This window comes from Andrographis paniculata, unplaced genomic scaffold (genome assembly GCF_009805555.1).
Source record: "Andrographis paniculata isolate CXL003 unplaced genomic scaffold, ASM980555v1 Contig80END, whole genome shotgun sequence".
Lineage (NCBI taxonomy): Eukaryota > Viridiplantae > Streptophyta > Magnoliopsida > Lamiales > Acanthaceae > Andrographis > Andrographis paniculata.
The window spans coordinates 4,929,378-5,034,170 of NW_026137618.1; the positions used below are offsets into that span (position 1 = coordinate 4,929,378).

At 30.7% G+C, this 104,793-nt stretch overlaps 8 protein-coding genes across 20 annotated transcripts; 7 read left to right on the forward strand and 1 right to left on the reverse strand.

Annotated features, from left to right (window-relative positions):
• Window positions 1–9,588: 9,588 nt before the first annotated feature.
• LOC127240927 (protein LEO1 homolog) lies at window positions 9,589–18,521 on the forward strand. 2 transcript variants are annotated; one of them, XM_051259794.1, is made up of 12 exons: window positions 9,589–9,819; window positions 10,586–10,920; window positions 12,047–12,185; window positions 12,299–12,484; window positions 13,013–13,189; window positions 14,484–14,615; window positions 14,809–14,988; window positions 15,075–15,206; window positions 15,402–15,512; window positions 15,662–15,901; window positions 16,828–16,988; window positions 18,105–18,521. In XM_051259794.1, exons 1-11 carry the CDS (start codon window positions 9,703–9,705, stop codon window positions 16,963–16,965), a joined length of 1,887 nt encoding a protein of 628 aa, XP_051115751.1. In that variant the 5' UTR covers window positions 9,589–9,702; the 3' UTR covers window positions 16,966–16,988; window positions 18,105–18,521. The 2 variants fall into 2 exon arrangements, with proteins under 2 accessions (XP_051115751.1, XP_051115752.1); XM_051259795.1 differs by having other exon boundaries at window positions 12,050–12,185.
• On the forward strand, window positions 18,105–29,902 carry LOC127240928 (protein LEO1 homolog). The gene is made up of 12 exons (XM_051259796.1): window positions 18,105–18,170; window positions 20,186–22,579; window positions 23,569–23,669; window positions 24,482–24,617; window positions 24,946–25,046; window positions 27,059–27,191; window positions 27,290–27,412; window positions 27,635–27,808; window positions 28,584–28,715; window positions 28,828–29,004; window positions 29,326–29,463; window positions 29,636–29,902. Exons 2-11 carry the CDS (start codon window positions 22,523–22,525, stop codon window positions 29,428–29,430), a joined length of 1,239 nt encoding a protein of 412 aa, XP_051115753.1. The 5' UTR covers window positions 18,105–18,170; window positions 20,186–22,522; the 3' UTR covers window positions 29,431–29,463; window positions 29,636–29,902.
• A 5,697-nt stretch (window positions 29,903–35,599) lies between these two features.
• On the forward strand, window positions 35,600–48,574 carry LOC127241044 (pentatricopeptide repeat-containing protein At4g21065-like). 11 transcript variants are annotated; one of them, XM_051259928.1, is made up of 10 exons: window positions 35,600–35,785; window positions 36,762–36,864; window positions 37,072–37,208; window positions 37,317–37,487; window positions 41,081–41,282; window positions 41,423–41,520; window positions 42,527–42,775; window positions 42,869–42,933; window positions 44,241–47,874; window positions 47,983–48,573. In XM_051259928.1, the coding sequence occupies exon 9, from the start codon at window positions 44,250–44,252 to the stop codon at window positions 46,905–46,907; it is 2,658 nt and encodes an 885-aa protein (XP_051115885.1). In that variant the 5' UTR covers window positions 35,600–35,785; window positions 36,762–36,864; window positions 37,072–37,208; window positions 37,317–37,487; window positions 41,081–41,282; window positions 41,423–41,520; window positions 42,527–42,775; window positions 42,869–42,933; window positions 44,241–44,249; the 3' UTR covers window positions 46,908–47,874; window positions 47,983–48,573. The 11 variants fall into 11 exon arrangements, with proteins under 11 accessions (XP_051115885.1, XP_051115886.1, XP_051115882.1 ...); XM_051259925.1 differs by having other exon boundaries at window positions 35,601–35,785; window positions 37,281–37,487; window positions 44,193–47,874; XM_051259924.1 differs by having other exon boundaries at window positions 35,601–35,785; window positions 44,193–47,874.
• Window positions 48,575–57,254: 8,680 nt separating this feature from the next.
• On the forward strand, window positions 57,255–64,365 carry LOC127241026 (flavin-containing monooxygenase FMO GS-OX-like 9). Its single transcript, XM_051259906.1, has 7 exons — window positions 57,255–57,826; window positions 58,714–58,784; window positions 60,758–60,916; window positions 60,992–61,074; window positions 61,183–61,318; window positions 62,415–62,588; window positions 63,871–64,365. The coding sequence occupies exons 1-7, from the start codon at window positions 57,271–57,273 to the stop codon at window positions 64,078–64,080; spliced, it is 1,389 nt and encodes a 462-aa protein (XP_051115863.1). The 5' UTR covers window positions 57,255–57,270; the 3' UTR covers window positions 64,081–64,365.
• A 1,258-nt stretch (window positions 64,366–65,623) lies between these two features.
• LOC127241001 (uncharacterized) lies at window positions 65,624–68,797 on the reverse strand. The gene is made up of 3 exons (XM_051259877.1): window positions 68,735–68,797; window positions 66,851–68,062; window positions 65,624–65,926 (listed from the first exon to the last, which is right to left on the reverse strand). The coding sequence occupies exons 1-3, from the start codon at window positions 68,795–68,797 to the stop codon at window positions 65,624–65,626; spliced, it is 1,578 nt and encodes a 525-aa protein (XP_051115834.1).
• A 3,884-nt stretch (window positions 68,798–72,681) lies between these two features.
• Window positions 72,682–76,258, forward strand: LOC127240843 (uncharacterized protein At5g01610-like). Of its 2 annotated transcripts, XM_051259675.1 has the most exons (4): window positions 72,682–72,797; window positions 72,875–73,084; window positions 74,981–75,035; window positions 75,672–76,258. In XM_051259675.1, exons 2-4 carry the CDS (start codon window positions 72,983–72,985, stop codon window positions 76,049–76,051), a joined length of 537 nt encoding a protein of 178 aa, XP_051115632.1. In that variant the 5' UTR covers window positions 72,682–72,797; window positions 72,875–72,982; the 3' UTR covers window positions 76,052–76,258. The 2 variants fall into 2 exon arrangements, with proteins under 2 accessions (XP_051115632.1, XP_051115631.1); XM_051259674.1 differs by lacking the exon at window positions 72,682–72,797 and having other exon boundaries at window positions 72,804–73,084.
• A 1,572-nt stretch (window positions 76,259–77,830) lies between these two features.
• Window positions 77,831–79,951, forward strand: LOC127241015 (uncharacterized). The gene is made up of 3 exons (XM_051259890.1): window positions 77,831–78,146; window positions 78,318–78,440; window positions 79,498–79,951. The coding sequence occupies exons 1-3, from the start codon at window positions 77,924–77,926 to the stop codon at window positions 79,659–79,661; spliced, it is 510 nt and encodes a 169-aa protein (XP_051115847.1). The 5' UTR covers window positions 77,831–77,923; the 3' UTR covers window positions 79,662–79,951.
• A 15,068-nt stretch (window positions 79,952–95,019) lies between these two features.
• LOC127240947 (protein IMPAIRED IN BABA-INDUCED STERILITY 1) lies at window positions 95,020–101,530 on the forward strand. Its single transcript, XM_051259816.1, has 9 exons — window positions 95,020–96,038; window positions 96,778–97,062; window positions 98,085–98,402; window positions 98,473–98,700; window positions 98,791–98,888; window positions 98,966–99,056; window positions 99,287–99,781; window positions 99,908–100,040; window positions 101,088–101,530. The coding sequence occupies exons 1-9, from the start codon at window positions 95,667–95,669 to the stop codon at window positions 101,105–101,107; spliced, it is 2,040 nt and encodes a 679-aa protein (XP_051115773.1). The 5' UTR covers window positions 95,020–95,666; the 3' UTR covers window positions 101,108–101,530.
• The last annotated feature ends 3,263 nt before the right edge of the window (window positions 101,531–104,793 follow it).

Genomic DNA, 104,793 nt, shown 5'->3' on the forward strand with positions numbered 1-104,793 from the left:
CACCTTTTATTTCCAACTTTGTAGGAATCGAAACAAACTCCTTCTTTAAAAGAACACTGTTTTTCACATTTTAAGAAACACATTCCAAGGCATAATTTGAAAATCAAAACACTTGAAGTGTTAACAAACATGGCGAATGACCGACCTCATGTTCCATCAAGTAACTGGGAAGGTGTTCTTCAACCCTTCTTTGTGGGTAATCACCCTATTGGAGGCCATGCAGAAGACTTGTTACATATACTCAAGCAACTAGACTTCAAATTCCGATTCTTCCAACGAGGTAGAAGAACCATTCATCGCGTCATCCGCCTAATGGAGAAAGTCATTGAAGGGTATGAACCTCTTCGTGACATCCTTAGCCGCATTCCTGATCTTCATCATCACATGGAAATGATTGAAAATCACGCAGCAACCATACTTCCAGATCTTGGTTGGGATAATATATTTTCCAATCAACGAAAAGTCTTTTCAAGATTGCGCACCATTGTTGATCGTGAACATCAAGCCCTAACAGACATGCAAGCACGTACCCATCAAGATCTAGACGACATGCAAAGCCAATGGGAAAGGTACCGACCAGATTTGGAAGATCTTATTGAAGAAGAACCAGAGCTAATATCCACTCACTGGGATGAAAAGTCTGATTCAGAGGCAGAAAATTTCTCACAAATACATGATGACTAACAGAAATGAACCTTTAAATAGGTTCGAACCCGAACCCCATAAATGGGTTCTGAAAATAATATTTTGTTTCAGGCAGTTTTGTTATCTGAAAAGGCAGGATAATACCTCTTCAGATATTTAGCATTAATACAATCATGTACTCTCTTACCTTCATGATTTACAATAATGAAAGCACCATTCCCAATATCTTTTTGAATAATGTATGGTCCTTCCCAATTTGGTGACCATTTTCCCAATTGGTCCGTTTTCTTATATGTAGGAAGGATGGTCTTCCAGACTAAGTCTCCTTTTTGGAATGTCTTGTGAAGAACTTTCTTTCCGTAACTCCTTGCTCTGATTTCACTCTGTTTCACACTTCGACTTATCGCATGAAGTCGGTTAACATCCAAATCCTCTAACTGTTGCATCATAAGTTGCTGGTATTCTTTTGTAAAATCACCATCAGTAAACTCTGTTCGGCCAGATGGTACTCGGATTTCGGCTGGTAAAACAGCATCTTGGCCAAACGTGAGTTGGTAAGGTGAGAACCCTGTGGCCGTATTTCTGGTATTCCTATGTGCCCATAAAGCCTGAGACAATAACAAATGCCACTTTCTTGGGTTCCCTTCAACCATCTTCTTTATAATCCCAATAATAATCTTATTTGCTGCTTCCGCTTGTCCATTGGCTTGGGGATAATAAGGTGAGGAATGATGTAATCGAACACCGAATTCTGCCAAGAAACTAGAGAACTTTTCCCCTGTGAAAACCAGACCTTGGTCGGTTGTTATAGACTGAGGAATACCATATCTGTAAATAATTTGATTCAAAACGAAGTCTATCACCTCTTTCTGATCTACATTTTTTAAAGCAACCGCTTCTACCCATTTGGTAAAGTAGTCGGTCGCGACCAATATGAAACAATGATGTTTCGATGAAGCAGGATGTATTTTGCCAATAATATCCATAGCCCATGATTTAAAAGGCCATGGCTTTGCCAAAAATTGCAATTCGGTTACTGGCAAATGGTTTAAGTTTCCATGTCTCTGACATTCCTGGCAGCCTTTGGCAAATTGTATGCAATCTTCAAAAATCTTTGGCCAGAAAAAACCCAAACGATGGATGGCCCATCTCATATTCAGACCTGCTCGATGAGCTCCACATATCCCACCATGTACTTCTGTCATTACCTCTAGAGCTTCTTTAGACCCCAAACATTTCAAAAGTAAACCTTCAAATGATCTCTTATACAAAATTCCATTAATCAATTGAAAACGTAAAGCTTTCAATCGTGTCGCAATCGAAACACTCGCACCTGGATTCTGTAAATACATGATAAGCTCTATTCTCCAATCGGGCACTGTTTCGCCGTCGGACTCCTGCCCGATAGTAACTACACAGTCGGGGTCCTGTCCAACAATAACCTCGCAGTCGGGCTCCTGACCGACAGTCTCCTGCCCGACAACTTCGCAGTCGGGCTCCTGTCCAATAACCTCTTGCCCGACCGTAACTTCGCAGTCGGGCTTCTGTCCAATAACCTCTTGCCCGACCGTAACTTCGCAGTCAGGCTCCTGTCCGACAGCCTCTTGCCCGACCGTAACTTCGCAGTCAGGCTCCTGTCCGACAGCCTTTTGCCCGACCGTAACTTCGCAGTCAGGCTCCTGTCCGACAGCCTTTTGCCCGACCGTAACTTCGCAGTCAGGCTCCTGTCCGACAGCCTTTTGCCCGACCGTAACTTCGCAGTCAGGCTCCTGTCCGACAGCCTTTTGCCCGACCGTAACTTCGCAGTCGGGCTCCTGTCCGACAGTCTCCTGCCCGACCATTCGGTCACATATTGGGTCTGTCTTTTCTTCTATGCCCGACTTGACCTCCGACCACATATCCTCCAGAATTCCTTTACAGGCCCTTTGAGCCAATTCATCAGCACGTTGGTTTTCTTTCCTCGGAATGAACTCAATTATTACTTCTGAGATTTTTGTCAGTAACCGACCAACAATGTCCCTGTATCTGCGAAGATGAGGGTAATTGCAAACATATTGATTGTTTACCTGGTTGATTACTAATTGAGAATCCTCCCTTATGATTACAGACTGGACCTTCCTGGCTATTAAAGCCTCCAGACCCAAAATTAAAGCTTCATATTCTGCCGAATTATGGGTCATAGCTTCCAATCGTAGTTGTAAATTGATCTTTTGACCATCAGGTCCTTGCAAAAAGACCCCTGCCCCTGATTTGTTTCCAGAGGTAGAACCATCAAAGAACATCAACCATGTTCTGGTACTTATATAAGGCACACATCCGACCTGTAAATTATCCAGATATGATGCACAACTAAATGGTCGGACACTATCACAAAGAGAATACCCGACTTGTGAGAATTCTGCCAAGAAGTCGGCTACTGCTTGTCCCTTAATTGCCCTCAGCGGGGAATGTTGAAGATCGAAAGGAGCCAATTTGATGGCCCACTTCATGAGTCTGCCCTTCATAGTAGGTCTTTGTAAAATCAATTTGATGAGATCCACCTTTGATATGACCTCAATTCTTCTGGGCAGCAAATAATGCTCGAGTTTAGTACAAGCGAAGACCAATGAATAACACATTTTTTCTGGCATAGTGTAATTCAGTTCTGGTCCTGTAAGGGTTTTACTGAGATAGTAGATTGCCCTTTCCTTCCCGTCATCACCATCCTGTGCCAATAAACAGCTAACCACTTCATATGTATTTGCCAAATAAAGTTTAAGTGGCCGACCTTGTTTAGGAGGCATCAAGACTGGAGGGTGAACCAATGCCTGCTTGATAGCATCTAAAGCCGTTTGTTGATCGGGACCCCATTCAAAAGCATTTTTTCCAGCTTTCAACAATTTAGTAATGGGTCTGACCTTGCCAGCAGCATTGGAAATGAAACGCCTCAAATAGTTCACCTTACCCAAAAGACTTTGAATTTCTTTAACCGTCTTGGGTGGCCGACTATCAAGAATGGCTTTAGCCTTATTGGCATCAACTTCAATTCCTCTCTCATGAACTAAAAATCCTAAAAAGCTCCCGGCTGATATTCCAAAAGCACACTTGGTTGGATTCATTTTCAACTTGTACTTCTTCATTCTTTCGAATGCCTCTTCAAGATTTCTTAAGTGTTCGTCAAAACTGGAAGATTTAACAATAACATCATCAATATAAACTTCCATAGATCTGCCAATTAAATCGTGAAAGATTGAATTCATGGCTCTTTGGTAAGTTGCCCCCGCATTCTTTAACCCGAATGGCATGACTGTCCATTCATAAATACCTAAAGCCCCTGGGCATCTGAATGCTGTCTTAGGAATGTCTTCTTCTGCCAGAAATATTTGGTTATAGCCTGCATAACCATCCATCAGACTGAGGATTTTATGCCCTGCTGCTGCATCTATCAACATGTCGGCCATAGGCATCACATATTCATCCTTAGGGGTAGCTAGATTCAAATCCCTGAAATCGATGCATATCCTAATCTTACCATTTTTCTTGACCACTGGCACAATATTAGCCAGCCACTCCGCATAACGGCAAGGCTGAATGAAACCCACTTTGAGAAGTTTTTGGATTTCCTCCTTGATTTGAGGCATCAGATCCGGGCTCATTCGCCTTGGAGGTTGTTTGTAAGGTTTACAACCTTCTTTGATAGGCAATCGATGCTCTATTAGACTTCTTGTCAAACCAGGCATCTCTGAATAATCCCATGCTAAACAATCAATGTTGTTTCTAATAACTTCGAGCATCATTGTTTGTTGCTCTTTAGACAAATAACCACTTAACCTGATCACTTTTGGAACCAATTCGGTTCCTAAATTAAACTCCAATAATGGGTCTTGTGATGAAGCTGTTGGTTCTGTTTTTTCTAATAAGTCGGGCCAACGAAATTGTTCATCTTCTTGGAGGTGAACATCCAGAATCTCTTTATTATTTTCTGCTTTATGTAATAACTGCTTTAAATAGAACTTATTAATAAGAGAACTACATACTTCTAAGCTTGTATCTTCCATAACAAACAAATTATATAGGAATGGGTGTGGCTTTATCATGAGCCATACAATAAAGGTGTTCTTTTAATAGAACATCGAATTCTGGCCAGTGACTTTATAACCCTTGTTTGGGTATTCCCTGGCCATATACAATTGAGACATCGGAGCCAAAGGACTGGAATAAAACACTGACTCTTCAACTTGTTCTGATACATCAAATGGGTTGTCATTCGCTTCCATTTTGAAGACCTGATTTCCTTCCCAGAACATTAATTGTTGGTGCAAGGTTGATGGCACACATTGAGAGGCATGAATCCAGTCTCTTCCCAGCAAGAGAGAGTATGTAGTATCTGCGTCCACAATAAAGAAAACAGTGGAGATCTTCTTTGGCCCGACCTCGATCGTGGCAACCATCATGCCTTCAGGCTTAGTCGGCTGCCCTGTAAAACTTGTCATTTCGAATTCCACAGGAGACAGATCATGAATTCCTTTCCCTAACTTCTTGAGGGTCTTCAATGGCATAACATTAAAGACTGCTCCATTATCCACGAAAACCTTTGTGATTGGTTTCCCACAAATGTGAGCATTAACATACAGAGGTTTCAAATGGGAGATCGCACCCTCTGGAATAGGAGGAAACACAATCGAAGGTGTTTCCGACTGAGGATCGGAATCTGAGGTCTTTGCCCACTCTGTTTCCTCTAATTCACCATCTGCCAAGAATGCCCATAAAGGTTCGTCCATAGTATCATCTACCAGACTCGCCCACATCGGTTCATCACTCATCTGATTAATCTCTGTCATTCGACAAGGGATTCGTGGTCCCAGACGAGATTTAACAGATCTTGAACTTTCCTCTGTAGTTACTACTTCTTCCTTTGTCTTATCCCGAGATTGAACCGTCAAAGATTCAATACGGAATTCTTCAAGAGATGGATTGATGTTGATCCGTTCACAATGTTGGCATCTAAAACCTTTAATTATTTCATCTGCCATCCCTTTACCTTTCCCCAGTCCCGACGAACTTCCTTTGGCATAGTCGGAAACGCCTAACCCGTCGTTCGGTTGCTTTCCTGAACAGACCCGACTGGACCGACCTTTTGGAGATTGAGTGACTGCTCCCTGCTCGTTAGTCGTTTGTTCTGTAAAGACTCTAATAGACTGATCTCCTGCCAAGCGGTCGGCTGCTTTTTGTTCGTCGGTTAGTCGTTTTGCTGAAGGAACTCGTTTCCCATACTTTGCAGCATACCTGCGTTTGGCATTGCGAATCTGTGTACGATTCATACCTGGGAAACGAGGATCTATATCAACTGGTAAAGGCTTTTTATTTCGAGCCCAATTGTTCCCGACTGATCCTGTTTTTCTGGTCGGGTGGTCACGCACTAAAACCTTTTCTTTTACTTCCACATTAAAAGAACCGTCTGGACGGTCCCATTTTTCAGCGACTGGCCTTTCAACAATTTTGAATCGTTCTTCCGGTCGGCCACTGTTTGGCCGACTTCCTTTTTTTGTTTCGGGGCTTGGCTGAGTTCGTTCCCCTGTTTGTCCATCAATCGCCGAACTTTTCCTTGTTTCCGAACTTGGTTGGATGTCAACCATTGCCGTTGTTACTTTCGGAAACGGTTGCTGGTCTACACCGAGAGTGATGTATTTGAGCCGACCTGTCTTAATGGCCTTTTGAATTTCCTTCCTGAAATGAGTACACTGACTTGTAGTGTGTGTGAAAGAATTATGCCACTTACAATATGGTCTCCCTTTGATTTCTTCTTTAGTGGCAAGTATTTGCCCCTTTGGAATACGGATCTGCCCATCAGTCAGCAGGATATCAAAAATTTCATCAGCTTTCGAACTATCAAAGGTCGGTTGCTCCTTTCCTTCAGACCCTGGTACTGGCTTTAATTTAGGGCATACATAAGGTTTTCCAGAAAGGATTTCGGCTGCCATCTCTTCTGACTGATTGAAATCAAAGTCACATGTTTCTGTTCCCATACTCGCCATATGTTGGCCTCTATTACGCCTGTTATGCTGATCTTCCTCTCTGAACAAAGACTCTAGACGTCCTGCCTTGGATGCAAGACTTGCAAAATCCTCAACATCCAGGGCAGTGAGTGCCTTTCTTAAACGAGTATGCATATTCCGGACCACTAAATTGGTCATCTCTTTCTCACTGATTACCGTAGGACATCACCCCTTCATCAATCGCACCCTTTCTATAAACTGTGAAGCAGTTTCTTCTGGATACTGTCTCAATTCTAGAAGATCAGTTAAAGAAACAACTGGTAAAGGATTGAAGAATCTAGCGTGAAATGCCATCTCCAGTCCTTCCCAAGTCTGAATTTGTCCAGGAGGCAGACTTACAAACCACGAAAACGCCGTTCTAGTAAGAGATAAACCAAACAGCTGTAACTTATAAAAAGAGTTATTGCCAACTTCTCCTAATTGTGCTGTGAACCGACCAACATGTTCTATGGTGGAAGATCCATCCTCCCCTGAGAATGCATGAAAATCGGGTGGTCGAAAATTCCTTGGGAGAGGGTGTTCATTAATGATCCTTTCTGGGAAAGGTCTCTGATATGCAGGGCGGTTAGCCATCTGAGGAGTTAATCCATACTGATCCCTTAATATATGTGCAATCTCATCAGGATCTACATGAAAGCGTTGATGATCAGGAACATGGAACGGATCCTGCACAGGAATATGAATAGGATCATGTATATATCCTTCAGGCCTGTCCTCCCTTGTATTGTTCGGCTGCGAATTGGTAACCCTTGGTCCCAATGGAACATTGTTTGGAAAAGTCAAAGGAGATTTTCCCCTATCCATTCGGTTGGGATTTGTGGCACTTGGGAATGTACTATCCACGAATGATGGCCCTGCGAAATTTGCCTGTGGTCTGGACGGGGACACTCCTGGTGGCGTTTGAGTGGGTTGAAGACTAACCCTTGACAGTGCTTGATCTATCATGTTCTGCATCAGACTCTGTTGCTCACGCAACATGTTCGTTTGTTGCTCACGCAACATATTCTGCATAACCAAAGTATGCTGGTTGTTCATTTGTTGAACATAAGACCACCAATCGGTTGGTGGTTGTGGGATTTCCCCGGCATTTGGCACAATAGGTGGTGGAACGGATTCTCCCACCGGTGCCGAAGATGATTGTGGTTGTGAACCTGCCATATGGACCCTTCCGATGATTCGGCCGGATCTAAGACGTATGAAATTATCGCCGGAATTGGAATGAGCAATTTTGTCTTGCTCCCACTGTGGTCGCCAATTTGTTGATGTAATTTTTCAACAAAAATAAAGTAAAATTCAAAGATATAGAAAATATCCTTAAACTTGATTAATTAGTGCCTGAGATTAGGAATCTCTAAACACTGTATGGTACAGAAAATAAACTGGAAAATAAAAGACTGAAATTTAAAGTGGTGATCCCCAAATCTGACTTTGCTTTGTTGAAGTTGATTGAAGATGCCTTGCCAAATGATGATCCAAATCCTTAAATATTCTCTGAAGAAACTGTGCTGAAAACCGTCGCCCGAACGGTTACAACGTCTCCTTCCCAACCGTCTTTCAACCCTTCTCCTGCTGACACGTGTCCTCAGCAGACCAAAATTATCCCTATATTTCACTCTTTGAGCCGACTACAGACCTTCCGCCCTTTTAGCCCGACTGCCAATCTACAATAGTATGGGTCCGACTGCCAATCCTCCCGACTTGCAAACCATCTGACTTGTTTGAATTAGCTACAGACATCCCGACTAACAAACCACCCGATTTGTTGGTTCTGCCGCAGAATTCCGATCTGAGAACTCCCCGACCTGAGGACCTCTCAACTTGCGGACTTCCCGTCCTGAAGGCCACCCGTCTTGAGGACCTACCGACCAGAGGTCCTTCCGTCCTGATGACCTTCCGTCTTGATGACCTCCCGACCTAAAAACCTTCCGACTTGAGGTCTTTCCGTCTTGAGGACCTCCCGACCTGAAAACCTTCCGACTTGAGGTCTTCCCGTCTTGAGGACCTACCGACCTGAAGACCTTCCGACTTGAGGTCTTCCCGTCTTGAGGACCTACCGACCTGAGGTCCTTCCGTCCTGATGACTTTCCGTCTTGAGGACCTCCCGACTTGAAGACCTTCCGACTTGAGGTCTTTCCGTCTTGAGGACCTACCGACCTGAGGTCCTTCCGTCCTGATGACTTTCCGTCTTGAGGACCTCCCGACCTGAAGACCTTCCGACTTGAGATCTTTCCGTCTTGTATTTTCCTTGATTTCCACACGGTGTCCTTCAGCCGGTTCAACCAACTCTATCGCCAGGCCCATTCTCCTTTTTACCTTGGGCTTTTAACCTAATTCTAAATTTCGTACGTAACAATTAGTATTATACTATTATGATGTAGTAAAAATAAAGTAGAAATGATTAACATAATAATAATGTAATAACATTTATGTATTATATTTTAAGTTGTAAGAGTATTTGTAATGTTAATAAATAGTACATGTACTAAAAGGAAATTGATGCTTTATTACGAGACAAACTAAAATGAAAAAAATAGATAGTTTGTTAGGAGAAGAAAAAAGTACTAGTATAAAATATAAATATAAAAAATAATTTATTTTTATAAATAATAAAATAAAAGTCACAAAAAATAAAATACTAAAGAAAAAAACAATTTAAAAATATTTTTTAATTAATTTTAAATAAAATAAAATAAAATAAAATAAACCTCTAACGTCAGAGGATGCTCTCTCTTGCTTGAGAGGGATTTTGACACAATCCAAAAATACAGGATTGGAGAGAGAACCCACACTCCAATTGGAGATAGTTTTTCAATTTTCAATAAATAAATAAGAGGGGCCTAATTGTAAATAAATAATTTCTAGAGGTGAAACCGAAAATACGATAAAATACTGCTTTTTATTCCGCTTACTCTTTAAAGTCCCCCAACAACGACGAAACCCCAATTCTTCAAACGCCAACGGAGCCCGAAGCTTTGATTAGCCTTAATTAGCTCCATTGAACGCCGGAAAATCCGCCGGAAAAATGGCAGGCGAAGAGAAGCGGCATCAGATGATGCAAAATTTGTTCGGAGACCAATCGGAAGAGGAGGACGAGGTTGAATCCGAGCACGAGTCCAATCGTCAGCCTGACTATGTCTCTGTACGGGTGAATTTGTTCCTTATCTAATCCTTTTATACGCGATTTAGGTCTGCTGAGTTTGAGTATGTACCGTTAAGGTTGTCGGGTTAAATTGTTGTGTAGTGGAATATCGATTTCAATCCGCAAATATATGTAATCTTGGGTTTAATGATTATACGTTTGAGTCTCTATGCGCGTTTTTAGGGTTCCTGTTTTCCAGGTCGATCTTGAGCGAATAGGTTTTTTATTAAGGGTTTCATTTTAGATTTTTTGTGATTTTAATTTTATTTTGGTTGCATATTAGCTTTATTGCGAATTGCCTCTTGCTTTGTAAATTGGGATCGTCACCTTCTGATATTTGGGAACGGGAAAGCTGATTATTCGTGTAAACTTCTTGTCGACTTCATCTCCTTGATTACTTTCTGAAGTGCAGAAGGGATATGTGTGTTTTTTGAGGATTTGGACTCTTGAATAGTAAAATTTTGAATTTAAATAGTTGTTTTGATGTGATATAATTAGGTGTCGATACAATGTTTTTGAAAATAAAATTGATTTGTAGTATAATATAAAAAATAGTTGTTTGCTTTGATGTTTTAGGGGAGAAAATGAATTGAATAGTGAAAATTCTTAAAAAATCCACAGAAGAACGCAAAGATTTATTCGTGTTCGTACATAATTCTTTGTTGCTCTTGTAACGACCTCCAGTAAAAATGCTAAATGTCAATTGTAGTACTTTGTGCTATTTGTTTCACTTTATTGCCATTGACATTATGATTGCATCTTTCAGGACGAAGTGGATGGAGGGCCAGAACCTGAAGGCGAAGGTGAGGTTGAAGGTCAAGGGGAGGCAGAAATTGATAGTGAGGGCGAACCTAACGAGCTTGAGCAATTACATGGCGAAAGTGAGGACGAAAGAGATAAAAGTTCTCAAGAAGTTGAAATTGGTGATCAAAGGGAAGAGAGTGAAGAAAGGTACTCTGAGAGTGATGAGAAGGGAGAATATAGACAACAGGTTGCTGAAAGTAGAAGGCACGATGAGGTTGAAAGTGGATCTGAAAGGTCTGGAGAGAACCTCTATGCTGCCAATGAGGATGATGAAGTGAATCAGGCTCAGAGTCCCAGGTATATGTCCCTGGTTTACAGACTTTTCTCTCTGACCTTTCCTAATCAGTTTATATGTTGATTAATTCCATGCTCTCTTTTGTCGCCTTGCCTTCTTGTCGTTCATTGTTATGTATTTTATTGAAGCTTTGGTGCCCACTTTATCTTGCATGTATACTCTTCGTATTCTCAATCCTATTCTCCCTTGTTATCCCTAAATGCCTCAATAATTTCATGAACAATGTTTATTTTACAGTATTATTGATATAAACAAAAGGGTAAATTGCAGAATACATCCCCGTATTTTGTGAAAAGTGTGCAGAAAACCTTGTTTGTTTATTGCGTAAAATCCTGTTGTGCTAGCGTAGAGTCTGCATAGAATAGCCTTTTTGTACAAAAATAATGACGACTAAGAATCACATGCTTATTTCTAATGTAACATTCTATTAATAAAAAGAAATAAATAGATAATGTTGACGCTTATTTTTCCAATCTCATCTAAGAAATTAGGGGAAATTTTTGCATAACTTTCTAAGAATAACGTGTTTATAATATGGATGACCTTATATTTTATAGAAATAAACATTGTGAAATATGTAGATTTCTATTCATAAAAAGAAATAAATAGATGATGTTGATGGCTTGTTTTCGCAATCTTGTATAAAAAATTAAAGCACATGTTCATCTTTGAAAGCCATCTGCATAGTGGGCTCGTGATGCTTAGTTGTCAATACTTTTGGATAGAAAGAGTATTCTATTAGACTTTATGGTAACATAAAAGGGGTTTCATGCAATACTTAAAATAAGTGTATTATGTGCATTTTTTAATAAAGTACGGGGGTGTGTATTTTAATTTACCTAAAGATAAAGATTGCTTGCTTGTTTTATGTAATCATTACTGTGCTATCAGAAAAGTGTGTGATATTATGAAGTCAATTGTGCTCTAAAGACTGTACAAGAAAATACAATACAATAAAATACTTGCTTGCTATTGCTAGACGTGTCTTATCTTACTTGCTTGCCCATGGAATATTTATGCAATGCTTTAGTGAGTATATTTGCATATAAAATATCTTGCTATTATATAATTTATTTTGGAACAATATATTCCTCGAGATATCAAGTTGGTTGTATTTGTCATCTTCAGTAGGTCATCTGGCGATGAGAAAGATGAAGATCAACCATTACACCCTGCTCCAGAGATTCGAGATGTTTTTGGAGACTCAGATGATGAAGTTGAAGAACAGGCAGAATATGAAGTTCAAAATCAAATTGAAGATGAACATGTTAGTTTATTGTGGATCATTTTAAGTTTGTGTTTCCAAGAAATTTACCCCTTCTCTGTTGTTTGTATTATATTTTCACGAAATGTGATAGACATATTTTTTTCCTCATTCAGCAATCACCAATAGATGAAGTTGGAAACTATGAGAGAGATTTAATGCCAGAGAATATGACACCTGATGAAGATGCACCATACTACTCTGAAGAAGAGCATATGGAATCTAAAACCAAGGACAAACCTGTTGGTCCCCCACTGGAGCTGGAAATTCCTCTGTGCCCTCCTCCAGCTGAATCTGATAAGGTCATCATTCTTGTTTCCAATTCACATGCCCACATTGTAAATTGATAAACTTTTAATTTAGATTGAAAAGTTACATGTAGTTCATGTCCTTGAAGAAGTTCATACTGGGTTAGTATATTATTTGGATCTGATTATTTTATTCAATTCTCTTGGTTATAGAACAATACTAGGTTTCTTTGCTGCATTATTTGAGCTGCATTATAAGGCTAGCATGTGAAATCTATAATTTATGAATTAGCCTAAGTCTTGTTTAAATTGGGCAGTACATTCTTCTCAAAACTTCTGATGATCCTATAAACAAAAAAGATATGGTAATAATATGAAATAATCAGAGAAATTAGAACTTCATAGGCAACTATCATGGGACTCACAAAGTTAATTTGCATTGTTTTATTTCACCTGAGTTGATTTAGTGCCCTTTTGATAATGACATGTTAGGTGCAAAACGTTCATATACATTTGGATAGGGGATCTGATCTTGGAATTTAGACGCTGATTATTTCATTTTCTTTGTATCTTTGGTTGCAGATGCATATGATAAAAGTTTCCAATATCATGGGTATAGACCCTAAACCTTTTGATCCTGACACATATGAGGATGAAGATATTTATGTGACTGATGAATCTGGATCCAAGAAGAGGATACGGTTAGAGAACAATGTTGTGCGTTGGAGGAAGGTCAAAAATCCTGATGGGACAACATCTGTAAGTACATACATTGATCCATTTCAACCAGTTGAAATATTTAGCCATACATTTAAGTAATGTTGTTAGAAATTCAAGTATCAAAATATGTTACAACTTGGATTCCTACTGTTTTTTCCGTATTATGGCGTTAGATCATGCATTTCATTTAGTAGTTTTTAATAATCTTCTTAAAATAAGTGTTTGAAAGGAAAATTCATCTCTCCTCATTTAGATACTATTCCCGTTGTGTATGTTCTTTTCATTTACAACTCTGTTTCATATCTTACTATAGCCATAGACTTTGAATGGAACACCACTCTGGTATTGTTTCGTGCATGTCATCTATATTCAGTTTTTTTTTCAAGATGGAGTAGGAAGTCATTGTTACGTGGAGTGTACTAGACCAGAACTTTAGTTGAGACACCCCGTGCTTTTACATATTTGGGAAACCTGTGCCCAGAAATAATAGGATAGATTATATTAATATGTGAATAAAATATATCACAATAGAAATTTTGAATTCAAATTTCAAAATTAACATCTGTTGGCCCAGACTGAAAACTCAGAAGAAGCATTTAAAGGTTTTCATTGAAAAAAACTATCTTATTTAATTGGGTTTTCAGTATGTTGTCCAAGTGTAAGAAATAATCAATTAGTGTATTTGTGCAATCCGTACCTGAAAGAGTTGCTTCTGTGGAAACAATTGTGTTATAACAGTGACCAATACTGTCAGGTCACCACTTTAATGTCCCCCAGTTTCATCCCATCAACTTCAGAATTCAGATCTAATGTCAGCTCACTTTCCTATTGGTTTGCATTTCCCACCATAGAATGGAGTGCAATAATGTACTTATCTCGGTCATGGCATGTGGCAGTATGGTTCTTTGTGAAACTGTCCCTAGTATATTCTCTTGGCTTTTCTTCTTTGTCTAACTGTATTCTATTTTTATTTTTTTACATTTAGAGAGTTAGGGTTTTAAGTAGATATTAATGAAGGGCACAATGATAGGACGATAGAACCTCTGACAAATACTCAGAATATTCCTTGTGTTTCAAATGAGGTTGCAGAATTTTTCGTTAAGCGTGGTGCTAGGGGAAACATTGAATTCTCAGTCTGGATTTTGTAGTCTTTGTCTCTCTACTGATTTTTGTTGTCTTTGTAGCTTATTATTTCTCTGTATCAATAGATAACTTTACTCTTCAAACAAAATTAGAAATAAATAAATACATAAAAAATCTAGAATACATAAATAGAGGGCTGTATAAGAATAAGAGCTCCATCTAACTGTCGTTTAATCTTACCTTTCTTTAGATTGAAAGCAACGCTCGGTTTGTGGAATGGTCGGATGGCAGCTGGCAGTTACAGATCGGAAATGAAGTTCTTGATATATCCAAGCAAGATGCACAACATGAGCAGTCGCACCTTTTCTTGAGGCATGGAAAAGTAAGATATTGTTTATGGTTGGTTTATTGTAGTATATAACCTGCATATTTATTTATTTTTTGATAAAATCTCCTAAGAATTATGTGTTTAGTTGATTGTTTATGAAATCGGAAGCTTCTTTCTGAATGCATTTACTGTTGGTAGTAGTTATGAGTGATTGGTAAGAAAATCACATTCTGTGCTTTCTTCACAGGGCATTCTCCAATCTCAAGGGCGAATTTGTTCAAAGATGAGATTTATGCCGTCATCCTTGGCATCAAACTCCCATCGCTTATTGACTGCCTTAGTTGATTCACGACACAGAAAGGTATACAAAGTTAAGAACTGCATAACTGACATTGACCCTGAGAAGGAGAAGGAGCAAAGAGAGAAGGTAATATCAGTAGCAATTTTTACATCCTGTGTTATACTATTTATAAAGTGGATTGATTTAAATTATCATCTATTCTCACTTCGTAGGCTGCTAACCAATCCATCAAAGCTAATGAACTTCTTACCCGGAAGAAAGAGAAGATAAGTCGCAAATATACTCAGCCCATCCGAAGGGAGCGTCAACTCTCTCCAGGTTTCTTAGAGGATGCACTTGAGGAGGTTAGATACTTTTTCCTCAAGTAAATTTTTTTCTTGCAGAAAAAAGTACTGTATATACCATGTAATTCTTTTCCCCTTTTACTATATTATATTAATGATATGCGAAAATCTCCTTGTTTCTCTGTCCTTACACTTCAGCTTACCATTTTTATGTAATTAATATTATTTATTATTTCATGACTTGTGTTTACTTAGGAGGATGATCAAGATTATTATGAGTCTCGGCGCTCTGCTGCTCGCCGCCGCTTTGAGGAAGACCTTGAAATGGAAGCTCGAGCTGAAAAGCGCATAATTAATGCAAAGAAGGCATGCATTACTAACAGCTGATATCATGGCTAAACCAACCCCTGCGCTCAATTCACAGACACTAGCACAATCTCTTTACACCCTTACTTTTCTATAAAGGTTTTTTTGTTGCTTGAGCTTAATAGATTTTTTATTTTTAATTTTCTCAGGGACCTAAGGACATTCCTCGAAAGTCTGCAATGCCAGCTTCACGATCATCTAGAAGGCCAGTGGATTTCTCTGATAGTGAGAAGGAGGAGTCTGAGTATGAAACTGAGGGGGAAGAAGAAGAGGACTCTCCACAACATAGAAGAAATGAGGAAGCAGAGCAGGATTACGAGGAAGACGAAGAAGAGAATGAGCAGAGAGAGGAAGAGGAGAATTATGCCGAATCGGAAGAAGAGACAGAGGTAATGAGTGTCTCAATTGAACTTATTTAGTGAGAGTTGATAATTGTTTAAATTTACTCTATTCTATTCATCCACTGCACAAAGCGCGAATTCAGTAACATTTATTAGATTTTATTAGGGTTAGTTAGGATTAATTACCTTCTTTGATTTTTTATGTTTTACATAATTAGATAAGGATGTATAAAGTTTTACTTTGTTTTTATTCCTAAGTTTCTCTAGCTCATAGCTGCTTTACCCTCCTGTTTTTCATACCTCCTTTTGCCCTCTCCCACCTCCTTGCCCACTGCACTGCTGGTCTTCTGCCAGGTAAAGCAGCCTGCAGCCACAGTTTCATATGAACTTTTTTTTTTTTTTACTCAGTTAACATATATTTACCTGTCCTCTGTTTTGCATATATATACATAATAAAATACTTGAATTATTACTTTTGTTTGTTGAGAATGTGTTGTATTAATTTCATATGTGTGGATTATCTATACTAAAAATATACTAATATCTATAGTGTGTGCCATGAGTCACACCATCGCCATTCTCAACTATGATATTACCTACTCACGTGTTGTACTAGTATCTACTGGATAACAGAACCTGAATTTGAATGAGGTCTGAAGCGCTGTGGCATCACATCATATTTATATATGCAAACTTGAGTTAATGGCAGTTTGCTTGTATTTTATTTGATTTTATTTTCAAATGCCAAAATACATCCTTCGGGCAATAGCTTGACTACGAAATAGACTAATTTTTTAAGTATCTGCATCTCTCTCTCTCTATCTCTCTCTCTTTCACACACACATGCGCGCACACACACTCACCCCTCTTCATCTTCCCGGCGCACTTTGAAGTAATTCAATGATTTTGAAACTTGCATATGTTTTTGTAATTGTTGATAGTTAATCCTTTTGTCTTACTTTCTCAATCGCCAGGAGCCGAAGCACAAGTCTAGGGACTCTAGAGGTAGCCTCAAAAGGAAGGATATTGAATCAGATGAAGATTCCCCTCCCAGGAAAACTACAACAGCGCATCGGCGAATGAAAATGGTGTATGAGAGTGATGACGAGTGAAGCCGGATCGTCTATTTGAGAAAGTAAGTTCCACACCTTGCAACTTGAAAAACTTGTAATTGTGTTTGTTTGGGAGTTTGGAGTTTGAGTTGAGATTTAAATAGTAAAAAATTTGAATTGAATTAGTTGTATGATGCGATATAAATAAGTATTGATATAATATTTTGAATGTAAAATTGATTTTTAATTTAATATAATAAATAAAAAAATAAGTGTTTGATTTGATTTTTTGGGGACAAATTTGTATGAATAGTAAAAGTTCTCCAAAATCCTTTTAACAAATTTAACATTGTGCGGTCTTATCTTTTGAGTTTCATTTTTTCAATGCACAATGATCAAATCTATGCACTTCAATCAATCACACTATCAATCTGCCCTTAAACGTTGAACCTGCATAGCTATATACATTTTTTGCATGTTTGAATATGCCCACCTATTGAAGTGTTCCTATATATATATATATATTCTGCATTAATTTGTACATTAAACATGTCTGCTAGTTTGTAAGGTGTTATGGTATTAGGACCAACAAACTCCTCTTATGGTAATTTGAGTAGCATTTATTTTTTGACAATAATATATGTAGTCTCTTTAAACAGCACACTATTCCAATCCTTGGCTCTTGGTTACTTACTTGTCGCTGTTGTAAACTGATTCTACTGGATGTTTTTCATAGTTGTGTTTCGCATGGAAAATTAGAATATTTTTATAAGAAGTTGTGAAGCTACATAGTAGAGGAAAAAAAAAAAGATAGAAGTCATAGAACAAGACCACAAATTCCCAATAATTAATTGGTCAGCTGTAAAAATTAGCTGCACTACATGTCGAAACAGCCGCCATTGTATAAAATCCATCTGAAAACTTGCTTCATAATTCCCTAAGGGTGCGTTTGTTTGGGGATTTGGATTTTGAGTTGGGATCTGAATAGTAAAAATTTTGAATTGCAATAATGGTATGATGCTATATAAATAGGTGTGATGTTTGGAATGTAAAATTAATTTTTAGTATACTATAAAAAAATGAAAAATAGTGTTTGATTTGATGTTTTTAGGGAGAAAATATTTGATGAATAGTAGAATTTTGGGGAAATTCAATAACCGAACACACCGTTATATGCAAACTCAATTTCATCTTTGCAGGATACTTTCAAGAGATTAATGGATCACCTCTTCCAAGTCTGGATCCAGCCAAGAAACAATTTGATGGTAAGGTTGTAATTTGATCATCGATTCTTTGCATTTTCAGTCGCCTTGGAATTTTGCCTTTCTAGTCGGTTTGTGTTGGCATTTCTTTCCGTGTAAATGATTAGTCGAATTGGGGACAGATTCATTACATGTGGAAATTAAGACATAATATCTTTGTCATCGCTGGTCTTTAACAATGATTTCGGCCATAGTATAATATAGCGAGCATGTAAGTTGCTTTCGGTTATAGGTCCCAAATGATTTTTACTTGATCAGCTTGTCATAAGGTTACTATGCTAAGTTGGTTCGAATATAACAGATTTGTATTTGGTGAAATAAGATTTTGATTTAATAATGGGTGTGGTTTTATTTTGTTTGGTTTGTAGGATTTGTATTTGTATTTTTTACTGTTTTAGTTTAAACAATGATCATTGGAAGTTTTGTGTACTGTGGGTTTGTATCCAAGTTATATTTTTTGATACGATGTTTTTTTTGAAAAATTCGTAATTTTAAGAATTGTTTAGGTTGAGTAGTAAAAGAAATAGTTTGAATTTTAACCTAACCAGTGTTTTTTGTTAGCTAGATTTGGCTGTTGAGTTTAAGGTTTTGAAGGGTAAAATTTTGTATTTGAAATAAATATGTATTACTCCTTGGTTGTTCGAATTTATCTTCATTTTTTAAATATTTTTTTAAGTAAAAATCATTATACTTAAAAGTAATAATTATTATTAATTTTTATTAAAATTTGTGTCATGTCAAATGAACATATATTTGCATGATGAATGAAGTAATATTTTGAATGTAATAATAATATATATATTTTAAAAAATATAAATTTTGATTTAATATTTGGATGGAATAGTAATTATAAAAGTACTCTTTTCATTTCATATATTTCTTTTTTTTGAGTTATGAGAGATAAATTAAGTCTAATTAATTATTTATATTTTAAAAATATTATAGATATTTGGGAAGAAGGAATACTATTTTTATAATATTATTTTATTATTTTCTGTTAGTATCTTAAAAAATTATGAAGTAATATATATAATTAATTATTTTTTTAAAAATATATGTTTATATTTCAATAAAATATATTTTGAATATTATTTTATAAATAATAAAATTTTATATAATATAAATAAAAAATACTCTTTTCGTTTCATTAGAAATGTGACATTTGTTTTTTGCAAACAAAATACCTTAATGAAAATAAAAAATGGTAACTTTTTTAGGGAGTATAGTATTTATTTAGTTATAATTAACTTAAATGAGTTTTTATAAACAAATAGTACTTCCTCCGGACAATTTTTTTTTTTTTGAAATATAATTATACTCTTTAATCTCATTTTAAATTTTAAATTTTATAATTTTTTAATCTTAATTAAACTATTTAATTATTTTAATCATAATCCACAATTATTTTTATTATATGATAATTATTTTTACTGATTAATACAAATTTCCGTATCTACATTAATTAGGTCCATAATACACGGACTGAGGGAGTATTAAATTGTAAATATAAATAAAAATATTTATTTATTAATAAAAATAAACTTTTTTGAATGAACCTAGAATATTAAGATATTATAAATTTAATTAAAATAATTTATATTTATCAAATATATTTAAATAAATCAATTTATTAAAAAAGAAAAATCATATGTTAGACGGAAAAATGGAGGGACAATATTCTATGGAAGGATTATTAAAAATCACTTTTGTTGTGTTTTTTTTTAGGTTTTATAGTATGTTTTTACTATGTGTAATGTAATTTTTTTTAAAAAAAATATTATATCAAATAATTATTATTTTTTATATAATGTTATAAATTTATTATACATTCGAAATATCACATCAATATCAATTTCTATTTATATCGTATTAAACCACTATTTAAATTCAATTTTTTTGTGTTCAAATATCCAAACCAAAAAGATAAAACCCACAAAAAAGACACCCAATTCAAATTTCGAAATAATTTCTTTCCGTTGCTAATCGTAATTACAAATCCTCCATTAAACCCTCGTTAGTTATTCTCCCAAATTGCGCAGAAGAACGCCGGCCGGTGCTAAAATGGCGATCCCGTCGTTCGTTTCACAGCCAAATTCGATACGGGCCACTGTTCCTGTCGTCGTCGCGGCTTCCAGAGCTAGTTTCAGTGATCTCTGAGGATGTCGAATTCATTTTAACGCTGCTGGGATTTGGTGTCCTGTTCCTACTCCTTAAGCTGTATGGTAGCTTCTTTTCTTGTGCGCTGGAGGCTCATTCTCATTCCTTCAATTTTGCAACAATTGAAGGAACGCTGTGGGGTTTGGTTCGTTGCCTGCTTGTTTAGGGTGTTCTAATTTTTTAATAATTGTATTTCCATGGTTTTGATCAGTTTCTGCTCACTTCATTGTTATTGGAATGGGCCTTTATTTTTCATGAATGTTGTGTTTGTAGACTTGTAGTAATCTTTTCCTGTTGGAGAGGAATTTGGCTTAGAAGAATTTGCCTTTGTGAAATGCTAATTCTCATTTCTCAGCTTGAAAGTGGGAAAATAATTCATGGAGTTGTGTAATCATTTCGACGCTAAGTTTTTCCTTGTAATCTCTTTTCCGCTTCTATAATGGAATCATTGCAAATTGGTCACTCTTTCTTGCTTGTGCATGTGTGTTTAATTTGATTTTGAAATGTAAATCTTGTGTTTCTTTTCTTTACATTTGTGTTGTGGATCCATTTTAGCTTGATATCCCCCCACACGCCCACCCCACATAAATATTGCATCAACTCTTCCTTTGGGTTGATGATTTGCTTTTCGTTATGTTATTTATTTTGAGAAACCTCTGAAAGTTCTATGAGAGTCCAGATTTCTGTACTTAATTGGTTTAACAGATAAATAAACCTAAAGGGAAAAGGAAACTTGAGAGAAGAAATTATTGGATTTCAGTTTCATTTCCATCCTTTATGACTAATATTTTAAAGTTTAGTTTCGGACCATTTTAATCATTTTATTTTTCAGTCCGAAAGTCTTTGCTGCTGAGGATCTTTTGAAGGTGTGAATACCTGTTGCGCCAGTGATTTTATCAGTCTATATTAGAAAAGATGCAAAACTATAAGTGGCTAATTAATGTCCTGTGAAACAAAATTCAGTGGAGTTCTCTAAACAGCAAGATGAGTGTTTTCTCAGTTCACATTTTTATGCATTTACTTATGTGGTTAAATGTATTACAGTTTTTGCCTAATCCTTACTTTTCCTAGTTTTTGTGCAAGAGCTATAAACTCTCATTTGAACGTACGTCTTGAGTTCCTGCTTGCTATCCTTGTTTTTGTTCTTTGCTTGGCCAAGCATTATGTGAAAATTGTGAATAGCGATTCCATATTTGGTACCAAGCAGGAAATCGTTGACATGCTGTAGTTGCATGAAAACTTTCCAGTATGCAATAGATTGTTATTAGTATGATTGTTGGGATAATTATGGTGGAGTAACATAAAACAAAATTAAGGTTAACAATGTCTTTTTCATTGATGTTAATAGACGAGAGTTCAGATAAGGATGCCCTTTTGGAAAGCATCAATGTCATTAGAAAGTGTTATTGAAAGATTAGACCTTTTTTGAAGGATTTATACGAATAAAATATAAGGCGAAGGATGTCCTTTTTGAAGATTTGTCGTAAAATGTTGTTGATCCATGAAATCTGTATGAAATCTTTAGTAAATGACAACATAAATGATAGATCACAGTGAATCTCAGAATACTCTGCACAGATATATTGCTGTCGCAGATTTGTTTCCTGAGGTTATCTTATTAATCCAATGTAAAGCACAAAATTACGTTCTGTTTACTTAGTAAATATGCGCGAAACCAGACGATTTCCAGAAAAAAGTTATCAGAAACGCAGAAACTGACTTAGCTTTCAAAATTCACATGCAAACACATAGTCACAATCTTACAGACAAAACCAGACTATTCCCAACACTGACACACTGCATCCACGTGTAAGATTTACTTGGCGACATTTACAAAGAAAATAGAAGATTGTAGTGCTCTGCAAAGAAACTGTGTAATTACTCTACATTTATAACATTTAACCAATGCTCCTAATCCCAACTTTAATATCTACGACCACTGTACATCACACAAATGCACCTAACGTTTGGTGAAAGCCTTCAAAGCATTTCAGAGTGCTTATATATTTTACACTCATTTCACATCCGCACACAGATTCGCCTCCACCAGATGATATCATATTCATATCCTTCACGCTCAATGTAGTCTACCCTTAGTTCACAACCCTCACTGGTAAATAGAATCGCAAGAAAGCTCCTTTATACAAAGCAATAAACACCGAAGCACACTGCTTAGAAAGAAAAGAAAACCTAAAGATATGAAGAAGATACAGTTCATGCGGAATCTTTTTGGTTACATGTCGGATGAGGAGGAGGTTAGCTTAAAATTTAAGTCGAATCCCTGGATAGTTTCCTCTCTGTACGGATCTTTTTCTGGTGGTGCTAACTCTGCCATTTTATCTGATGTTTTTGTTGCCGTACAGAGGCATTGGTGATTTTTAATTTTTGCTTTTCTAACATTTACCCTTCTTCAGCTGTGTTATTCTTACGTATTTTCACCTCTGTGTCTTCCATTGCCATGATTTATTCAAATACTTTTAAGGATTTTTAGTCTTCATTAAAGATACTTTTGATCTTGCCTCTTTTTGGTTATTAAATTGTGCTTTGATGATGATCCTTTAATACAATATTTTTTTTTAAAATGTGCATACAATTCTTGTGTGCGCGTCCGTGTCTAAAATTTTTTTATGTGATGCACTTCTAAGAGTCTTTTATTTCTCTTTTGAATTTTAAATCGAGTTATGACTTGTGAAAACGACTTAATTCTTAACTAAAAGTTTTATTTGTGTATCTGCTTGTCATTTAGATCACTTAGATTGTGCATATATTAATTGTGTTACCCTCGGTTTATGATAGTGAACCTTGGTGCCTGGAAATAGGCAGTTTGTATTGACACTTTCTATATTCCTCGCTTCATGGTATTAAATTCTGCGACTAGCTTTATATGCTCAAGTTATCTTTTGTTTTTTTGGTGAACATTTTCCCATTTATTTTCTTGTGCATCACATTTCTGAAACTCTTCTGTGGTATATTCTTCTACTACGGGTATAGTTCCATCAATGTCCCATTGTTCACTGATATACTCTTTAGTTAGAAAGCTGAATAACATCATAGCTGGACAAGTAAGATTCAACTTAGAGGGAACTGATTGTATTGTACTACTCATTCCTATTGGATTTTCACTTGCTTCTTCAGCAATGGTCTGTAGAATTATCACATTTCTCGTTCATATTAGCTTCAGAAGATATGGTGTTTTTCATTGGTTTACATTCTCATTTTCTGGATTTGGATACATTTCTAAAAGTATAAAGGCAATGGGGATTCAAACTATCAGGATGAAGGTGATGCTGAAGTTAGCAGAAGTGTGCTGAAGGTTATCCACCAATATAATCTTAGAAGCTCAAGGTCCTGTGCTTTTATTTCTTTCTTTTTTTCTTTTTTTTTATCCCTTTCTTGCACTGATGTTTGATGACATTTTGTTTCTATGTGATTTGTTGACTAATATCAACGACATGTCTTGCTCATGTAGTAGCTGGAAGTGGGTTGGTCCTTTTATGATTTCTTACTTATGTATATGCTTACTTTTGCTCTTGCTCTAAATTAGTGAACACTCTGGGCTTTATTATTTATGTATCTTTTTCTGTTTTGACTTTATTTTGTTTGTTTTTATTTCGGTTTGAGTAAAATGCACAATCTTCCAATCACAATCGGGAATTTATACCCATTGGTTCTTTGAGAGGCAAAAGTTGCCATGGGGCTATAAATGTCCTCTGTATTTCATATGCCTATTTGTTTTTTATTATGTTCTTATGGTTGATCTTTATAAAAATTTAAAAGTGATTTCTGCCTCATTGTCACATATTTTTATCTAAATCGCACTCAAGAAAGAGAGTGATGGTATGAGGGTGAATGAGAAGAACTTGCTTTCCTTTGTCTTGATGTCCCAATCTTTGGTGCTTAATAAGTTTCTTGATTTCAAGTTTGATAATAACTAAGAATTTTGCTTTGCTCATCTGCAACTTGGTGAATTTTGTACCCACTCTATAACACCGTAACATATTCTTTTTCTTTATAATAATGGCATTTGGTTTAAATAAGAGTTGTTAGAAAGTTAAATAAAATAATCATGGCTCCTATTAATTAAATACTCTAAACAGTGTCTATAGAATGAGGTTACCAAAAGCATTTCTTTGCTAATCGTATGGCTCTCAATGCAGACTCTCTGATGACGAGAAGGAAAATGATTTAGGTTTCTCTTCTGCTGCAATAGTTCCAGACGTTCAGGGAGATTCTGATGATCATGAACAAGGGGAGTATGCAGTTTGCCCTGGAAGTAGAGAGAAAAATGTTAGTGTAAGTTTCTGAACATATTGTATTTCTTATGGATGATATTATTGCATACTTGCACTCATCAGTCATCTGAACATATTTACATTTCATAGAGGTTCTCAAACTACAAAATTAAACTGCATCAAAGTGGAGGTTGAATGTACTCTACTGCACTAATCTTTGCTATTGCTTGGATTCACTTCAGAAATGGTGTTACGGGCATGTTAATATGTATAAGTATTGTCTGTGGTTTCAAGTTTCTATTTGTGTCAGAACACATAGATTTTTCCATTTTTTTTATTTTCTTATTTGCTGGTTTTGAATCCATTATCAAATTGGCTGATTGTTCTAGAAGAATAAAGAGGATGAGGGTGAAGGCGATGCAGAAGAAGTTAATGCAGTTAGTAGAGGAGGTCTGCTGAAGGCCACCTGTCAGAATAATCTCAGAAGCAGGTCTTGTGCTTTTATCTTTCTTGTTTCCCATTACCCCCGCCTCCCTCCCCCCGCCCCCATTAACACAGCAACCTGTACTAATGACATTTACTTTCTGTGTTATTTGTTAATTAATTTGTGAAATGGCATCTATTTCTCATGTGGTAGATGGAGATGGTTAGCTGCTTAGCTGATTCCAGCTGAATTGTCATCACTCTGCCAAACTACTTTACATTTGACAATTACCTTTTGTTTTCTTTTATTTCTCATGAACAAGACCCTGCTTTTTACATTCTATGAAAAATCCTTCAATCACAAGTTTAAGAAACTTCATGCCCATTGGTTTATTAGAGGCAAATCATGCTGTAGGGAAGTCCTGTTTATCTCACATGCTTCTGTTTTGAATATGTTCACTATGGATCCCGACAATTTTAGAATGATGTTTGTTTCACTGAAATATATATATATAATTTCTCAGTCATGCTCAAGAAAGAACATGATGGTACAAGTTTAGTGAAAAAAAACAATAAAATTGTGCTTGCATTTTACTTGAGTTGGCTTGGTCTTAATTTTCTGATCTTTACTTGAGTTTCCTGATTGCTCGTTTGATGATAATAACTCAGAATCTAACTTTGCTCATCTGCAACCTGGTGAATTTTGTTCCATTCTATTAACATTTCCAAGTTGCAGTTTGCTACTAAAGTTTAACATTTTATTATTTTATTTTATTTTTTTTTTTGGGAAAAAAATATGAGGTGCATTAGATTACAAATCACAACTAAAGCTTATCTTATTCATCCTTTCTGATATTGGCCTTTGATTTTAAAATTATGGCTGTTAGAATTTGGAGTAATGCAAACAGGCACTTTGTATAGATGAGTTACAACCATTATATATTTCAATTTGCATATCTAGAATCCTGCTATAGGCAACAATTTACTTCAGATCATTTCTAAACCTATACCGAGGGAAGAAAATTCAGAGTCGCGTGCTGTGATAGAACTTGATTCTAAACAAAATTTTGAATGTTCTGCCTTAAATTGCATATAATTAATGAGATTTAATGTATAACCTGCAATATTGATACAGATTAGGTTTCCAGATTGACTTGTAAAGAATTGGCACAAGTGACTAATGATGGCTGGGTGAAGAAAGACTAAAGAAATAAATCTCAATTTTTTATATCCAATGGACATCCAGAAATCATAGTTGTCTTGACTCGTGCAAATATCCGAACTAGGATAAAGAAATAGTGAATAACCAAGAGACACATTATTGATCACTGAAAAAAATATCTACAATACATATGGTAACTCAAAGGTAGAGTTTTGATGAAAAGCACATGGTATGATACCATTTCAGCATTTAGAAAGAAAACAGAATAACATATAATTTAAACATTTGCTATAGAACATTGTTAGAAAAATATAATAACTGTAGTAAAACTAATAAAAAACTTAATAAAAGTTCATATCCAAACTGATCAATTAGGAATGATAGATGAAGTATATTCTAATGTGAAGTCTTAATTTCAATTCAGCTTTGAATCTTCGTATAAAAGCTGATGAAATACTGGGATTTCAAAACATTACAGTTCAAATAGACTAATCAACCTCGTAAACCATATTCCACTCTACACTAGTGCTTATGTGGAATCTTCTACAGTTGCTGCATATTTGAAGTTGTAGTGTAGATACGGAACTAATCAGTTTTCAGTTTATTAGCTATATACATATACATATGCCTATTGTTCATTTATCTGTTCTTGTTTTGTTAGCCTGATGGTTTATCACTTGATTTCAGTATATATGATTTGTTTTTGTAGAAGGGATAAGCTGGAACAATATGGAAATTATTAAAGGGAAACAAAAAATCTATGTGTATTTCTGTATTTCTTGTAGCATTCCTTCAATCCTGTATCTGTCATCTTCTAATTCACTGCTTCGATGGATTATCAAGCTTCAATGAGAAACTGTTTTTATCCTTCCAATTTTTTCATTACTGTGATATTTGTATATTGACCCTCGTTGTAGATCATCTCATGAGGAGAAGGAAGAACCCTTAGCTGAGTCCACTGCTGTGGTGCTCCAGGATGTTTTTGGAGATTCAGATGATGATAAACAAGAGTATAAATTTGCCTCTGAAATTAGTGAGGAAAGTAATAGGGTAAGATGTGAACATATTATATTTCTTACGGGTATAATAATATTACATTCCATACACCACTCATTTTAGTGTACGTCATTTTATGGAGCTCTCTAAAGTGTGAAAAAGTTGACGGTAAAGAGAGTGGAGAAGAATTCACTGAAATTGAACTAGTCGGAAATGCATTGTCCGCAGTAGTGTATGAAATTCCTCTGCGCCCTCCTCCAGCTCATTCGGATCAGGTATGTTTGACATCTTCTTGTTCTCTTGCAGTCATTGTAATTCTGTATTATCAGTATATACCAACATACAGTGTTTATTCTTATCTGATGGTTTTTCAATTGTCTATAAGAACAATGTCATGAATTATTTCTTGTTAAAAATGCCCAAAGTTTTGTCAGTTCAATATATTTTTCCTAGCTTTTGAAAATGGCTGGTAATGCTATTTTATTTGTGGTCGGCAGATGGCACTTGTCAAATTATCCAGCTTAATTGGTATTGATCCTAAACCATTTGATCCTGAAACATATGTTGAAGACGAATTTTATGTAATTGATGAGTCGGGATGCAAGAGGGTTATACCCTTTACAAACATAATTCGCTGGAGGGTAGTCAAGAATCCTGATGGAACTTCTTCAGTAAGTATTTTAAGTAACAGGTTAATGATGCATTTACAAGCTGAATATGATTGTGAATTTTTAGCAACCATTTGATTTATGTGTATATGCATGCAACTAGATGTATGCAACACGAAGTGCGGACATGCTGATCTACCCAATTTTAGATGCTTTAGATCTTGCATCAATGGTCCAAGGGACAATAAATTCACAATATGATTTAACAAGTTTTTTAGTTACTCAAATGTGCAAAATATATGAAATCTTTTGACATTGTTGAGTATATCCCACATTGGAAAAAATGTTAGGACTTCCTTAGTTTATAAGGGTGAAGGACAACTTTACTTATATCCAATTCATTTTCAGTTAGAGTCCTGAATCCTTCCCTAACATGGTGTCAGAGTTACAGTGTCCGTATTGAATATTGATCCTGGATAGAATTTCGAGATAATATTATCTCGAAAGGGAAGTGTTGAGTATATCCCAGATTGGAGAAAATATTGAGAGTTCCTTAGTTTATAATGGGGGTGAAGGGCAATTTCATTTTCCACCAATTGGTTTTAAATTGGAGCCGGAATCCCTTCTTAATAGATGTATTAGAGGTGGTGAAAGGAGTCAGAGAACACCGGTGTGAGTTTCTTAGACTGTTCAAAGTTCAGTACTTGCTCAACTTTGATTGACAAAGGCATATTTGAATATTTGACGAAGTCACTACTCTTTCTGGATCCGTCTCAATATGTTGCTTTTAGATGAAGTCACTGCTTATTAAATGATCCAAATAAACGAAAATGTGCAGGTTGAAAGCAATGCAAGATTCGTGACATGGTCAGATGGGAGCAAACAATTGTTTATTGGAAATTCAGCCTTTGATGTGTCTGAGGATGATGTAAACGAGATCCAAGCCCATCTTTTCCTTCTGCATGGGAAGGTACCTTCTTGAGTAATATGAAATAATAGAATTGAACATTTGTCTGGAAGATGAATGCTCATTGTTTTCCCTTGTCTTTATTAACTTCCTCATCTCCTGTGTCGACTTGCAGGGAATCTACCAAGGACAGGGAAAAATCTCCAGGACGATGACTTTTGCGCAATCTTCTCAATCTTCTGATACTCACCACCATGGAACTGCCCGAGCCAATTCAAGGCATAGAAAAGTAGGAAAAGTTCAAGAATACATCACTAATGTTGATCCTGAAAGGAAGCTGTGGGAGATAAAGGTACATGGTGGAGTATTCTTTTTTTTTCCCTTCTTCCATGAAATTTGTGGTTTTACGTGAGCACTGAGATTAAAAAATAATAGTATTTAATGTTAAAGTGGAATAAGTTAAAAGTAAAATAAAGATATTATGAAAAATTTATGAAAAAATATTGATAAAAAAAGTAGCGGGATACATAGAAAAAATAGTGGCAAAATCGTTATTATGGGATAAAGTAATTTATTATAAATAGATTATGCATGAGTTGAACTTAAGTACTTTTTATTTTGTAAAGCATGCAGTATCCTGCTTTCTACTAAACCTGTTTCGATGATTTTTTAGGAAGCAAAGAAAAAAATCAAACTTAAAAAACAAAATGGGGGCAAAAACAATGTGCTTGGTTTGCGTATTCCAAAGGGCCGAAGAAGCCAAAGGATCATCTGCTGACTTATGATTTCCAAAGGAAGCCATAAATATAAGGTATCGATTTTTTTGGCCTTTCTTTCTACCAACTGCTGTTGCAAAGGTAAAAAGTTAATATCGGGTGCCTAGAAAGCTAAGTTGCATTTGAGTAGAGCATAATATGTGCAAATAAGGTTTTTCCATCACTTTTTAGTAGAATGACTTTTACACAATCATTCATTATTTTCAGGGATAAAAAGTTTCTCTCGTCGCACAAAATCTTCAGAGATGGTTAAGTTGAGGTAGAACTTAGGAATGAAGGAAAGGGAGCTGTGAATGTTGGGAATTCAAAGCTGAGGTTAGTTATAATTCCTTTGTCGAACTCTTTTATAATCCTTTATTCTGGAACAAAGTACAATTGTGTTATGTTTTCCTTGAAGAATTCTATGTTTTTGGGAGAAAAGGTTCGAACCTTTTCTATGTTAAATTTACAATCTGCATTTCAATATGTTTTCTATTTGCGCCATGTGAATTTAGGGAAAATTGCAAAAATATCCCGTACATATGTCTAATTATTAGATTTGTCTTTTAATTGTTACCGTCGCAAAATATATTCTGCGAATTTCACAATTTCGCTATTTCAGTATATTGATTATGCGCGAGTTACAGCCTACCAAATTCACGTTGTTGTCATTGAATGACATGTGGCACAATATTGAATAATATAAAATATGTCCGAGATATTTTCAGCGAAATTGTGAGATATACATGATATATTTTGCTAAAGTGTCCATCAAGTGCAAGTCAACGCCACTGGAATAGAAATTTTACGCAGGGTTAATGTACTGAAATAGTAAAATTGTGACACAATGCTGGAATTATGGTGATAACTAAAATATAAGAGTATAATTGAGTATATATATAATATATTTTTTGCAATTTCCTTGTGAATCTACGACTCCATGAATGTTTAGATACAACTATTATATTTGTGCCATGTGATATGATTTTCTTGAGATGTCTTTGAAGGCTTTGTTGATAGTAAAAATTTGAATGAAAAATAGGTATTCAAAGTGTAGCAAAAATAGCAATTATGGGATAAGCCCTATCTATAAAATAATATTTCCTCCAGCCAAATTCAAAGTAGCATTTTTATTATTTTCGTTAATTCTATTCAAAAGTATCAACTTTTTTTTAGTAAAAATAATCATACATTAATACCGAAATATTCAACTTTTTTTTTTTTTTTAATTACAAACGACCCTCCTCAAATGGGATACAGAGAGTACAATTTATGGTATTTTTAAAATCTATTGATATATTTTTCTAAAATTGTAATTATAAATATTATGTGTTAAAGTCTTAGGTTGTGTTTGAAAATTATAAATGTCAATTATAAATAGGAATTTCTAATATTCATTCAATGTTATTTGATAAAACTTCGAATATATATGCAGAATTATACATTTAAATACATACAGTGTTTACTAATGCGGTTTCAGTTTCGGTTTTTGTTTTACTATTCTAAAAAAATTTTCTCCAAAATATCAAATCAAATATCTATTTTTTATTTATTATATTAATTAAAATTTAATTTAATTTTCAAAATATCTCATCAAATAATTATTTTAATTTAAAATTTTACTGTTTAAAACCAAAATTCAAAATCAAAATCTCAGAAATAAACACAACCAATTATATCGTTAGTGCTTAGTTAGGAATACTTACATCAACATAAAAACACAACCAATATTAATTCATTGCACTAAAATTGGATGGGTAAATTATATACCACCCTCTTATGTTTTAGTAAATATGCACACAACGGGGGTGTTTTGTGTATTTTTACTAAAACACAATGGGGTGTTATATAATTTACCCAAATTTGATATATGTAAAATTATTATATTATTTTTATACTTCCTCCGTATTACCTAATTTGTCTACTATTTTTATTTTGATTTGTCCTACATAATTTATTTATTATTTTCTAAAATATAATTATACATTTTAATCATATTTTAAAATTCATAATTTATATTTTTTTAATTTAATTAAATTATTTAGTTATCTTAATTTTTATTTATAATTATTTTTACTAATATATTTTTTAATTACCGGCTATATAGTACTTAAAACTTCCTAATAAAGTGGACAAATTAGTTGAGACTAACAGTAAAATTTAAATCATTAAATTTATCACATAAATAATTAAGTGGTTGAACTAAAATTAGCAGGGCATTGCCTGTTCCTCAACAAAGTGTACCACCAAATACATTTTGTGTTTGCTCGGAGTTTTGAATTTTAAACTGGGATTTGATTGGTAAAATTTTTGAATTTGAATAGTTGTATGATGTGATATAAATAGGTGTTGATGTGATATTTTGAATATAAAATTGATTTTTAGTATAATATAAAAAATGAAAAATAGGTGTTTGATTTGATATTTTTGGAAAAAAAAAATTGAATGAATAATGTAAATCCAATCCAATCCAATCCCCAAACAAACACAATTCCCTAACAATTTACAACTTTTTACACCATAAACAATAAATATATTTAATTTGAGTGGTTTGATTTAATTCTTATTAATCTCCCTTTTTTGGGTTTTATAATAAATTTTAAAATAATAATATTTTATTAGTTAACAAAAGTATGTAAGAATTTTTATAGTATATTTGTAATTCAAATAAAAGTTGAGGGTATTTTGATATTAGTATATAATTAATTTTTTAAAAATAAAGAATGATACTTTGAAGTAAGTGAGACAGACAAAAATGGTAAAAAAATGATATTTGGAATCGGAAGAGAGGGAGCACATCATTTTTTTCTCATATAAAAAAATATTATCTCAAAGTATTTTACTAAACAAACACACCCAAAGAATACTGTAGAGAATATAAAAATAATAAATTTGTACGATATATTAATATTTTTGGAAAATATATGTATTTTTTTGTTAAAGGAACACACCATAAATGTAGGTAAATGATACTTAGTAAATAGTTAAAAATGTATTAGTAGAATTAATTATTATATAATATAAATAATTATATATTAAAATAAAAATAAATAATTGATTTAGGGCCATTTGAATCCGCTTAAAAAATAAACAGAAGCAAAAAAATAGAAGCAGTTGGAGTTTGTGTTTGGATAAATTATTATAAAAATAACTTTTTGTAAAAAACTGTATTGTTAGTATTATAGTATTTCTCTATATAACTTTTATAATTTAAATTTTATTAATTATATTTAAAGATTTTAAATTAAAGTATAAAAAATATATTTTTAAAAATTTGGTTATTTATATTTTAAAATTTTAACTTAAGGATAATATATTAATTATAAATAAAATTACAATATAATATTAAATTATTTGTATGTTATACTTTATTTTAAAATCTTATAAATTATATTTAATTTTAGTATAATTAAAAAATTTATATATTCTTATTTAAATTTGATACTTCAATTTTAAATTTAAATTCAAATATAATATATAAATTAAAAATAATAATATAATTACAGTTTAAATTTTTTATTAAAATATAATATATAAATTAATTATTTTTATATTATATTATAGTATTGTATTATTTTTTACTTATTTATTATTATTATTATTATTATTATTATTGAGGATTAAATAATAATTTGGACTGAAAAATACTTTTGCTTATTTCAGAAGCTATTATCAATATAGTTCTAAAATAAACATTTTTCAGCTTTTGCATTTGGACTGAAATCAATGCAAATATGTACAAACTATTGTTTTAGAAGCAAAAGCCAAAGGCTTTTCCTAGAACCCAATTCAAACGGAGCTTTAATTAAAATTTAAAAGAATTATTGATAATAAAATTTAAAATATTATTAAATTGTATAATTATTTTTTATAAAAAAGAAAAAATAAATTAAGTGAGACTTTGAAATATAAATAGTAAACGAAAAAAATGAACACAATAGAATATTAAATATGTAGAAAAAATAATAATAAATTACTTGCTGGGTCTGTTTGTACAATAGTTTTTTAGAATTGCGATTTCCAAAAAATAATACTTCATCCGTCCCTTAAAGAAGTATTCAAATATTTTTTGCACAAAATTATATATATATATATATATTAGTATTATATTCATATGTAGTATGAATAATGCTAAAATGACAAAAATAATATTGTATGATATAAATATAATGACATTTCTATATTATATCGTAAGTTATAAAGATATTTTTAACTTACCAGAGAAATGAATATTTTGTTACCAGACATATCAAAAGGAAAAAAAATGAATAACTTGTTAAGCGATGGAGATAATTTTTATATTTTTTTACACAATTATCTATATCACACGCATAAAATAAAATCAACTTTTTTAAATGATTATTACAAAAGGCAAAAATCTAAATATTCAATTTAAAATAATATTTTATTTCATATTTTTATCACAATTCTTCGATTATTCATATCACCTAAGAAAAATCAATCAATCCAAGGCTAAGTGAACAAAGTCATTATTTATTAAATTATTAATAATAATATTGTAAGTAAATATATATATTTTTTATTATGAATAAAATATAATATATATAAATTTAATAAACACCAAAAAAAAAAGAATATTAACCTAATTACAACTGATCTGACAAGTATTGTACCAATTTCACTAGATAATGTTTATCTTTGAAAAACATTACATTTTGTTTGCCACAATTTTCTATCTTAACAATTTTCAATAGATATTTTATTCAATGTTCAATATGATATTTTATTTTATCGACACGATTTTTTTATATTTTATAAAAAAATTTCAAATCAAAATACTAAATAAATAAACTATTTTTTCCTTATAAAATATCAAATTAAATAGTACTCCCTCCGTCCCAAACATCGTACAACATTTTTTTTTTCGTATGTTCCAACACCTTGCAACATTTTCAAAATAGGAAATAATTAATTATACCTAATCTCTACTCCACACTTTATCCCCTCACATCATCCAAATAAAAAAATAAAATATATATTTTTCTCTCCATCACATCACCTAATTTCTAAATTATCATACTTAATACTACCCACCTAAAAACCCGTGCCAAAAATAAATGTTGCACCTTATTTGAGACGAAGAGAGTACTAAATTTTATTTCTTTTCAAACTTCCAAAATTTTAAAAATCTCTAAAAAGAGTTATTTGCTTGGTTTTAGTTTGAAACTAAAATCTTGAATTAAATAATATTTTGAAATAATATTTTATAAAATACTATATATTTCTTGTATATATATATATATTTGCTGAATAATAATAATTTTAATTTAAATAAAAACTAAATACATCTATACATTTTGCATTTCCTCCAATTCCAAAAATTTTCAACAATTTTTTTTACTGTCTTAAATATTTTGCAATATTATTAAAATATAAAATGATTAAATATACTTTATCTGTCTCATAACTAAGTATTTATTTACTTTTCGCGTGTTGATCCTTGTATATTAATTATTATATCAAAATGTATTACAAATCAAGGAAAAGTTGAAAAAAATATTTCTATTAGTGTCTTATAATATATTTGTATAAAAAAATTATACAAATATCAAAATATTTTTAACGTTAAGTACAATAACACAAAAAATAAATAAACAAAGGAGTATTTAATTCATATCTCACACTTTATCTCATTATATTACTCAAATAAATACATTTCTCTCTTTGTATCATTTAATTTACATAATATATTATTTTAATATAAAATTCTAAAAAACAAATTTCAAATCAAATAAGAAAAGACCAAATTATCAGTAAAAATGACCCGGTGATGTGAGAGTTGAATAAATGACCTTGAAGTCTCACGATTCAACCACATTGGGTGGTTACACCAAAAATAATTATAGGGTGTGTTCGTTTGTAGAATTCTAACAAAATTCTACTATTTATCCAATTTTTTCCCTAAAAAACATCAAATCAAACACCTATTTTTCATTTTTTATATTATACTAAAAATCAATTTTACATTCAAAACATCACATCATCACCTATTTATATCACATCATACAACTATTCAAATTCAAATTTTTTACTATTCAAATTCCAACTCAAAATCCAAACCCCCAAACAAACACACCCATAGTATAATAAATGTCAGGGATCTCAGGTTCCGGGAGTAGCTGGGACTAAAAACAGAGAAGGAAGTCCTTGGATTCCTGTACGGAAAAACTTTCATACAAAGCCTGAAAACCTTCCCTCTCTCTCCTATTCATACATCACTCTCTTCACTCTCTCTCTCATAAAGAAATATTTCTCGGCAGTCGTCTAGTCATTTTCAAGCAATTGCTGTTGCAGACTTGAAGTGCCGGAGATTCACCGGCGGTCGTTTTGTGCTTTGCGCTTCAGGAGACAATCATGGTGAGAAACCGCTGCTTAAGAAGTTATTTTCGCTCTCATCAACGCTGTTTTGTTTTATGGAATTGCTGCAAGTCTAGATGCATGCTGAGATTTGATTTTTTTGATTGTTGTTGTGTGTCTTTCTGTAAGGGTTTCTGAAAAAGAAATAAAAAACCTGCGTGTTTCGATGGAACGGTTTCTTTTTGCAGTTCTTGCTTTATTTGTTGATTTGTTTTTCTCTTTTGGTGGTTTGTGTTGGGCGCGTGAAGGTGAAATGGAGAATGGAGTTTTGTGTAGTGGAGCAGGGGCCATTGATGATCTTTGAAACTGCTGTTCTTGCTTTGTCTTTGTTCTGCTGAAGGATTTTATTTTTTTATTTTTGAAAAATTTGGATGAGGATTTTTCAATTTTGGATTTGTTTAGGTAATGTGAAAGCAGATTGAATATGCCTCTTTCCTTTTTTTTTTTTTTTTTTTTTTTTGTTTTGAATAAAGAGATTGAAAACACACACACTCAAGATTTACAAAGTCTTGCATAGTTTAATCATTGTGGATTAAAATGTTGATTGAAACAAAGTTAAAAATCTTGCGGTGTAATTTGGATATTATGGGAGTGTTAAAGAGTTTTTTAATTGAGAATAGATGTTGTTTTTCGATAAGAAGTTTTTAATGAAAGACAGGTGTTTGATATGAATCTGGAAAATATGATTTCAAAAATGCAAACAAACATGTCCTTCTGAAAAAGGGTGAATTGCAAATAGTAAAAAAATTGACTAGCAAATTACAAAAGGTACTATTTAAACCAAATCTCAAATCAAAATCTCAAAAAACTCAAATCAATTTATGCACTATATACTGACTATTAGATTAGCCAATACAAACATTTCTGAGTTTTGCTCTTGCCATTTAAAGAGTTGAAAAAAAAGAATCAGTATCTAAAGATTGTTGTTTTCATTAATTCATAATTTTGGTAATTCATATGGAATATGGTGCTGAAGGTTTCTTCTGTGTACAGGGAGAAGTTTGCGAAATCTGTGGTAATGTTGGTTGGGCTAATGCATTACTTTCTTGCATACGGTGTAAAACAACTGGTTCACATATGTAAGATTACTCTCTATCTCCCTCTCTCTCTCTCCTTTTTCCTTTACCCAATTGCTCTCCTATTGTTTTCTCCAAGTATGTATTTTGTCCTCTGCATATACTTGTTATACTTTAGACAAGCATTGTTTTTCATCCAATTTTGAATATAAACACGTCTGATCTTACCGCATTATGATATATATAAACTCTTTACTATTTTCATCTCAGCTATTGCTTGAGCATCCCACCTGATGAGCCTATTAATGATTGGCATTGTGAGGAATGTAAATCAGTATCTCCGCAAGAAGGGCGAGCATCTAATCAGGAAAAGGAGTTACCTGGATTTCCGAAATCAACCTATTCTGGTAAGTCTCATGTCGTGATTAGGAAATTGCCAAATGTACCTAAAAAGGGTACTTTATACTTTGAAAATGCAGTTTTGACTGGAAAGACTAAATATCTTCCATTTAAAGATGCTCTCAAGCTTTGCTTAAGAGACGAGAAAAGGGCCCGCTTGAAGGTTGCAGTGCGCTCAAAACCCTTAGGGCGTAAGGGTGGATTGCATACCTGTGAGGAAACACCTATCAGCCCCCCATCGTCAACTCAGAAGGATCTTGGTTCAGGACCTTTACAAAAATCCCCAGGTGCGTAGTAATTCTGCTTGCTATATTATCTTTGGCCGTTGAAACCTAGTGTCTAGTTGGTAATGAGATCTATTATGCTTTCAAGTTCTGACTTTTGATTCATTGATTGCTTTCACCATTTATGTTTAGAAACTTGAGATATGGAAATAAATCATTAGCAGCCTTTAGTATGCGTGTTTTAAATATCTTACAGCTATGTCATAATTAACATTCTCTGGATTATCAAATATAATTTTCAGTTGACAGTCGTGTCTAATGTATTCTATTTTATTAAATTTTAAGTCATGTATCTTCCTTAAAAGTACAAAGGTCAGTGTGTTCTCATCCACCCTATAAGGAACAGCTAGAAAAAAGTCAATTAGCACACACTGATCTAAGAAGTGCCTTGAAGCAACCTTTCTTTGCTTCGCCTCACTTGACCTCACCCAATTCCATCTCAAGTGAGATTTTCATTCATCCATTTTTTTTTTAATCACTTACGGGTAACAATTTTGATGACTATGGTGCATGCATTTATATATATATATATATATATTAAAGAGTAAACAATAAAGTGGTGTCAATATACGGTTTTTACCTTTAGATTTTTGTAGTTTTTTTTTTTTTTTTTTTTTTTTTTTTGGGTCTATAAGAGATTCTTAAAACTATAAATTCAATTTTGGAATGATCATGGCAACAATTTGACAAGAGCAACCAATTGTTAATGGAGAAGCAAACCCGTTTAGCTAAACTTGTTTTGTAAATTTTTGAAGGGATGTAGCTATGGTTTTACAAGCAAGCCTATAAAAACATTGTGTTAGTTCCAAATTTGTTGTTCACAAATCACAATGTAGCCATTTGATTGCAAAATGTCCTAAATGATATGGTGTGAGATAAAATATGACATTATCTTTATCATCGGGCAATTAGCGTCTTGTTGTGTCATCATAATTTAAACCTATGACAAGTCTATATGCTATGCCATATAGAGTGAAGACGCTAATACATGTGACCACAACTTAACTTTTTGTTGTAAGATGAAATAGAAATTGAAAACTAAAGTAACAAGTCGCCTATCATGGTGAATTGTTGTCATTTTTAGTGTAAAATGTAAAATAGCACTACATTATGACTTTGATGGTGTTTAGGTGGTAGTGGTCATTACACTACCAAGCCAAGGATTAATGGTGCAAAAGGCACACCTAAGAGCATCTCTTACAGTCACCTCTTTTATTACCTTTAGGATTTTTATTGTAATAACTAGTTATATTTTTTATTACCTTTAAGAATAGATACAATTATTCACTATTTATTACCTTTCTCAAGAACGGTTACCTTTAACAAAAAATAAAAAAATAAAAAATAAATATTATTCAAAATATTTTAAAATTTTAACTTTAACAGAAATTATCTATATGTTGATTTATTCGAATAATTTTAATTTTTAAAATAGTAAATTATATGTTTCAATATGTTAAATTTATAAAGATTAAAATTTAAAAATTTAATATAATATTATATAAAAATATTATTAGACAATAAAAATATATAGAAATATGTATAAATAAATAAATAATTTATATATTTTATGTAATAAAAATATATAGAAATAAATAAATTAGTGTGGATCCTATAAAATAGTAAATTTAATATGTTAAAGGTGATTACTATAACGAGTGATAAAAGAAAGTAACTTAAATGTTGAGTTGAATATGATGTGGACGAGAGAGACAAAAGAGATAACGAAGTAGAGGTAATGTATGTAACGGATGCTCTAATGATTGTATGCTTGATCTAAACAAAATGCAGAGGACTCCTACATTGGATTCTACTATTCAAGGGTGTTTTGTTTTGCTCATTTTTCTCAAATTTTCTACTATTCAACTTTCACGATTCTCTATGAGGACTCAAATGTGGCATTGAGGACTCAAATATATCTTGTGAGATCCATTAGGCAGGTCGGGAGATAGGTTTTGCCCCTTCCACCGAGTCAACTGATCGTCATGTTGGCAGGCCTTTTGGCAACTCGTCAAACATAATATTCTCAAACTTCTTTAGGATTGGCTCCAGTTCCTTAGGCAATCGTCCAACCTCCCTTATTTTTCACCCCGGTATGTCTTCGTCACTTAGAATTGTGGCGAAGGTTGGCTCCCCATTTTCCGCCTTTTCTCGAGTTGCCTCGAGCTCAGTTCCTTCTCTCATATACCATCACTATCTTGAAAACCTATGTGGTCCACTTCTTAAAGTTGTGATTGAATGTGATTCCAAAAATGCCCATGTAGATCCTCGGTTCTACACTGCCTTGGAAATTGAACTTTGCAATCGATAAGCTCCGTCTCTATTGAAAAAATTTCCATTATAATACTTTAGTGTATCCAATCATTGCAAATTAGGTATTTTGCTAAGTGTGTCGCTGAGAGACACAAACTTATATGTGTGGTTGTAGTTTGCTCATTTTCTAATCTAGGCTCTATGCATCAAGTAATTCTATACTACAAAAAAAATTTGCATTTTCCGAAAACACAAAAAATAAAAATAAAAATAAATAATAAGTTAGAATGTATATATTTTGAGTTCTCATTACATCTCAATTTTTTAAAATTTTTTATTCTCACTAGTTGATATACTAAAATTATAGGAATATAGATAGGATAAGGTTAATTATTTATTACATATAAATGTAAATGCAAATTTATATAGAGATCAAGGTTTTTAGTTTTATTTTATTTTTAGTTTTTAGTTCTCAGATCCAACATCTTATTTTCATTCAAAACATCACATTAAACAATTATTTTTACCACAAAAGTATCAAAATTAAAAACACCAAACAATAAAAAAAGCACAAGTGAACAAACCTCTTGTTGTGCCCTTATGTAATGTCTACTTTATCTCATCATTGTTGATATCTTTGTCATAACATGAGTAAAACATTTATACATTAGCATCAAATTTTGCTTGTATCTTTCCCTTAATTAAGTCACGCCAAAACTACCAAACCTATAACTTATACCCAAACAACTAGGTACAGCCATTATAATATTAATGAATGAAATCATAAACATACATATTCCATTAACTCATAAGTAATATTAATTTTACAATAAGGCACAAACATTTCTAGAACCAAAAAATTTGCTAAGGCTGGCGGTAATATCAATGTTAATCATTATCAAAACATTGTGTAAGATTTGGAAAACTACCAATATATTATATTTGTAATAATAACCTAAGTTTACTTATTATTCCAAGCATTTATAATCTTATTGAAAGCAAATAGACAAATAGTATTAGATTGCCCAATAGTCCTAGTGTATGTTTACAAATATGGTAGACATTGAAGTGATTTCATTTTATATTACAATTAGTGTAAAAGTATTTAATAGTCATGGATGCTATGCAATCAATACATGTATATATAGTGGAGGAATAAAATAATCTATTATTACTTAATTAGAAATTTTACAACTAGGAAAAAATCTCGATGATGTAGAGATTGAGACTTAAGGTGAAATTGAAGCCTAACTTTCGAACATCCTTAGGAACCTATTTTTTCACAAGATTGAAAACTCTTCCTTTCTTATTGCTCTATTTTATTATTCTTAATCTTTCTACAGTTGATGGGGGACTATTTAGTATGATGGACAACTGTCACAGGCGCGAAGTACTGACTTACCATCAAAGCTCATCACCCTACCCATGTTTGTAGAAAGGTCTATGAATTCTCGAAGCAAATGCCCGACTTACTCCATTTTCAGTTATTTCCATTCCGAAAATTCTGGATCTATGTCTTTCAGTTATTACTAGTAATTTGGACAGGTGTGGTTCTGTTTGTTTTAATTTTTTTAATGTATTGTTCAGTAAAGCAGCCAATCGCTTGAACTTGTTGATTAACTTCCCTGACACCAACATACTGCATTCTGTTTACTTTACTGATTTGTTGATTGTATCTTTTCTAGTGGGGCCCTTTGGTCTGAAAACTTGGCATTGAGAAGACAGATTGCCGATGTTGAGCTTCTGGTATTTACCTCCAAACCTCTACCGATCAATTGTCAATGTAAGATCCATCTTTCCTATATGATGTTGGTGTTGTAGTTTTGCTTGGAAATGTTGGGTCTCATTAATGCCATAATCAATTTCCTACATTGTCGCTAGAATTTAATCTTGCTTCTTTGATTATAAATTGAAATGAGACTGCACTTGATGTACAATGTTGCATCCATTTGTGATGTTGATCCTTCACAATAATGTCTGCTTTGCTGTGTTTGTCTAATTTCTGCTGATGCTTAGTTGTGTTTTAGGTTTTAAAACTTTTTAGTTGAAAATGGGTGTTGGGTGTGATGCTTTGATAGGAAAATAATTGGATATTATTGGTTTGGGTTTGTTCACTTTATGTTTTTGGAGGGATGTGTTTTTTGTGTTAGATGTGGGGGATTGTGTATCTTGTGTTGATACGGCCAAGTCAATATGGTGCTGATTTGATCTGATAAACATATATCAGAGGGGTGAACCAACATATATTTATACATAATATAACATATGTTTGCATTATAAGATAACATATATTTGCATTATAAAATAGCATATGTCGTGTTATAATATAACATATGTTAGTATTATAAATATGCTGAGATATATATAAATATATGTTGGTCGTCGATATGATATATACTGATCCGATCAAATAAGCACCATGGCCAATGCTGACTTGACCGGATTAGTAGTTGGTCCACGTCCGTTGCGGAAAATTGTGTTGGTAGTATAAAAATAATATTTTTTGTTAGAAATATTGATGTTTTGTGTGTGTAATAAAGTATATATATATAATATCTATTGCGTTAATATTTTTATATTGTTTTTTTTTAAAATAATATTTATCGGGAATTAAAAATAGTAAATGAACAAACCCCGTTGTATTGTATATTAAGGAGTGCGAAAATAGAAACAAAACTAGTCCTATTTTGTTCTATCCAAACAAATAATGAACATACCTCTTATTGCTACATCGGATCATGTTTGTCCTCTCTCTCTCTCTCTCTCTTACATTTGCTGTTGGTTTACAGTTTTGTAGGGCAACTACTTTCTGTCAGGATTATTTCATAATCTGAAACAAGGAACTACAGCCTTCCCGGATAGCACCGTGTTGTCCATGCCTTCTCCTAAAACTGCAGTCATTAACATGGAGGCCCACATTGCGCAATGATCCCGTCTCTCTTGTGTTTAAGGAGGTGTCTAGGCTTAAATTCCGATGATCAGTGAAATCTCCTGTTCTACTCCAGCAAAGTTGAAATCTGGTTGCAGGAATAAATGAGGTTAGATTCTAGACTCTGAAACTACATATATTTGCAGCTCAAAGTCATATAATTAACCATCGTTGAACATGTCTTTTTTTTTTTTTTTTTTAGTTCTTTACAGCTAAGATGAAGTCGAAAGATAGTTCATACCACATACGATGCTCTATTGATTGCTGGTAACAACATGAAAAAATGCCTTTATTTTTAACACTATTCAAATTTGTGCTCAATTAGGTTCTTTTGAGTAAATAAATGTTCTTATGTGCATACTCTCTGTCAACTTGATAAATATACATTTTGTCGTTTTTTGTTACCAATATTCTACAGTATATTACAAATATTCTTATATATATTTATTTATTTACATCAATATCCTCTTATTAAGTTTATACATGAAATAGTCTTTACATGCACAATATTGTCACCGATTATTATTAAAATATTTATTAAATTGTATGCATAAAGTAAATGTTTACTTTTTAAATAAAAGGAATTTCAAATTATGTGTTGGTTTCTATTTTGGAGCCTTACGTTAGATGTGACGTTTAAATTGAAAATATATATCTCGAATGTAGTGTTTCTAGATAGATTGCATATTGTATACGGAGGCATCGAAATTTGAATTAATTGAAAAAAAAAAAGTTATTTTTTAGCGGTTAAATTTATAGATAATTTTTATTTATTAAAAATTTTATCATCAGGACTTAATTTGTTCTTATATAATTTTTTTTAAAAAAATATAATTATATATTTTAATCACATTTTAAAATTTATAAATTATTATTTTATTTTATTTTAATTAAAATATTTATTTATTTTAATTTTAATTTATAATTATTTTTATTAATTTATTATTATTTTTACTAATATATTTTTTAATTAGGCTTAAACTAAATGGAGTAATAACCAATATGCATGGATCAAAAGTATTTATATAGAAATCTTTTAAGAAATACTTTAGTTGTGTTCTTTTGTAATTTTTATTACAAATTTATTTTATATTTAAAACATCACATCAATTTTTATTTATATCACATCAAATTACTATTAAATTTAATTTTTTATTATTAAAAAATTCAAACTTAAAAACCGCACACAAACACATTATTTATTTTTCCTTTAAATTACGATTAAAAGAAAAAGGCAAACAAACACAGCCTTTAAACATAAGCTAGCAATTTCCCTCCCATCCTCCGTCAATTCGCTCAAGGCCTCCACTGACCGCCGCCGCCACCGCCACCGCCACCGCCGCCGCAGCACCAAATCCTGTAATCTGGATTTTTAAGGTTTCTATGTTGTTCTTTGTGCTGCACTAACAAGTTCGGGGCTTCTTCAATCAATTTGTGATAACTGTCATATTTGTTCGATGCTCTTTTACTCAGCTCTTTATTTCAATTCATGTAATCATTTGCGTTAGGTTTTTGAATTTGTGCAGTGATTGAAACCGACATTCCTCTCTCTCGTCTCTTCATCTGTTTTTCAGCCGGAGTTTATGCTTCTTCCGGCATCCATTACTGTATCGTACTCAAAGCTCCTGTCACAAATTTGCCGATCAAAGTACATAAATGGAGGTCTGCAAATCCACGCCCATCTTATCAAGCTTGAATTATCGAAGGAGCCTGCGCATCGTAATCATCTGATAAATTTTTATGCAAAATGTAAACTATTTTGTGGTGCACGCAAACTGATCGACGAAAGTCCTGAACCAGATTTGGTTTCTTGGTCCACCTTGATATCTGGCTATGTGAAGAATGGCTTTGGGAAGGAGGCCCTTTCGGCATTCGTTAAAATACATAAATTAGGAATGAAATGCAACGAGTTTACGATCCCGAGCGTGCTCAAGGCGTGCACAAACATGAGTGATTTCTCTTTTGGGAAACAAATTCATGGAATTGTAATTTTCACTGGTTTTGAGTCAGATGTTTATGTTTCAAATGCATTGTTGGTTATGTATGCAAGGTTTGGCTGTTTCTCGGATTCGCAGAGATTATTTGAGGATATCCCGGGGAAAAATGTTGTTTCTTGGAATGCTATGTTGTCGTGTTACACGCAGGGTGATTATTTTGGGAAAGCATTGGGGTTGTTTGGGGAGATGGTGGCGAGTGGAATGAGGCCCGACGAGTTTTCCTTGTCGACTATATTGAATGCATCGACAGGGCTCGGATGTATTGGTGAAGGCAGGAAGGTTCATGGCTATCTTGTGAAGCTTGGATATTTGAGTGATCCGTTCTCGTTGAATGCACTAGTGGACATGTATGCAAAAGCAGGGGATCTTGGAGATGCTATAGCTGTTTTTAATAATATTCCGGTACCTGATATTGTTTCTTGGAATTCTGTTATTGCCGGTTGCGTCTTGCACGAGTTTCATGAAATGGCGTTGGAATTATTAGGTCGGATGGGGAGGTCGGGGTCGCGTCCCAATATGTTCACCCTGTCGAGCGCCCTTAAAGCTTGTTCAGCATTAGGCGATGAAGAATATGGTAAACACTTGCACGCGAGTTTAATAAAGATGGATTTAGGTAAGGATCAGTTTGTGAATGTCGGCCTCATTGACATGTATTGGAAGTGTCATTTGAGGGGGTATGCGGTTCGAGTTTATCACTCGATGGAGGAAAAGGACTTAGTTGCAACTAATGCAATGATCTCCGGATATGCGCAGAATGGCAATGCCACAGAAGCGCTATCTCTATTTGTGGAGATACAGAAACGAGGAATTGAATTTGACCAGTCGACTCTTTTGGGTTTGCTAAATGCAATTGCGGACTTGGGGGATGTTAGTCTCTGCAAACAAGGTCATGCACTTATTGTGAAGTCGGGTTATCAAGACGATCATTTTGTTTTAAACAGTCTTGTCGATTCATATGGAAAATGTAATCATGCTTGCGAAGCAGGTGGAGTGTTTGAAGAATGCCCGACGGCAGATTTACCATCTTATACTTCAATAATGGCGACGTATGCTCAGTGTGGACGAGGCGAAGAAGCTTTGAAGCTCTACCTGAAGCTGCTCAACACGGGTCTTAAACCGGATTCGTTTGTTTGCAGTTCCCTACTTAATTCTTGTGCAATTCTATCGGCCTATGAACAAGGAAAGCAAATCCATGTACATGTCTTGAAACTTGGATTTTTATCGGATGTTTTCGCTGGGAATTCACTTGTCAACATGTATTCGAAGTGTGGAAGTTTAAAGGATGCTACCCGGGCTTTCTCTGAGGTACTCGACAAAACTGTTGTGTCATGGTCCGCAATTATAGGTGGACTTGCTCAACATGGCTATGGTAACGAGGCTATCAAATTATTCGACGAAATGTTGAAGGATGGTGTCTCTCCCAATCACGTAACATTAGTCAGTGTCCTTTCCGCGTGTAATCATGCCGGTCTAGTCGAAAAAGCTCAATGGTATTTCGAGACTATGAAGGAGCAATTCGGCATCCAACCAATGCAAGAACACTATGCTTGCATGATTGATGTCCTCGGCCGAGCTGGGAAATTGGATAAGGCAGTGGAACTTGTCGATAATATTCCATTCGAAGGCAATGCCGCCATCTGGGGAGCACTTCTTGGAGCGGCTAAAATTCACAAGAGTGTCGAGCTTGGCAAGCGCGCAGCTGAGAAGCTTTATTCTCTCGAACCAGACAGATCCGGTACTCATATTCTTCTGGCTAATATTTACGCATCAGTGGGACTTTGGGACAATGTTGCGCAAGTGAGAAAGTTAATGAGAGACAGTAAAGTGAAGAAGGAGCCCGCGATGAGCTGGATGGAGGTAAAAGATCAAATACACACATTTATAGTTGGCGATCGAAGTCATCCCAGGAGTGATGAAATTTATGCAAAACTCGAAGAGATGGGACAGCTGATGGCGAAAGCTGGATATGTTCCGATGCTGGAAATTGACCTCCATTATGTCGACAAGAAAGAAAAGGAACTTCTTCTTTCATATCACAGTGAAAAACTTGCGGTGGCATTTGGACTGATCGCGACTCCATCCGGGGCGCCTATAACAGTGAAAAAGAACCTTCGGATATGTTTGGATTGCCATACGGCGTTCAAGTACATCTGTAAGATTGCGTCGAGGGAAATAGTTATCAGAGATGTAAACAGATTCCATCACTTTAGAGATGGATCTTGTTCTTGTGGGGATTATTGGTAACAATGCTCGACGCCTGATGCTATTACAGCCTCGATATAAGCAGCTTGCCTAGAGATAGAGATGGCAATGGGTAGGGGTAGATCCGAGACCTGACCCGAACCCTATCTATTTATTTGGGATCGGGTCCAATTATTTGGATATTGAGTCGGGCATGGGTAAGGTCTTTAATAAATTTTTTGGGGTCGGGTCGGGTTCAGGGTTTAATAGCAGACCCTACTCGACTTGGATCCAATTAATTAAATATTACATTTTGTTATTATTACTATTATTATTAGTGTTGGTGGTGGTGGCAACGGCAGACGCGTCAAGGCGGTATAAGTGAAGATTTATATTTGTCGTATATATTTTTAATTTACTTTTTGAAATAAATAGATATATTTTTTTAAGTAAATCGGGTTCGGCTGGTCTAACAGGTATATCACGGGTAGGGTTCGAGCACATTAGGGTTTGGCTAGGGTCTTGGGTCTAGCAATATACCCGATCCATACCATACCCATTGCCATCTCTAAGCTCGCCAAGCATTTAATAAGTATGATTGCCCTTTAGTTATTGGGTGGACTTATTTTATCTTTAGTAAGTAGGGTTTAAGTAATGGTATTTAAGGAGTAACTAGGGTTTGAGACTTATCATTTTGAAATTCTAGAAATAAAGTAGTCGTTAGACTTTGGGCAAACGGTTGGTACTGTTTGATCGTTTTTGGGCAAACGATTAATATCGTTTGATTTTCTTATTCTTTATTTCTTTTTTATCATGTTCATATGCTGCTATTGTGATTAAATATATTGTCTTCAGACGTGAGGTATGATATTTTTATGGAACCAATATGTTAGCAGCATAAATTAGTTTTGTTCAAAATACTAATTTATTCATATTATGCAAGGAGATCACCTTTCACCCCCGCTTTTTGTTATCTCGAGCTGTTGATGATGGCAGCTGGAACCTGATCAAGCTCTCCAGCTCTGAAACTGTAATCTCACATTTTTTATTCGCGGTTGATATTCTTCTATTTACCAAATCCGAGAGAAATTAGGCTGATATAATAAACAAAATCCTTGATTCTTTGCTTGTGCCTCAGGCCTGCGTATGAACAACCAAAATTCGAGGGTTATTGCATCTCCATCCATGCCCGTACACATCCAATGTGAGTTTCGCCAAACCACTGGGATCTAATTCACCCATGATCTCGGAAAATACCTCGGATTCTCAATGGTGCATGGTAAAAAATGGAAGACTTATTTGCCCACGTAATGGAACGAATGAATGACCCAGAAGATCAAGAATTGGTCATCTAGGTTCTTGTCAAAATGCGGGAGGATTATTCTAGCTCGCTCAGTTTTAACTCCATTCAATTTACTTGATGCAAAATTTCAAGCTTCCGTATAATATATCTTTTGGGGTGGAAAACTATGGCAAAACCCATAACATAGGATGGTCTCAATCTTCGGAACATAACTCACTTGAGGGATGCTATACCAAAAACACAAACTCTGGATTCGCCTCATGCACGAGCTCTACTACGGAGAAAAGAATTTTTGGGAAGTCTCTAGAAAAAATGGATCCCCGATTTGACGAGCTATCTACAACAGTAGAGAAATATTAAAATTGGGCTACACTTTAGAATTGGAAATGGAGAATCTTCATTTTGGTTCAGGGAATGGTTAAATGGTCGGTTGCTATGTAATGAAGTTCCATTTATTGACACCGGGGATATCAATTAAAAAATCAAAGATATTTGGGACGAAGAAAAAACCAACATCGAGCAAATTCGTTCATGGCTCAATGAAGATCTCAAGCTTGAGCTTAAGGAAAAATTCATATCCGGAAGCTATTCAATCAAAGGTGGCTACAACTGGATTACAAAACACACAAATACCGATAAAAGTTTGGTGCCTGCCAACATTAAAAAGGTTAAGCTATTCCTCTTGCTTATGATAAAGAAATCCCCCTCGTAAGTGGAGCACAGTGAAAAATTTTCGTTGTTTTAGTCCTCCGGCGCCGGAGACGCCTGCGTGGCTCGCTAGAAGCCATGTGTCCGCCAGGTCAGCGACACTCGGTGGACACGTGGATTTTATTTTTTTTTTAATTTTTTTTTTCAATTGGACCAAATAAAAAAAAATTAAAAAAGACAAATAAAATTAGAAATAAATTTAAAATCAATTTTAAAAAAATTAAAAATAATAATAAAATCCACGTTTCCGCAAAAAATTTTCACTTATACAACTAGTTTGCGACAGGCTCCACTTACGGGACTAAAATAATATAGGGGTCTAGTTACGGGACTAAAAAAAAATAGTTTATCGTAATTAAAATATTATTATTTTTTAACCTCTGCACCAAATATAAATATATAATTTTTAGCGGGGGAGTATTTTACATAACAAAAGTCAATAAATATATGCAACATATATTTTTGATTCTTTAATAATAATTTTTAATTGCATTGAAAGTATACAATATTGAGTTTGTTTGTCTACTTTATTGAACATAAAATGTGGTGAAAAGAAATAAGAAAAGAAGAATGCAACATGCCATAATTGTTTGTGCAGCATTTCTGTCTATAAAAAGATTAGATTGTTCACAAGTTTTGTAATATATATATATATATATATAGACCAAACCCCACCATCAAATTTACTTTGTCTTCAATGTTCATAGTTAATTATGACCAAAATATACATATATATATATATATATATATATGCATGCAATTCAATTATATCATTTTGAAAGGGATAAATTACATCTGGAAAGTACACCTATATATAGAGCTGGTAATGAGTCGATTCGTGTCAGGTTCGTGTCGGGTTGAATACTTTAAACGGGTTAAATTACTCAACTCTAACATAACCCGTTTATTATCGTATCGTATCGGGTTCGGATTGACTCGTGTTGATCCGTATATATAATTAAATCGAAATTCTTGATTCAAATTAAATTATTTTTTGTCGTGTTATGTTAGTTTTTATTTGTTTGAGCGTAAATTGGGTTGAATTATTTTAAATTGAATTTAGTTTAAATTAATTTATGAGAAAATTATTAAATTATGATTATTTTATATATATATAATAAGTATATTAAATAATCAATATTAATATATTATAATTGGGTTGTCGTATCGGATTCGAGTTGAGAGCTTCAACTCTAACCCGATCCGTTTATTATTGTGTCGGGTTCGTGTCAATCTGTATACATAATCGGGTTGAAATTTTTGACCCAAACTCAATTATTTCGTGTCGGGTCAGTTTTTGCCAACTCTACCTATATATTTCAATTGATAAATGTATAACAACGGCTTTGTTCACGTAATATTTTTCCTCATAAATATTATTTAAAAATATAATTCACATACATATTATATATAGTTTACTTATTCACAAAAAAGTCAATAATTCAACACAATATTATTTTTTTTATTGCTAATACAATTTCTCATACCTAACTAAAAAAAATGTATTCATCCAAAAACATAAAATAAAGAAATCCTTTGAGGTTTTGATTTATTTGTATTAATATCAGTTATATCGATGCATAAATAGAGATAGTCGAACAAAAGAATAATTTCTGATCAAGAATCGAACATTTTTTTTTATCTAGTAGGTGTGTTTACTTGTAAGGTTTTGGTTTTGAATAGTAAAATTTTGAATTGAAATAATAGTTTGATGTGATATAAATATGTATTGATGTACTATTTTGAAGGTAAAATTAGATTTTAGTGTAACAAAATAAATAAAAATTGGATGTTTGATTTGATATTTTTGGAGGAAAAATAAAGTTAGAATAGTAAAATTAAACGTAAAATCTTAAAAGTAATTCATTGGATCGCAAGTAGGAAAATTTTGATTTAACTTGAAGTCCTAAATGATCTCAAATAACTAGAAAATGTTGTTAGGCCGTTGGATGATCCATGCGAATTTCTTCCAATTCCGAATATGAATTGCAATATATATATATATATGAGTAAACTATTTTTTTAGTCCCGTAACTGGACTCTCTTATCATTTTACTCCCGTAAGTGGAGCCTGTCGCAAACTAGTCCCATAAATGAAAATTTTTTGTTGTTTTAGTCATTCGGCGCCGGAGACGTCCGTCTGGCTCGCCGAAGCCACATGTCCGCCAGGTCAGCGACACCCGGCGGATACGTGGATTTTATTTTTTTTTATTATTTTTTTAAATTTTTTTAGATTTTATTTGTTTTTTTTTAATTTTTTTTATTTGGTCCAATTAAAAAAAAAGTAAAACAATTAAAAAAGAATGAAAAAAAATAAAAATCCATTTGTCCACACCCACGTATCCGCCAGATGTCGCTGACCTGGCGGGACACCTGACGAGCACGTGGCTTCCGGCGAGCCACGCGGGCGTCTCTCGCACCGGAGGACTAAAATGATAAGAGAGTCCGTTACTGAAGTAAAAAAAACAGTTTACCATGTATATTTATATCTATATAGGCATATATGTTTTACCTTCTAAATTACATAAACTATATGTATATTATGTACTTGTATCTTAACTTTCACAATAAGAAAAAGAACAAAGAGCATTAAGTCATATAATTTGCAACAAATGTCATATTTTTTTAATACCTATTACCATAAAAGATTTTTTTTTATTTTTTTATATTGAATTAATAATCTTTTATTAAACTCCCACATTTTTAGGTAAATTTATTAATTTTGTACTTGTATTGCCATGTATATATGAAATCTTTGTTTTGGTATTGAAATTTACATGATAATTATATATATATATATATATATATATAAACGAAGCTATATATACAAAATTTACAATTTTTTTATATAATATTTATGAGGAATAATTGTGTATGTACTTTTGGAAATTAGTTTTAATTTTTTTTTATCACACAATTATTACAATTTTCTATAAAATATATATATATATATACAATATATTTTCTTACAAAATATCACATCCAAACGAATATGTCAAATTAAAATTAAAACTAAAAAAAATATAATCAAAGCTCTATTCCTTTGAAGTTTGAATGCAATTTTTTTTTTCCTTTTAATATAATATAAAATTATTGTAATTTTCAATAAATATATATTATTCTTTTACAAAATATTGCATCCAAACTATAATTCAAATAAAAAAGAATTATTGCTAAACTTCAAAAGAACAAACACTTTAATTTCCTGCAATGAAAATTCAATTTAAATTTCAAGTTATTTATTGTATAATACTTTATCCTTCCTATAACAATATAAAATTATTCACTTTTATTTGTTCATAACACTGATATGTTTTTTAAAAATAAATTTATTAATTTTAAACATACTTAATTAATATTAATTAATTTAATTAAATTTTTAATATATTATGTGTATGATCCACTCAAAACATCTTTTATTTTCATATTTTTTCTCAACAAACAAGTATCTTTTTTTATCTATTTTAAAATTTTTTATTTTTTATTTATTTATGTGTATATATATAAAATTTTATTTTTACACAATGACATTTAAATTTATATTAATCATATACTACCATGTCCCATATAGTTTTTTTAATGTCATTTTACCTAATATTAAAATTATCCTTAATGTTACACAATACTAATTGATATATCTTTATTTTATCTTTTTCTCTTAATTTGTACTATGTATTAATATAACAAATGAAGTATATTAATCTTTATTTTAAAAATATCAATAGTACAACTCATACAAATATAATAAAATAATATCACAATTTATTATGGTTAATATACTAAATTTTATTACCTTAAATACCTTATCATTTAACCAAATATAATTGTTCCAAAACAAAAAAGAAAGTATAAAATTAGTTTTTTTTTAAAAAAGAAAACCTAAAAAAAAAGAAAAAAATGGAAAATGGTTTAGAGATTTGAGAGGTAAAAGCTAAAAATATTTAATTATATACCAAATTCAATAATAATAATAATAATAATAATTATTATTATTATAATGAACTCTTGACTTAGAGTGAAGGCAAACCCTAAAAAGTATGACAGCAAAATCAATCATCAAAGTCTATGCCTTTTTCATGCTTCTATCTAACTTATAAAATAATTGTATAAATTTTTTATATAATACTCGATCCGTCCGACTCTAAGGTCTTATTTACCTTTTGCGTCATTATATTTAATATTAAAAATATTTTTATATTTGTATAATTTTTTCCACAAATGTTATTATAATAGTATTATAAGATCATTATAAAAGTATTTTTGTCTTTGTTTCCTTAATTTGTATTACACTTTCATATAATAATTAATATTAAAAAAATCAACACGTAAAAAATAAATGACACCTTTCAAACCGGATGAAGGTAGCAGTATATTTTTATGTTAATAAAAAAAATTGTATATAAAATATTCATTATATTAGGATTTGTGCTAATATATAAAATATATTTATATAACTAATGTGCTGAATTGTTTTACTAATATATTTTACTATATGATTTAATAATTTTTTATGTAATTCAACAAATAAAAGTTCATTTTTCTTCCATAGGGTTTGATCACTAATAAAAAAAATAATTAATTGATATACTATTAAAAATTGGATTAACAATCTTAAAATTATATTATTTGTCATCATTAAATTTTTTAATAATTAATTATACTGTGTAAATATTTTTATATAGGTCATTATATTGTTCTATATATAACTTGATATAATTTGTATATGATTGAATAATACAAGTTTAAATAAATTTAATATTTTAGATTAATTGTGAATTATGGTAGAATTATAATTTAATAGTGAGCTTTACTCAATCCACCTCACAGGGGTGTGAAAAGTAAACCTCATCCGAAAAATCGAATCCGTTCGAAATTTTTCAGGTTCGGATTTAGGTATTTCGGGTTTGAAAAAAATTGGGTCGATCCGAACCCGAAACGAGAAAAAATTCGTATCATGTTCAGATCGTGTTTCGGGTTGACCTGATAACTCGAAATATAAAATCAGGTTAGGTTTTGAGTTTCGTGTTTCGGGTTGGCCTGAAATTTTTCTTATTATTATTTTAATTTATAATAGTTATATTATTTTATATTTAAAATAATATAAAAATAAAAATAAAAATGATTCTTTTTAGGTTAATTTAATTTTTTTAATTTTTGGGTCGGGTTCGTATCGAGTTTGTTCGGGTTTCGGGTGACCTAAAACTAATTCAGGTTAACCTGAACATGATCTGAAAGAATTCGTGTCGTGTTCAGGTCTAGAGTTTCAGGTCAAATTTCGGGTTCGGGTTGACAGTTCTTTTGTTATCCTCGTGGCTGAACCCGACATGAACACGACCCAAAAAACACGAACTGACACCCGTACCCACTCATTCAATTCCGCTAATATAAGTTTATTTATTTCCTAATTTTTAGTAAATTAATGATTAAAGCTAATTTATTAATTTCAAATGAGTTTAAGATGATTTTAAACATTTTGGATTATATTATTTAGAAGAAATATGCATTAGATTTAATTTTCTTTTATTATTATTATTATTATTATTTAGGTCAAGAGTGCACCAACTTTAGGATGTCTTGTGGTCAAAGTAGATTTGGCAAAACCTACTTTTAGACAAAGAAAGATTTTATAGTCACAATCTCAATCTGAATGTTTTTCTTTCAGACAAAGACTAATTAAAAGTTTGTTGGTGTTTTTATTTATTTATTTATTAAATAATTGTTTGAATATGATTCTTCCACATACGCACATAAAAATAAAAAAACTAAAAAAGAAAAATCAACACTGATCTGAATTAAAAAAATTCAACACCTATGCTATACTGATAATTAAATTGATAATATATAATTATATTATTTAATTATATAAATTAAAATAATTTATTTTTAAAAATCGTTTCTCAAAAAAGTATTTACAATATATAGTTTAAAATTACTCCCTCTCTCCCAAATATCATATCCACGAAATTTTAAAAGAGATATAATTAGTAAATAATTAAGAATATATTAGTGAAAATAATTATTATATAATAAAAATAATTATAGATTAAGGTTAAGATAATTAATTAGTCTAATTAAAATTTAAAAATTTAAAATAAAATTAAAGTGTGTAATTCTTTTAAAAAAAAAAGTGACAAAATAAGTGGGACGACCAAAAATAGAAATATGGACATGGTAAGTGGGACGGATGAAGTACTATAAATTTTATTATCCTATTAATAAAAAAATACACAAAGTTTTACTTGTAATATTAGGTAGATAGTATTGTAACAAAAAAAATAAAAAAATAAAAAAAACACTTTGTTATGATAAAACAATACATTCACATCACTATTCAATAATAATAATAATAATAATAATAATATAAATACATCCAAAATCTTTCAAATAAAATGTGTTTGGTTGTAGTTTTGAGAATTAAGTTTTGTGTTTTAATTAGCAAAATTTTGAATATAAAATAATTGTTTGATGTGATATATATAAATATGTATTAATGTATTTTTAAATGAAAAATTTATTTTTAAATATAATATAAAAATATAAAATTACTATATTTTTTTATAGTTACAATGTATACTATATGTTTCATTTTATGCTTGCATGAGAGAAATACTTTTTATAAATAATAAAAATGGGAATCAAAATCTACAAACAAATGCATAACCCTAAAAACTCAAATCCAAACCTTACACATACTTATGCAATGTAGCCAAAAAATGAATAAAATTAAAAACTCATGTGGGTATTTGCTTGTAGGTTGAAATTAATTTAAAATAAAATACTGATTTTAAATTTTTGTTTAAATAATATATTGATATGATAGTTTGGTCGATAGAAAACTGTTGATGCCTGAAAAGAATTTCATTATCTTTTGGATAAACTGTTTTTTTTAGTCCCGTAACTGGATCCCCTTATCATTTTAGTCCTGTAAGTGGAGCCTGTCGCAAACTAGTCCCATAAGTGAAAATTTTTTGCTGTTTTAGTCCTCCGGCGCCGGAGATGCCCGTGTGGCTCGCCGGAGGTGACGTGACACCCCCGGCGGACACGTGGATTTTTTTTTTTAATTTTTTTTAAAACTTATTTTTAATTTATTTTAAATTTTATTTGTATTTTTTTATTTTTTTTATTTGATCCAATTAAAAAAATTTAAAATTTAAAATAAATAAATAAATAAATCCACGTGTCCGCCAGGTGTTGCTGACCTGGCGGGACACCTGGCGGACACGTCACCTCTGGCGAGCCACGTGGACGTCTCCGGCGCCGAAAAACTAAAACAACGAAAATTTTTCACTTATAGAACTAGTTTGTGACAGGCTCCACTTACAAGACTAAAATGACGAAGGATTACAGTTACCAGACTAAAAAAAACAGTTTACCCTTATTTTTTTTATTTTTGGTAGTTTAGAAATGGGGTTGGGCAAGAGGGAGTCCCTAATCTTTTATATCGAGTATTTGGTTAAGTATTAAATTATAATAATTAAATAATTTACTTTAATTTAAAGTACTATTTTAAATTCTTAAAATACAAATCAAAGCACATGATTTAGGATACTATGGAATGTCGAGAAACGTGATGATTGATGTTGTTGGGATTCCATTTTTTGTTTGTGTTTGTAATTGTATTTATGTTGTGTTTAAATACATAATAGTTGGATGACTTTGATATTTAATAATAGGGTAAACTGTTTTTTTTTTCCCGTAAATAGACCCCTTTATCATTTTAGTCCTGTAAGTGGAGCATGTCGCAAACTAGTCCCATAAGTGAAAAATTTTCGTTGTTTTAGTCCTCCAGCGTCGGAGATGCCCGCGTGGCTTGCCGGAGGTGACGTGTCCGCCACACCTGGCGGACACGTGGATTTATTAATTTTTTTTCATTTTTTTTTAATTAGACCAAATAAAAAAAATACAAATAAAATTTAAAATAAATTAAAAATAAGTTTTAAAAAAAATTAAAAAAATAAAAAATAAATAAAAAAATCTACGTGTCCGCCATGTCAGCGACACCTGGCGGACACGTCACCTCCGGCGAGCCACGCGGGCATCTCTGGCGCCGGAGGACTAAAACAACAAAAAAAATTTCATTTATGTGACTAGTTTGCGACAAGCTCCACTTACAAAACTAAAATGATAAAAGATCCTGTTACTGGACAAAAAAACAGTTTACCCTTAATAATAAACAAAAAAATATATATATATATATTTTTATATAGTAAATTTTACATAGGGGTTGCATATTTCTTAGTAACTGTATTAAAAAAATACTAAGTACTTCAATACATATATATATTAAAAAAAAAAAAAAAAATCACCCTGATGATCACATATGTCTCCTACTCCTCTCTTTTCCCAATCTATAAATACTCCAATCTCAAACCTCCTACTAAAAATATCAAATCAAATTCAAAATACAAATAAACGATGGTCTCAGCCAAACCCTCGCCAAAAAAAGTTTGCGTGATCGGCGCGGGGCCAGCCGGGCTTGTCGCGGCCCGGGAGCTCCGCAAGGAGGGCCAAGCCGTCGTCGTGCTCGAGCAGAGCCACGACGTCGGCGGGCAATGGCTCTACGACGCTGACGTGCAAGACGAGGACCCGATGCCGAGTCCTGGCACATTTTTGAAGGTCCATAGCAGCATTTACGCGTCGTTACGGTTGGCGTCGCCGAGGGAGATCATGGGGTTCACCGATTTCCCATTTTCGACAACGGGAGGCCACGACGGGCGGCGGTTCCCGGGCCACCGGGAAGTTTTGTTGTACTTGCAAGACTTTTGCGACCGGTTCGGGTTGAGGGAAATGATCCGGTTCAACACGAGGGTCGAGAATGTCGAGATGCTCGATTATCCGACGGCGGCGGCGGTTGAGAAGGAGGTGAAGTGGGTGGTGAGGAGTAAGGTGGAGAAGGCCGTCGAGGAAGTTTACGATGCGGTGGTCATCGCCACCGGACATTATTCTCATCCGAGGTTGCCTAAGATCAAAGGTATTATCGATGTATTTTTTCAGTATATTTTTTTACTATTTGAACTTTACGTTCTAATAAAAAAATATATTTATTTCTTTTATAAGATATCATTTCAAATATTATTTTAATTCAAAAATATAAACTTTCAAATTTAATTTAGACCAAGACAAAATATACAAATAAAGTTCTGATGTTAATTGGGTATGATTTTCTTTATAGAACTATAGCATCATAAATTTATTCTTTTATTTAATATATATTATATAAAGTGATTAATTTTTTTTTTATCAAAAATATTATATCAAATATCTATTTATATCACATTAAATATTATTTTATTTTAAATTTTAATATTCTCAAACTTTAAACTCAAATTAAAGTCTTAAACATAGGGTTGAAATTTATTTTATAATTCATCATAATGTTACATAAAATCTCTGCATTTGAATACAAACTCCCAATAAAATGAGGACTATTATGTTTAATTTTATTTTTTTTTGAAATAAATTATGAAATAAAATTTATACAGATTATTTTGTAATTTATGATTTTGTATATATATATATAGAATATTGCAAAAAATATTCCACACTTATACCCTATTATCACTTTTGTCCTGTATTTATCTCCCTAACAAAATATATCCCACATGTTTACAAAATTCGCTATTTATGTCCTTTGCCCGCGCATGAAATTCACACCACGCGCCCTTAGGCGCAATCACGCGCGGCCACGCGCGGCCAAATGATAGAAATAGCGACTTTTGCAAACATGTGGGATATATTTTACCAACGAAATAAATACAGGACAAAAGTGATAATGAGGTATACGTGTAAGATATATTTTGCAATATTCCCTATATATATATATATGTATATATAGCTGAAATAATGCATATTTTGCAGGAATGGAAACATGGAAAAGAAAGCAAATGCACAGCCACATTTACAGGACTCCTCAACCCTTCAAGAATGAGGTCATATATAATAAATCAATATATATTATCTTTTTATTTAGATCACAAAAAAGATGTTTTTTTTTAAATTAATTTTTTTTTATGATTATAATTGAATTAATTTGATCAATGGTGGATTAGAAACGTTATTTATTTATTTATTTATTTTAAAAAAAAAGATAAAAATTGAATAAGAGTAAATAAAATGGACAAAAAATTACTTTAATTACATGAGAAAATTGAAATATAATAAATATGAAAAGTTGAAGTTTCTTACAAGAGAAGCATAATCTAATAGTAATAAAAAATAATAATAATAATAATAATAAAAATAGTAATAATATTTAAAGGTTAGGTAGGGTCAGTTATAGACAGCATTTCCTGTTAAGGCAAGTTTCATCGACACCAAAAAAAAAACATGTGCTTAAAGCAAATCTTCCTACTATAAAAAATATACATTTAGGGTGTGTTTGTTTGAGGTTTGGATTTTGAGTTGAAATTTGAATAGTAAAAATTTTGAATTTGAATAATTGTACGATGTGATATAAATATGTGTTGATGTAATGTTTTGAATGTAAAATTTATTTTTAGTATAATATAAAAAATAAAAAATAGGTGTTTGATTTGATATCTTTTGAAGAAAAAAATGAGATGAATAATAGATTGAAAATTCAATCACCCAAACAAACACACCCTAAACTTTCCATGTTTGTTGTCATAAAAAAAAAAGACTTTATTTTTATTTTTTAATAAAAAAATCATACTATTTTTTACCATTTTTTATTTTTCTTACTATAAAATGCAAAACGTACATACTATAAAAAAAAAAACTCGTGTTCAAATCAAATAAATGTATTTTTACATGAACATTAGATTGTAAATCACCACATATAATGTGTGTATTAATGTGATAAAAAATAAAAAATAAAAACGGGAATATCATTTTAAAGTTTGGGTCTTTTTTTTTCCCTAAGTTTTGTATTCTAATGTAATGTTTTTTCTAAAAATATTTTTTATTATAGAAAATTGAAATTACCACAAATAAAAAACAAAACAAAACTCCAAAAGAACAAAGGTCGAATATTTTGGTTCTTTTACATTAAATAATACTCCATTCGTCCCATAACAATCTATCCATTTTTCTATTTTGGTCCGTCCCATAATAAAGTATCCATTTCCTTTAGTAAATGTACCATCTACCTAATATCTTTATATTATACGATACTAATAGGGGCAATTTAGTCTTTTTACATTTATTTCTACTTTATCCCAATATAATATTAATATTTTTAAAACTCCGTGCAAAAAATAAATGAATATATAAATATGAAACGGAAGGAGTATAATATTTTATTAATATTGTGAGGTCTATATCTACCAAATACATAAGTTGTGGATTCTTTATGGACATCCTAAATGGTAAAAATAGAGTGTATATACAATTATATACATATATATATATGTATGAGAATACTTAGCTGATTAAGGCTAATCATCACATAATAATACAATACAAAATACATATTGTATAAATTGTTAGCATGCGTTGTTTGTTCTATTTTATTGCGTGCCGTGTTAATATATCTTATATGCTAAAATCAATTATATTATGTATTATCCATTTATATATTGTATTTATATTATATTTCCTCCGTCCCCCAATTCAATGGAATTTTTAATTTTATGTAAAAAATAATTATATGTGTAATAATATATTTGTAATTTAAGTAAAAATTAAGGTATTTTGGTATTAGTGTATAATTACTTTCTCTAAAATAGAAAATTGATATTCTGAAGTAGGACGGACGAAAATCATAAAAAAAAAAAAGTACTTTGAATTGAGACGGAAAGAGTATTATGATAATACTTTGTGCTATGAGTATATACATCATTTGTTGTCGATATATATTTGTATGTTATCAACACAGTAACAACTGTCATATTTATATATATATATATATATATATTGAAAGTTCGGTAGCAATGCTTAACAGGTAGTTGTGGTCGTCGGGAGCTCGTTAAGCGGGCAAGACATATCGATGGAGCTTGTTGACGTTGCGCGCGAGGTTCACCTTAGCGCCAAGTCCCCAAACATCTCGCCGGGCCTATTAAAAGTCATATCTAAACACGAAAATCTCCAACTCCATCCGCAGGTTTTTTTTTTTTCGTCGCCTTACTTGATTTTTCTTCCATTTTTTTTAACAAAGAAAATGACAAATGTTCGGCAGATAGAGTCGCTAAACATAGATGGAAAGGTTTTGTTCGATGATGGCGTGTCCGTCGTTGCTGACACCATAATATACTGCACGGGGTAAAAATGCATCTAGCAATTCATCGTGTATCTGCAAAATAAATAAACTTTTCGTAATCAAAATACTTAGATCATTGCGAAAAATAAATAAGTAAAAATGCCGCGCAGGTACTCTTATTCGTTTCCATTTCTTGACACCAAAGGATTAGTCGTAGTAGACGATGATAGAGTCGGACCTCTTTACGAGCACACGTTTCCTCCGGCGCTCGCTCCTTCCCTTTCCTTTATTGGCATTCCTAGACAGGTAAAAATTTAATGTATATATGGGAAAATTTGCAAATTTAGTTATGTATTTATAGTCAATTATCAGTTTTATCATATATATTTCATCGGACGTAATTTCATCATATACCTTACACAAAAAAATCAAAGGACATAGGAAAAAAAAAGTAAAATTGTTAATATTTTACTAGTAGTTTCAAAAGTCTGTACTATTCTTCCCCGTGATTTAGAATCCAAGGGCTTATGCGCAATATTTTCGAACACACAAGAATCCTTACGAAATTTTTGAAAATTTTGTGCTATATTTTCGAAAATACGAGTGGATACCGATGCAAACTTTTCAAACTACATATAAGTTATCAGCAAATTTTCTTAAGAAAACAATTTTTCGTATGTGAATTTAAAGGCGAGGACAAAAGGAAGGTGTTTTTTTTTTTTTTGGTAAACTGTTTTTTTAGTCCAGTAACTTGACCCCCTTATCATTTTAGTCCCGTAAGTGGAGCATGTCGCAAACTAGTCCCATAAGTGAAAACTTTTCGTTGTTTTAGTCCTCCGGCGCCGGAAATGCCCGTGTGGCTCGCCGGAGGTGACGTGTCCACCATGTGTCGCTGACCTGGCGGACACGTGGATTTTTTTATTTATTTTTTCATTTTTTAAAATTTTTTTAAAAACTTATTTTTAATTTATTTGTATTTTTTTTATTCGGTCCAAATTAAAATAATTAAAAAAATAAAAAATAAATAAATCCACGTGTCCGCCAGGTGTCGCTGACCTGGCGGGACACCTGGCGGACACGTCACCTCCGGCGAGCCACGCGGGCGTCTCCGGCGCCGGATGACTAAAACAGCGAAAATTTTTCACTTATGGGACTAGTTTGCGACAATCTCCACTTACAGGACTAAAATGATAATGGGGTCCAGTTACGGGACTAAAAAAAAACCGTTTACCCTTTTTTTTTTTATATATGTTACAAGACCAAAAGACGACTGAAGAGTATATAGTAAAAGAGTGATAATTGATTATAAATACAAAATGATCTTTGCAATTTTCCCAGTATATATGTGTGTGTCGCTAATACTAAGGATGTCTTAAAACCCTTTTTCGTACGGTGTCTTTAGATCATAGGGTTCCCTTTCTTCGAATCCCAAGCAAAGTGGATTGCGGAGCTCTTGTCGGGGAAAAGAAGGCTTCCATCACAAGACGAGATGATGCAATCGATTAAGGAGTTTTATCACTCGAGGGAAGTCGCCGGCATTCCTAAGCACAATACACATGTTATTGCAAGCTTTGAGGTAAAGTCTATTATCATTCCCTAAGCAAAAGTTAGAAAATAAATCCTACAAACACATAGAGTGTGTTCTTTCTGTCAAAACAAACTAACACATTTCTCAAAATATATATATATATATATATATTACGTATATTTATTATTTTTGTATTATTTATACAATTTTTTATACCTTATATAAAAAAGATCATTTGTTTCTCTAAACAAACACACTTGTAGGCTCTATTTACTTATGTTTTAATTTTGTTTTAACACTATTCATTAACGGATTTCTTTCCAAAAAATATTGCATCGCACTTTTATATTTCATTTAAAATATCAAAACATTTTATATTTAAAGCATCACATCTAATGCCTTTTATATCGCATCAAACATCAATTATTATTTCATTTTTTTACTATTTCCAAAACAATCCGACACACTAAAACATTTTCAAAACATATCGAAGTCATACCGTTTTATGTTCATTCCATTGTCTATAAATATTTCAATTTGAGATCAAATTACACTATTTTTAGTTCCACACATAAATTTTGTTAGTTTTGACAACAAAAAACTTAACGGGACTAAAATTTGCTACTATTTAGCCAAACCAAAATTGAGAAACTATTCTAGTCGAACTAGAAAATTGAAAAGTGCATTTCTTACAAAACCAAATTAATTATTTCGCTTCTTTCATCGATACACATTAAGGACACTAATACGCATCAAAACAAGATGACAAGCAAATATACCGAGTAGATGGCCAAATTCGCCATCTAGAAGTCACAAAAATCAATCGAAAAATCAAATGCACATAGCGAAAAATCCCCCTATGATTTGCGAAATTTGCTGAAAAGACCCTTTGATCCTAAAATTTCGTTTTCCCTAGTTGTGGTTTCAAAAATATTACAAAAAATATCATTTGTTAGTAATTAATGGTGATTATGAGGCACGCCCTTAAATTGCAATTGGTATTACAAAATAATATATAATGCGCAATACTGCAATTTGTAAAAATATCTAAGAGGGTATTTTCCTGACTTCATACCTTGTATATATAATTTTGTAGTATCAATTATAGTTTAAGCGTGTGCCTTATAATCTCAGTTAATTACTAACGAGAGGGTATTTTTGCAATATTTTTCTAACTACAAGTAGGTAAAACAAAATTTTAGGACTAGAAGGTCTTTTCAGCAATTTTCGCAAACCACAGGGAAATGTGATACTATTTTGCCTATATATATATATACATATATAAGTTTGAACTTACTAAATACATTGCATCAATCTTGTCTTCTTGCAGTACTGCGACAAATATGCAGACTACGTCGATTTCCCACACGCCGAGGAATGGAGGAAATTGCTTTGCCTGTCATCTTTAAGAAATGCAGAAGTTAATCTCGAGAGTTATCGTGATTCCTATGAAGAAGATGAAGAAATGCTTCGAGTCGCACATAACAGCCCACATTTCACTCAGTTTAAACATCAAGATTCTACCGTATCGAATACATAGGTTGCACGAAGATCATATAAAAGTAGTTTTCGATAGTAACAATGAATGCGTATTTACGGAAAAAAAACAAAGTGCACTGCACTTCTCATACAATGCCAAAATGAATGAAAGAGATCGGTCGAACAGCCGCAATTTTGCTATTTATTTTGTCAATGTATGAGCAAATAAATACATATATACATACATAAATACATTTATATATATGAGGTTAGAATCGCGTGATGAATTTATTTCATAATTATGCTGTTGAGTACCAAAAAAATTTATCTGAAATGGCGAAATCCGTCATTTCACTTTTACACCCACTATTAATATAATACTATTATTTTTAAATTTTCGTGCCTTTCCAAGGGTCCTTTTAGGACGGATAGGGTATGTTATATATATATATATTATTGTGTAATTATGTATATATTGGTATTGACAATATTGCCCTTGTAGGATATATATGTGTTAATTTTTGAATGAATATACAATTAATTATTCTCCCAAAATACATAACATAATATTAGAGTCTTAGGTTTCAAGTTCAAATTCATCGTTCTCATTTCACATATGCATATGAAAGTTTCGCGCATACCTCTAATTACACCTGAGGGAGCGTGTTGGAACTACTGTTTGCGGATAAATTAATTATATTTTTCCCTAATAGTTTGAACTTTTAGGTGCAACGGTGATTCTATCGTATCTGACAAAATAAATATAGACTTGATGGAAGGAGTATTATATACATATATATATATATATATAATATATGCATATTCCTCTTCTCAGATTGAGTATAAAACGCCATAAAAGTGCTTCGAACAGTCAGTCAGGCATTTTGTCGAACAGGTGGCGCGCGTGACTCTATTCCAACTTGCAATTTCTCGAGCCGTAAAACTTACACGAATCCCAATCAAATTAAACCCCTTTTCCAGCCCTTTCCAAAGAACCATTTGTTTTTTATAGGTTGCCTTCGATTATAAACTATTATTCGTTGCTCTCCTTATCAATGATAAAAAAAAGAAGATGGGGAAAGAAAATCCATGTTTTGTAATTATTTTTATTATTATATTTTGTCTCGCCGTCTCCCTACGTCACACAAAAAAATATTTCAAATTAAAATAATAAACAAACAAATTTGTAGTTCTTATTGATGGTAACAATGAATAATAGTGATTTCAATTTAAAATATTAAAAAAAAAAAAAAAAAAACATGTTTGTTGTTAAAGATAACAATCTCATTAATCCTCAATTTAAATTTGGATTAAATATTATCTCATCTATGGATATACTTAATCAATAAAGAGTGTTCGTTTAGTATTATAACTTGAGTTTTTTTTTTTTTTTTTTTTGGGGCAATGGATAGAAATCATGTTATTTAAATAATATATTATATTGAATTTGAATACTATATGTGTTGATGTAAAGAAAATATAAACAAATGTTTGATTTAATTTTTTAGAAAAAAAAATATTACATAATAAAAGTTTGTAAAATTTTTCAAAAGAACAAACATTATTATGTGTATATTTTTTACACGAAAGGGCTATAGACAACATCAAAACTTCATGTTAAGAACCTTACTAAGAGGTTGGTAATGATGTCTCGGAGAAGAAGAAGAACCACCAACCTCGTACTTGGTCCCGAATTCCCGCGAAATTGTGTCCTCACGGAGCGCGGCCATTGCCGCCTTCCGCCTCTCCTTGTGCACCTTTTTCTTCTTTATCTTCTCCTCCAACGCCAGCTTCGCCTTCTCCGCCGCCTCGGCCCTACTCGCCGCTTGCTCCACTCGTATCCTTAGCTCTCCGATTTTCGCCATCGCCATTTCCAACTCTTTCTTCGAATTTTCCTCCGTCACAACCTATTAGAGGAATTAAAAATAAGTAGATGTAAAAACGACGCGCGAGGAAAGCTCTCGACTTTTGTGTTATTTCGAATGTTATTTATACCCTGTCCGGTAAATTTATCCTATTGGGGCCGACACTGAGATGACAGTAAATATTTAATTGAAAATATGATAAAAAGAAGTTGAAAGTATGTACGAAAAATTTAAAGATAATAAAGAGAGAAAATGAGAGTAATGCGTAATAATGATAGTGACAATTATAAGAAATGAATAACGTATTACATAACGTATTACAAATCAAGATAAAAGAATAAAAATACTTCGATTGTGTTTTATAATATTAATATAATGACATTTATATATAATATTATACAAATATAAATATATTTGTAATATTAAGTACAATGACGTAAAATATAAATATAATTTTTGCAAGCTGACGAAGCGAGTATTAGATGAAGCACAAAGTTACTGTTGAATTTTTTATCTATGTCCAAATTAGTGGGTAAAAAATAAAAATAAAAATAAATTTGGCGGATGAAAAGAGACGATGGAGAGAGTATTATTTAAGAATATAAAAAGTCTGAATAGAGAGCGTTTTATTTTAAAGAGACAAGAATACTACCTCCGTCCGACTCTAAGGATTTCATTTACTTTTTGCGTGTTGATATTTGAATATTAATTATTCTATGAAAACGTAGTACAAATAAAGAGAAAATGACAAAAATACTTCTATTAGTTTCTTATAATACTATTATAATGATATTTGTGTAAAAAAACTATACAAATATAAAAATATTTTTAATGTTAAGTACAATGACGTAAAAGGTAAATGAGACCTTTAAAGCCAGACGGAGGGAGTACGACACCGTAGTTTGAATATTATGAAAACCTTTTTGAAAACATAGACAATAAAAATCGTAAATTTTTCGTGCTCACCTCTTTTCCGATTTTGGGCTCGTGGGCCTCGACTAGGCGATCCACCTCGAGGTAGCTCTCGTGATTTTCGACTTTGTCGCATTCTTGGCGACGGATTTCCTCATCATCACCGTGTTGCATACGCGTCGCTTCTTTTAGCTCACGGTTCTCTTTCTTGATCTCTTCGGCCTCCAATCCCATTTGTTGGAGGGCGTTGTATAGTGCCGACTTCTCGGTTTGAGCTCGTGCCTCGGTCGCCTCGGCTGCGGCGAGTTTAGATCTCCCTTTGTGTACCTCAAATTTTAACAAAGCTATCTCTACTTGAGCATCATTCTCCCTTTCTTTACTCTTCTCCAACTCGAACTTCACATCCTCGATTTCCCGAGTTAGTCCGACCACCTCAGCCTTTGCCCGGCCGAGTTCACTTTTAATATTTTTCATATCCGTCTCTAGCGTCACGATGCTCGCCTTTTGGCCAGAAATCTCTTTTTCTCGAACTAAAATATCTTCTCTTAGCCTTTTTACTTCGTAAACACCTTCTGAGACGGCTTTCTTAGCCGAGGCATGAAGTTCGGAAACTTCCTTTAGTTCACGTTGCAACGAGACAATATAATCCGATTTTTCCGCCATTTGAGCCTCCAAATCGTGCATTCTCTTTAGCTCATTTTTTGCTGAGGATAAGGCCTCGCTCGTCAGTTCTAGCTCGGATTCTTTTTCAGACAATAAATTGGCTACTCTGCGCTCATTTTCCACAGCTTTGCTCCTCAATTGTACGATCAATTCCTCCATATCCAAAACTTGCCTTCGAAGCTCATCCCTTTTCGCATTCTCTGCGCTTAAAGCATTCTTCATTTCCTCAATTTGCGATGTGAAATCAATTTTCGCCATTCTAAGGATGGCGAGCTCCTCTCTAGAATTTTCTAACTCGGCTAGGGCGCACGTGAGTTGTTCTTGATTTTTTTGGGATTCCGAGAGGTGGCGAGCCATACAATCCATGGATGATTGAAGTTCATCGGCTCGTGCATTGGCTTCTCGGCACTCATCCAAATAGTAGTTCTTTTGAGAATCAATTCGTTTAAGTAGGATTGTGAGCTCATCCGTTATTTTTTCCCGGTTTTTGAGCTCGAGGATTGCTTGTATGTAGGCTGAGTCCTTTGCCTTTAGCTCGACTCTAGCATTCGCCAATTCTTTCTCGAGAGATTCTTGATCTTTCTTGTCCTCGAACTCTTCCTTCTATGATAAAAAATGTCGAAATAGAGCACGAAGATTAAGAAATTAAATTTTCATCTTTAAATATAAAATAAATTAAGAAAATATTAGCCTATAAACTTTACAAGTACATACTTCACAACTAAAACAATCAATCTAATTTTTTCGAATTTTCAATAAGTGGTATAAAAGCTATAAATGGCCTCCGCCATCGAAAATTTATTTTGATTTTTGTTTGTATTTAAACCGTTATTGATTAAAATTCGGCTCAATAAAGTTCGATAAAATAATAAATTTATATTTTTAATATATAATACTCCGTCTATATATCCGAATGCTTTTGCTTAATTTTTTAGTATAGTTTTGATAAAAAAATAAAATAAAATTGTTCGTTTTGGCTTCTTCCCCCCCCCCCCCCCCCCCCCATTTTTTTTTGAATAATTTGTAAATTATGTTTGAAAATAGTAAAAAAAAACATTGAAAAACTATTTTATAAATAAAGGGATATTGCAAAAAGTTTGAAACATCTCATAATAACGAAAGTTTTGTAATGAATGGAGTATATGAAACTTGAGATCCAAAAAAAAAAACAAAAAAATAGTAACAAGTTCGAACTTGAACTTGAACTTGTTTATAAAAGCTCGCGTGGAGTTCGAACATGAAATCCTTGGTTAAGACAAACCATATATAACTCACTTTTTCATCTTCATCTTCATCTTTGGTAAGCCGAGTCTCGAGATCATCATCACTTTCCACCATTGAAGAACCTAAGCAAAGCTTATATATATATAAATATATATATATTATTTAATCACTCTTCGAAAACCCTAATTCCAAGGCGAACAATATAATTCATTAATTACAACGGTAAGAACACGCTTGATGGAGCAATGTAAGAATATGTTTGCTACTTGTCCGGGAATAAGACCAAAAACTTAAGGCGACAATCCGTATAGAATTATCATTTCAAATCGTAACTAGAAGTTTAAGTTGTTTGAAATCTAATGTTTCAGTATGAATAAATTAAAGTTATATACTACAAAATAAAATATATATACATTTTAAATCGAAAAAAAAAAAAAAAAAAAAGAAGAAGAAGAAGAAAAAAAAGAAAGAACGAAAAAGTGGCACACGCGATTGAATCGACAACCAAACGCACCCACGACACTATAGAGTTGTAGAAGATCGATCAAAAAAATTCTAAAAACTTTAGACCCAGATATATATCGAGAACGAATTAAGAAGATTAATATAAAAACATGATACAATAACAATAATTAAAGAACACCAAGATTTACATGGAAAATTAGAAAAACTTTTGGAAAAAAGATATAGGGATGAAGGAAGACAAGACATAATACAAATTAATGTAGTTCGATTACAACTTAATTAATCAGAAAGAATTCGATCGAATTCATGTATGATTTAACTTACCAAAAATATTGGGATGCGATGTGGGAATTAATCTTGGAAGAAAGAATTAAGCAAGAAATATTTTAATTTATTGATTAAGGATGTAATAATAAAGAATATATGTATATAATTATTGAATGGATCGATGGAGATGATATATATATATATAATGTGCAGACGGCTAAGCATTCGATTTCTTGTAAGTATCGGTGCTCCACAAGATGACTTTTTATTTCTTGGACAGCCGCTTCAGATTAATTAATTAATTAAATTTTTGCAGCTCTTTATGTTACAGTACACAAATTAAAAAATAATAATATTTTAATATAAAAAATTAAAAATTAAAAAATTAAAATTTAATAGTAAAAAATTTAAAATAATGACAAATTAATTAGTTACTCCGATACCGTACTCTATAGACACTGTATTTTATGAGGGGTGTAATTAATAGATAATTAAGAATGTATTAGTGAAAATAATTATCCTATAATATAAATAATTATAAATTAAGATTAAAATAACTAATTAGTTTAATTAAAATTAAAAAAAATAAAATTTAAAAATTTAAAATGAGATTAAAATGTGTAATTATTTTCAAAAAAAACAAAGTGACATGGTATGTGGGACGGACAGAAACAGCAACGTGAATATGATATCTGGGACGGAGGGAGTATTATTTATTAAAAGAAAATTAATAAAATTATAAATAAGTATAATGTTATTCCTTCCGTCCTATTGGTAAGGTGATATTTATTTTTTGCACATAAATTTTTTAATTATAGTATTATATTAGATTGTAGTAAAAAAGACAAAAATATCCCTATTAGTATGGTGTAATAAAAAATGAATGACACTTGTGTAATATATTGTAAGTTGAAAGGGTATTTATTATGTTAGGTAAATAGTACAATTACTAAATTAGAAAATAGTAACCTTGTTTTGGGACGAACGAAAATAGAAAATAGTAACTTTTTAATGGGACGGACGGAGTATATGCATTTTCAGATATTTTTAATACTTTGAGTATTGTTGTAATACTAATGTATTTGTTTGAGGGTTCCTAGAGAACTTTCATTATTCTCTTTTCTTTTTTTTTTATTATTTTTTTTTATTTTATCTATTATATTAAAAATATATTTCCACAATCCGTCAAATTGAGTCCATTTGAAGTAGACACGAAAATTAAAATATATATATACTCCCTCCGTTATACATAATTTGTTCGTAACTTGTCATTTCTATTTTTTAAAATATAATTATACACTTTAATCGCATTTTAAATTTTAAAATTTATAATTTTCTTAATTTTAATTAAACTATTTACTTATCTTAATCTATAATTATTTTTACTAATACACTTCTTAATTACTTACTAATTATATTTTACCTAAATTCTCGTGTCTACAGTAATACACTCATATTACATGGGACGGAGGAAGTACTTTATTGAAAAAGTAATAAAAATTGTTAAAGGTATTTATGAAAATTAGATTAAGGTGTGATTTAATTAACCTCAATTAATTTTTTTTTTAATTTTCAATATATATAAATATATTTTATTATATCATAAAAAATCAATATTCAATATAAAGTATAATTTTATATTATCAATATAATTTTTATAATAGTACTTTACATCAAAAAAATACTCTTTTCGTTCACATATTCTATAATATTTCAAAATAGATTATAATTACATGCATTTATCATATGGTACTACACAAATAAAATAAATAAATACTCTCTTCGTCTGGTTATCTCATTTACCTTTTGCGTCATTGTATTAACATTAAAAATATTTTTATATTTGTATTTTTTTTACACAAATGTTATTATAACGGTATTATAAGACAAGTATTTTTACCCTTAATTTTTATTACGTTTTTATATAATAATTAATATTAAAAAATTAAGCCAAACGTAAATTGAACCTTTAAAGCTGAACGAAAGTAATATATATTTTTCTCTCATCATATCACATCATTTTCACTTTATTCAATCTATATAAATTTTTGTGCAAAAATATTTAAATTTTTGTGCAAAAATCAAAATATTTAAATTTTCAATTTACTCGTTATATATTTATTTATTTGTATAGAAGTTGTTTAAATTAATATTTTAGATCTATATAGTAAGAAGATATATAAATAATCAAATTTACCTATTATTAAAGATAAATTTGTTAAATAATAATGATGATAATTTTGTAATAATATAGTAAAAAATTTAAAAATTATTTAGAAAGTACAATTACTAAGGAAAAAAAAATGATAAATTAATTATTTGTACATATTCAAATCCAAATAGATATATATTTTTTTTTATTTCAAACTTAAAAAACTATGGATAATATTTTCAATCAAATATATTTGTTGAATTTATGAACAATTATATTATTTTATTTTAACTAATAATATTCTATTTGGTACTGTTATTTTAATTTACCTTATTGTTTTCTTATCATTCTTTTAGATAAATTTTTTATAATACTTTTATTTTATTTATATAATTTTATTGAATAAAGAATACTTTTATTAAAAAAATAAATCAAATTAAGGTACTCCTTTTTTCCATTTAATGAAAAATGACCTCTTTCTAATATTGACGGACACTCTTAACAAATATAAATTAATTTAATTAAATTTTTAATATTTATAAGCAACTAGCTCAAAATATTTTATTTATATCCATCATCAATTAAAAAATATTTTATTTATCTTTAAAAACTCCCAATTTTCTACAAAATTATTATATAGTTCCATACAATACAATAGTCTTGTTTATCATTTTTGTTCGTCTTAAACAATAGTTTTATTTTCGTAAATAATCATATCACCATAAAACTACTCATATTTTTTCTTTTTCATTACACAATTGTCATTACTTTTTACACTAATATACTCACAAGGTAAAAAAGTCTTTTATTTATATTTTTTTACCCACTATCCATTTAATATCAATATTTTTTAAAATTTCGTGTCCAACCCAATTAAAACTATATTTATGGGATAAAAAAGTAAAATTTTATCGGTGATATCTCTATATATATTTTATTGAAATATAATATTTAAATATATATTTAATTTTTTTAATTATTAAATAATTAATTATCTTATATAAATAATTCGTTATATTGTACTAACGAGTGAGTATTATTTAAATATAAATTTAATTCAATATTCTATTTACAGAATAAACAAATCCACTCATTTTGAAAAGTTGAATTTAGTCCCGGACCTCGTATCGAAGCTGGCGCCCACTGCATTCATACATTCTTTCTTCCTTGGGTCACTTTCCCTGCACTGCAAATGCTGCCAAATTGCCAATTCTAGATGAGCTGTTACTGGTGAGGGCGAAAGGTGTGAATTGCTTCCAACAGGGGACAAATCTCAAATTACTGATTCATTCTATTCAATTCCACAGGCGTCAAAGTGTCTTTGACTCTCGACTGGAATCCAATCTCCAATTTTTCGCAGTTCAATTCAATTCCCATTTGCAGACGGAGAGGTTTTGCCAGAAATCGAGGAATAAATGGAGAAGGCATTGGTGAAAGTGGGGAGCCTCAAGGCAGGTACATTCTGGGTTTCGAAGAAGGCCAAGGAGGAGATCTCCAATATCTCACAAGACCTCACTGTAAGTTAACTCTGTTTCTGATTCCTTCCGTTTTTGGTGATTCGATTCGTGTTTCGTTTTGGAAGTTGTTGAAATACTTGGATTTGTGTTTGTTTAATGTGTTCTTGTAGTGCTGATTGCGACTGTTCGTCGATTGATCTCATCGGTCGATGTGTGAGATTGGTTTTTAGGTTTTTGAAATCGAAATTTGGGGGGAAATTGATTGCTATGTAGATTTCAAGATTTAGTGTGGATTGGAAGGTTTTGGAATCGATTTGAACCTTGTTCTTCGCCAGATTTGATGATTCCATGTTTAGAACACTGTGCAAGAAGATAGATCCAATGTTTTGATGGAATTAGATTATTTCCAGGGATGAAATTTTTGGACATCTTTACTAGATTCCAGTGAGCAATGTCTGATTTAGATTGTCGATTCTACGCTGCTTCTGTAGTAATTCTTCAGCTATGTTTTAAGTTTCGACCAATTATGTATGGATCTGATAAAAAAAATTGGTAGATAGGATGAGATGTTGCTAGATTTGATCAATCGATTAATTACCCTTAGAACCATCCACTGCCGGATTAACTATTGTTGTGTCCTTCTTTCAACATATCTTCTCCTTACCTTAACAAGAGAATAATGGTAATGTTTGTAGTCTGTTTCATTGATTCTCCATTAATGGTTTATGTGGTCTTGCATTGTAGCAATTTATCTTGTCTAGTTTTTGTTAGGGGATTTGGATTTTTGTTTGGAATTTAAATAGTAAAAATTTTGAATTTAAATAGTTGTAAGATGTGATATTTTGAATGTAATAGGTTTTTTATTTGATTTTTTTGGAGGGGGGGGGAGGGAATTTAATAAATAGTAGAAATTTGGTGAAGTTTGATATAAGATCACACTGAGAAGTTACTCTATTGTGCTGTATGTGTATGTATGTACTTGTCGTTTAATATATAAGCAATGGTAATGTTTGTAGTCTGTTTCATGGATTTGCCATTAATTGAAGTAGGAGAGTCCTAATGTCTTGCATTGTCGTTCGCATTGACCAAATGAAGTAACTTTACCCTTAGCTGAATTTATCAAGAAGTTACACTATTGTGTTATGTGTGTATGTATGTGTATGATTTGGTTGAATAGTTTTTTTTTTTTTTTTTTTTTTTTTTTTCAATAATGGTAATGGTAATTCCTGTAGTTCGTTTCATGGATTAGCCATTAATTGAAGTATGGGAATCGTATGGGTTAGGTGCTCTTGCATTGTCATTCTCGTACCCTTAGCCGAATTTATTAAGAAAAAGTTACTATATTGTGTTGTGTGTATATATGTATGTATACAATTTGTTGAATAGAATTTTTTTGTCGTTCAATACAAAAGCAATGGTATTGTTTGTAGTTTGTTTCATGGATTTGCCATTAATTGAAGTAGGAGACTCGTACTGGTTAGGTGCTCTTGCGTTGTCGTTTGCATTGACCAAATGAAGTAATTTATCTTGTCAAGTTGTTTTTACCCTTAGCCGAATTTATTAAGAAGTTACTCTTTTGTGTAGGATTTGGTATAATGGATTTTTTTTTTCGTTCAATATATAAGCAACACAAAACAAGATTACGATATAGTTCACGATATTTACAATATGGTTCAACCCTTCCGACAATATATTGATCTTTGTATGATTTAGAGCGTATATGTTATGTATGTAAGCAAATGTTTTATACCTTTCAACGGCGCGATTCTGAAATAAATTCAAGTTTGATCCAAACTCTCACGTGTATATATGCACTCCCATTGTTCTTAGTTGAATCACGAGAAAAAAAAAAAGTATATATTACATTGCTGCTAATTGGATATCGACTTCTTTCATTATTACCCGAGTTTGGTTTGTATCTTTCTTTTCATTTGATCTTGTATCTATCTATTGCAGACATTCTCAAACACCGTCGAAGAGAAAGCAAGATGGGTTTTCAACAAGCTCAAAGGTATGGTTTTATTACAATCAAAACAACGTTCACTAAAATGGCTGTGTTCTTTTAGTGTTTACAAATTTTTAGATTTTTATTGTTAGTTATTATGAATTGTGGAAGTATTATTACAATATTTGAGTTTGTTGATTTCTTAGATATTTTGTGACGAAAATAATACTTTCTTGTCCACTTTATAAGAATATATTTAGAGTTTAATAAATACGGTATTTTAATGACAGTAGGTGATAGTTTAATATGTAAAGACTATTTTACCCTTATAGTTGTAAAATTATTATGAGGGTATTGATGTAAATAAGTACTACCTCCGTATGTCCGGCTCTAAGTGCCACGTTTACTTTTTGCAGGTTGATGTTTATATATTAATTATTATATCAAAATATAGTAAAAATTAAGAAAAAATGACAAAATACTTCTATTAGTGTCTTTGTACATAAAAAAAATATATAAATATTTTTAATGATACAAATGGTAAATACAATATTAGAGGTGAACGAAGGGAGTACGAGTGTGAGAGTATTTGCAACATGTAGTAAGGTTATACTAAAAAATGAAATGAATAGTCGGGATTAAATAATCTCATTCATTTCTTGTATGCATCCTTTCGCTTTATCGTATAAATATTTTTCTCAGGGAAGCCGCAAAAATCCCTACCGGATCTCCTCCGGGAGCACAACCTCCCGCCGGGCCTTTTCCCTCAAAACATAACATGCTACGAATTCGACGAGGGGAAATCGAAGCTCGTCGTGTACATGTCCTCGCCGTGCGAGGTATGCTTCAAGGACTCGTCCGTCGTGCGCTACTCCACGCGCGTCAAAGCCATTTTGTCGAGAGGGAAGCTCTCGAATGTTGAGGGAATGAAAACCAAAGTCTTGGTGTGGGTCAAGGTCACCGCCGTCGCCGTGGAGAATTACAAGTCGGATAAGGTGTGGTTTACGGCCGGGGTTAAGAGGTCGAGGGCGAAGGACGCCTACGACGTGCCTCGCGACGGGATTAGAGTCGACGAATTTTGAAAAATGTGGTATGTATGTATATCTTTTCTCTCTCTCTTTATGTTTGTTTGTTGGGTTGGGTTTATGAGTTGCTCGATTGGTTTATTTTGCTGCCAAATTTTAATAAGTGCGAAAGTTCGTCGCGAATGATGTTGAAAGGCACGGTGATATGTAGATTTGTCGTGTTTTGGTCCTCGACAATATTATTTTGTTCGCGTTTGTGATCGAGATCGATAAAATGTTTTAATTTTTGGATTATTTAAAAATTTAGTTTTAATCAGGTATATATATTTCATCTTAACAAAATTTAAAACATTTTAGAGACATACTTTGTAAAGATTTTATTTTTGATTTACCATTTCAAAACAAAATTTCCTCTAAACAAAATATTATATCAAATGTTTATTTTTTATTTATTAAATAAAAATTTAATTTTACCTTCAAAATACTCTCTTCGTTTTACATAATTTTTCTCTATTTTCTATTTTCGTTCGTTTCATGTAATTTGTACATTCCTTTTTCGGAAAAGTTAATTAGACACTTTAATCATATTTTAAATATCATAATTTATAATTTTCTTAATCTTAATTAAACTATTAAACTATTTAGTTTTTAAATTTTAATTTATAATTATTTTTATCAAACACTAAATATTTTAACTAATATTTTGTTTAATTACTTACTGATCATACTTTATTTAAATTCTCGTATCCACATTACCGTGCTCAAAATATGTGAGACGGATGAAGTATCATATAAAATAATTATTTAACTTTAAATTTTACTATTCAAAATTAAGAACATATTTAAGAATATCATATCAAACAATTATTTAATTTTAAATCATACTATTCAAAATTAAGAACCTATTTAAGAGCACACCTTAGTGATCAACCCTAAATCCAGCCACTAATTCTAATTACTTTAAAGAAGAAATAATTGTTATGTTTATATATATATATATATATATTTGAAATATTTTTATATTCCCTGATAATTGACTTATTTTATTAGTGAAATAATATCTAAGGTAATAATTTTTATGATATTATTTTATTATTTTTTTATATAATTAATAATATTGATAATTTTAAAATAAATTTAATATATATAATAAAAAAATAAAATATATATTTAAATATTTTAAAAATTATATACAATATAAATATATAAAATTTTCTATAAAATGGTTTTGAACGAGTGCAATGTGATATATGCTAGTATATTATATATTATACAGTTAATTAAGCTACATCCCGGTTCAAAGGGGTGAGGTCTTTGGATTTTGTAGTAGATTAAAAAATAATAGTATTTTATTAGTGAGTGGAAATGGGTAAAAGGTTCACCTTATGTGAAAAAGTAATTGTATGTGTAACGGTATATTTGTAATTTAAATAAAATTTAAATGTATTTTTGTATTGATGTATGATTATTTGTACTGAAATAAAAAAGTAAGGAGTGGGACAAACTAAAAAAAATGATAAAATTTGTACTTTGACTTGGGACGAATAGAGTATTTATTAAGTATATTTTGATTTAGTATGTCTTATTAAAAAAAAATGTACGAATTGTTATGTGATGGAAAAAAATAGAAAAATATATAAGATGGAGGAAGTATTAGAGAATACTCCCTAATTGTGATTTTGTACTTGATATTCTAAATATTATTATATTTGTATAATTTATTTCATAAATATAATTAAATTTGTATTATAAAAACTAATAGAGGATAATTTTTTTAATTATTAAAAAGATCACAAAATAATAGGACTACATATCAAAATTACAGAAATCCAAATTAAGAAATGAATCCATCCATCAATGGCTGCTTGTACTTTTGGTTGGACTTCTTTCCGTGGGAAGGAAGGAAGGAAAGAAGGAATAGCTTGAGCCATGAGCTCAAGCCCGCGGGGATCGCGCAAGGTCGGGGAAGACAGGCCGCGATTCTTCGACGCCAAGGCCAAGACCATGTGCTGGGCCAACGCCGACACCGTCGCCGGCCGCCACCCCGACCGGTGGCGCAAGGACGCCGCCGGGAACGTCGTCTGCAAGCGTTTCTGCAACTGCCAAGGATGCCTCTGCTTTGAGTACGACCACATTCTTCCTTATTCCAAAGGTCCGCCCTCCAAATCCCTAACAAAAACCGTTATTTGATCGATTGATTTGATGTTCAGTGTGCGAGAATTGTGCGTCTCTTTGTGATGATTTTTGGAAATTCTAAGGAAATTAGGGTTTGTGTTTCTGGAGCCGATTGATTTTTTAAATTAGGGTTTAATTATTGTTGCAGGGGGTGAGTCTGTGGCGGAGAATTGTCAGATTCTCCAAACGAGGGTAAACAGATTGAAGGCGGATAAACAAGAAATTGATAGTTCTCAGCTGAAAGGCTACTCGTGTGACATTCAGTTCACTGGTAACTCATTGCTATTGCCTCCTTCCTTCCTTCTGCCATTGTTTCTATGCTTATACTGTTAATTTTGAAAAAAAAAAAAAAAAAAGATTGTGCTTCATTGAATGATATAGAAATTAATTTCCATTCTTTGCAAAGTGAAAACAGATTTTATTAATAGAAAGAGATCGATAGTGTTGTGTTGTGAAGCCTTAGCTGTGCATCCAAGCCCTTCTTGTCTTGATTGTCCTATAAATGTTAACAGTTTTGGGCCAGAGATTGCTGGGGATTTGTTGTGCCACATCTATAAATACTTATTGTACACTTTTTGGAATTAAGAAGACCGAAAACACTAGTAAAAATACTTAACTTAGCTGCCATCATGCATAGTTCGTCGAACTAGGTGACCAAATTATGTCTTTCACGTGTGCATTTGTATCTTGATTTCCTAAATTTCATTACAAATAGAGCCAGCATTTCCCCTAGCATAGCACTTAGCAAAATAATATGTAAATTCGATTGTGCTTTGGGAATATGATGATGAGGGGAAACTTTTCGAATTCGATGGATAGGCAGAGCTTGTTTATTTCAGATTTTAGTTGCCATGGAGGTTTAGAACCTAGGATCCAACCAAGGGCGTTTGTCGGGTCACATTCCACCGTGATTTTTGGAAGAGGACGTACCAAACTAGAGCATAAAATTGGTGCTGGGGGGTTTGCGTTTGTTCATTGATAATGTACGAATAAATTTGACAACCACAGGCATCTTAAAATCGGGAGACATCCGAGTACATTTCGGGTTGAGTGTACCAGGAGAAGCATGCCTCTAATACCATGTTACATTTTGCAGAATTTCAGAATCACATATTATTAATAATGAAATCGGACCTATGGATTCATAATCAAATTGAGGGCGTGCTTTAGATTCAAAATTGAAACAAACTTCCCTTCATAGTTTTAACAAAGACCATATACTTGATACACGAAACACTTACCAAACTACGACTAATTATCATTCTACAGTTCCATTTTTGTTCAGTAGCTGCCGTTTTTTATACTTACAATTAGTTTTTGATCGACAGACAGGGAGCTCGATATTATTGAAATGGCAGTCTATGGAGATGTCATTAGGCCAGGCAACCAATGTCGTTGCAAAACCGTTGCTGAAATGCTTGGCAAATACAAGCCGAAAGACCAACTGGCTGCCTGCAAGTTGCCCTCCAACGACAGCCCCGTCTCCAAATAATGATTCAAAACCCCAATTTGAAAAGGTAAACAAAACATTCTGGTCACTAAAACCACATTCAATATTGTTGTCTGTGCCTTACTGTCTACTTGCATCACCATTTATGTCGATCATAGATTATTGAAAAGATCAATTCACCTTTGCTGTTTATAGATCACTAGATTGTTACAATTTGCAAGAATTTGATAGGCAGCTGAATCTACATTTACTGATTATCAATTTACCATACTTAAATACCAGATATGTCTTTCATATTTAGCAATTGAAATCTTCGGGTGTGTTTGTTTGTGGGTTTGGATTTTTGAATAGTAAACTATTGAATTTGAATGGTTGTTTGATGTGATATGAATAGATGTTGATGTGATGATTTGAATGTAAAATAAATTTGTAGTATAATATAAAAAAAGAAAAGAAATTGTTTGATTTGATATTTTTTTTTAAAAAAAAATTGAATAGTAAAAACTTGTCGTAAAATCCACAAAAGAACACAACTTAATATTTTTATGCCCTTCCTTGGTGATCAATAACAAGTACTCTCTCTATCTCCTCTCATTCAAATGTGTACGTTTACTTTTGGTAGTAAATTAAGGAATTATAGTATTTTATTTGTGTGTCGGTTTGTAAAATAAAGTTTTGATAAGTTTAACCCTTTGCAAATATATGGTCTATTTCGGTATTGAAAGTATATGCCTATAATCAATGTGAAATTTAAAAGGTATTTTGATATTAGCGTGGGGATCACTTTTCCTATAATAGAAAATGTATAGATTTGTGTGGGGTGGACGAAATGACAAAATTTATACATAACGGTATCTTCATGAACTGTTGCTAGGAATTTAGGTTGTGTTTTGAAGTTTTAGAGAATAGTAAGAAGTTGAATAAAAATAAGTATTTGATACGATAAAAGTAAGTATTGGACGTGATATATTGTGTATAGAATATAGGGTTTTTTTATGTAATATTTTAAATAAAATATACGTATTTGATATGATATAAATAAATATCGGATGTGACATTTTGTATAGAATATAAGTTATGTAATGTTTTGAAGAATATGTTGATGAAAGAGTAAAAAGTAATTTGGACTAAAGAGTGTTTGTTTTTATTATTTTTAGTTTGAAGTATTTTTTTATAGTATTAAATATGATAAGGTGTGTGTTGGTAATATAAGAAATGATGTTTTGTATGTGTTAATTCTTTTTCGCTGAATTGCACAAAATTTACGCGTGGTTTCATGAAATTGCGTCAAATCCCCTATATTTCTAAAATTGCGTCAAACTACCTCGTGGTTTCATAAATTCTGCGTCTAACCCCTCGGCAGTCCTTATTTAACGGTATTTGACCTAAATGCGCTCAAACTGTCAATAAATTTTAAAATTTCAATTTCTAAACTCTTAAAATTACAAATACATTTATTATTTTTTTATATTTAGCCTCAAAAAATAATAGATATACTAAAAATAGTTATTTTTATTTCTACTGTTTTTTATGCTAAGTATAAGAAAAATAAATATATTTGTAATTTTAGGGGTTTAGATTCTGTGATTTTAAAATTTATTCGCGCGTATTGAGGTCAAATACCCTTAAATAAGGATCGTCGAGGGGGTTAGACACTTTGTGAAACCACGAAGGAGTTTGTCGCAATTTTAGAAATATAGGAAATTTGGGCGCAATTTCGTAAAATCACAAGTGAATTTTGTGCAATTTAGTCATTTTTTTTACTGAATAAGGTACACATACTAAATACTTTATTGTGTGCATATATTGTATTCTTTTTTTTTTAATATTAATCGAAAAATACATACTCCCTCGGTCCCATAAATATAGTCTTAATTGGATTGGGCACGAGATTTAAGGAATATTGATATTATACTGGTAAAAAGTATAGATAAAAGACTTTTTTGCCCCTACGAGTGTATTAATGTAAAAAGTAGTGGCAATTGTATAATAAAAAAAAATAGAGGTAGTTTTATAGTGATATGGTTATTTATGGAAACAAGACTATTGTTTTGAGACGGACAATTTATTGAAAAATATTATATGTAAGGTAGAAAGTATAGGCTGGCATGTATAGACTCTCTCTCTCTATATATATATATATATTAGTAAATTGAGCTGAAGATTCCCACCCTAAACCAGCAGACAATTTTGTGTAACATTCAAACTGTAGTTAAGAGTAGGTGAGATTCCATTGACTGATGCCCAAAACTATTACACTCACAAGTCAAGCTTCATCAACATGTGACAAAACTTCCATTTTTTAATAAATTTGCCATTGAATTAGCTCTCCACTTTGAATTTTTAAGTTTTAACCAATTCAATTTTGGCTCCACAATTTGTTAGTAGAGTGATCTTAGGGTGTTTGGTACCGAGAAATGAGGCCGGAGAAATAAAAATAGTCTCATTTCTCTTGTTTGTTTGAGTCAGATAAATTAAACTTGAGAAATGAAAATAGAGAAATAGAGAGAAATGATGTTGCAGTATTTTATTTATTTATTTTTTTGAATTTTCTTTTATCTTTTTTATACTATTTAATTTTTATACCTTTTTAAAATTATATTATTTTAATTTTACAAAAATCAAATTTAATTTATTGTTATTAGCGGAGTGATCTTAAGGTGTTTGGCACAGAGAAATGGAAATAGTCTCATTTCTCTTGTTTGTTTGAGTTAGAGAAATGAAACTTCGAGAAATGAAAGTAGAGAAATAAAGAGAAATGATATTGCAGTATTTTTATTTTTTTTTTGAATTTTCTTTTATCTTTTTTATATTATTTAATTTTTATACCTTTTTAAAATTATATTATTTTAATTTTACAAAAATCAAATTTAATTTATTGTTGAAGTATTTAATTTTTGTGATTTTGTAAGAAATTGTACTAAAATACAATCTTAAAAAATATCATATATATTTTATAATTTTTTTTAAAAAAATCACCAAAATTTTTTTCATGAATTTTCATTCGTTAGAACTCTTTTTTTTTATCCCCTTAATCATTTATTCTTGTTTAATCCATTTATAGAATTCTCCGTTTTACCAAACGAAGATAAATAATTTTTATTTCTCTCCAATTCTATTATCACTCTCATTTCTCTTCAATTTTATTCTCTGTACTAAACGTCATCTTAGAGTCTCCAATAAGCTGACTTACTAATTTGAAATAGTCGATTAATGATCAAAAATATGGTATGGATTCGAAAGATTTTTATCCTATTTTTTACTATTCATAATTTTTTTATTTAAAAAAAATGAATGAGATATCTAGTTTTTACTTTTTATATAATTTAAAAAATTAATTTTATATTTAAAATATTATATCAATTTTTATTTATATCAAAAATCACGCTTGAAACTATTGTAAGAAATGGTAGCAATCTTTATATAATAATAATAATAATAATAATAGGAAAATGTTAGTGAGTGAAAAGGGGTATCCTCTTAGATACACTCATAGGTGATTGAGTAGTGGGTACCCACCCACCCTACTCTAATAATATTATCACCAACCAAACCCCTTAATATTATGAAGCAAAAAATATTAATATAATTTATATTTCCTTCTCAATATATGGTTTCATTTATTTATTTTTTTTATTTAATATTAAAATTATTTTTATATTTGTATAATTTTTTATATAAATATCATTATAATAATATTATAAGATACTAATTAAAATATTTTTATTTTTTTTTAATTTGTATTACGTTTTTATATAATAATTAATATTTAAATATAAATAAATAAAAAATAAATAAAACTCTTCATAGTCAGACGAATGTAGTATTTGTTATGATTGCTTTTATATAGCCTGTTTATTTTGTGAAAATTTATTTTAGAAAAATACAAATCAACATATTACGTGCACTTATTTATTTTATATTATTTTAATAATTTTTTATATTTTATATAAAAAAAAAAAATTCTTCAAATCAAAATACAAAACAAACACACTTTTTTTTTATGATATAATTTTAATAGTTCTTTTGTCTTTCACCGCTATATTATCTTTACATTTTTATTTAAAATGATTCTATAAATTGAATTATTTATTTAAGGTAAAAAGGAAAATTAGGACGTGTTTGTTTGGGAATTGAATTTTAAATACACTATTTATTCCATTTTTTTCTTCCAAAAATATTAAATCAAACATCTATTTTTTAATTTTTTATATTATACTAAAAATCAATTTTACATTCAAAATATCACATCAATACCTATTTATATCACATCATATAACTATTCAAATTCAAAATTTTGACTATTCAAATCTCAACTCAAAATTCAAAATCCCTCGACAAACACACCCTAGGTATAAATGAAATAAAGTTGTAAATATTTTAGAATTGTTTAAGTTAGAAACTAATGCAAATATATTGAGACCCTAAACCCTACAATAAATAGGATGCCCATTCATCTTCTTATATGATTTTTTTTTTTTTTAATTTCAAATTGAAATTAACACTATATATTTTTATACTGTATTTAATAAATATATAATATATTTTTTTACAAAATAATCTCTACAGTGTCTGCTACACCGTAGACACGGTATTTTAGGAGATAACTAATTAATTTAATTGAAATTTTAAAAAATTAAAAAGTTTAAAATGAGATTAAAGTGTGTAATCATTTTAAAAAAAACGAAAGTGACATGGAATGTGAGACGAATAAAAACAATAACGTGGACATGATATGTGAGACGGAAGGAGTATATTTTTTAAATATTATTTAAATAAACATTGAATAATATATCATTTTAAATCAATTTAAAATTATGAGCAAACAAAACATTAGTTTTGCTTAGTTTAATTTAGTGAAGCTGTTGGGCAATGAATAATGATGGATTCCCCCCACTACACCTACCCTTCATTACAATGTGAATTTTTTTTATTAAAAAAAAAAAAAAAAAAAAAAAAAAAAAAAAAATCTAATTGTTATCATGTAATTTTATGATTTATTAAAGAAATAAATTACCATTTTTTCCCACAAAACTTATGTCCAACAATTTTAATGTTTGGTAAAATATAATACAAAAAAATACTCTCTCCATCCCGCCATAAATGACCCATTTTTCTTTTTTTACGTTCCACAAAAAATGATTTATTTTTATTTTTAGTAATTTTATTAATCTTAAATATATTTAACAAATATAAATCAATTTAATTAAACTTCTAACACGTGTACTTACACGTATGACCCACTCAAAAACTCCTTTATTTCTATCTTTCTTCTCAATTAACATAATTTTTTATCTATATTTAAAACTCTCATTTTTTGTAAAACTAATTTATGGTAATGATAAATTTTATTTATTTGTATTATATAAAATTTTATTATCTACGAAATGATATTCATATTGTATATATTTTTTCGAGATATAATCTTAAAACTTTTTAAAATACCAATAATATTATTCATATAAAAATAATAATAAACTAATATCATAACATATTATTAGTAACTTACTAATCCATACTATCTAAAAAATTGTGTCTCTCGTAAAAGGATTTATCCCTCAATGGAGTAGATATTTGTGCATTGTTTAATTTCTATTTGTGTTATAAAAAGTGGTTTATTTTGTACTAAAACAAAATAGTTTACTCTTATAGAATATTTTTGGGAGTGCATAATAAAGAAACTATAAATTAATTAATTAATTAAAAGTCTTAATTCGTGCAATTTTGATTTTGATTTTACTATTTCAATAATTTTTTTTCCTTCAAAAATATTGAGTTAAACACCTAATTTTCATTTATTATATTATACTAAAGGGTAAACTGTTTTTTTTAGTCCCGTAACTGGACTTCCTTATCATTTTAGTCCCGTAATTGGAGCCTATCGCAAATTAGTCTCATAAGTGAAAAATTTTCGTTGTTTTAGTCCTCCGGCGCCGGAGATGTCCGCATGGCTCGCCAGAGGTGACGTGTCCGCCAGGTCAGCGACACCTGACGGATACGTGGATTTTTATTTTTTTTCATTTTTTTTCATTTTTAATTTTTTTTAAATTGGACTAAATAAAAAAATGTAAATAAAAAATTAAAAATAAATTAAAAATAAGTTTTTAAAAAAATTTTAAAAAATAAAAAAATCGATGTGTCCGTCAGGTCTCACCTCCTGCGAGTTACACGGGCGTCTCCGGCGCCGAAGGACTAAAACAACGAAAAGTTTTCACTTATGGGACTAGTTTGCGACATGCTCCACTTACGGGACTAAAATGATAAAGGGGTTCAGTTACGGACTAAAAAAACAGTTTACCCTATACTAAAATTTAATTTTGCATTCAAAACATCACATTAATACATATTTATATCACATCAAACAACTATTTCAATTAAAAATTTTACTATTCAAAACCAAACTCATAATCAAAATCTCACAAATAAACACACCGAAATGATAGTTATATTAATTGAATTTATTGAATTAGTTTATATGTATAAATGTAACAAAAAAAATTAATATAATTATTTAGAGAAAATTTTAGGGTGTGTTTACAGGTTGAATTATCGAGGTGGAAGTTGGATTGATAGGGATTTATTTAATTAATATTTGATTTACGATGTAATATATATAATTTAAAATATTTAGAATATGTGTTTAATTATTTTTATAATGACATTTTCATAAAATATATACATTATGGATATCATTTTGTAGATAATAAAATTTTATATATAAATAAATAAAAATGTATTAATATTTACTTATGATTAATATATACTTCCTCTGTTCCAAAACTATAGGTTGTGTTTGACACTGAATTTAAGAAATATTAATATTACATTGGTAGTTTATAAAAAATATGGATAAAAGAATTTTTTGCCCTTGTAAGTGTATTAGTGTAAAAAGTAGCGACAATTGTGTAATAATAATGAAAAAATAAGGGTAGTTTTATAGTGATATGATTATTTATGAAAATGATACGATTGTTTTGGAACGGACAAAAATGGTAAATAAGACTATTATATTATGACGGAGGGAGTATTAATTTACAAATAAATGAGAAGTAGAAAATTTTGAATTTATATAATAATATTTGTTTACTAAGAAGGTAGGTATATAAAACTATTTTATATTTCCTTCGTCGAGTTAGAAAGTATACATATTTTTATTTTGGGACATCCAATTACAAAGTAAACATTTGATTAAATACCTCTTTTTTTTCCCACAAATACTCATATTTTACATCACATCATTACTTTTACATCACATCATTACTTTTACACCAAAAAATAAGGATAAAAATGTCATTATACTACTTTTAACTGCCCATTATAATTAAAATATTATTTTTTTCATAAACACCGCCCAAAAAATAATTATATATTTTATGCGTGGATGGATGGAGTATTTCTTAATCATCAATTCACCATTAATTTTTTCTCATTTTAAAAAAAAAGTATATATATATATATTGAACGTACATAAATGATAGAAAATAATATTATTACTCCGTTCGTCTCACTTCTCATGTCCATCTTTTTATTTCTGTCCATTCCATTTATTTTGTCATTTTTTTTGAAAAATAATTATACATTTTAATCTTATTTTAAAAATTTAATTTTTAATCTTTTTAATTTTAATTATACTAATCAATTATCTTGATTTTAATCTATAATTATTTTAATTATACGATAATTATTTTCACTAATATATTTTTAATTATTTACTAATTATATTCCTCCTAAATTTTTGTATCTATAGTAACGCAGTCAAATTATCCGGGACGGGATATAATTTTAGATAAATTGTAGTTATTTTATTAATGTACTATAACAATATAAAAATGAAATTTACTAAATTAAAAAATAGTAAATAAATTGAAGATGAAAACCTAGAGAGAGAGTGTATGTGTGCGTGATACTTGTTACTCTCTCTAGGTCATTATTTTTACTTTCTTTATTTTGCCACAATTTTTTTATATAGTAGTATTATTTTGATAATATATTTTTTTTTATCGTTTTTTTACTTACTTTTTATTTATAATGATTTATAAAAATATATTTAAAAGAATAAAAAAACTGCATAGAAGTATAAATAAAGCAATATAGAAATTATTTATAGGCGTTTTGAATTAATAATAATAATATTATTATTATTATTATAAAAAATAGAATATTCAATATAGACTAACTCCCTCAGTCCCAGAAAATATAAGTTTATTACTGTAAATACGATAATTTAGATAAAATATTATTAGTAAGTAATTAAGAAGTGTATTAGTAAAAATAATTATAGATTAAGATTAAAATAAATAAATAATTTAATTAAGATTAAAAATATTATAAAAAATTTAAAATATGATTAAAGTGTATAATCATATTTCCAAAAGAAAAAATGACAAATTATGTGAGACATACGAAAATAAAAAATAAAGACAAATTATGTGGGAAGAAAAGAGTATTAAATAAAAAAAATGATGTTAGGGTAATGAGTAATATTAATTGAAATAATATAGATATATATTTATATTAATGAAAAAAAAAAAAAAAAAGAAAGTCGTGGGAAACAACAATCATTAGTACAAAAAGAGTTTTCGACACATAACATGCTAACAACTTTCTTAACTATACTCAAAATTAGGAAAAAAATAAATTTTAGCCTTAGCATATATTTGTCAATGTAAAATTAATTAATTATCCTACTTATGTCCGGCTTTTAAGGGTTTAATTTTTTTTTTACGTGTTAATATTTGAATATTAATTTTTATATCAAAATATAGTATAAATTAAAAAAAAAATGTAAAAATATTTTCATTAGTATCTTATAATACTAATAGAATGACATTTATAAAATGAATTATAAAAATATAAGAATATTTTTAATGTTAAATATAATAACGCGTAAAGTAAATGTAATTTTTAGAAACTTGACGAAAAATAGCACTAATTCATGTAAAATTGGTTTCAATTCAATTAATTTGGATAAATTTAATTATTTTTGTAGTAAATTGTTATGGTTTGCTGCTGTAGCTATAAGTGACATCAAATATTTTATTTATTGCATAAAATCGTTTGTGTTTTAATTTAAAATTTGCACAAAATTCATTTATTGTCCAAAAACTGATGTTTAATTCTAAATAAATTACGTTGAGTTTTATACTGTTGAGATATAAAGTCTGAGTATATACTAAAATCTTTTTGATATGATTTGGATACTGTGTTCTCACTTTAATATGTGTTATGCGTATTTAATAGTAAAAGTCCTGCTTGGTTGTGCCATAAACGTAGATCATTCCGATCAAATAGTGTAACCAAATCCTTTGTGTAAAATATTTTAAATATTTTTTTGGAATAAAATAAATAAATAAATGATCAATCATTTATTTTTATATTTTTTTAAAAAAAATCACATAATAATTTATCTCAAAAAAATTATATAACAAAGGATTAATAAATTATTTATTTATTTATTTTATTCAAAAGAATCATTTAATATGTTTTATCTTGGTATGGAACTTGTATTGTTGAGTTTATCTTTACAATCAAATATCAGTTTTGGACAAAAAAAAGATATATATATATGTCTTGTGCAAACTTTATATTAACACAAAGAAATTTACTTGTAAGATTTTTGCTTATTATTTTACTATTTCAACTTTTGTTTTCCTCCAAAAATATCAAATCAAACACCCAATTTTTATTTATTTTATTACACTAAAATATAATTTTACATTCAAAACATCACTACATCAATACATATTTATATCATATCAAACAACTATTTAAATTCAAAATTAAAACCCAAAAACAAAACCTCACAAATAAACACACTATGTCTGAAATATAGACAGAAACTAGAGTTGGGCAAATATATATATATATATATATACTCCTTCGGTCTCTTAACAATATATCAATTTTTTTATTTTTATCTGTTCCATAATAAAGTATCAATTTGTTTTTTAGTAACTGTACTATCTACCTAACATTACAAATATTTTTTTAATTTACAATATATTATACAAATATCGTTATATTTATATCATACAATACTAATAAGGGCAATTTAGTATTTTTATTTTTACTTATATTACATTCCAATATAATACTAAAATTTCTAAAACTCTGTAAAAAAATAAAATGAATATATAGATACGGGACAGAGCTAGTATATCCTGTGAAAGTATATAATAAATAATCAAATTGTGCATTAAATAAATATATTAAATGTTTTCTAAATAGACCACTCATCAAATTAAGAATATTTCAAAATATTGCACTAAGGGCCACTTAATTTAATTTCCATCTTTACTGTCATTTATTTCATACTAATATATATATATATAGAGGATAAATTATATAAAAAAAATATTTGTGTTTTATTAAAAATATACAAAATATTTTGTATTTTTGCGTAAAATTCCTCTGTGTTAATAGAAAGTTTACATGAAATACAATTTTTGTCCAAAATTGATGTTTAATTCGAAATAAAGACCTAATATTACGTAAGTTTTATACAAATAAAAAACGTAAAATATCTTAAATAATTTTTTTGAATAAAATAAATAAATAAATAATTGATCAATCATTTATTTTTATAATTTTTATAAAAATCAGATAACAATTTGTCTCCAAAAACTATAAAATGAAATATTAATAAATTATTTATTTATTTAATGCAAAAAAATTATTTAAGATATTTTCGCTTTTTATTTGTATAAAACTTGCTTAATTTAGGTATTTATTTAGAACTAAATATCAGTTTGGACAAGAAAAGTATTTCGTGCAAATTTTACATTAACACAATGGGGTTTCACACAATAAATAAAATATAAAATGAATTGTGTATTTTTACTAAAATATAAGAGGTGTTATATAATTTGCCCTATAAATATATATTAATAAAATTGGAAACTCAATGTAATGTGATTATTTTTTTTTTTTTGATGAATTTTTAATATTTTATTCTTACATTTTATTTTTAAGTAGCTGTATAAATTAAACATAGGATGATAATAAAGAAATGATTATAAGAATTTTATAATTCCAAATTAAAATAATAACAAAAAATAAAAAAAAAATAAAATCAATCTATAGTATAACAAACAAGATTTGAAGGTGTCATATTTCTTATATTAGATGAAATGGTACATAAAATTCCTATAATTATACACAAAATAATAATTGTCGAATGTAGTAATTTGTATAAAAATAAAGTGTTTCGGTGTGATATTTTTGGAAAAAAAAATATATTTTGATTTAAAATTGATTTATAACATGATGTCGATTTGAGTTTTTCATTAAATTGTATTTTGAGTATTTTATTTAAAAATATTTATATTAAAATTCATACATGATAAATATTCCCTCCGTCCCATAAATATAGTTATAATTGAGTTGAACACAGTATTTAAGAAATATTAATATTATATTGGTAGTTGTAAAAAGTACAGATAAAAGATTTTTTTGCCCTTGTTAGTGTATTAGTGTAAAAAGTAGTGACAATTGTGTAATAAAAATGAAAAAGTAAAAGTAATTTTATGGTGATATAGTTATTTATAAAAATAAAACTATTGTGCTTTTTTAAAAATATATATATATACGAAATACAAATCAACTAGAAAAAATGTATTATAATATAAAAATATATAGTATATATTTTTTTATTTGTATATAAAGTATCATATCCAAAATCTATTTCATGTAAAAAATATATATATATATATATATATAATGAAAACACTTTAAAAATAAGTAAAAACAAAAACAAATAATGGCCAATAATTGCTACATAGTGATAGTAGTATTAATTAATTTAGTAACATTGAATTATTAATACATAATCATCATTTGAATAGGAAAAAGGAAAAGTTTGTAATGATTTATGTGAGAACAAATTTCAATAAATATGCCCACTAACAACAAAGACAAACCAAACCCACTTTTTATTTCATTTTTTTAAATATATATATATATATAGAAAAAAAAATATATAATTTATTTGCCTATATAATAAAGCCTATGATTTCAAATTTGATTGATGTTTGTTCTTGGCTATACAAGATTTATGTCATGTGATACTAAGCCAATAATGTCACATTTGGTATTTAATTAGGAATTTATTTCAATAAAGTTGTAATCATTAAAAATATATCATTAATTTAGAGGGAGAAATAAAAATAATAAAAACAAACCCTTGCATTTACATAAATGATTTCCTAAATATTATTAAAAAAAAAAAAACATAATATACATAAATTAAAACAATATATAATATATATTTTATTCAATTACAAAAAGTTAACAATTTAATACAAAAATATAATTTTTTATATTAACAACATAAATTTTTATATCTAACATAAAAATATATCTATAAAAAATACAGAGTTAACAAACTCATATAATGATTAAATGTGAATTAAAAAACCACAATATTTGAATTACATTTTATATCATTTTATTTTGGAAATTCTACTTCATTCTTTGAGATTTTTTTTTTTCAATTTTATTAATTATTATGTAATCTTAACAAATTTTTATAAAAATATTATTTTTATTATAAAATAAATACAAACCAAACACAAATTTTCCTTAGTTAAAACATAGTGAATCAAACACAACTCAATATGTAAAATTATTAATTAAATTTTACTAACAAGTTATTAATAAATTATCAATAGTTTAATAATAATAATAATAATAATAATAATACTCCATCTGTTCCAAAGTATAGTTTGAGTTGTGTTTGACACGTGGGTAAAAAGTACGAGTAAAAGACTTTTTTACCCTTGTGAGTGTATTAGTGTAAAAAATAGTGTCAATTGTGTAATAATAATGAAAAAGTAACAGTAATTTTATAGTAATATAGTTATTTATGGAAATGAGCAGGGCGGCTCACAGCTATGAGCGACTGCTCAGGGCCTTTAATTAATAGAGGACCTCTATTTTAAATAGTTTTATTATTATTATTATTAAATTTTAACTTTTTAACTTATATTTTTATTTCTTCTTCGTAATTATTCTATTTAATTTTAAAATTAAATTTCAATTTCTAATCATATATAAAAAAAGATTATTTCTTTCTAATCGTCTACATTTCTTTACTTTACACCATATCGCATTGCCCCCAGCAACTCGATCAAAACTGCCTCACATTTTTTCTTATATCTTTCACCCTCCTTCGAATTTTCAAACAAACCGTCTTTCATCTTCTTTTCTCAAATTGACATTGTCCAGACGGTCACGTTCAACCTCTTGTTTAATCAACGTCAATCAGTAATATTATTAAAAATAAATTTTAATCATGTATTTGTAGGGCCTATAATTTATTTTCGTTCAGGGCCTAAAAAAAATCCGAGACAGCCCTGAAAATAAAACAATTATTTTAAAACAAACAAAAATAATAAATATAATTATTGTATTAAGACGAAGAGTATAAGAATGGTCCCATATGTACCAAATGTCCTAACCAAAAGGGAAAGTCATCCTTGCAATTATGCCAATATATCATTCACCATTTTTGTAGAATATAATATATAATATATATATATATGTTTATTTATTTAAATATATATTAAGAAAATTCCACATAGCATTAAATATAGTTTATGAAATATATTTAAAAATTTAAACTTTAATAAAAAATTGTACTCAATTAAATAGTCCCATAAAATGAGGACAAAAGTAAAAAGTGACCATCCCTAATCAAATCCCTTTTTTTTTTTGCACTTTTACTTTATAATTAGTATTATTATCATTATTTTCCCACTCCTGTTTTTTTTGTTAAATATTTATTTATTATATAAATAATAATTTGGATGTAATCATTTTTGAGATATAAATATTACTCTATCCGTCCATAAATATAATTTTAATTGGGTTGAATACGAAATTTAAAGAATATTGATATTATATTAGGAGTTGGTAAAAAGTATGGATAAAAGACTTTTTTGTCCTTGTGAGTATATTAGTGTAAAAAATAGTAACAATTGTATAATAAAAATAAAAAAATAGGATAGTTTTATGGTGATACGATTATTTATGTAAATAAGACTATTGTTTTGGAACGGACGAAAACGATAAACAAAATTATTATATTGGAACGGATGGAGTACATTTTTATAAAAAAAAATCGGAATAATGTAATGGTAAACAAATTGAAACTAAACTTAAAAGAACAAAAATGTGTTTGATCTATGTTTGGTTTAATATGATAATTTGTGATAAAAATAATTTATTTTTACAGATAAGATTAAAGTTATACTCCCTTCGTCAGGCTTGGTTCAATTTACATTTTGCATAATTCTATTTAATATTATAAATATTATTATATTTGTATAATATTTTTTTTGTACAAATGTCATTATAATATTATTATAAGATACTAATAAAAATATTTTTGTTATTTTTTTTAATTTATATTATAATTTTATATAATAATTAATATTCAAAGATCAACACATAAAAGTAAATAAAATTTTTAAATTTTATTTTTTTATAATATTAATCATGAAGCGCAATCAAAAAATTGTTGGTGAAATACAAACTGAATATTTTATAAGAAAAAAAATATGCTCATTTCATCGGGTAAAAGCAATCCATTAAGATAAGCATGGAGTAAAAGAAATTAAATATTTTATTAAAATGTAAAAAAAAAATGATTGGAGAATATTTTAAAAATATTTAGTTAATAATTACAGAACATAAAAAAAATAAAATTATGTAATAAAACTAATAACACTTGTAATAAATAACTATTTAATGGATAGTAAATATTAATTATTTTTATTTTATTAATAAAAAATTAAATAAAATTGAGAAAAGAGTATATTTTTTATTTTTACGTAAATCTTCTACTCCTATTTGATTTTAATTCAATTAAATTTTTTAATAAAAATTTATTATTCTCTTCGTCCCAATACTATAATCTTATTTACTATTTTTATCGGTCTCAAAATAATAATCTTATTTTCATAAATAACCATATAACTATATAACTATCCTTACTCTTTCATTATTATTACACAATTGCCACTATCTTTTACACTAATATACTCACAAGATTGTGAGCAAAAATATCTTTTACATATACTTTTTATCCACTATTAATATAATATTAATATTTCTTAAATCTCGTGCTTACCGTAACTAACACTATAGTTCCGAAACGAAAGGGAAATTTTACTTTAGAAAATATTACTTTCAAATTAGCTTGTTCAAACTACCAATTAAATTAAAAATCAAAACATTATTATTATTATTATTAAAAAAATTTCTAATAAATTATACAGTAAAAATGAAAATAAATAAACAGACAAAGCAACTCTTTAAACACAGACCTCCGTTCGTCAACACCAACCACCCAACCAACAGGGCCCTCCCTCCCCCCACCCCACTCCACGCGCCACCCCACGCGCGCCATCATTGGCCACTCAAACCACCCCCAAAATTCTCGACTGTCACTCATTATATACTCACACTCGCCATCAATGGCTGCCGCTCCCATGCGCATCCCCCCACCCAATTTGGGGCTTCCCCATTCTCCAGTTTGAACGCTAAGAAAAACAGTTCCAGAAGCCAACAAATTTCAATTTCCGCAAAAGAAGAACAGATTCAAAGTCAAAATTCGATTCCAAGTCGCACTCCGAGTCCGCCCGCTTTCTAGGTTTTATACCGTGTAGAACAAGTTCGTGGAATTCTCGCCAATTGAGAGGTGCTTCTGGAATTCTTTTTTAATTAATTTCTGCTGATTTTGTTTTTACTCCGTTGATTCCGCTTCAAATTCGGCGAGCTTCATTAATTTGGAGGCTGTCCCCGCAATCGGTGCTGAAAAGGATTGGATTCGAATGTTTTCGTTTCGATATGAGAATTGATTGATATATATATGAGAGGGAGATCGAGTTTGGTGATGATTTAGGGTTTCGGATTTGATCTTGGGGGTGAAATGTGGGGGTATTATGATCTGAGATTGGTTTGAGCTTCAGCTAGTTCTGTTGCCGGTTTAAATGGCGATGGGGATGTCGGCGGCGGCGGCGGGGGAGCGGTGGTGAGGCGGTGGGGATGGGGTGCGTCTCGTCTAAGCAGACGGTGTCCGTGACGCCGGCGGCGCTGGATAATTCCGGCGCACTGAATGGCGGATCGGGGAGGAGTAGGGTTGGGAGCTTCGGCGGGGGCGGCGCCGCCGGGTTGGTGGCGGAGCTGGAGCTGAACATGAAGAAGGTGAAGAAGAGAGGGGCAACTGAGTCGGGCAGCGAGTTGGGCGAGTCGGGCAGGACGAGTGAGTCGGTGAGTTTCCGGCTCGGGAATCTGCACAAGTACGTGGAAGGGGAGCAGGTCGCCGCCGGCTGGCCGGCGTGGCTGAGCGCCGTCGCCGGCGAAGCCATTCAGGGATGGGTCCCACTTAAGGCCGATAATTTTGAAAAACTCGAAAAGGTTTAGTTTAATCAATATTCCTTTTACTTTATAAAGCATATATATATATAAAGGCAAATTATTACTATCTCAACCGTTAAAAAAAATTTATTATTTTAGTTAAGTATTATAATTATAAAATTGAGAAATTATATTTTGGAACAGACAAAAATAGAAAATAATATTATTTTAATATTTTTAAAATATGATTATATATTTTAATTACAGTTTAAAATTTATAATTAATATATATTTTTAATTTTAATTAAATTATTTAGTTATTTTAATTTTAATTTATAATTTATAATTATTTTATTATATAATAATTATTTTTATTAATATAATTTGTAATTATTTATTAATTATCCTTTAATTAAATTTTCATATTTATATTAATATGGTAATTATCCAAGACAGATAGAGTATTTAACACAATGAAAAGTTAAAAAGGTTTTAAAAAGAATATTATATAAACAAGATGATATTGGTATGGAAAATTGATCCTATTATTTATTTATTTCATATTTTTAAAAATATTACCATTAATCTTTGAAACATTTAAATTTAATGAATTCTTGGATATTTTTGTCGCATTTTGGAGAATTTTATACAATATTTTACATTTTAAATACGATTGTGTAATTTCTAAATTCACCTAAGGTTGAGTGTAAATGTGTTTTTTTAGTATTTATAATTTTAAATATTTATATTATGAAATACGAAGAATTGTGAAAGTATTATAAAAAATTTATACCTGCAGATTGGCCAAGGGACGTATAGTACCGTATTCAAAGCGCGGGAATTCGAAACCGGAAAAATAGTTGCTTTAAAGAAGGTTCGATTCGACAATTTCGAGCCGGAGAGTGTTCGTTTCATGGCTCGGGAGATCATGATCCTTCGCCGTCTCGATCATCCGAATATCATAAAATTAGAAGGATTAATCACATCTCGATCATCATGCAACATTTATCTCGTTTTCGAGTATATGGAGCATGATATATCGGGACTCCTAGCTTCGCCGGGCATCACTTTCACCGAATCTCAGGTATCGATTATACTTTTTTGTCGATAAAGAGTTATTTTTAGAATATGACGCTTTATAATACATGCTCGTCGTTTTAAAATTTATTATAATTTTAGTGTTCGTGATTTCAATGTTCTGATTTGATGTTCTCACTGAAAATTTGATATTACATATGTCGTTTTTAGAAGAAATGGTAGATTGAATAATTTAGACTTGAAAACGAAACGCAATTAAACATATCTGATATTTTGTTCGATTTTTTTGATTCGAGATATGATTGTGTCGATTTTAACCTCGGTTGACCCTCGGTTGTCGAAAGAGTTCTTTAATATTGTGACAATCTTGTGTTTAAGGTCGATTAATGTTCTGATTTGATATTTTGAATGAAAAATTGATATTAGATATGTCGTTTTAAGAAGAAATGATATATTGAATAACGTAAATGCAATTAAACAAATCCGATATTTTGTTCGATATTTTTTATTCAAGATATGATTGTGTCGACTTTGACCTTGCTTGACCCTCGATTGTCGAAAGAGTTCTTTAATATTGCGACAATCTTGTGTTTAAGGTCGATTAATGTTCTGATTTGATATTTTGAATGAAAAATTGATATTAGATATGTCGTTTTAAGAAGAAATGATATATTGAATAACGTAAATGCAATTAAACAAATCCGATATTTTGTTCGATATTTTTTATTCAAGATATGATTGTGTCGACTTTGACCTTGCTTGACCCTCGATTGTCGAAAGAGTTCTTTAATATTGCGACAATCTTGTGTTTAAGTCGTCTAATGTTCTGATTTGATATTTTGAATGAAAAATTGATATTAGATATGTCGTTTTAAGAAGAAATGATATATTTAATAACGTAAATGTGTAAACAAAATGTAATTAAGCATATCCGATATTTTGTTCGATTTTTTTTAGTCGAGATATGATTGTGTTGATTTTAACCTTGCTCGACCCTCGATTGTCCAAAGAGATCTTTAATATTGCGACAATCTTGTGTTTGTGTTCGATCGAACTTTTATACGACAGGTGAAATGCTACGTGAAGCAATTGCTATCCGGGCTCGAGCATTGTCACGCTCGAGGCGTGATGCATCGCGACGTCAAAGGCGCGAATCTATTAGTCGACAACGAAGGAGTTTTGAAGGTCGCCGATTTCGGATTGGCGAACTTTTGCACGTACGGGCAAAGGCAACCCTTGACGAGTCGAGTAGTCACTTTGTGGTATCGACCGCCGGAGCTTCTATTAGGATCGACCGATTACGGGGCGTCTGTCGATCTTTGGAGCGTCGGATGCTTAGTCGCCGAGCTCATGATCGGAAAACCCATCCTTCAAGGAAGAACTGAGGTAAGTTTCGTTCGATTATATTCTTACGACGGGTAGAATAATCTCGATAATATTCGATCGTCGTTGACAGGTCGAGCAGCTCCACAAAATCTTCAAGCTCTGCGGATCGCCGCCCGACGACTACTGGAAAAAATCGAAACTTCCCCACGCGACGTTGTTCAAGCCGCAGAATCCGTACAAGAGCACCCTTTGGGAAAGCTTCAACGATCTACCGGAGCCGGCCGTCGCTCTTATAGAAATGCTTCTTTCCGTTGAGCCGTACCGGAGGGGCACCGCGAGCTCGGCTCTGACGTCGGAGGTAATAATCGATCGAATTACGACACGTTGTATTGTTCTAATTATATCGGTTTGATGAGGATTCGGATGATTTTTTTTTTTTCGACGATAGTATTTCAAGACGAAGCCGTTCCCTTGCGACCCGTCGACGTTGCCAAAGTACCCGCCGAGTAAGGAGATCGATATTAAGCATCACGAAGAAGCCGCTAGGTAATTCTTGTTTTTCGTAGTCTCGGGAGCTCGTCGAATCTCGGAAATTAATCGAGCGAACTATTTTATTTTCCTAGAAAAAAACTCAGCGGAAGACCTCGCGGCGGCCCGGAGACGAGGAAGCCGGCGAAGAAACAAAACGGGATCCATAAACTAGCCCCCGAAGAGGTAGGCTGTATTTGTTTTGTGAAATTGTTAGGAATGAAATTTTTTTTTTATGTGAAGTACAGAGAATTGTGTAGAAAATATAAAAATAATAAATACGTGTAGTGTATTGATTTTTTTGAAAAAACGTATAAGAAAAATATAGATAGAACACACCCGTAGTTTCGTCGTGTAAGCTAATTTACTTGTCGACGTTTTGGTTCTTGAAAATTTAATTTGTTTCGATTATACAGAACTTGCCGGCGCAAACGCAAAAAATGGACAGGCTCGGAATGGGCGATCGTAAACAATTGAGTCGGGAGTGTTCGAAGCCGCCGATTGGTAGCATAAAAGAGGTTGCCCATTCGAAAAATGCGTCTCAAGGCGACGATACTTACGCCGGCCCTCTACAAGTTTCGGGATCGAGTGGTTTCGCTTGGGCGAAAAGGAGGACGATCGAGTCATCATTGAGATCGCGGAGCCGGTCGAGTTCTCGAAGCCTAATCATCGAATCTTCGGGTCCTCTTCATTCAACGAGCAATGCGGATTCGAACGGCGGAGAAAACGACGAGGTCGTAAATGGGTCGAAAGGACTCGATTCGTACGAAGCCGTCAAGCGATCGATGCTCAAGCAATGGAGCCAATTGGAGCGACCCGACTCGTTCGACAATTCCGACGGGTACCACTCGCAAGAACTCTCCGCGGCGCTCTACCGTAAAGAGGAAGTCGCAGCAAAGAGGATCAACGCGGTAGTTCTTATACTTTTTCGAAAAAATTCCGCCGTATTGAATTTTCGTCGATTTTATATGGTTTTTCAAGTTTTCGAAACATGCTCGTCTCGCTCTTTACGGTTATATACGATCGCTTCAAAATAGGTTTACAACCATCAAGGGGAGAAGGTCGAGTTTTCGGGACCTTTGCTTACTCAATCGCAAAGAATCGACGAGCTTTTGGAAAAGCACGAGCGCCACATTCGCCAGGCCGTTCGAAGGTCGTGGTTCCAACGAGGTACGCTTTCTCTCATCGTGTTCGAATGAACGAAACTCGGAAATAATTAGCGCTCGATTTTATTCACACTTGGAACTGTTAAACGAGTCGAGTGAATTCGAGTATTTGTTGTTCGAGCTCGACTCGAACATGCTATCGGGACAGACTCGACTCGGCTTATTTATAATTCGAGCTAAAATGTTAACTCGAGCTCGGGTTATTTTAAGATTTGAGCTAAAATGGTGGCTCGAGATCTGCTCGTTAGACTCAATTTCAAACTCGGCTCGAGTTCGACTCGAATCTTATAAATATTAGATATATTTTAATATATAAATTGAATAAATATAATTTTAGTTACTTTTTATTATATAGAATACTTAAATTTTATTAATAAATGTAAGTTTTGATATAAAAAACTTAAAGTTATATTACCTCCGTCTTATTTACTGTGTCTATCTTTTCATTTTCGTCCGCTCCACTTATCCTTGTTTAGAAAAGAATTATATACTTTAATACTAGATTAATTAGTTATTTTAATTTTAATTTATAATTATATTTATTATACGATAATTATTTTTACTAATATCATTTAAAAAAATTTATTTATTTTTAAAAATTTTTAATTAGACTAATTAATTATTTTAATCTTAATTTAAAATTATTTTTGTCATACAATAATATTTTAATTAATATATTTTTAATTATTTACTAATTATATCCGTCATAAATTCTCGCGTCTACAATAAAAGAGACATTATAGCCGAGACGAAGGGAATATATTTTATATTGATATAGAAAATAATATAAATATAGCATCACTAACTAATTCAATTGAGTTGCTTGCGAGTCGAGCTATAGAATAACTCGGCTCGTTATCTTTATAAATAAGTCAAGTCAAGCTCTTAGCGACCCAAGTCGAGTTTGACTTGCAAGCTACTCGGTTTATTTAACAGTTCTACTCTATTGTAAATCTTGTTAATGCTACACATTTATTTTATCTTCGAATTCACCTTAAATTACGAAGACGTTTTGTAGAGTAACGTATTTGCGCACGATTTTTGTATATAGGGAAGAGAAACATGAAGTAGTTACTAATTCAAATGCTTGGAATCTACGAGAGTAGCCGGACCGGGACAAAGTTTGCGCTATACTTGCCACGGGATCTATCATCGTGGAAAAGAATTGACATTTTTTGACTACTAACAATGTATCGACTTCGACCGGTGAAGTTGGAGGATACGGTCGAGTTGGATTCCTAGCGTTTCCTTTGAGATATTTACGACGATACGGGTAAGCCAACTGAGCGAATTCTCCCGTCTCTCCAAGAGTTGCTATTCCATGCTCGGCGCGATGAGAAGGGCTAAATGGTAAAAGTTTTTGGGTGAAAAATCATCGATGTTGTTAGCGATTTTGTCTCGAGTTGGAGTTTTTTGTATCGTTTTATTCGATTGTATACTTAATTTTTGATGAGTTATGTGATGTTTTAAATGAAAGTTTTTATTATACCTTTAGTATTGGGTGAAGTTGTTTTTAGAGTTAGATTAAAAAGTAAATATTAAAAATAATTCACCACAAAGATGATGGAAATGATTGTCTCACTTAAAAGTTTAGATGATTAAGATCCGTATCCAGAGTCAACCAATAATTATACAAATATCATTACTTTTTACACTAAGATATTCACAGAAGTAGAAAATTCTTTTACTTATATATTTTACCAACTAATAGTATAATATCAAATTTTTGCTCAACAGTCCTAGGGGTGGGCAAAAAAATCGAATCGAACCGTCGAACTGCTGAACAGAACAGAACCGAACCGAACCGAATTTTCGGTTAACTGAGTAAATTCGGTTTGAATTCAAATACTGCATATTTGATATTTGTTCAGTTCGGTTCGCTTTCGATTTTTGATATTTTTTGGGTTCGGGTAGCCGAACCGAATATATTTGTATATTTATATTATTATATTCTAAAATTTATATTAACAATTATATTCGGTTCGGGTTCGGTTCAGTTTTGGTTCAGATATTTGAAATATTTGCTAATATTTTGATTTAATTAGAATTTAAATTATTTTTTAATTTCGGTTCAATTCGAATTATTTGCAAATATTGCAAATATTTTCGGTTAACCAAAATTTTTGATTGGGATACGGTTCACGATTTTGGGTATTTGTTCGGTTCAGTTCGGATATCAAATACCTGCATATTTGCAAATATCCGAACTGTCTCCACCCTACTCAACACAAGTAAAACTATTGTGAGAGTATTTTTTTTTTAGGAAAATAAAGATTAAATATTAGTATTTTTTTTTATTCGTTTTCCGTTATTTAAATATTAATAATATGTAATTTTTATTATTTTTTGTAAAAAAAAATTATTTTTGTTACAAAATATTTTATCAGATTATTACTTTAATAAACTAAAAAGCAAAATAAAAAAGAACAAATATAACGTAATATTTATTTAAACAAATTAAAATTTTAAATTATACTCAAAGTGATTATTTGATTTGATTAATAAATAAATAAATTAATTAAAAACTTACGTAAATGTGTTTTATAAATTAAAAGATTTTGAGTGATTCTAAATGGATAAAATCTAAAACAAGGTTTTAAAAAAAAATTCCATATCAATAAATTTGTTTGAATATTTCTATACGATTTTTAATAAAAATACACTATTTATTTTTATAAAATAGCATATAAAATTATTATTTAAATTTAAAAAAAAAAGACAAATATCAAACTCAAATTCAAATTCAACACAAAATCAAACAAATTCAATGATCATGAAATAGTATAAATATAATACTAACAAAATAAACATTATGATGTACTATATATGCTTTATTTGTTTTGTGTTATATGTGTATATATTATTTTAATATATAATTATTTATATAAAAATAATTATTCAATCATAACATTTTATATATAAAAAAAAGCATTAAAACATTTTCACAGGAAAATTAATATATAAGATATTGAAGATAAAAAACATAAATAATCATATTTTATTTTATTCTACGATTGTTGAGTCATAATTTCGAAATTTAAGGCTTGGCCAAATTTGAAGGGCCCATTAAGAATTAGATCCGATGAAGGATCGTTGACGGTGGACCGAAGTCAAGGTGACCGACGAAGATCAAATAGTGGCGATTAGAGCCGAATGCTTTTATTCCAAAAGTGGCCGATTCCAAGAGAATTCAGATCCGAAGTGATCAAATATCAACGATTTTTTGAATCGTGCCATCCGTTGCAACTACCTACTCGAAATCATGGACCATGGAACAAAAAATTCCCACAAATTGGCGCACGGTTGCCCCGACTAAATAATGGGAATTGAGAGGCAGTTTTCAAAAAATATATATATATATATTCTTTCGTCCACGTAGAAAATAAATATTTAGTTTTGCTTTTTGGTATAAAAGTAACGATGTGATATATTAAGAGTATTTATGGAAAAAAGTGAGATATTTGTGAAATGTTTACTCTGTAAATGGACGTCCCAAAATAAAAATATATATAATTTCTAACTGGACGAAGGAAGTATGAATTAACAAGCACATCTTCGATTCTTACCAAGATTTCAATGGAAATATATATAATTCATCTTTTTCGCACATCTTCTAATGTTTTAGATTTTTATATTGATTTTTTATTTTTTCATTTATTTTTATTTATGCGAAGACACAATCACTTCATAAATCAAATAAGGGGGTGTGTTCTGAGTAATTTTTGGAAGACATTTAAATACTGGCGACAGATTGGTTACTGTGCTTACCAATAAGGTTGTATGATTATTGTTTTGGTATTTTTTAACCTGAAAAAATAATTGCATCGAAATTTTTTAACCTGAAAAAATAATTACTAATAGAATGACATTTCTACAAAATATAAAGATATTTTTAATACTAATACAAAAAGTAAATGTGACTTTTAGAAGCGGACAGAGGGAGAATATTTTTATTTTGAAAGATAAAAATGATAAAACATAATTATTTTTCATAAAATTTTATATTAAATATATCAATTTTTATTATTATTTTGTTTCATATTCCAACAATATGTATCTAAATTGAAGGTAACATATTATAAAGAATCCAATTGGAACTCAAATATTTGTCACAATAATAATGTATTTATAATTTATTTAGATTAATTGAAAATGATTAGTGAGTTGGTACATCTATAATAAATTAGTGGGACATCAAAATAATGTTTTGTTATTGAGTCTTATCCATTAACATTTATTTTTATTAATTAGTCAATTAAAAGATTTGATGGATGGGGTTAGGTTCCAATTTTTTGGTATTACTTTCTCAATACTTTTTCCATTGTCTTCGCCAATTTCTTTTTCTTTTTCTTTTTTTAAATATTTTTTTTTTTTATATTTTGAAAAAATTAAATTAAATTAACTCAGGTTATAAATTATACTCTATCTCTTTTTCATATCAATAGATTTATTTTGTTATTTTGAATAGTTAAGATATACTTCGTTCGTCCCATTTAATTCGTCTGCTTTTGTTTAGACACAAATTTTTAGATATTATATTAAATAGTGTATTAGTAAAAATAATTATAGATTAAAATTAAAATAGCTAATTTAAAAAAAAATTATGAATTATAAAATTTAAAATACGATTAAAATGTACTTCGTTCCAAACACCGTGCAACGTTTTATTTTTTATTTTTTGTTTATCTTAAACTCATTGCAACATTTCCAAATTTAGAAATAATTAATATGTACATATATTAATATACACTTCACTT

Excerpts from the sequence above, each read along its gene's own strand:
- LOC127240928 (XM_051259796.1), top strand. The coding sequence starts at position 22,523 with ATGAAGAAGATACAGTTCATGCGGAATCTTTTTGGTTACATGTCGGAT. Across the intron at positions 25,047-27,058 it reads CAGAATAATCTCAGAAGCAG|ATCATCTCATGAGGAGAAGG; the intron begins GTCTTGTGCTTT and ends CCCTCGTTGTAG. Across the intron at positions 28,716-28,827 it reads TTTTCCTTCTGCATGGGAAG|GGAATCTACCAAGGACAGGG; the intron begins GTACCTTCTTGA and ends GTCGACTTGCAG.
- LOC127241044 (XM_051259928.1), top strand. The coding sequence starts at position 44,250 with ATGCTTCTTCCGGCATCCATTACTGTATCGTACTCAAAGCTCCTGTCA.
- LOC127241015 (XM_051259890.1), top strand. The coding sequence starts at position 77,924 with ATGAGCTCAAGCCCGCGGGGATCGCGCAAGGTCGGGGAAGACAGGCCG. Across the intron at positions 78,147-78,317 it reads CATTCTTCCTTATTCCAAAG|GGGGTGAGTCTGTGGCGGAG; the intron begins GTCCGCCCTCCA and ends TTATTGTTGCAG. Across the intron at positions 78,441-79,497 it reads GTGTGACATTCAGTTCACTG|ACAGGGAGCTCGATATTATT; the intron begins GTAACTCATTGC and ends TTTGATCGACAG.
- LOC127241026 (XM_051259906.1), top strand. The coding sequence starts at position 57,271 with ATGGTCTCAGCCAAACCCTCGCCAAAAAAAGTTTGCGTGATCGGCGCG. Across the intron at positions 57,827-58,713 it reads GAGGTTGCCTAAGATCAAAG|GAATGGAAACATGGAAAAGA; the intron begins GTATTATCGATG and ends CATATTTTGCAG. Across the intron at positions 61,319-62,414 it reads TTATTGGCATTCCTAGACAG|ATCATAGGGTTCCCTTTCTT; the intron begins GTAAAAATTTAA and ends CGGTGTCTTTAG.
- LOC127240947 (XM_051259816.1), top strand. The coding sequence starts at position 95,667 with ATGGGGTGCGTCTCGTCTAAGCAGACGGTGTCCGTGACGCCGGCGGCG. Across the intron at positions 97,063-98,084 it reads TCACTTTCACCGAATCTCAG|GTGAAATGCTACGTGAAGCA; the intron begins GTATCGATTATA and ends TTTATACGACAG. Across the intron at positions 98,403-98,472 it reads TCCTTCAAGGAAGAACTGAG|GTCGAGCAGCTCCACAAAAT; the intron begins GTAAGTTTCGTT and ends CGTCGTTGACAG.
- LOC127240927 (XM_051259794.1), top strand. The coding sequence starts at position 9,703 with ATGGCAGGCGAAGAGAAGCGGCATCAGATGATGCAAAATTTGTTCGGA. Across the intron at positions 12,186-12,298 it reads ATCAAATTGAAGATGAACAT|CAATCACCAATAGATGAAGT; the intron begins GTTAGTTTATTG and ends TTCCTCATTCAG. Across the intron at positions 14,616-14,808 it reads TTTTCTTGAGGCATGGAAAA|GGCATTCTCCAATCTCAAGG; the intron begins GTAAGATATTGT and ends CTTTCTTCACAG.
- LOC127240843 (XM_051259675.1), top strand. The coding sequence starts at position 72,983 with ATGGAGAAGGCATTGGTGAAAGTGGGGAGCCTCAAGGCAGGTACATTC. Across the intron at positions 73,085-74,980 it reads ATATCTCACAAGACCTCACT|ACATTCTCAAACACCGTCGA; the intron begins GTAAGTTAACTC and ends TATCTATTGCAG. Across the intron at positions 75,036-75,671 it reads GGTTTTCAACAAGCTCAAAG|GGAAGCCGCAAAAATCCCTA; the intron begins GTATGGTTTTAT and ends TATTTTTCTCAG.
- LOC127241001 (XM_051259877.1), bottom strand. The coding sequence starts at position 68,797 with ATGGTGGAAAGTGATGATGATCTCGAGACTCGGCTTACCAAAGATGAA. Across the intron at positions 68,063-68,734 it reads ATGAAGATGAAGATGAAAAA|AAGGAAGAGTTCGAGGACAA; the intron begins GTGAGTTATATA and ends TTTTTATCATAG. Across the intron at positions 65,927-66,850 it reads AGCCCAAAATCGGAAAAGAG|GTTGTGACGGAGGAAAATTC; the intron begins GTGAGCACGAAA and ends TTCCTCTAATAG.